At 39.9% G+C, this 119,284-nt stretch overlaps 1 protein-coding gene across 8 annotated transcripts; it reads right to left on the reverse strand.

Annotated features, from left to right (window-relative positions):
* Positions 1 to 18,526: 18,526 nt before the first annotated feature.
* On the reverse strand, positions 18,527 to 95,792 carry Pum2 (pumilio RNA binding family member 2). Of its 8 annotated transcripts, XM_041639353.1 has the most exons (23): positions 95,638 to 95,710; positions 78,615 to 78,683; positions 77,572 to 77,696; positions 76,558 to 76,631; positions 70,531 to 70,639; positions 67,611 to 67,798; positions 66,678 to 66,844; positions 63,815 to 64,085; positions 63,508 to 63,601; positions 59,342 to 59,467; positions 56,269 to 56,411; positions 54,425 to 54,557; positions 50,411 to 50,554; positions 50,002 to 50,289; positions 45,218 to 45,454; positions 29,581 to 29,848; positions 29,110 to 29,239; positions 27,918 to 28,052; positions 25,357 to 25,494; positions 24,710 to 24,835; positions 24,436 to 24,557; positions 23,834 to 24,026; positions 18,527 to 21,412 (listed from the first exon to the last, which is right to left on the reverse strand). In XM_041639353.1, exons 6-23 carry the CDS (start codon positions 67,788 to 67,790, stop codon positions 21,281 to 21,283), a joined length of 3,027 nt encoding a protein of 1,008 aa, XP_041495287.1. In that variant the 5' UTR covers positions 67,791 to 67,798; positions 70,531 to 70,639; positions 76,558 to 76,631; positions 77,572 to 77,696; positions 78,615 to 78,683; positions 95,638 to 95,710; the 3' UTR covers positions 18,527 to 21,280. The 8 variants fall into 8 exon arrangements, with proteins under 8 accessions (XP_041495287.1, XP_041495291.1, XP_041495286.1 ...); XM_041639357.1 differs by lacking the exons at positions 76,558 to 76,631; positions 77,572 to 77,696 and having other exon boundaries at positions 27,924 to 28,052; positions 59,342 to 59,449; positions 95,638 to 95,792; XM_041639352.1 differs by lacking the exons at positions 76,558 to 76,631; positions 77,572 to 77,696 and having other exon boundaries at positions 59,342 to 59,449; positions 95,638 to 95,792.
* Positions 95,793 to 119,284: the final 23,492 nt, after the last annotated feature.

Here is a 119,284-nt window from a genome sequence, read left to right on the forward strand (position 1 = left end):
TTTTTCGGTTTAAAATGCTAGATCAGAATTTTCTATCTCCTGCCAGCATATCTAACCCTAATACACAGATTAAATTGGCCTTCTACGAATGACTGAGTAGATAATCCCAAAAGTGTGGGGAGGACATCTGGGAGAGGGAGAGAGATGCCCCGGGAGGAGACAGGGAGAAGTGACTTTCAAGGTGTGGCTGAAAGTTTGCTTCTTGGAGGCCAACCAGCCACTTTCCCAGGGTGGATTACGTGCTCAACTTCTCATCTGATTTAAGTCACCTAACAACTCCTGCACCCAAAGAGAAGTCGACACGAGGGAGCTGTGCTTAGGACAGTGGTTCTCAACCTGTGGGATGTAAACCCCATAAGGTCGCATATCAGATATCCTGTATGTCAAATATGTATATTACAGTTCATAACAGTAGCAGAATTACAGTTATGAAATTGCAACGAAAATAATTTTATGGTTGGGGGTTGCCACAGCATGAGGAGCTATATGAAAGGGTTGCAGTGTTGTGGAGTTTGAGAATCACTGGCTTAGAAAAAGCCTGTCCGAAGGCTGTGCAGCCCTTCCTCCTCTAAGGCTCTGGGACATTGCTCCAAGAAACACAAGAACTTGGTCTGACACCCATGGTGGGACACAGCAGGGAGAGCTTCTTTTCCCTACTTCTCTTCATGTTGCTGGGGCCCATTAGTTGACAAGAAGCCACCTAATGGAGGAAGGGTGTATTTTGGGTCACAGTTAGAAAGGATGGGAGCTGGCAAGATGGTTTGGTGGTTAAGGCTCTGGCTGCTCTTCCAGAGGACCTGGGTTTCGGTTCCAGCACCCATGTGACAGTTCACACAGAGACTATGTGGCGGGGAAGGTGCAGAGGCAGGAGCATCCGAAGTGGCTGGCACACTGAGTCAGCCGACAGGAGGCAGAGAACAGATAGGTATGGAGCTGGGCTACAAAACCCTGGGCCAGCTGGGTTGTGGATAAAGACACCTGCCATGCCCGTGCCTAACAATCAGAGTTAAACCCCCAGGACCCACATGTGAAAGGGAACTGACTCCCTGTCTACCCGTGCACCAACAAATGCGATTAATAAACGCACCCTCAAGGCTTGCTGCCAGTGGCCCACTTCCTCTAGCTGATTCTGCCTCTTACTGGTTCAGCAAACTTCCAGAACAGCACCACTGACTGGAGATCACGAGTTCAAACATGTAAGTCTGTGGGGAATGGTGCCCATTCAGACCACACCAGTCCAAGCCCCAGCTGTTATAGTGCTGGGCCCATGGTGAGACACAAAGACTGAAAGACTTTGGAAAGCATTTTCTTCTACCGAGGAGCCGACTCTGCTTGTATAGATACTGAAAGCTGTGTCTAGTGCTTCTGTTTTCGCTTTTGTGCCCAGGCAGCTCAGAAGCAACAAGCAATTCAGTAGGCAGCAGGTGACCTGTATTTAGATCTTGTGTGTCACCATCCTCAGTCATGCATCGTCCCCAATCTCATGTCTATTTCCATTACGGAGTCCCCCTCACCTCCTATGTCATTGCTAATATTTGGTGGACCATAAACAAGGTGGAACTGGAGAAAGAAATGAATACAGTTCCTATAAATATCATTAGGACTATGCCTTCCCCAGTGCGGTCCCCTGAGACCACTGAGCTCCACCACAAGCTGTTCCCAAGAATCCAGAGGCCCTGGAGCCTCCTCATAGGGAAGGTGGCTTGTGGTTCATTTATTTGGTAAGCTTGCCCACGGCGGCTGCGCCAGCCAACTCAGGAAGCATGGTTTAGAGCCACTTCCACAGGAATGGCTTCACAGTCCTCTGGGCTAAGGATTCAGAGGTGTGTGCTTCCCGCTTGACAGTTGCCCCTAGAGTTGAACTACCCAGCCTTGCTTAGGACGCAGAGAGTCTATGGAAGTAGGGACGGACTGGGACTGTATCCCGGAGATCCTCAAGTGAAAACATACGGTTTTCATTTTCTAAGAGTTCACACGGTCCTGGAGGAGAAGGAGATATAAACAATCTTTATAAAACAAAGAAGTGTGTGTAATAGTGGCCTGTTTACCAGAAGCTGGAAGGAACAATGGCTTCCAAATGCAGGGACAACTCTCCAAAAGGTCCCACAAATGAGTGAGAGTGGAGGCGAGGGAGCCTTAAAATCGTTTGAGCCTGACCATGGATGGAGAAAGTTTGGGACTGTATATGAGTTTCCTGTGGATGCTGTGACAAATTACTGCAACTTGGGGGGGGGGGACTTAAAAATAACACACATACAGACTCTTCCAACGCTGGGAGCCAACTGTACAGGGCTACTATCAGGAGTCAGCAGGCCTGCACTGCCCCCTGAGGCTAGAGTGAGAATTGGTCCATCCAGTTGACCCTGAAGAGGGCGTTCCTCGCCTCCAGGCTGCAGCTCTCCGCCCTCCACAGCCGACCTCTTCAGTTCCCTCTGTTCCAGCTTTCCTTGCTTCTCCTCTGTGTGGAAAAGTCTTCATTTGGGCTCCCCTTTTTTTTTTTTTTTTTTTTTTTTGGTTTTTTCGAGACAGGGTTTCTCTGTGGTTTTGGAGCCTGTCCTGGAACTAGCTCTTGTAGACCAGGCTGGTCTCGAACTCACAGAGATCCGCCTGCCTCTGCCTCCCGAGTGCTGGGATTAAAGGCGTGAGCCACCACCGCCCGGCTTGGGCTCCCTTTTATAATAATATAAATAATATGAAGGACTGGAGAGATGGCTCAGCAGTTAGCGACCGTTCTTCCAGAAGACCTGAGTTCCATTCCCAGCGTCCATGTGTATGTGGAGGAAAGGACAGAATCACCTGTTAACTACAGTTCCAGACATCTGACACCATTTTGACCTCCGAGGGCACCTGAATCTACATGCACACACCTTCACTCAGACACACAATGAAAAATAAAATAATCAATCCCTTTAACAACAATAAAGGCTATCAAGTTGGACAGGGTGGCTCATGCCTGTAATCCCAGCACTTGGCAGGTTGAATCAGGAGGATTGCTGTGAGTTCAAGGCTGTAGCTGTGCTTTCTTGTTGGGACCTCCAGCCTCCAAATATCAGCACAGAGACTTACTATCAATTATGAAAGCTCTTCCTACAGCTTAGGCTTGTTCCTGTATAAGAACTAAACTCTTTTTTTTTCATTTTGTTCTTTTTTTCCCATGATATTTATTGAGCTCTACATTTTTCTCTGCTCCCCTCCCTATCTCTCCTCTCCCCTCCTCAATCCTCCTCCAAGGTCTCCAAAGGACTAAGCTCTTATAACGTAAATTAATTACTACTAATTTACTACCTTTTTTTTTTTTTACTAATTTTACATTTCTACTAATCTACTAATTTTTATTGGGGGAGCCATTATGGGGCTAGCAAGAAACCTGGAACTTGAGAAGTTCCCAGGAATCCACAAGGATGACCCCCCAACTAAGACCCTAAGCAATAGTGGAGAGGGAGCCCAAACTGGCCTTTCCCTGTAATCAGATTGATGAATATCTTAAATGTTACCATAGAACCTTCATCCAGCAACTGATGAAAACAGAGACAGAGACCTGCAGTGGAGCACTGGGCTGAGATCCCAAAGTCCAGTCGAAGAGTGGGAGGAATGAGAATATGAGCAAAGAGGTCAAAACCATGATAGGGACACCCACAGAAATAGTTTACCTGAGCTAATGGGAGCTCACCAACTCCAGCTGGACAGGGAAGGAACCAGCATAGGACCAAACTAGGCCCTCTGAATTTGGGTGACAGTTGCGTAGCTGGGGCAGACTGCAGGGTCACTGGCAGTGGCACCAGGATTTATCCCTACTGCTTGTACTGACTTTTTGTAACCCATTCTCTTTGCATGAATACCTTGCTCAACCTAGATATAGTGGGGAGGGCCTTAGTCCTTTCTCAAAACAATGTGCCTTACCCTCTCTCAGGAGTGGATGGTGAGGGGAGGTGGAGAGAATGGGAGGAGGGGAAGGAGTGGGAACTGGGATTGGTATATAAAATGAAAAAAAAAAAACCGATAGTTTGTTTCCTTTAAAGAAGGAAAAGAAACAAATATCCCACAACACAAGACCACCAGCCTGGGTTACAAAAGGGGGGGGGGAACTGGAGAGATGGCTCAGAAGTTAAGACACAGGCTGTTCTTCCAGTGGTCCTGAGTTCAATTCCCAGCAACCACATGGTGGCTCACAACCATCTGTAATGAGATCTGGCGCCCTCTTCTGGCCTGCCGGCTTAAGTGCACACAGAGCACTTGTATCTAAAAAATATACATATAAAAATAAATAAAATTTTTAAAAAGAGAAGAGACAAAGTTTTTTTTTTAAGTAGAAAGGAAATAAAGAAGGGAAGAGGAAAACGAGAAGAGAGGAGGAAGGGAAAGAATGAATATATATGACCAAATTGAGGTGAGATTCAGTGGTAGAGCTTGTACAAAGCCCTGGGTTCAATCCCACCCTTGCAAACTAAAGAAATAAAGTCTATATGATTACCTCTAAGCTTCACCCAAATAATCCAGAATAGTTATCCCCTATCTCAAAATGCTCCACCTAATCACACTATAGGCACTCAGCTGCTCCCCTGCCCAGCTCCATCGTTTTGTCCCGTAAGGAAACACACACGGGTTCCAGGGGGGTGAATATAGTTTAATTTTTGTGCTTCAAGATGACTTTGTCTAGGCAGAAGGAACTCCTGACCCTTCAGAGTGACAGAGACAGGATCAGCAACCCTCTGGCCATTTCATGGAGGACAAGGTGCCGAGGAAGAGACCGCATCCTAAAACACGGGGAAGATTGGAGGAAAGCAGCCATCCTGAGGGCAACAGGATGGGGATGAGGGGAGGTGCGGAGGGAAGAGAGGATGGGTGAGGTGGGCACACGTGCGAGGCTGAAAATCTGGGCTCTGGTACAGTTCCGGGCAGTGTGGGAAGCGGTTCCTAGGTACTGAGGTTAGGTGGTGGACCCCACCCAAGGCTGGTGACTCAGTTTAGGCTGTCTCAAGAAGCCGCCTTTGTCAGAGGCTTGGGCAGGAAGCCTGGGCGAAGGTAGGTGTGCCAGCACCAGACACACCCTCCCAGGTGTGCCGAGAAGAGTCACCCTGAGCCACTTCCTGGGATGGGACAGCTCACTCCTGGCCCCCAACAGCTAGCCCACATGACAATCATCAGTGACCCAGTGTCTGAGCAGCCCAGGCAGCCCCTGACTCTGCCCCAGCCCCTGTGGAAAGGGAACCAATGTAAACGATCCTAGCGAGGGGACCAGAACGGTGGGTCTCTACAGGGGTTCACAAGAGCCCTGCAGATATGCAATGTCCTTCCACACACTCTCTCTTTACCTGGGTGACTTTGGTCAAGCATAATAACATTTTAATTTGCCCTACTGAATTAAGGAATCCAAGTGTCCACTCAAGGACTGGAGAGGGGGTAAGCCTGGGTGAGCACGTGCCTGGCAAACATATGCATGTGGCACTCCCTACCTTGAGGCAGACTAGAGATGTCCCAGTCAGGAAGGTCAACATGACAATCTTATTGTCCACTCTCCCTGTAACTTTAGGCAAGTTCCTTAAGTATTCTGACATAGCACATGTAAAACACTAAGCATTTTATCTACACAAAGCAGGACCCTAGAAATGATGAAGAAGTGTGGGCTGGGCTGGACTCTAAAGCGACTCCTGGGCTCACCAGTAGGTGCATAAATCCCAGGGCTTGGTTGGTACAGCACAGGACAGCACATGCAGGAGTGCCTTACTTTCGGCTCTGAGAGCCCTATGCAAATTTACATAACACAGCCCCAGCTGAGTTCCTTCACCCTAAAGGGACGGCAGATTCCTTTAATGGGACTCTGCAGACAGAGGTTGCTAAGTGATTGCTTTGGTAGAATCTTCAAAGCTATTTGACCTGGAGAGAGAGAGAGAGAGAGAGAGAGAGAGAGAGAGAGAGAAAGAGAGAAGAGAGGAGTGAGTTGACTATAAGAAATCCAATTTCTGCTGGGAGGTGGTGGCACACACCCTTAATCCCAGCATTTAGGAGACAGAGTCAGACAGATCTCCAGGAGTTCAAGGCCAGCCTGGTCTACGGAGCAGGTTCAAGGACAGGCTCCAAAGCCACACAGTGAAACCGTGTCTCAAAAAAAAAAAAAAAAACTGAAACAAAACAAACAAACAAACAAACAAATCCCCGATTTCCGGCTCTCCGATGGAGCTGGCAGAGCCAGCACATCCTCTGTAGTGCTACACTGAGCCGTGAGTGATACCAGGGAGCTGCCAGCTCCCGAGTCCTCAGGGATCTGAGTTCTCCAGCCCGAGCCCAGCAGTGAAGGAAGTTCTCTAGCCCAAGCTCGGCAGCAGAGATCTGCCATGTTGGATGAGCCACAGAACCTCTCTCTCAGCTCCCGCTACTGCCTCCTTGTGATAACACTAACTAGGCTCCTCGTGGAGTTGGGGTGAGGGCTGTGTTAGTCTGTCTGGTGCTACTAAAACAGAGTCACAGGTCTGTCTTATGCTGCTACCACAGAATGCCACCGGCTAGGAAACTTATGCTAAATAGAAGTGTATTTGCATCACTGTTCTGGAGGCTGGGAAGTCCAAACTTAATGGGTCAGTACCTGGTACTTGCTCCTCCACCCTCCCTTGATGGAAGGCAAAAGGAGAGAAATTGTGTGTGTGTGTGTGTGTGTGTGTGTGTGTGTGTGTGTGTGTTTGGGGTGATGAGCAGGAGCAGAGGGGAGGCTAACTTGTTTTTTTATAAGGGAATCCTCCTGAGGTAATGCCTGTCACCCATTCAGAGTCCCCATGACCTAACTATGCATCCAGTGTCCCGCTCCACCCTCTCCACCTTGTGCATGGGGCTACCAGAACAACTTCTAAGCACAGGCAGGATGAAACGAGGTAGTATAGACAAAACAGTGTCTGGCTCTTAGGAAGTGATCTCGAGTGTGCAGTGATTGCCCTTATGATAGTTTGTAACATTGGCCTGTGATTTTAGAGCCCACATCTGTGGAGATCTGAAGAGACGGTTAGTGCTTGGCAAAATTTGCTTTTCTTGGGTCTCATTCCTGCCAGTTGGTGACCCCTGGAGACCACACAGGGCCCTGGAAGGCTCTCCTGGGACCCGAGGTCTCTGCTTTTCCTGTCTGCAACAGGGGTGTGTAGGGTGTTGCGGTGCCTGCGCCCGTGCACAGACACGCAGCCTCACACACGGCACAGTCTACGGTACACAGGCCTCCATGAGCCTCTTCAGCAGTATTTACCTTTGCATCCTCCTTTGGAAGTTCTGCAGGGTGCGTGTTAAGACAAAAAGAAACGCCTCCCACTGTGGGGTGCTGGACAGGAAGATGGTCATTGCTCTCGGGCCTCACCTCCCAGAGACAGGACTCACTGAACTGACATTCTGACAAGACGCTGAGCCCAATAGGAGTGGGCAGATCCGTTGTCCCAGGGTACAGAGTGAAAGAAGGGCGTGCCAGGCAGAGTACAAGAGTGAGCTACTGGGAAAGCTGTCAACGGGCCTGTTCCAAGGAACCCCACCCACTAGGCCTCTGATGGGAAGGTGGGGTGAGCTGGGGGTCACAGAAAGGCTGTGCACACACTGGTTGCCAGCTGTATCCACAGGTAGTAGAAATGCTGCGGTTTTCCCCTGATTTAGCCCTGACCAGGAGAGGCTAGAAACAGACGAGCTTAGTCCCACCCACTGCTCTCTCCATTGGCCACTTCAAGCAGTCATTCAAGCTTTCCTTAGAAACCGCTGCTTCTCCCCCATCCCTCTGGAGAGTGAGATAGAAGGTTCAGCAGTTTAAGGCAGCCTGGGCTGCATATTGAGACCCCGTTTCAAAGGGGAAAAAAATGATGATTATTTTCATGAAATTAATGTTTGCTGGTTGGAGCAAAGTGAAGCCCCTACCAAAGCTTATTGTGAAGTTTTCCTGGTGACTTCCTTAGTGAGTTAATACGTATACGTCAGCAGTGATGTATGACAGGTGTAGATTCACCTTAGTAAAAAGGTGTGACCCTGGGGAGATGATCAGTAAGACCATTTGCTGCTCTTGCAAAGGACCAGAATTTGATTCCCAGTACCCTCATCTATGACCGCAGTTCCAGGACTTCCAGCGCCCTCTTCTGGCCTCTTTGGGTACTGGAAATGGACACCACGCAGGCAGATGAAATACAGGCATAAACATAAATAAAAAATTTCAAATCTCTCTCTCTCTCTCTCTCTCTCTCTCTCTCTCTCTCTCTCTCTCTCTCTCTTTCGTATCTAGGCCAGAAGTCGGGCTGTCTTCCTCTACTGCTATCTTTTTTTTAATTAATTTTTTTTGTTTGCATTGGTATTTTGCCTGCATGTATGTCTGTGTGAGGGTGTCGGATCTTGTCATTAGAGACAGTTGTTAGATGCCAAGTGCATACTAGGAGTGGAACCTTGGCTGGGTCCTCTGGAAGAACAGTTCAGAGCACTTATCCACTGAGCCATCTCTCCTGCCCCCATCTTAATTTTTCAGACAGGGTCTCTCACTGAACTTAAAGCTCACCAACTAAGAAAGATTGCCTTTCAGCAAACTCCAGGGATCCTGTCTCTGCCTTCCCCAGCACTGGCATTATAGGCAAATGCTGTGTTTTATTTGTGGGCTCCAAATTTAGGCTTTATGACTGCATGTATGTATGTATGTATTATGTATGTGTGTGTTTATTTATTTAGGGATGAGACTCATCGTGTTGCCTATTCTGTTGAAAGCTTGGCCTCAAGCTCAGGTTTCAACGATCAGCCAACCTGCCTCAGTCTCCCTAACTGCTGGGATTTCAGGTTCGCTAGTATACCAGGCTTATGGACCATTTTTAAAACTCCTGCCTGGGAGTGCTGATGTATGCCTGTATGATGTGGGAGTGATTTCTTTCTAATCTGTTGCTTTCATTGGTTAATTAATAAAGAAACTGCCTAGGCCCATTTGATAGGCCAACCCTTAGGTGGGCGGAGTAAGCAGAACAGAATGCTGGGAGAAAGAAGCTGAGTCAGAGAGTCGCCATGGTTCTCCCACTCCAGACAGATGCAGGTTAAGATCTTTCCTGGTAAGCCAGCTCGTGGTGCTACATAGATTATTAGAAATGGGTTAAGAGGCTGAAACTAATGGGCCAGGCAGTGTTTAAAAGAATACAGTTTCCATGTAATTATTTCGGGTAAAGCTAGCCATGCAGGCGGCCGGGTGCCAGGAAAGTAGCCCGCCGCTCATATTACAACACCTGTAAATCTGTATTTGGGAGATGGAAGAAGGAGGATCAGGAGGTCAGGATCAGCCTGGGATACATAAGAAAAATCTAAACACAAAACATAAAAATAACACATAGACATATTCATTCATAAAGAATTTAACAGGGCAGTGGCCATGGAAGTCGGAATCACCTAAGGAGTGTGTAACAACTCAGCTGACTAATCAAGGCAGTGGTGGTGCTCACCTTTAATCCCAGCACTCGGGATGCAGAAGTAGGTGGATCTCTGAGTTCGAGGCCAGGTTAGTGTACAGAGTGAGTTCCAGGACAGCCAGGACTATGCAAAACAAAACAACAAAATCAGACAATAGAGGCATAGAGGGACAAAATAAAATATCACCCTGGGGCTGGAGGGATGGCTCAGTGGTTAAGAGCATTGCCTGCTCTTCCAAAGGTCCTGAGTTCAATTCCCAGCAACCACATGGTGGCTCACAACCATCTGAAATGAGATCTGATGTTCTCTTCTGGCCTGCAGGCAGACACACAACAGAATGTTGTATACATAATAAATAAATAAATAAATATTTAAAAAATAAAATATCACCCCCTTCTACCTCTTCCTTGTGTTCCCCTCTCCCCAGCTTAGCCGGAATTTATCCAATCTTTTCCCGCAAATTTGCATACACAAGCGGTGTATGCACACGCGTGGTTGTGTTCATGTGCTTTTTAACACCTCCTGTGACTTACCTTTTAGGACTTAGCAACGTTTTAGAAAGTCCAGACACGGTTTTGCTGCTAGCAGCTTGCAAGGTGGCTCTCCCTTGATTTATTTAACTTTCAACGGTTTTGCAAGGTGGTTTGTTGTTGTTGTTTCCGTGTTTGATTTAAATAAGGCCGGGCAGTGGTGGCACACGCCTTTAATCCCAGCACTCGGGAGGCAGAGGCAGGCAGATCTCTGTGAGTTCGAGACCAGCCTGGTCTACAAGAGCTAGTTCCAGGACAGGCTCCAAAACCACAAAGAAACCCTGTCTCGAAAAACAAAAACAAAAAAGTACTTTGCTGTTAGAATTAGCGCTGCTGGGATTTTCAGATGAACACATCGCTAAGGCGAAGACCTCTCTCGGGACCAAGGTGGGTAAACTGAGATTGGGAGAGATTCTGAGCTGTCCAGAATCCCTGGATAACGGTTCTGCTTGTGGGAGCCTAGCCACAATTTTTTAAATTGCCCGGGGCTCTATCCTGAGCCGGGACTTGGAAGTGCGCAGTGACTCAGGTAGGTAGAGATCTGCTGAGAGAAATAATCAGGTCTTGTCTGGTGGGCGAGTACACCACGCCCAGTGACGGGTGAGTCAGGCACTTGGGACCCTGCACTGCGTCGGTGGGGAGGTCAGGGAAGGGTTTCCTGTGGAAAATGGTTGCTTAGGTGCAATCCGCAAGCGGAGGCGCAGGTAGAGAAAAAAAAAAAAAGGCCAACAGGAGGAGGACTCGGACAGCTGAAGCTCTTGGAAGGCTTTCCCAAATGCTTAGGGCAGGTGAGGGAATGGGACCAGGTGGGGTTGATGGGGTCATGTGGGGTGAGGCTAAGGAGCCTACCAGGAACCTGGCCCTACGTGAGGAGGTGTCCCTTCCTTTTCTCTCTTTCTTCTCTTTCTTCCTCCCCTCTCACCTCTTCTACCTTTCCTCATCCCTTTCCTTTTTTTAGTATTCCCCGCACCGCCCCACCCTCTTTACCCAGGCTTGCCTTGAATTCCTGAGCTCAGCTGATCCCCGCTCCCCCCACACACACAGCCTCCTGTGTAACCAGGACTGCAAGCTTAAGATACCCTCCAACTAGTTGTCAACTTGACACAAGCTAGGTTCATCTGAGAAGAGGGACCCTCAACTGAGATAATGGTTTCAATCAGATTGCCAGTAGTTAAGTCTGTGGGGCAGTTTTGTTGATTAATGATTGATGTGGGAAGACCCAGCCCACTACGGGTGGGGCAGCCCCTAGGCAGGTGATCCTGGGATGTTTTGGGCGGTGCTCGTCTTTAATCCCAGCACGTGGGAGGCAGAGGCAGGCAGATCTCTGTGAGTTCGAGGCCAGCCTGGTCTACAAAGTAAGTTCCAAACAAAAAAGCAAGCTGAACAAACCATGAAGAGCAAGCCAGAGCACCGTGTTCCTCCGCGGTTCCTGCTACCATCCTGACTTCCATCTCTGATGAACAATGCTCAGGATGTGACAGTCAGACAAACCCTTTCCTCCCCAGGTTGCTTTTGGTCATAGTTTATCACAGCAATCAAGAGCAAACAAGAATAATTGCTAAACAGTATTCCACTCGTTGGTCGCTTCTGTTAATTCATTTGTGAGGATACATTGGTTGCTTTGAAGTTTGTGGCACTTGTGAAATACAGCTTTCCCTTCCCGTCAACACATTACTGACAAATAGCTCCTGCGGATACCAGGGTGACTTGGGTTCAGGTGGGAGTTGGCAGCCATGATCAATCCTGTTGCTTTCAAGCAGTAGATATGCCTCCTGTCACAGTGACATTACTGATTGTCTTGTGGTCAGGACACAAAAGAAGGGAAGGACCCCACAATCCCTTTGGAGGGAGGGCACACTTTCGATGAAGTAAACTCCTGCGGCTCCCTCTCTTCCTCTTCCTTTCACTGTCCAGGGGACCCCGCTTGTGACATGTGGGCCTTTGGGGCACAATGAAGATGCAGTCTGTTACACAGCAAGTATAAGCACTGTACACAGCATTTTGAAGTAAACTTAACCTTTTATATTTTGGGAGGAGAGATACTATGGAGGCCCAAAGAGGCCAAAGGTCAGAGAGTTTGGGACTTATTTTTAGTTCATTCGAGATGCTTAATGGTCCCACCTAGTTGTAAAGCAGAGTTCTGCTCTCTCAAGGCTATTGTCAACAGGTGTGGCTAGTTGCCAGGCCTCTTGCTCCTACCTAAAACAAAAGTCTAAGGACCCAACTAAGTTCCAGTTCCCTCTATGGAAATAACTTGGGATTCCACCCAGGGAGTGGTTTGCCTAGAGAGTGTTTGGTGTAGGGCAAGAGTCAAGGGCATAAGCAATGAATGTACCCCAGGACTTTCAATTTGTATGTTTTGTTCTACTCCTACCTTTTGAAATCAGGGGTATATTGAGCTGTTGGAAATTAAGCACGGATGAATTTTCAGTACTCACAGAAATTCCCTCCCGATACTATCCTATGTGTTTCTGCATTTTACTATTTTTGTTCACGTCTTTGTATTCTTTACTATATTTCTAAATCCGCACGCCTCCACTCTGGAAGAAAGGTAATTGTGTCGAGGCTGGCCCCTGACAAGATACCAAGGAGCAGGGCTGCTGGGCCCTATGGTAAGAGTCTTTGAATTCATCATAAATAGCTGCATCTACATTGGCCCTGCCCCCAATTTCATGCTTGTCATACTGACCACCGATGTGAGACAGTCAGGTAAGAAGAAAGTACAAGGAATGAGGCGTCATCAATCTCTAAAAGTAGCTTTGCATTCTGGAAGTGGCCTCTTCCCTGGGAAACACTTCTACTGGTGAGATGTAGGCTGGGGGTGGGGATGGCTGGGTGGGTTTGGAGTAGGTGGCTACTTATGATTAGGAGGGAAACGTGATGGCAAAGTCACGAGCTGGGCTAGTGGCCAGAGCAACCTCCAAGTTCTGGGCGTTGATGGCTGATGGCAAGAACCGAACCTCTCAGCTGGGCGGTGGTGGCGCACACCTTTAATCCCAACACTCGGGAGGCAGAGGCAGGCGGATCTCTGTAAGTTCGAAACCAGCCTGGTCTACAAGAGCTAGTTCCAGGACAGGCTCCAAAACCACAGAGAAACCCTGTCTCGAAAAACAAAAAACAAAACAAACAAACAAAAAAAAGAACCGAACCTCTCATCCGGAACAGAACCCAAGAGTAGGTGCATTATTGGGAAAAGCAGAGTAGGAGGTAGAGAGGCCTCAGGCTTAGGACTGCAAGCTGGAGATGCTTCTGGGTGGTCCAAAAGAAAGTTCTAGAAGGTTGTTGCTGACAGGACAGGCTTGAGGTGAACTTGACATGATAGGAGCTCATGAGGTATGGGACACAGGCTGCATACCTGAGGTGTGATGGGGACATGTGGAAGGGCTAAGGGGAGAGAACACAGGGGAGCCAGCTCTGCCTTGGGGAAGAAGGGATATGATAACTCCCATGAGAGCATCCCTGGAATTGGAAACAGTCACTAACAGCATGTCCTTCAACTAATATTGATAGGCTTTCACAACCACCCTGAGAAGACCCAGGTAAAAGTACCATGGGAACCAGGCTACTGTGCTAACTTCTGTCACATTGTTCGGTGGGCAGAGATGGGGAGGTGACAAGGGTGAGAAGCCACCTTGTTTTTGTTAGAACCAGTTAGGAGCCTGAGCTGGCAACAATAGCAGATTGACTGATGGTCTGGTTCTCCAACCCAAGCCAAAGATGCTGAACCCCCTGGAGACCCTAAGGCAGTGGTTCTCAACCTTCCTAATGCTGTGACCCTTTAATACAGTTCCTCACATTGTGCTGACCTCCAACAAAAAAAAGTTATTTTTGTTGCTAATTCATAACTGTAATTTTGCTACTGTTGTGAATTCAAATATCTGTGTTTCTCAATAGTCTTAGATGGCCTCTGTGAAAGGATCATTTGGGTTGAGAACCACTGCCCTAAGGGATTTTGATCAGTCTGGAAGATAAACATGTCTGAATCCTATTCTGTAAGCCTATTAGCCACAGGCCTGGTCCTGGGCCTGGGTTTCTCACAGTAGGGGATACGGATGGGTGGATGGATGGACTGATTGAGGCAGGGAGGGAAGGAAGGAGGGAAAGATGGAGGGATGGATGAGTAGATGGAGGGAGGGATACATGCATTAAGAGAGAATGAACAAACAGATTGAAAACTGCCGATAACTTACTAGATAGATCATATTTCAATCTGTCATTTAATCAATAACTGGAGGTAAAGGACTTTTTTTAATGTTTTTTCTCACCCAGACTTTACATTCATTCAACAGATATTTACAGCAGACCAGGGAAATTTTGCCCTATGGAATTACATTCTTATTGGTGAGACACAGTAACTCCTTAAACTTACTCAACTATTTCAGCCTATCAGAGTGTGAAAAGAAGAGGTGACAAGAGGGGAGGTGTCACCAGTCAAAGACTTAAAAGAAGCTGGGGGTGGGGCCATCAGGAGGCTGGGGACCAGCAGAGCAGAGGGGCAGGATGATAAGTGCAGAGCTGAGAAAGGGGAGGTGGGAGAGACAGGACCAGAACAGGTCCTGTAGAGCAGTGGCTCTCAACCTTCCTAATGCTGTGACCATTTAATCTGGTTCCTCATATCGTGGTGACCCCCAACCATAAAAGTATTTTTGTTGCTATTTCAAAACTGTATATTGCTGTTGTTATGAATCATAATGCAAATATTCTTGGAACTAGAATTTGTCAGAGGGGTTGTGACCCATGGGTTGAGAATCACTGCTGTGGGGCCTTGCCAGTTCTGGAAGAATTTTGGTTGAGGAAAGGAGCCATTTCTAAGGTTGTGCAGTACGGTTCTTTTTTTTTTTAATATTTATTTATTTATGATGTATACAATATTCTGTCTGTGTATATGCCTGCAGGCCAGAAGGGGGCACCAGACCCCATTACAGATGGTTGTGAGCCACCATGTGGTTGCCGGGAATTGAACTCAGGACCTTTGGAAGAGCAGGCAGTGCTCTTAACCTCTGAGCCATCTCTCCAGCCCGTGCAGTACGGTTCTTGTGGTGAGGTGATGGCTGCGCACTGTGGGACAGCCAGGTCTTTTAGTTCCTGTAGCTTCGGGTTAGTTGTGTTTATTTGGGGTTTACACTTTTGTGTTTGTGTTTAGATAGAATCTTGCTGTAGATTATTATTTTAGGGGGCTGGAGAGATAGATGGCTCAGTGGTTAAGAGCACTGCCTGTTCTTCCAAAGGTCCTGTGTTCAATTTCCAGCAACCACATGGTGGCTCACAACCATCTGTAATGAGGTCTGGTGCCCTCTTCTGGCCTGCAGGCATACATGTAGTCAGAATATTGTATACATAACAAATAAATATTTTTAAAAAAGAATATTATTTTAATATTTTGTTTAATATTCTATGTTGTGTAACATTTAATGACATAAAAATGTGTTGCTTTTGTTTATGTTGCATTTGTTTAACTCTGTGAAGCTGTGATTCTCTGCCTGTCTAAAACACCTGATGGTGTAGTAAGAGCTGAATAGCCAACAGCGAGGCAGGAACAAGGCTAGGTGGGGCTGCCAGGCAGAGTATACATTTGTAAGAAAGAATAAGACTCCGTCTGTGATTTTTTTGGGAGCTGGGTGGCAGGGCCCCACCAAAGAAGCCAAGAGTAAAACAAACAACAGGGTCTCACTGTGCAGCTCAGTTTGTTCCCCCCCCACACCCCTTTTCCTTTCTGTTTTGTTTTTAAAGCTCATGTTCCCCAGTCTGGCCTCAAATTCAGGATGCAGCCACCGATGTTAACCTGAACTTCTGATCCATATGCCTCCACATAGGCATGAACATCACACCCAGTTTTATGTGAGCCTGGGGAACAAACCTAGCTAGGGCTTTGGCTTCCTGTATGCTATACAAACACACTACTAACAGAGCTACATTCCAGGCTGGTTCCATTGTTTTTGACAAGTATTAAAGATATGTTCTATCATCAGTGGGACCATAAAAGTCCGTATTTCCACATGAGTAGCCCTTACTAGTACAGTCTCTAGAGCCACAAACTGGCTTGTGAAAGCAACATAACTTGTTTTGCAGTTCCAAGGGCTAAAAGTCTGAAACCAGAGTGCAACTTCCTTCCCAATTCTCTGACGAAGATTCTCTTGTGCTCCTGCTTCTGGAGAGGCAAGGCGCCTGAGTTCACATACTAAGCCTTATCTCTGCTTCCATCATGAGGCTATGTTGCTCCCCTACTTCCCACCCCTTTTTTCTTTTTTGGAGACAGGGTTTTTCTTTGTAGCCCGAGCTGTCCTGGAACTCCTCTGTAGACCAGGCTGTCCTTGAAATTGGAGATCCACCTGTCTCTACCTCCCTAGTGCTGAGATTAAAGGTGTGCCCAGCTATCCCTCTTGTAAGAACAGATAGCCTACAGGATTTATGACATACTCAGAATGACCTCTCTACCATGACCAGTTGCATTTGTAGGTTCCAGGTGGCCATAAATTGGTGGGACCCAATCTTCAGTCTAGCACCCCACTGTGGACCATGGCATAGATTCTACCAAAACTGAGATTGTGAGAACTTTGAAAGTTGGACAAATGCATTTTTTTTTTTTTTGCTTTATATGGCCATGGGACTTTGTGGGTCAGGGAGTAGAATGTGGTTTGAATGATAAATGTCCCCTGGTTTATAACCTTTGAATGCTTGGTCCTCAGTTCATGGCCATTTAGGGAGGCTTAGTTTTATTTATGGCCTGCTGTAGGAAGCATGTCACTGGAAGCAGATTTTGTGAACTTAAAAGACTTGCTGCATGTTTGCTGTTTCCTACTTACGGTTCTGAGATGTGAACTCAACTGCTCCTGCCACCATGCCTGGTGCTTGCTGCCATGTTTCCCCACTATGATAGTGACGATCTCATCCCCCTGGGAACTTTAAATCCAAATAAATCCACAAGTTGCCTTGGTCACTGTTTTATAACAGCAATAGCAATGTAACTACTACAGCATTGTTTACGGTAAGATGTCTAATCCCCATTAGATCAACCACAGGAAGCCATAGGAACACTTCCACAACTTCAGATTCCTAGGGTTGTAGTTGGACTTCTGAGAGTGCAATAGCCCAGTACTCCAAGGACCCAGTGTAGCCAATGTGTGTGAGGAAAACAACCTTGACTTGCCAGGGAAGTCAAAGAATTCCTGGGGAATGTATTTCAGGGAGCCAAGCAAGACCCTGCTGGCTTCTTTTCTAAATCAGGCTGATTGGCCGTGATCTCTCTACCTTCCAATCTCAGCCTTTGGAGTGCTGGGATCCCACACACTTTGGCTAGCTGTTTGTGGAAGTCCCATCTTTTATTATACAGAAATTCTAGGAGAGCGGTTTATGCCAATAGGCAGACTTTCCTTACTTCCATGCTTTGCTTGCTATATGCCAAATAAGCAAGTTTTTTAAGTGTTCCTGTGGTTTCCTTCAGGTAAACTCAAAACGGATGCACTGGGTGGGTGGGTACATGCTCAGACTTTCCAACTGGCTGAGGTTAGTTCAACTCAGACATCTATGTATGTGTACCTGAGTGCACTTATGTGCATCAGGTGGATGTGGGTGCTCATGGAAGGCAGAAGGGGAACTGAAACTCAAGTTTCAGGAGTTTGTAAGCCACCTAGTATGGATTCTGGAAACCGAACTCAGGACCTCTGCAAGAGTATCAAACACTATCACTCAGCAAAACTGCCCGGTTCCTACTTTATCAGACACAATAAAGCCGTCCTCGATGTGTTTCAGTGGTGTTGGGGATGATTCAAGGCCTGACGTGGTTGGGAAGAGTGGCACCCCTGAGCTTTCATTCCTAACTTGCCCTGGCCTTCGTAAGCATCTAAGATCCTGGAGAAACTGCCCAAAGGCCGTGTTCTGTAGCTGGGCTTTTATCTTAAAAGACCAGACAAAGGATAGGCTTCTGCACCACACACCCCCTCCACACTGCAGTCGTCACCCTCCTGACTGCAGAGACTTTAAACTCAGGCAAGCTGTGGAGGAAGGACACTCCTCCAACCTTAAACCTTCCCGAAGTGCACCCGGAGGACACACACACACTATAAACAACCAAACTCGGAGCTAAGCGAGTGTAAAGGTGTTCCCACTTTCTATTAGCATTATAGAATCTCCACTTTAGATTCCAACAGGTACTGCACCCCACCCTGCAGCTATAGAAGCAATGCTAAAATAAAACAGCCTGTCTCCATTAAGAATCAAGCCCTGGAGCTGGAGAGATGGCTCAGTGGTTAAGGTCCTGAATTTAATTGCCAGCAACACAACTATCTATAATAGGATCCGATGATCTCATTTGGTGTTGCAGGTCTACACGAAGACACAGCACTTATTTACACAAAATACATAAATCTTTAAACAAAACCCTAACACCTGGGAATCTTTAATATATTTGAATTCCTACAACCAATGAGCTAAGAAATTAGCACTGGCCCACGAGGGCACCCAGGTTGCTGACATAGGCAACTTTACAAAATAGCAAGGTTTTGTGGAAAGTATCCACATGTTTTAGTGATGTTAAGTGACTTAATGAGGCAATCTAGACTGTAACTGAGATACAGAGGGATATTTTATCTAGAGAAAAACACAAGACCAAGTTTATTTCATACAATGTTATTCACACGTTTCATTTCTAATTTATACATAATATACAAAGAAGTGAAGATAACATTTCATATGAACCAATAAGAGCCAGGACTTAGACAAACTGGTCCAGAAACAATCTATACCAAAAGGAGACACTCAAGAGTAAGCCTAAGCGGTTTCTGCCCAATCAGATTTATTCTGAAAAGTCAATTTTTCTAAAGTTCCATGCCAACATACTAGAAGGTGGAATCAGGGTGGGCACCAAAACTGGCAGATCATAAAATTTCTACACAAACAGGTATTTTTCTAGAATATGCCTAAAAGTATCAGGAGAACTGGGTTGTCAGCACTGGGAAGTATGAATCAGGACTGCTAGAGGAGGATTCAGTTCCAAGTCACTTTCTCTAGGACTTGCCACTTTCTGAACTGAGTGACAGCTGCCTGAGCATACAAAAGCAAGGGTGAACAGGAACCAGGAGAGGCTGCTAGTCTCGAATACTGGCAGCTTTGACCCTAAAACCACTGGCTGATGCGCGGGAAGTTATGTTCAACCCAGAGCCAAGATACTCAGGCTGGCAAAACAAAGTGGAAAAGGAGGGAGAGTGCCACTCCACATGGGAGAAGACTGTGACAGGGACATGCTGATGAACCAGTGTGACTGAGAATGGTGACAAGGAATGTTGGGTTAGAAAGCTAGAATAACTCAACATCAACATCAAAGACTCCTGGCACCCCAAACTTCATGCCAAATTTTAAGGTTCATGATATGAGTAACAAAAGAATAGAACTTTATACTCAATATTGTGCTCTGATTGCTTTTGTTCTGCAGACCTCTAGAAAAAAAAATCCCTTCTACAATTTATCTGACAGAAATATCATGTTCATTTCAGTTTTCAGCACTGAACATAAGAGGGTCAACATAAATGTTCATACAAAATACTGACTTCAACAAAATACAAAGCACTTTCTTTATCTTTCAGAAACTGAATATACAAAGCAATTTTTTCCAAAATATTTTCATAGGCAAAGGATTAAAAACGATTTTAATTATACACATATGGTCACAATTTTGCCTTAGAAAGATTGTTGGGAAATGTACATAAGGCCGCTTGTAAATGTACATCATGTTACTGTTATAATGTCTTATGTCCAGAGGAAAAAATGTTATCATACAGATTTGCTCTTACTTGGGAGTAGGCTATTCAAAAATACAGTACTCTTCTGTACAAAGAAAAAAGTCACATCACATTTAAGATGGAAAAAGCATTGGCCTCTGTGGTAATCAAATCTCAGTCCAATACTTTCTATTTACTATGCACAATACCCTGACTTCAGGTGAAAGTGATCCAGATCCTAGCATGTCCATTATCAACAGAGTTAACAACTATGTTATAAAACAAAATGTTTTCCACAATAATAAAAAGAAAGTTGGTTCATACTTCTGAAACCATATAAAGATAAAAAATTTTTTAAAAATCACTCTCAATTTGGAGAAATAAATTTACATTATACAACACTATATTGCCAGGTTAAAGAGGGCAGGGATGTCAATGTACACTAAATGCAAATGTTTCCCAAAGAGATAAAACAGATTCCATTTACAGCATGAAGGTTTACAAATGTACACCTGTACAACCAAGGAAAGTTACTACGAAATTAGCAAGGCTTTCATAACAAACACTGAAACAATATCTGCTTTCAAATTGTAAACTTACATCTACCCCTACACACACACAATGTGTTTATTTATAGGAAGAAAAAAAAAGCTCTCTGAATATGCAATCATGCTAAATGCTGAGCTATCAGTTCACTTCTCAGTGGCCTCTCTCACCTCTATCAGGTTCCTATTTATGTACTACTATGAAAACGCAGAATAAACCAACACTTCCTCAACAGTCTTTAATTCTATAATTAGAACAAAATACAAACCTCCATCCATTCTCGTTGCAAACCAAACTGAAAAGTTAGTGTGGAATTTAACTTTTCATTCAGTGCAAACTCAACTGAATGGAAGTACCACCATGATTTTTTTTCTAATTCATTACAATAAGTATATACAATTCTTCTGTACATTGCCAGGGACATTATAGGGCAGTAATTTTATTAAAACCACATCCACTGTAAATAATGTTATCTCAAATCATTTTATTCTTGTCTGTTTTTCTGAGTTTTTCTTCGCATGATAGTTTGTGAATTACCAAAATACAACTTAACTTTCTTTTTAAAATATTAATAATATTTATGCAGTTGATTGTTAATCTGTTATAAAAGGCTTCACATAAAGGAAAAAAATAAGAACTATAATTCTATGTACATCTATATAAACCTGTTGTGCTATGGGGTTGTAGACCTACCAGACTGCAAGCCAGTTTATTAAAATACTGTACTTTTCCCTTTAAAAACTATTTTTTTTGTGACTTTACAAGGTATAAATTTACAAAATATGTGACAACTTTTTTCCTTTTTTTGCTTCTTTTTTTGGGGGGGGTGGGGGTGGGAAGGGGGATACAGTTACATCATATACAGGCATTCTGTGCTTCACCAGAAATCCAATCTGATAGGTCTCCACTCAGGGTTGAAGATAATTTATAATTCACCACCCCACCCCCTAAATATACACAAGAACCTTAAAAATTTACAAATGGATGAAGAAAGTCAATAAATAGTTTTGCTTAAAAAAAATCAAAGATTCATAGTTGAATTGTGTTTTGATAATTCACAAAGAAAACCCATTCTTTAAACATGGTTGAATCATCTCCTTTCTCTTAAAGCATTCCATTTGGTGGTCCTCCGATAGGCCCTAGATCTGGGCTATTTTTCAAATAGTATTTTTCCAACTTGGCCAGTATATGCTTCCCATATGTGTATTTGCGAAGAGTAGTAATATGAGGTCGAATCTGAAAAACAAACAATCAATCTTGTGAAAAAGAAAAAAAAAACCCAAGTTACTGTAGTTTCTGTTTTTAATTCATGTGTGTGTGGTTTGGACAGGCCAGTTCAGTATACGGAGGTCAGAGGACAACTTAAGAGTGTTCTCTACTTCTACATGTGTGCCCTGGGGATTGAACTCAATTAGGTCTTCGGGCTTGATGGCAAGTACCTTTACCTACTGAGCCATCTTGCCTTGTTTATGATTTAAAATAGCTCCCTCAAGTCTGGATCATCATTCTGCTAAAAATTACAAAGCTACTTAGGTACAAAACCAATTCTGAAACATAATTGTCTCAAAAATGCTTAAAGAGGCAACGTTTTTTTTTTTGGTTCAATAACTAACAAGCCACTGCTGTGTCACATGCCGACAAAGGAAGCCCCCAATATAAACATATACTGCCCCTTTCCAGCTAGATGTGCAGTGAGTACAGTAACTGTCACAGAACAGACTAGTAAAAGGCAACTCTTCTCACAGGGACACACAACTTGTAAGATTCCTGAATACAACCGGGTAATATCTAGGAAGTCATCCTATAAAATAATTTTTCAAGGACCTTTATAGAGTGCACTATATATATGGTTAAAAATACTATGTATACGATTGGCTCAGTAAGTACTATAAATTAAAAATAAGGTTAAAATCTTTAGAAGAGTCAAAAAGCAAAAGACACAACAATTTGAAGGATGAATTTTTAAAAACTCAGTGCTGTAATTATGAGCTGCTAGAGGGTGGTGATGGCGCACACCTTTAATCCCAGCACTGGGAGGCAGAGACGGCGGATCTCTGAGTTCTAGGCCAGCCTGCTCTACAGAGCAAGTTCTAGGACAGGCCCCAAAGCTACAGAGAAACCCTGTCTCAACACCCCCACCACCACAAAAAAAAAAAAAAAAAAAAAAAAAAACCCTTAAGAGTTAGTGTTTGTTAACTGCCACACACCAGCAATGGCTCTGATACAATGCATGGCATGAGGGGATCTTGAGAATATTTTTATTTTTGTTTTTTCGAGTCAGGGTTTCTCTGTAGCTTTGGTGCCTGTCCCGGAACTAGCTCTTGTATACCAGGCTGGCCTCGAACTCCCAGAGATCCTCCTGCCACTGCCCCCCGAGTGCTAGGATTAAAGGCGTGCGCCACCACCGCCCGGCGAGAATATTTTCTCTTGATAAAGGGAACAGATGTTCCATGTTTTCTAAAGCAATCAAGCCAGAAAGAGCATTAACCCCCCCCCCCCCGTTTTGTTAGTTGATGTACTGAAACAAAATCTTGGCAAGTTATATAGAAAAGCATCAGACTTTCAATCCTCCCACACTGGCCTCCTAACTAGGAATTATAGGCTTGGATCTCTTGAGGCCAACTTTAGAGTTCTTTTTGATATTGCATTTTTATGGAAATTAATGATTTTTTTAAAAATTACATTTATGGGCTGGAGAAAAGTCTTACTGATTAAGAGCACTTGTTCTTTTAATGAAGTGGGTTTGAAACCCAGCACTTACATGGCATCTCATAAACACCTATAATTCCAGTTCCAAGGGGTCTGCTGCCCTCCATGGGCACCAGGTACACTTGTAGTGTGTGTGTATGTGTGTATGTGTATATATATGTGTGTGTATACAACACACATATATGTATATATACATATATATACACAACACATATATGCGGCAACACTCATTAAAATAAATGAATCTAAAACACAACAACAAAACTCCAAACAAAAATTACACCTTGTGTGCAAGCACATGTGCATCCTGACATTCAGGCAGGACAATCTGCATGATTCAATTTTCTCCTTCCGTTACGTTTGGAGCCCAGAGGTGCAATACAGTTCAAAAGATGTGGCAGCAAACAACTCTACTGTACAAGCCACTTTGCCAGCAGAATTGGTGATTTTAAAGAACCATTAGAGTCAAGGGGGAAATAGCTTGAAGTGTAATAACTAAAATAAAGGAAAGATTTCTTTTAAAGGGATTAATTAAACTGTGTGTATGTATGTGTGCATACAGGTACCCACTGAGGTTAGAGGAGGGTACCAGAGACCCTAGAATTAGGAGTTATAGGTGCGTGTGAGCCACCATGAGGGTGTTGGGAATTGCAAAGATTCTCTAAAAGAGCAGCCCACTTACTGGGAAAATCTAATACCATTAAAGAAAACAACTCAGCATTCAACCAATAAACTACTTACTGCAAATCGAATAAAACTGAACAAAACAGGGGAGGAAGACTAACGTTAAACCTAACAGCTGAGAAATTAATGTGATTTTACAGTGTCAACTAAGCTGCCCATGTGCTTTAAATGTTGTCTATTGTGGAGAAATAAACCCTACAAAAGTGTGTATGCAGTCACAGGTCACACAGAGGGTGTGACCTCATGGAGCTGTGCACCAGTTACCTTGTGCATGATTATCTTCCTCTGAGCAGGCTCGGCCATATCAATCATCTTCTGAACCACGTAATTGGCATATTGATCCTTCATCATGGTGTATAAGGCACTGTGAGGACCATCATTCTGACAGCAAACCTCGTCAATCAGTAAAGCTCTCTCAGCACGGGAGGCATGAGTAACACACTTTTCTACTACATTGCTAAAAATTAAAAGCACACACAGAGAAACTTTGTTATGTCATTTCTTTATAGTCAAGTAGTCTTGACTTTTCAATTTGTTCCAATGTACTAGAAAAGAGAACACAAGATAAAATTTCTTGGTTTGTAATTACTTTTAAAAACAGAAATGGTTGCTGGTGGTGGCGGCCCACACCTTTAATCCCAGCACTCAGGAGACAGAGGCAAGTGGATCTCTTTGAGCTCGAGGCCACCCTGGACTATAAGAGCTAGTTCCAGGACAGGCTCCAAAGCCACAAAGAAACCCTGTCTCAAAAAACCAAAAGAAATGGTATCACAAAATAGCCCACAAATTTGACAACCACAAATTTAACTATAGGCCCACTAAAAAATTGTATAGAAAAGAGCTGGAAAAACTGACTGTTGTAATACCTGGCAAATTTGTGTTGACTCAGGGCTAACACCTTTCCTCTGATTTCAGATACAATTTTGCTCTTGTCTTCAGGTCGACCATGTTCCAGTACATGCTGAATAACATAATTGCCATACTGATCCTGTAACACATTTAAAAATTACTTTCCATCATTAAGAATTGAGAGGATACAGTAAGCTTTGCCTCCTCATTTTTATACTTTTAACTACAAATTACATCTCTTAAAAAATATTCAAAATACACAAACATTTCAAATTCTTAGGTGACATATACCTGTACCAACTGTTCTGTGTGTTGGTGAAGCTCTTCTAAGATGGGTAAGGTCTGCTCTGCAGTGCAGTGCTCTAGGATACGCTGAATGACTCTGCAGCCATAAGGATGGGTTGAAAGCACAAACACCTTGAAATAAATAAAAGAAGGAAATAATGCACATATCCTGTTATTTCTCAATCACTGTATCAGATTGACAAGATAGATGCTAACACCTAGCCAAGTGGTGGATCCATAGCTAACACAATCACAGCATCAGCATTCTCAAGCATGGAGATTATCTGTATATGGAGGTCAGAGGACAATTTGGAGGAATCTGTTTTTTCATTCACCATGTGGAATCAGGGGAACAAAACTTGGATCACCAGGCGTGACAGCATTTCCCCTTGATTTGCTGAGCTTCCTAGACAGCCTGAAGATAATTTTGATTAAAAAAAAAAAAATCGAATGGGTAAGACCTGGTACTAGTTGCTAGTTATTTTGCCTGTGTCAATATAGTTTCAAGACTTTTCCCTGCTCTTCCATCAATTACTCTGTTTAATGAAAGTATCCAGTATAATATTGTACTCAAAAGAATGCTAAATTCACATCATAAAATGCTCTGCTAAGGAAACGAATGCAAAAACAAAAACAAAAAAAATCAATCTTACTTGTCCTTTGAACGCATCAATGATGAACTGCAGTGACTGCGGCTGAACACATTCAATACATTTTTGTACAACATGGTTTCCATTCTGATCTTTCACACATTTGAGCACATGACCATCTAGCTCCTTTACCATTTCACTCTGCAAAAGTCATTTAGATAATTATTTTATCCAGAAAACCCAATGGAGCTAAAAGTATTCATGAAGAACAAAGTTAAAAATAACGAAGAACAAAGCATGCTAAAATTTTATAATACAAAAATTTAGAAACCACCCAAAATACAAATTATTAAAGCAAATCACAGATAGTAATATTAATGATATATGCTGAAATAACTCAGTGACAATGAACCTGCCGTATTTAAATTACAATTTTCACTGTGTACATGTTCCTGCATTATCTTATATAACAGGTATCTAATACACCCCCCCCCCCGCCGCCCCAAGACAGGGTTTCTCTGTGTAGCCTTGGCTGTTCCTAAAGCTTACTCTATAGACCAGGCTAGCCTGTAACTCAAGAGATTCACCTGTTTCTGCCTCCAAGTGCTGGAATTAAAGGTACGTGACATCAGCACCCAGCCTAATAGACACTTTTAAAGCTCTTATTTCTATGACCTACTTAGCCTCTGCATCTGTTGGTACTAAGGAGTTATCACTGATGTTCACATGAGTTTATAAAAGTGCATAAAACAGAGTATAACATGGGATGTTGGGTTATCTATCTGTATTTTGCTTATTATCAATAATTGTCATTAATGATGAACATTTTTCTTCTTGTCTAATGCTTATAAAACTAATAAAATTTTACTATAATTTGTATGTCTGATTAGAATAGAAAATATTACTGATAAGAAATGGACCCACATAATCTAAAGGTATTTAAAGAATCTCAACTATATTCCAACACAATTATGAAGGAACCTGGTTAAGCCAACCTACAACATGAATTTATGTCTAAACTAAAACAGACTGAATTATAAAATACAATTAACCTAAAAATTCCAAAATTAAAAAAGATTCTATTCTTTATTAACTAGTTCTCATTAAAACAGTATTAGTCCCGGGCTGGAGAAATGGCTCAGTGGTAAAAACACTGGCTGTTCTTGACGACCTGAGTTCAATTCCCAGCACCCACACAGCAGTTCACAACTGTCTGTAACTTCAGTTCCAGGAGATCTGCCATCATCATACAGACATGCATGCAGGCAAAACACCAATACATATAGAATAAAGATAAAGTTTTTTTTTAAAAAAAAAAACAGTATTAGTCCTTTTTATTTCCAAATACCCAAGGCACAGCTACTGAAAGACTATGCTACTATAGACACCTATGGCAGAGAAGTTCTTTGAATAATTAAATCTGTTGATTTTCTCTACTGTGCCATATTTTAATGAATCTAAAACTACAAAATTTCTTCCACAGGAATAATGAAGTTTTCCAGATTTTAAATCCTGTAATACACACACACACACACACACACACACACCCCACACACTTACCCATTTACCCACCTCCTTCCTCCTTGCTGGCTAGTTTTATATCAATCTGACACAAATTAGAATCATTTTGGAAGAGGGAACCTCAATTGAGAAAATGCCTCTACCAAATTGACCTGTGGAAAAGTCTGTGGTTCATTTTCTTAATTAGTTATCAATGTGGAAGGGCCCAGATCCCTGTGTTGGTGTCAACCCTGGGCTGGTGGCCCTGGGTTGGTACTATAAGAAAACAGGCTTAGTAAGCCATGAAGAGCAAGTCAGTAAGAAGCACCCTTCTCCACGGTCTCTCCATCAGCTCCTGCTTCCAGGTCCTGCCCTCACTTTCCTTGTGTGAGCTGAAATAAACACTTTCATCCCTGAGTTGATTTTGGCCATAGTGTTTTATCACAGACATAGAAACGCCAAGTCATCCTCTTCCTTTTGTTTTCAAACCTATAGAATTTATTTTATTGTCTAAGTCAAAAAATGGCTTTCTAAATTATTAAGATGAAGTTAAGAAAAAAGCTATTTTGTTCAGATACTGTCATGCTATATAAACAAATAAAATTCCACACTCCAAGTCAAGTAAATTTTTTTTTTCTAAATTTCTATGTGTATCTGCGTGAGATTATGCCATCTGTGCTTGGTTCTGAACTGAACTCTGGTCCTTTAATAGAGCAGCATGTGTTCTTTCCAGCCTCAAAGTCAATCTTGTTTAAAGGAATATTAAGTTTCTTCACTAAATAGACTTAGGGAAAAAAGTATATACACACATGTATGTATATACTAACTAGAATATGAGAATGTTGTTTGTTTAGAATTCTTAAAATAGAAATATTAGGTAGACCCACATAAAAATTGGGAGCAATGAAATGCTTGCTGAAACTATAGATAATAACAAGGTAAGCAACCGCAAAGACACATCACTGGGCACTCTATCTGGCAAACTCCATGGAATGGGTAAGATTTTATGAAAAGATCTTAAGTCTCCTGGTAGAAATCTTTAGGATATTTTTTTCTTCAAGATTATGAGATAAAAAGAAATTTAACTTTAAATTAAGTATTACAAAATGTATATCTCAACTTACAATTACCTGTTGATCAGAAGAAATAGACTCTAATGCTTTCTGTATAACACGGCAGCCATACATCTGCAAGGCTAATGGTAGTACATGACCACGAATACGAGTAGCCAGGGCTAATTTCTGATCCAAACTTCCGAACTGAAAGACAGTAAGAAATGAGCATGAGACTACTTTGGTACCTATAGTAAAATCCAAGAATCCAGAAACACTTGTAGTAGCTACCTTTCGGGGAGTGTTGAGTCACATTAAAATTTCCTTGTTATTATCTTGACACCATCACCCCCACCAGACAAGGTCACACTATGTAACCCTGTCTGGCCTGAAACATTCACCTGTCTCTGCCTCCTGAGTGCTGGAAGTGTGTGTGCAACCTAAGTTATATGCAATAATGCCTGGCTTATCTGTACTCTTTTTAAAATTCAATTATTTTCTAAAATGAGTATGTGTGCGCCCTCAAAAGAAGGTGTCAAGAGTCTCTGGAACTGAAGTTATAAGTGGTTGTGTGAGCTGGGCGGTGGTGGCACACGCCTTTAATCCCAGCACTTGGGAGGCAGAGGCAGGCAGATCTCTGTGAGTTTGAGGCCAGTCTGGTCTACAAGAGCTAGTTCCAGGACAGGCTCCAAAACTAGAAAATCCCTGTCTCAAAAGAGAAAGAAAAAAACCAAAAAACAAAAAGTGGTTTTGAGCCTTGCAATATGGGTGCTAGGGGAACAACAAGCACTCTCAGCCATTGAGCCATCTGTTTAGTCCCACTACGGCCTTTTTGAGACGGTCTGTGTCACTAAATCTACACACTGTTGATTTAGGCAGAGAGCCTCACCAAAAAGCCAAAGATCCTGTCTCTGGTTCCCCAGTGCTGGGATTACAGATTCTTACCATCATGACTAGCTACTTATATGGGGCGTTTGGGGTCCAAATTCAGGTCTTTTTTGTTTGTGGGAGGAGGGGTTCAAGACAGGGTTTCTTTGTGTACCTTTGACTGTCCTGGAACTCACAGAGATCCACCCGCCTCTGCCTCCGGAGTGGTGGATTAAAGGCGTGCGCCACCATGCCCAGCTTCCAAATTCAGGTCTTTATGCTTACACGACAAGCAGCATTTACTAGCTCTGGACATATGAGCCCAGCTTTAAGATTGAAAATGACCGTTGCCCAACTTTAACAAAACTGAATAATCATACAAAATAAATGTACTTACCTCAAAAAACTTCTGTATAACATAGTTTCCAAAAACATCTGTCATTAACTGATAGGCAGCCTGTAGAATCTCATTAAATACCATCTGTCGCTCAGCTGGAGTAGCTCTCTCTAGCTTTTGCTGTATGAATCTATAAGGGAAAAATTTAAATCACAAGATGAAAACAATCTTTCTAAAATCACTTGCGTACTCAAACTTTGTACTTGCGTGTGCAAGTAGAAAAGGATCTTGTGATAAACCCAGGGTGCCGTAAAAGTCACTAGTGTAGCCTCAGGGACATGCCACTTCAGTTAATATAATTAAAATGCTTCTTTCATCTCCATTGAGGGGAGGGAATGGGAAGGGAGGGGAGTGAAAAAAAGGAAGTCTTATCATGTAGCCCAGGGAGATAAACACTTAGATTCCTTTCTTATTAAAGGCAGCAGTGTTCAACAGAAACAGTGGGAAGTGTGAGGAACCATAACCACCTACCTGGAGCCATGCTGGTCTTGAGAAAACTCGACTATATGTCCAATCAGGTCTCTGAGTTGAAGGTTGGGGAAGCGGTTATTCCTGAAATCTTCCAATAACCTACTGCGGCCGGAGGGCATGATATCAGATCTATTATAGCGGAGCCGAGAAGGAGGAAAGAGCTGGCTGCTGGAGCTAAATAGACTGGAAGTGCTTGAAGCACTTCGGTATTTTGCTTCTGCTCCAGGTGCTGCAGAGATATACCGACCACTACCATTTGTCAGTCCTCCTACAACAAAGCAGCTGTGGTCAGCAAATATTTCTGACAAGTTATTTCACAAATAAGTTACAATTTTAATTAAGCCAATAAGCTCTAACAAAGCTTTCAATTACATTAAAAAGCATGTTATAATTAGCTAGTAAAACTCAAATCTAGAGCCATGGAAATTTGTAGTCTCAGGATATAGCTCAGTGGTAGAGAGTTTGCCTAGCAGACTCAAGGTCCTGGATTCTATCACCAACACCACAGGAAAAAAAAAATTCATTTACAGTATAGTATAAAGGAATAACATTGAGTGTTAAATCTGTACTTTTGGGAAGCATTAAAAATGTATTGTCAAATATACTTCAATGTAAAAACAAGTCTTTTTAGTCAATTTACTGATGTCTGAAACTTTTAAATAACCCATAGAAATACTTTAAAACTTGAAAATGTTTTATTAAAAATATTCTCCATAAAATGCTATTACCTTGTAGATACAGAATAATATTAATAATTAGCAGTTATTCCTAGAGCCATAACCACAACCCTCCAACTTACATTTATTCCATACAAGAAAATAAAAGGCAATAACAGAAACTTAAATAAGGAAACTTTCTATTATGCATCACAACAGCTAAAATACTTGACAGTGTCCTTTTAAAGTAGAAAAATGTAAAGACAACTATAAAGTGCAGATTTAGTAGTTATAAAAACAATATCCACCACCAGCTTTCTCTTATACCAACTGTACAGACAGCAACGCTACATAGTCAGTCCAGGCCACGGAATAGAGATGACCCCAATACCAGTGGAAAGTCAGAGATGTTACAACCATGAAAAGGCCTGGAAGCAATAAGTTAACACTGCAGTGTTAACGGCACTCTTTTTCCCTCTACCTCTAGCATTTATCTACTTTTAACATAATTTTCTTTCTGTGAACCTCACACTTTACGGTATATTAAACACTTATCTAAAATCATTCACCCTTTGTTAAGTATCATCAAACTATACCAAACTACATACTAGATACCTGATACATACTTACTAAATGACAACTAGAAATTTTAGGAGAAAATGTTATTTTTAAAGTATATACATGCATGTGGTTGCATGACTGCCTCAGAGGACAAACACCAAAGCCCCCCTCCCCCCAGAGCAGCAGTTCTCAACTGGTAGACCTTAACCCCTTCGGGGGGGTCACATATTAGATATTCTGCATATCAGATATTTACACCATGACTCGCAACAGTAGCAAAATTAAAGCTACAAAGTAGCTAAGAAAATAACTTTATGGCTGGTAGTCACCACAACGTGAGAAACTGAATTGCAGCATTAGGAATGTCTCCCGAGAACCACTGCTGAAGAGCTGGAATTACAGGTGAAGGCACATGCCGCTCAAAGCTAATCCTGGGAAGCCAATTTGGGTCCTCTACAAAAAGTATGTGTTAACTGCTGAGCCATCTTTCCAGCTTATAGACATTTTATGTGACATACAGCCCCTAAAGTTTCTTTCTACAACAATCCTATTTAAAGTAAATAATTTAACCAAATTCTGGTTCGGCTTTATCTAATTATCTCAATAGTCACAATTAAAATACTCAGTGTGTGACAAAGTTCAGTGCTTCAATTCTGTTCAGATTTTATCACTACTGTCAACCCTCTGGTTTTCATTATTTGTTCTTATGAATGATTGATTGCCAGCACATTTATTTATTTATTTTACATTTGGGGTGGGACGGGGTGGTTGTGTAGAGGTTAGAGGACAGAAGTCACTACTCTCCTTCCACTATGTGGACTCTGGGGCTCAAACTCAAGTCAGTCCTCAAACCTGGTAGCAAGCACCTTTACCTACTAAGCCATCCCAAAGGCTTATGTCATTTTACTTTTGAGATAGGGTCACACGCATTCCAGACCTGCCTTGACTTTGCTATATGGTCAAGGAGTACCTTGAAATCCTCCCGATCCTCTTGCTTTCACTTCTTAAGAAAAAGAACTACCACACCTGTTTATGTGGTAATGGGAGCAAATCCACACATGTTCCAGGCAGTTTGTTCTTTAATAATGCAGTTAGCGTGACTTTTAAAACACTATACTCACTCACAACTTACACTCTCTAATTGTTCATACACACACTCTTTGTACCTCACTATTTGTACCACTGCTTATCTTTATTGTTAGTGGGGTCTAAACTTACCCTTACTTAATGCGCTAATAATAACTGCTAACACCAAATTCCTAAGGTGATTTAATGTGACAATACCTATTTTATGCTACCAACACTGATCAGTAATATCTCTGTATTAGACATTCCTTGATCCTATTCTATTTGCTGCCCAAAGCCAAGTCCCAATATGAACTTCATTTAATCAATAATGCTAAATCAATTAGAGTTTGAAAAGACACTATTTTTAGATGATGAAGTAAGGGGGGTAAAATTCTAAAATTTAGAGAATCTAAAACTGTCCAGTAAGCTCTACCCCCACTATTTCAAAATTATTTTAGAACATGCAAACAAATCAGTCATTCTTATTTATACTTCTGCTGCCACTGATTCTGAACCAGTGTGCTCCACACCTGGTATGTGAGAGGGTGACTCACTAGTTTTAAAACAACTGTCTGAGTATGTGTGTAGAACAAGCAGACCAGTTCTATCATTTCGGTCTGCGGTCTTACAGTAAAGTGACAAGCAGCTAGTCAGAGTATGCTGCCTTCATATTCATTCATGATAACGTAATAAAAGAGAAACTTAAAAATTTTTTAGGTTTTTATTAATTTTTCTGATAACTCTAAAGATTCTGAATTCTTCCATACTAAATACCAGCAAATAAAAACACTTAAAAGTAAACTGGGTATGGTGACACATGGATCTTTCTGAGTTCCAGACCAGCTAAGGCTACATAGTAGGACACTGTCTCAACAAACAAAACATTAAAGTCGAAATATAACAATGTAGCAACAAAGCAAAACACATCTGACTAGCTTCAATTACAATTCCACCTCCCACCCAATCTAGAATACTAATTCCTAATCTGCCTTTAGACTTGTCTCTCTCTACCATCTCTTTTCCTCGTTTTAAAACACTGTGTGCATGCATGCAATGTGTTCAGGTGCAGGTCAGAGGACAACTCTGGGCATTTTCTTTCATCTTCTTTGCATCCTAGAAACTGAAATCTAGTCACTAGGCTTGTTCCATGTTAAACACCTTTACCTGCTGAGTCACCTCACTGGCCAATCTTTCCTTCCTTGACAAGTTTTAAGTAGCTTCTGTGGAGCTCTTACTATATAGCTGAGGATAACTTTGAAACTCCTGATACTTCTGTTCTATCTCTCAAATATTGGGATTAGAGGTGTGCCTATTCTGTATTTGTTACCCTAATGTGCTTAGCAATAACCTGAAAAATATTACAAAATATTCTATATTAAACTGATATAACATAAAATTTTAAATAAAACATTTCATTATCTCGTGTTTCCCCAAAAGTCATTATTAGAATGTTTTAAGGCAAACATTTACTAGAATCCATTTTACCACATTCTATCTCCCATCCATTCTCTGACTGGTTAAGACTGATTCTGCATTGGGAAATCAGGGTTGAATAGTGCGCTTTCCTGCAAAACATTTTCAGGTTTCAAGCTCTGACACCTGTTTCTGACTACAGAAATAGACCTCTGTGGACTTAAGTGAAAATGAGGTCATACTGGGATACAATGGGTCAGAGCTAACATCTTTTAAGAAGACCTTAAGACAGTGTTTTTCAACCTGTGGGTCACGGCCCCTTTCACAAGGGTCACCTGAGATCATCAGAAAACAGATATTCACATTACGATTTTAGGAGCAAAATTACAATTATGAAATAGGAACGAAAACAATCTTACGGTTTGGTGACCACAACATGAGGAACTGTATTAAAGAGTCACTACATTAGGAAGGTTGAGAACCAATACCATAAGAGACTCTGGTGGCGAAAGTCATGTGTTTTGACTTGATGGTGGCAGATGAGTTTTGCATCTTCAAGCCACAGAAAAGGGAAAACTGACATCAACTACCAGAACCACAAAGAGGGTAAAGAAAAGTTACCTACAGAACCTTCAGAGTATGACCAAATCTACACATTTATTTTAAACTCCAAATCTTCAGAAATACAGAATATATTCCTGTTACCCGGCTGTCCATCCGCTGATAAGAATACTGAGTACTAGTATACATAGACATAGAATGCATGTACCTCAGTGTGAATGATAAAAGGACAATAAAGCATAAAAATTAGGGTATTTCCCAGATTAATACCTCAAATGTTATTGTTTTTCACTTTTTCCTCATATTTAAAAACTTTGTGTGTTTACATACTAAAGTCCACATCTTTCTCTTCATTGGCAACAATGTTTTGTTTCATTTTAGTAATGGCATATATAACGGAATGCCATCATTTCAGTAACCCTGCGACACAAATGTATTCTCATTTTGTGTTTAAGCCTGAGAAGCTAACATCCTAATCAAGAAATCATAACTAATTAGTTATGAGGAATAATCAACTTAAAAGTTTTCAAAAATGCTCTGATTCAAAGAAAACATTTAATATAATTTATAATATATAAACTTGGAAAATAACTGATATTATATAGGGTATAAACTATGTAAAAGTTTTCTAATGATTATCAATACTTAAACATAAATATATAAGCATTTTGTTGAAAGAAAGAAGGACTACTACTACATGTTGAAATTTACTTTTATTTCATGTGCTTTGGTATTTTGTGAGGGTGTTGGATTCACCCAGAACTGCACTTACAGACTGTATATGAGCTGCCAAGTGGGTCCTGGGAATTGAAATCAGGTACCCTGGAAGAGAACAACCAGTGTTTTTAACTGTTGTCCTATCTCAAGCTCCAAAGAGTTATTATTATTATTTTAAGGCTTACATGTTTAAATGTTGAAGTGATCCTAGTAAGAAGTGTTAAGTCTGACAACATATTAATAGGCTAATATAAAAAGCACAAATGTAGCAAGTGTGTCATGTTAAATGTGCAATTTTGTGAGAATATGCATACAGACACCAAACAACTGTAGACCAGAAAGAAGTTCCTTTATACACAGATGTATCTGGAATTTCTATTGTCTATGATTCTTTACTAAAAGCAGTTTAGAAGTCTTGTCTTGTAGACTCTAGAGCTCTAACTCAATGCATGGTATATGGTGTCATCACAAGGCACATAAGCCCTCCACTCATCACAATATTTTAAAACAGACCAGGTTTTAACATATGACCCACATAGTCTTCATATCATTTATGTTAAAAATGTTCCACCTCCATTATTCTATCAAAAAGGAGTGGTTCTGTATGGTTTCAAAAACTGCTTGGATTTCTTTCATGAAAACTACCTCCTAGATCAATCAATGAAGACAAGAATACTTGGAAAACGTACATTCTCATCCTCCATCAAAGATCAGCAAGGTAAATTTCTACTAGTTACACACAGACAAAGGTTACTTCATCCAGAAGTTTTATTTGGCTTTTCTCTAATACTTCTTGCCATAGTAAAATGGCCATTAAGGTGTATCTGCATTTCTTTTTAAAGATTCCTAGTGAGATTTCATGTTTAGTTGCTTCAAAGTTTTTTAAGGATTTACTTTTTTTTTTTTTTTTTTTTGGTTTTTTCGAGACAAGGTTTCTCTGTGGTTTTGGAGCCTGTCCTGGAACTAGCTCTGTAGACCAGGCTGGTCTCAAACTCACAGAGATCCGCCTGCCTCTGCCTCCCGAGTGCTGGGATTACAGGCGTGCGCCATTTACTTATTTTCTTGAGTGTGTTTTTCTCCATGTATGTAGGTTGTCGGGGTCCAACCGCAACATAAATTACTTCTCTGGACTGACCTGGAGGCACTGGAATAATTGAGACATAGTTTACATAGCAATATCAGGGTTCATTTAAATCCTGAAAATTACCTGCGTTTATTTTTAAAACAGCTTTCATCCCCAAAAGTAAACTGAGGGAGAAGTTTATTAGCAGTCTGTTTTGGGGTAGCAGGGCTAAAGTCATATCTGTCACTAGCTTGGATTAACAACTCTTCCCAGGTGACCTCCATAATCACAAAGAAGGGAGCAGAACAACATTAGCACATCCTCACCCAGGAGACTGCCAGTCTGTTAGTGCTACGTGACCACCTCAGGTGCGACCTTGGTTTAAGAGTCTGGCTGCCTCCAGGCGGTGGTGGCACACGCCTTTAATCCCAGCACTCGAGGCAGAGGAAGGCAGAGCTCTGTGAGTTTGAGGCCAGCCTGGTCTACAAGAGCTAGTTCCAGGACAGGCTCCAAAGCCACAGAGAAACCCTGTCTCGAAAAACCAAAAAAAAAAAAAAAAAGTCTGGCTGCCATACAATACAAAAATATGTAGCCTGTATAATACTGCCCCACAGTTGGTGCACCATATAGATGCCTGGTTGCCCTCAGAGCTCAGAAGATGGCATCTATCCCCTAAAACCAGAGTGACACACGATAGTGAGATAGAAGTCTTCTCCAAGCACACTTGGTTACTTACGTGCACCTAACCACCGAGCAATGTCCACAGCAACTTGGCAGCATCTTTTTAAAATTGGTATTTTTGAGCTCTACATTTTTCTCTGCTCCCCTCCCCCTTCAGTCCTCCCCCATGCTCCCAATTTACTCAGGAGATCTTGTCTTTTTCTACTTCCCATGTAGATTACATCTACGTAAGTCTCTCTTAGAGTGTGCACTATTGTCTAAGTTCTTTGGGATTGTGGTTTGTAGGCTGACTTTCTTTGCTTTGTTTAAAAACCACCTATGAGCGAGTACATGTGATAATTATCTTTCTGTGTCTGGGTTACCTCACTCAAAATAATGTTTTCTAGTTCCATCCATTGTCCTTCAAAATTCAAGCTGTGTAGCACTCCATTGTGTAAATGTGCCACATTTTTCTTTTGGCAGCCTTTCTTAATTATATAATTATATAGGTTATGAATTATATAGGAGTTGGGTTATTTCTCTGAAGCCATGATTACTAGCAGTATCAAAGCTTGTTCCATAAGTTATGAATATAAATTGTATCTTGAATACACAAGCACATTTATTATTAAGTGATAAAAGGACTCAAATGGAAAAATATTGCGAAAGATGTACCAAACCTAGAAAAATCTTTAAAAAACAAATCACATATACAAAAAGTAAAAATCCCATAACTGGCAAGAAAACCTTTAGGGTTTTTTTTTTTTTATAGTGCAACAGTTATATACATACCCAATTAAGAAAATGGTAGCCTGAAAGCTACAACTTGTTGAGAGTCAATCTACTGCTGCCCAGGCTGGCTTTGAACTTACAAATCTTCCTGCCCCAGTCTTCCAAAGGCTGGAATCACAGGAGTATAACAAGCCAGCTTAACTGAATCTGCTAACTCTTTTTGTAAACTGATTTATTTAACTTGTGCGTTTTTGGTATGAAGATATCAGATGCTCTGAAAATGGAGTTACAGACAGTTGTGAGCTGCCATGTGGGTGCTGGGAATTGAACCTGGGTCCTCTGGAAGAGCAGCCAGTGCTCTTAACTGCTAGCCATCTCCCCAGCCCTCGAGTCTGCCAACTCTTAAAGTTATGTAAAAGTCTGGACTTTAACTTGCAAGGCATTGGGAAAAATAAACCTAAAAACAATTCTAAACACAACCCTGCCAACAACAAACTTAGTATGAACTACAAAGGAAAGTTACTCTTACGACTGGAGAGAATGACTACCTTACTACAGAACTACATTATTTAATAAAGTAAGGCAACAACATCACAAATGTATAAACCTGATAAGAGAATAAAGACTGTGGTTTTTCTTAGCCAGAGCACTCTTGAAATAAACTATAATTTACAGTCAACTAGCAAGTGAAAAATCTAAAGACAATATACTAACAAATTCACTTTTCTCACCAAGTTACAATAAATAAGTCAAAGTTTGCTACTTATAATTATTAAAGTTTTTATCATATAAGATTCTAAAATTGTAAAACACAATCTTTCTAACTTATCCATACAGATAATACAAAGAAATAAAAGAATCCGTTGAGAACTATCTGAATAAACCATAGAGGCACAACCAATATTTTTTGTTGTCTATTGGCTGAAAATCAACCACTTCATTTAAAAATGGTGTGTATATATCTACTTGTGAGTGAAACAAAACTCAAAGTTCACTGCCCCTTACTCAGACAATTACTCTAGTCCTACTTACTGATAAGACCATCTTTTTCATACATTAGAGTAGTAACTATGGTCATAAGTTATGTAATTAAACGAGCACATACCAATGTCAAAATCCTAGTAACTACAATTGTGTAAAGTTTTGGTATCTGGCAGTATGAAGTTCTTTTAAGTATACAAGACTACTTTGTATATCCTTGGTTATGCTTTTCCAATGATTTTCAAAATCAGTTAATAATTTCTTTTTAAAAACTTGAAAAGATTGGTACCACTAAATGTATCCATTAAGTTGGTTTACAATACTGAAGCCTTTCAAGCTACACAGTATAAAAATGAAATGGTAAGACAATGGGAAAATAATAAAACAATAGTAAATAAATGATCAATTAAGGTCAGCAAAGCTGACAAATCAAGTAAACAAAAATTTTAAAGCAAAAGCTCTCATCTACAGAATACTTCAGGGGTGGGTATAAATTTTAAAACATATAAAATATTAAGACTTAATTTTCTATATCTCATCCCATAAACCCTTTCCTCCATTTAAAAATGTAATTGGCATATATAGTTCAATGGAACAGAGAGCAAAAGGAAAAACTACATGAAGCCAATGGTCGACAAAGTTAAATGCTTACATGAACACACAAGGGATCCTTGAGTTAAAAAAAATCAAGTGTGCCATTTGAGTCAAACTGTAACCGGGAATTACTTCTGTCTGCATACTATTTCTTTTAATATAATATAATAAACTACCAGAAAGTTCAGCAAGTACCGTGTGTTACGGAAGTGCAGCCTCTGCAGCTGGGCATTTATTGCCAATCATGGCTGCAAGGCTATTTTCAAACTTTTTGCCTCCTGAGGTCTAGTACAACTGAGCACTAACTTAAATGCTCAGAACTACAAGTGTTTGAGTTTTTTCAGATTTTAGAATATTTTTGTAGAATTCAATGCCAAATATGGTAAGGTTGAAAATTTGAATGCAAATAACAAGAGATTTGAGTGCTCAAAGATTCAAGTTTTGGATAAGATGTCCAAAATGTATGATCAACCAGATATCCTGTATTAAATCTACAGTCATCTTAACTGAGAAAATACTCACAAACATTACAACCACAAAGTCACAGATATTCTTAAAGGGTTCATGGTTAATTTTGACTGTCAATTTGACTGTTTTTAGAAGGAACAAGGAGACAGGCCTCAGGCTCATCCGTGAAGGGATGGCTTATCTGAGAAAAACTATTCCTGAATGTGGACCATATCCTGGGTTCCCAGAATGAATAAGGGGATACAAAACGAGCATGACCAGTTATGTCTCTCTAAATCCTGACTCCAGATGTAATGTAACCAACTACAACTGCCCAGCTCAAACCATAAGTCAAAATAAACTCTTTAGCCTTACTGCTTCTAGTTGGTTATCTGGTTACAGCAGTGAGAAAAATAACTAATACTAAAGGTAATGAACAAAATCTTAAGAGCAAAAATAAACTTGTATATAACCTAAGACCTAGCTGTGATACTCTACAGCCTGCCCATGAGCTACCCAACTTAGATTAGGAAATATTATTTCAAGGAGTAGGTACATACTTGCACCTTAAAGATGTTTAGAAAACATCTATCATATAACCCTCAAGAATAAATTGAGAAAGTAATCTAAAAGTCTGATAATGTTATATAATAAGCCTTCCTAAGGAAACAAAATCCTCAGGATAATATAAACTTTAGTTCCTGAAAGGCTAAGTTAAAATACAGTTCTCAAACACTTTTTAAAATCATTCCATTCCTCATGTAACAGCATAATATATAAGGAATAAAATATCAAAGGTCAGAAATGCAAGCTATTAGTCTGAATCTTTTGGGCTCATTTGTTTTTTAATTTCTTCACCTTAAATGGACAGCATTGAGCCAGTCTCTGTTGACATTAAGGATGAAATGATGGTGTATTAAGAAAAAAAATGACTGATGCTATTCAATTAACACTTTGAAATATTTTATACCGGTTTTTCCTTTTAACTATCACATACAAGACACGAAAATGGAACACAGCCTAACAACGAACTTGCTACTTATTCATCTTATAATTTCCTCTAAAAGAAGCAGCTGAATAAATAAAATTTAGCAAATAACTACTAAACAGGAAAAACAACCCACCTTTAATATAAAATATTACGACTAGAAGAAAAGGTGAGTTCTAAAAATTTCTAATCCAGATTGAGTATACTCCTATTTACTTAACATTGATGAATCTTCAGAATTCATAGCCACCTTTCAATCAACTGATTCCACTGAGTTCAAAGCTCACACTATACATTTTATTATTTCTTTTCTTGAGGGTGGAAGTACACTTTTTGAGAAGCCATTTATTGTATCAAAACTAAGGAAAGACACACAATGGCGCTTTATTCCTAAATTAGAAGTCCCAAACTAATCTAAATACTAAGAGCATAAGCATTAAGACTAATTAGAAATCATTAACATTTTAGTTTCCTAAAAAGGGAGGTACAACAAGGGATTACTTGTCTAGCTCTAGAAGAGTAAAATAATATTGTAAATATCCAATGTTCCTGATGAAGTATGAGGTACAGATGGTCCTGACTGTCACATTCCAACAACCACAATGTAAGCTGAAAAATCTACATGCACAACATGCACCTAACTGAGCAAGCACCATAGCCTAGCTTACCTTAGATGTGTCTATACTCACATTACCATACAGTTGGGCAAAATTAACAAGCACCACGTCTGTTAAATATGATTAACATGATTGTATGGTAAGCTCTTGTATCATAACGCAAGATCCAGAACTAATCCTCATCTAAAATGGTCATTTCCACAGGGTGTGATTAAATAATTGTAGGTAACACAACTGTTCTCTCCTCAATATAACATCAGGAAAAAAAAACACACCAAAAAAATCTCGCTTACTATTCAGTGCTTACCCTGAAGCATAAGTTTAAATAAACTTCAACAGGTATGTGGTTGATACCTGTAATTCTAGTACTTTCACGGTAGAAAGATTACAAATTCAAGTCTAGGCTTGTATAGTGAGCTGGAGGTTAACCTGGGCTATATAACAAGATTCTCTTTTCCTCCCCTAAAAAGTAGTGACACAGAATTGATCTAAGGGAGCCAAACATAGTATAACTTTTGGTGGAAAACTAGACATCAGCTAATTATTCTGAGAGTTAGAAACTAACAAAAGTTATCCTAACTGCTATAGAGATAGCCTTTTAGGGTAACTCCAGAAGTTATAAAGGAAAATTCATCATAGTGAAATTTATAGTTACACCATGTTGTAGCCGCTTATATATATATTTATTTCTGTTTTGTTTTGAAAAGAGGGTTTCTCTGTATTACAAGTCTAGCTGTCCTGGAACTCACTCTGGCTTCAAACTCACTGAAATTTGCCTGCCCCTGCCTCCCAAATGCTTTGATTAAAGGCCAGCATTTTTTTTTTTGTCTGAAGAAATGTTTTAGGCAATGAACATATGGTTGCTAAAAACATTTATGTCAATAGTTTAGCAATCTCACAAAAGAGACAACAAGATGTATCTTGATATAATGCAACAGAACAAAAAGTACCCAGAGTTGCATCTTGCCAAACAATCCCATCAACCCACCTAGATTGAACTTTTACAGGAAACATCAAAAAGAAGGCTCATGCTTACCACCACCATAGGGAAGCAATCAGCAAACTCAAGAATGTGAGAAATTTAACAGGACAATTTATTCAACAAATGAATGGAAATAAGGAAAAAGTGGGGAAAACAACTATAAATGAAAAGACAAACTAAACAAAGGCACTGTATTTGGACCATGACTCAAACGAAATAAACTACAGAGATATTTAAGTCAAGCAAGAAAATCAATCAATAAGAAATCAAGTTATGATAACAATGTTGTGGTTATAGTAGTTTAGAAAAATTAACTTGATTTTATATTATATATTAGAAGGCTAAGGCTATTTTTCAATATTCTAAGTTCAACATATTAAGAAAATACAGGTTCTAAAAATAAGGTTTTTATTTTAAAAATACTCAAAACTTATGAAATAAAATAGGTCTCCAATAAAAGTGACTCCATCCAGTCCGTGGTGATGCATGCCTTTAATCCAAGCAGTTGGGAGGCAGAGGCAGTTGGAACTCTGTGAGTTCGAGGCCAGCCTGGTCTACAAGAGCTAGTTCCAAAATATTTGGTTCCAAAGCTACAGAGAAACTCGAAAAACCAAAATAAACAACTCTAGCAATTCTCATGATATGATTATATATTTACTCTTTGAAAAAAAAAACCGTTTTTTTTTTTTTTTTTGGAAACAAAGATTGTTGCTTTTTGGCGCTTTCTGTGGAATTTAAACAGCTAGCATAACCAAAAGGAGAGCTGAGTTTTAAAGTTAATGTCTCATCAAGAACTTTGGAAATGCTAAGCCCAAGAACCACTGATAACTTTAACAGTTGTATGTTCATTACTCCAACTCTTATCCAAGAATAATCTAGAATTAATTTCAACCAATATTAGTAAGGCAGAAGGATCTGCTCTTTCTTTTTGAAATAGGGTCTCCCTAAGTACCCTGGCTAACCTTAAAATTTACTAGTATCACTGCCTTAGCCTCCAACGTAGTTGTTGACTATACAGCATGTCCTCAGAATTCTATGTGTGCCAAGAAAAATGTTATAAAATCAAATATACAAAGTCTACATCTAATAAGTATTGTATATATCAGCAATCTTGATACTGACTCACACAGAAAACTAATTCAATGATATAGAATTCAAAATCACTTTCTAGAGAACTGAGGCAACAAGGGCTTAGAAAGATAATCATTAATGTTAAGTCAGCTTGGTTTATTCAGCAAATTCTAGTCAGTCGGGTCTTAATAGCAATACCCTGTTTCAAAATAATAAATACTTTTTATGTCTCGAAGGACAGAAACTTTTTTGCATCATGATCCAATTGTAAGAAAGTATAGAGTAGATTACTTTCATGAAAACGGTATAAAGAGCAAATTCACTAATCTGAATTATTTTCAATTTGTAGAGGATAATCTTGCTAAAAACTCATTGTCAGTAACATGACTAAAACTAGGGGAAATTGGGAGCTTGCATAAAAAAGCAAGACTGGTAATTACTAACTGCCATTAGAAGTGAGCTTGAATATCTGATTTCCAGCTGAAGTTTAGGGGGCAATAACACTAGGCTATGACACAGAAAGCTTGCTTAGATGTTGAGTATTTCCCACAACTGAGTAGAATTTTTCTCTAAGTAATTCGGTCAGACTCATTACTATCTAAAAAGGAGAAACACACATCCAGATTGTAATATAATTATAGACACCTAAAAAAAAGTCACTTCTATTCACTTTCTTAGCAAGTTTTATAGAATGAATCCACTTATACACACTCTAAGTGAACGAACACAAGCAGTAACAATTAAACAGAACCTGATCTGCAACTTACCTATGAAAAGATGACAGGACACAACAAATATAATTTTAACAAACACAAAACTATTGCCATATAACTGTTCTTATGGTTTTCGTTTTTCTTTCTTTCTTTTTGGTTTTGGTTTTTCAAGAGAGGATTTCTCTATGTAACTCTGGCTGCCCTGGAACTCACTCTGTAGACCAGGCTGGCCTGGAACTCAGAGATCTGCCTGCCTCTGTCTGGGATTAAAGGTGAGCACCAAAACACCCGGCATTTTTATGGTTCTTATGCTCCAAAAGTCGGTACATGTTTCAAATGCCTGTCTTAGAGTGGAGGAAAGTCTGGTAACAATAGAATAAACCCCCCACAACTCTTGTGACTGTTACAGGTGATAACTGAGGCTGAGGCTAAACTCCAGGCAAGTTTGCTACCATAGTGCTGCAAGGTAGCCCTCAGGACTCCGTCTGAATAAACTAATTGGCACATATTCAACATATTCAAAAGAGCAAATCTTCCAAAGAGCAAAATTTCAAAATATGGGATGTAGGACAAAAATCTTATAACAAAAGAAACCTAGCTCACCATGTAATATAAATTAAAATGACCACTACCAACAAATACCTTTGTTATATGGACATTTACTCTTATCAAATGATCTTGAGGGAAAAGTTATATATCCATATATTGGAGAAGAGTAAGAGTATTACTAAATTATAGTCTATTTATAATGTTACTTAAAAAAAAAACAGCTATTTTAAATCTTTCCTTCCAAGTACATAAAGCCAACAGAACCCTTTACTTTTAGTTTCAGTTGTATTTTTTTTTTTTTAAATCAAAGCCGGGGGCTTGGCGAGATGGCTCAGCGATTAAGAGCATTGCCTGCTCTTCCAAAGGTCCTGAGTTCAATTCCCGGCAACCACATGGTGGCTCACAACATCTGTAATGAGGTCTGGTGCCTTCTTCCGGCCTGCGGGCATACATGCAGACAGAATATTGCATATACAATAAGTAAATAAATAAATATTTTAAAAAAATTAAGCCTAATTTCAATAGCAATTTTTTTTGGATGAGATAGGGTTTCATATATAGCCCGTAATGTCTATAATATTTTAAAATCCTTCAAAATATACTGTTATCTGTATGGGCAAATGATTCCTAGAGAGGAATAAAGGGCAACCATCAATTTAATGATCTGGAGGTGTGGAAATTTTAACTAGAAATAGAAATAAAAGTCTTAAATGTTTCGCCTTTAGAAATATAACACGCTCAAAATATTTTTCCCCTTAACATATTCAAAATAAAGAGAAGGCCACCAACTTCTCTAATGTACAAACATTAACTGATATTTTCTGATAAAACCTTTTGGTAAAATGGCCAACACTGTATGTACTAAACTAAATTACCTAAATTACTTACATCCCATTATTGTGTAATTAATGTTTCCTTATAGTGTGCCAAAACTTGATAGTAAAAATTTCTTTCACTATCATGTATAGTTGACTTTTCAGATGCTCTAAAACACACAAATCAAAAGCACAGACATGAAAAAACACACTGTTGTATGTCATAAAAATAACATAAGATACAAAAGAGGGTCTTTACCTTACTGTACATTAGACCCTCACTTTGAATTTCAGGAAAGTAGAACTTTTTCAAAAGGCTAGTATCTAAAAGCAAAAGCAATTTGGCATGTTTTATCCAACATTCAATATTTTACATATATTATAAACACACACACAAACACACATACATGTATACATACAAATAAAAAGGGTTTTGGGTTTTTTTTTACCTAAATGCAAACTGGATGAGGATCCATGTGATGAAAGTGATGGCGGTGGCGTAAGTGAATGTCCTGGAGTTTGGCTTGGCAGAGGCATGCCTATTGGACTTGGAGAGGAGGAAAATCCCAGACTATTGTAAAATGGTTGCCCTATGGGTGCTAGGCTGCTACTAGATCTTTTGTACAAGTCAGAGCTAGTAGATAGAGACTCTCTCCTTGTGGCACTACTACTTGCAGAACTGCCAACTGAAGAAGAAATAAAAAAAACCCTAATTACATACAGTGTTAACTGAATAAAACCTATCCCCAACTCTTGCTGGGCAATAATAGAAGTGATCACAATAATTATTTTTCGAAACCTTACGGAGAATATAATTACTGTGATAACTATATATACCAACGTAGTAATCATAAAAGGGTATAAATGCACCCCAATAAATCAATAAACAAATCCTTAACAGAGCAGTCATATGTTTCATTATTTCACACATATTTACCACTAAACATGATTACTGTGCTTTAATACCCTGGTATGATTTATAAACTCTGAATTGCAAAGCTGTCTGTTTTAGGACATAAAGATAAAATTCAAATAAAGTTTAATTTGGTATTATCCTAATGTCTGAAATCTGTTCTTTTAAGATTTCGACTCAATGTCAAAAAAAGATTATATTAATAAATGTGGTATTCATAAATTTCCCTCACCAGTCATGTCTGATTTGAAATTTAACTATGTTCAAAATAAAGCCCTTTAAGTCCATATTGGCCCGAATATTACTGGTTGGTTGTGAAATAAAAGTAGAAGCTAACTTCTTAGTATTGTTCATATAATTTGTTAAACAAAAACTTCCTGAACACCAAACTTTCTCTTGGAAAATTAATGTCTCTCTTTATTATACTAAACCAAAGACATTTTTACTTCTTTACCCCCAAGGACCCATCATTCCTTAAGCACTGGCCTCCTGAGCTCCTTATTCAAGTTAAAAGTTCCCAATCCCCAAGCTAGCTAGGAGAGCATGCGCAAAAGAATAATCCAAGATCTGTCTGTAAAGCAGCATGCATGTGGATAGTTAAATCCTTTACTGAGAATGTTAAAGGGATGTCCCCAATTCCTATCTTGACTCATTAAGAACATACGGTTTCAAATAAATTTCTTACTTTGAAATATCAATCTCTTTTAACCAAATACCTTTAATATAGTAAAGAATTTCAAGTAATATTTCTTAATGTGACAAATACGGTTTAAGGACAAGCTCTATATTCGGACCAATATGGCAATTCTTTCCAAGGAATTGTAAAGTCTATTTAATGTTGGTTTTATATCCCAAGGAATAAATAAGTCATACATGCATAAGTAGGTCATACATCATATGGATTAAGGAAAACAATTAGAAAACATAAGTAAACCAAGTTGAGCTTGTAACACTGACGGGAACCATGATTACCCTGGTTTTTGTCAAAATCAAATACCTAAACAGAAAAAAGGGGTCAAGGACTTATGACACTGCACCACACAAAAGATTAGAATGCAATATTTGACTTTCATAATAGCCAATGCAGTTTCTAAAATCCTGGCCATGTCTTATGGAAAAGTTCACATTTTAAGACATTACATGAGAATTAGAATCTGCAAGAAAGTTATATAAGCTTTAATAGTAAAACTAAATTAAGACTAAATGTAGTAAATCTTTTAGAGTTGGTGTAGGAAAAATTCTCAATATATGCTACTTTCAAACATGCTAATTTAAAAGGACACTGTCAAATGATTGCTTGAAACATTCGTTACATACTGTACTTATCTAAGATAACTGTTTTAGTAATCAGTTTATCTGATAAGCTGACACCAGCTCTCTACTAATAGCAGTTGCATTATCATTCTTTTGCCAAATGAGTAAAAGAAACTGGTTATGTCACATGCAATAGCCCTCCAAAAAGAAAATATATTTTTTTGAACTTTATTCTTTTGAAGGGGGGGTTCGAGACAGGGTTTCTCTGTGGTTTTGGAGCCTGTCCTGGAACTAGCTCTTGTAGACCAGGCTGACCTCAAACTCACAGAGATCCGCCTGCCTCTGCCTCCCAAGCGCTGGGATTAAAGGCGTGCACCACCACCGCCCGGCTTATTTTTTAAAATATTTTTAAAAAGACAAATTTTTTTTTTTTTTTTTTTTGGTTTTTCGAGACAGGGTTTCTCTGTGGCTTTGGAGCCTGTCCTGGAACTAGCTCTGTAGACCAGGCTGGTCTCGAACTCACAGAGATCCGCCTACCTCTGCCTCCCAAGCGCTGGGATTAAAGGCGTGCGCCACCATCGCCCGGCAAATATTTTTTTAAAATGTCAGAAAGAAAATTACCTCAATACATAAAGCTCTTTAAAGCTTGCTCTATGTCTAAATTACCTACAACATTGACAAATGAAACATACCTAAAATACTAAGAAGCTTGACAAATGTTGAAATCATTACTCACTCATCAACTATGCATGAGACATTTCATCAAACTTTCAATAAAATATCACTCTAGAAATAACAGGTAATGGGAAGGATGATTTAATTGCTACATTACATTGGCTACCACTCCCTGGCCAACTGTATTATAAATTGGGGTGTTTAACACTACTCAACAATAAAACTGTAATATTTGTAAGAAAAATCTATGTAAAAACAGACAACTATGTATTTTAGATTCCACTTAAGTGTGCCATAGTGTGACACAGAGATAACAGACCTGTTTTAATAATATGTATGTATAGCACTTGAATGGATTCTCACAAAATGTCCAAAAGAATGGCGAAGATGAATTTGATTATTTAGAGGCAGTTACTAGTGTCAAGTGTAAGGCCCCTATTTTTAATTTAAAATTTCATTTTTACATGGTACTAGGAATTGAACTCTAATGCACGCTAGAAAACTGCTCTAATGTTGAGCTATGTGCTAGTCTTATTGTTCCTAAAAGCAAGTTTTAATGACTTATTTCCCAGACCAGGCAACAGAATAAAGTGAAAGGCATGAAGGTTAGTTCTGAGACCAGTGCCTTAAAATAAGGGGAAATTCCTCAACTAAGACAAATGGGAATCTGAAAGAACCAAGTTGAGTGACCTAAAAATCTGCACCAGAGCATCAGTAATATATTAGAGAAAGGAATATGGAGTTTATCAAAGCTGTTCCACACCCCAACCTCCAAGGATAATAAGGGAACAACATCCATAGTTTAGAAACTATATGTTGTGACCAGGGTATTTCTATTTTTAAGATATATGTTCTTTCAGTTTTCCTCAGAATATTTAGGATTCTTTGGGGATAATGTGTCAACTGAGTTAGAATTAAAGAATGAATCTCATGAGTGCATCACCTGGACATTAAAATAATCAACTGTAAAGAAATGAAATAAGTAGAAAATTTAAAGGATTGGGTAGTAAAGTTGGCTCAATGTATAAGAGCACTGGCTGCTCATTCAGAGGAAACCCAGCATCCATTTGGTGGCTCACAACCAACTCTAACTCCAATTCTAGAGGATCTGACACCCTCTTCTGGCCTCTGAGGACACTGCACACATGTGGTGCAAAGACATGCATGCAAGCACAACACCCATACACATAAAATAAAATGGAAAAATAAGTGAACATAATCCCCAAATTCACCAGATTTGCCCTAAATTGTGCTCATTATTCAGGAAATTTTGTTAGGCAAGTATGACAGTCTTTTATTATGTTTCATTGGAACAGAAGGTGACTTTTATTCCCTACAATTTTATGACTGTTCTAGTCATTTCTGCTACAAAGATGAATATTAAGAGTTTAGAAGGCACATCAGTAAAATGGCAAGCACCCAATAACTAGCACTGTACTAGTTTTGCCATTTTCTTTCTTTTCTGGGACAGAGACAGGGTCTCATGAAGCTAGATTGATCTCAAGTTCACTATATAACAAAAGATGACCATAAATTTCTGATTCTAAAGTATTGGAATTATGAAACTGCACCACCACACCCAGTTTATGCTGTGCATGCTAGACAAGCACTCTACCAACTGAGCTATACCCAAAGACCCAGTTTTGTCATTTTCCACATCAGAAAAGAATATGAAGTGGTAAGAAAATAGATGGAAAACAAGTACTAAGAATTCTAGAGCATTAAATATAAATGTTGAAGATTTTGGATTACAGAAAAATCCCTTGAAGTCCAAATTCATATTTGTGTCCTCTTGAAAACCAATTATATCAACAGAATTAGGGTAAGCTGTCCTTACCTAATGTGAATGTTTTAAAACTGTGATTTCTTAAAATAAGTAAGAGGCAATCTATTATACTAATTTTAATGAAAAGGGCTAAATTATTTAAGTATATTAGTAGTTTCTTAAAGGACTGTTTAGAGTATTTCAATATTTATTTACATGTTATGTCAACTAGAGAAAATCATTATCAGCTACCCAAACCTAGTAAGAATGCAATAATGTATGAAAGAACACAATAATGACTATTTTTGTAGTTATATTAGCCATATGTTAGGTGGCAAGGTATTTACCTCCTCCAACATTATGGAAAATAATAAAGTGCTAGTGATTTATAAAATTTAGAGTACTAAATTCTTAAAATCTGGAGGTATGGGAAGATGGACTGCTGAAATGAGCTCAACATTTACAAATCCTGAAAGATTGACAGGAATTCTGTGAAATTAAACTAAAAGGCCCACAGTTTATTCCTATCCCTCCTACACTATGTTGTTACTGCTTATCTTTATATTAAAAACCCAAATACCTCAAGCACTCTTAGCAAAGTATACTCATTTTTAAAACAAAATTACCTGATGAGCCAAATCCACTGAGGGCTGAGCCTATAGCAGCTCCCAAAGAGCTACCACTTCCAAAGCCAAGAGATGCGCTTCCAGGTTGGCCAGGTCCATGAGAAAACAAAGAGCTGCTCTGGGAGCTGTTAGTCAAAGAGCTGCTCCCATAAAATGAATTAGACTGCAGGTTAGAGCTTGGTTGCTGCTGCTGAGGCTGCTGTGGTGGCTGAGTGCCAATTGGCCGAAACAGACCATTTGTGCTGCCCGTGAGACTATTTGTAGTTCCTCCAGCTGCTGCTGCTGCTGCTGCAAAACAAATTTCAGATACTTCTTCAAACTTCCCAGAAAAGAATATTTAAATATACATATTTAACTAAAAAAATTAAACTGCAGAAAAAATATCCCTAAAAATGTCGATTATACTTACCAGCTTGTGCTGCTGCTGAACTAATTAAGACAGGTGTTGGAGCCATTAACCGTACTGGAGCTCCAAGGCCAGTTCTTGCTCCAGGGCCAACCACTAAGGCACCAGTCTGATCATAATAGGCAGTTGGAGCTAGTACTTGGTAGCCTAGATAACATCAAAATGAGTATTGATTAATGAAAACACTTTACTACAGAAAACATGAAAGGCTACTTATAGATTATAGATTATAAAAAATTACTTTCCTTAAAATAGAAGCTATAGGCTACCAACAACTAAATTAGAAAAATATTACCATTTGGTCAGTTATAAAGATAATGGCTTGAAAGACATGAGGAAGTGAGTCTATAAACAAGTTTACCATGTAAATTTTAGAACAAATGCCTCATGATCAATATTCTCTTAGACTTTCACTTGCAAGCACTGCTTTAAAATCTTGAAATATGGGGTCTAGAAAAATGGCTTAGAGACTAAGAACATTCGCTATTGTTGCAAAGGACATGGGTTCAGTTGTTAACCCCTTCATGGCAGTTTATGAGTGATTTCAAGAGATCCAGTATATCCATATAAGCAAAACACTAACACACATTAAAGTTTTGCAAGTTCAGATGCCAGCCTGGTCTACACAGTAAAGTTCTAGGACTGCAAGAGCTACAGCTACATAGTGAAACCCTGTTTCAACAACCCCCGCCCCTGAAAAGAAGTTAAGCAATTTTCTTAAATAAATAATCTGAACAGATAACTTAAAATATCACTAAGAGTCTCTTTGTGAAGATTCTCACACAGGCATCTGATTCTCTTTCACTCTAGACATTGTGTAAAGAATAGGACAGTTTTACTGTAGGCTTGTGTACGAGGCAGATAACGTTTTCACATAATTTAAAAATACAGGAAAGTGAAATTCACCTCTAAGCAGTTTCTCTCACAGGAATTCTTCCTCTGAACCAAAAACACACAAAAATTACTCACGTGACAGTTTTGTTAATTTTCCCAAGGATAGTACATAATAAATACTGCTCAAGGCACTGGAGAAAAGTTAACCATGACTAACAGACATTTTGGGGCTATAAGGTTTGATTCTCTCCTAGAACTCAGATTGAGAAAGACTTGTCTTACACAGCTATCTGTGAAAAATATATCAATAACCTTTTATGCTCTCATGCTTCAAAAACATGGAACACACCAATTACACAAACACAGCAATTCTGAACTGTGTTTTATCATGACCATGCAGAAACAAAGTCATAGTAAAATTACAATAACAAAGAGGCTTCAAAAATAGGCAAATTCAGTTTGTTAATGAACTATATTGGGATAAACATTTTATCATTATAACCAAAATACAAGATTCAAAGAGTACTCCCACTCAGAAGCATTATGTCTAGTTAGCAAGTAAAGAAGATCCCCGTCGAGCCCAATGACCCGAGTTCTATACTATAACCACAAGCAGTAGACTTCTTCCGACCTCGACAAACTTGCTCGCCATGCCTCAACTAAATGAAAAAATGAGAAAGAAAGGAAGGAAGGAAGGAAGGAAGGAAGGAAGGAAGGAAGGCAGGCAGACAGGCAGCCAGCCCATTTGGATACTGGGTTGCAAAGATGCTTTAGAAAAAAATTATACTTAAATGATGCATATAAATTCCGAATAACAATTTACTAGTCATTTCCTATAAGACCTGCTCATGTGGCTGAAAAGATGGCTCAGGGGTTAAGAGCACTGGTTGCTCTTCCAGAGATCCTGAGTTTTATTCCCAGCAACCACATGGTGGCTCACAACCATCTGTAATGCGATCTGGCACCCTCTTCTGTCATGCGGGAATACATGAAGGCAGAATGTTGAATACATAATAAGACCTGTTCATTTGAGACTGTAAATCTCTCTCAAATTCATCCATTCTCACTATTCCTGCCCAAATGGATTGAAAGGTCATGTCCCTTATCTCACCTTTATAATTTTAAGCTCCAGTTATCTTTCAATAACCAATTTGGGGTAATCCACTTGGTCTCCGACCTATACCTTACATGTTCTGGAAATATGGATGTTCAAATTCCCTAAAGGCCACATGTTGCTCATCACAATAGGGTGTACTGTTTCCTTGTATCATGTTTTTCTTCCACTCTATCTCATTCTCAATAAACTGTTCACACACTTACCCACCTGACATATTTATCAAGTAACTACCATTATGTCAGGTAGGAGGAACAATTAAAAGAAATATCTTTGTTCCCAAAGAAATTATTTTCTACCACAAACACAGCAAAATAAACAATAAGTAAAAGATAGGCTGGAGAGATGGCTCAGCAGTTAGGAGTACACACTGCTCTATTAGAGGACCAAAGTTCAGATCTCAGAACCCAGGATGGGTGACTCACAGGTGTTTTTAACTCTTGTTCCAAGGAGTTACACCTTCTATAGGCACCTGCACACACAAATGTAATAAATAATGACAGGTAACAAATAAATCTTTTTAAAAAGTAAAAGAATATGCCAAGAGTTTTAAGTACTGAAAAGGAAGAAACTAAAAACAGACTATATTAGTAGCACTAGCTACTAACAGCAGGGTCAACAATTTTAAGTTATAGGTAAAATAAAATTCTCTGTAACACAATATTATGTAAAAATGCCAAAGAAATCTAGAGGACAAGCCAAAAAAGATTTGTATAAGAGGTGTTCTCCTAATAGTGTAACAGAGATTAAAATTAAGCCTCTAATAAGGCTGAAACCAGGTAAGGATGGAGAGTTAGCAAAATGGGCAAGAAGGACTTAAGACTTTTACTCAGAAAAGGAGGAAACCATTAGAGGATCAATCATGAGAAGAACAGGGGGCTGGAGAGATGGTTCAGTGGTTAAGAGCACTGACTGTTCTTCCAGAGGTCCTGAGTTCAATTCCCAGCAACCACGTAGTGGCTCACAACCACCTATAATGAGATCTGAAGCCCTCTTCTGGCCTACAGGCAGAATAGTGTATATATAAATAAATCTTAAAAAACAAAACAAAACAAAACAGATCATCTGATTCTCTTTCATGCTAGATATGCTGTAAAGAATAGGCTCTAAGGACAGAACCTCTCTGTAAGAGTAGAAAGGAAAAGATGAACTACTAGAGCCTGGATGGAAAGCTAATCCAGGTAATATATAAGCCTGTATAGGCCAGTGACAGAAACAAAAAGGAGACTGGATTCTTAAAAGTATCTTTTGAGAACACATGTAGAATATAAGGGGGGAAAAAAGGAGCTGCATTACTTACTTCTATAATAGACCTATTTATAACAACACATAGATGGGACATAAAAATTCACATTTACTCAGTCCACAATTCCCAGTTTATTAACATGAAATTCTACAGACTGTTTTCTTTCTCTCTTGAAATGTGGATAGGTACTGGCTTGCATGTATATCTGTGCAACACGTGCCTGCCCGGTGCCAGCAGATGCCAGGAGAGGGTATTGGATGCCCTAGACCTCAAATTAGATGGTAGTGAGACACCATATGGGTTCTGAGAATCAAATCACTCTAAAGGTGACAACCTGATCTCTTAATCACTAAGCCATCTTCCCAGCTCCTATTTCTGGCTCTTTGTGATAGGTAAAATTTCCCTGATATTGCATAATTACATGAGATACTGTCAATTTTAAATGTCAACTTGACAATCTAGAATTGGCTGGAAGAAGACTCTTAGAATGTGAGGTTATCTTAGTATATATTAGTTCAAGAGAAAAGTCAATGTGGTTGACATCAGAAACAACAAAAAGAGAAGATAGCTGTGTTGAGAATTCTGATATATTCTTGTCATTCCCACAACTAGGTTTCACAAAGCAAAAACATTTGATTTCAAAGTATCTGGATCTGGGTTGTAAATAATGTATTACCAAGTAGGCAAAGTTTCAAAGAGTTTGAGTTACTCACTCCTCATTTAACATTTTAAATCTCTTGCACTCTGCCCGCCACCTCCAACCACCCAATGAAGCAAAAACAATCTCCCGAAACTACAATTATAGACCAAACGACTTATATACCTGGCATGCCTGCAGCAAGACCCTGACCAAAAGCCAAAGTTGGGTTTGCAGCTGCTGCAAGTGATTCTGCTTGCTGCCCTTGTTGGCCCTGACTGGGAGTAATAGGACGCTGACCTGCTCCAGCACGAAGAACCTAGAAAGGACAAATGACTCTCTTAAAGCAATATAATAACGAATTCATCTCAGACAACTATGTACATATCACAAGTAGATTTTGAATCTTCTTTGAAGAATGAAATGTAGATTTATCATGAAAAGTTATAAATGATTTTATCATTAAAAGAGATACTTAGTTCTTAACTATAATGATCTATAAAGAAACATGGAGGTCCTAGGTCTTTGGGTAACAATCGTTTCTAATATTTATGCCCTTCTTTTTTTCTTAAAAAAAGAAATCACCCTTCTGGTTAAAGAAATAGATAATCTTAAAAATTTTATCACAATTATTTTCCAAGGCTGAAAAATGAAACATGACATGAAAAGCTAAAAGGAAGAAACTATGATTTGTCTTTAAGATTATGACACAGCAAGAAATAAAACACACACACACACACACACACAAACACACACACACAAACACACACACACACACACAAACACACACACACACACACACACACACACAAACCAAGAAAACAACAGAAACAAACAAAAAACCAAACTGAACTAAAACAAAATTTTGGAATCCAGGGAACTTTAGCTCATTTCAACATGAATTCTTCATACGAAAAATACAAAGTAACACAACCATGTTGAAATTAATAATACATTTTACAAATATCCAAATAATTCAGGGAAGAGTGGAATCAACCTAAGTACACACACTCGTCAGCAACATATATCTGGTTAAAGATACAGGCTAAAAAAAATTACTAAATGACATATGATATACAATGGCTGAGCTAAACAATAGCTTCTACAGAGCATCTATATCATTAAAAAAATATTTTAAAAAACTCAAAGCAAAAATTAGCAACCAAGCAAACAACAAAGTATTTATTAAGTTGCTTTTGTAGAATAAATAAGATGAATACGGAGAAAGAATTTCCATACTTACCAACAATGTATTTACATTTATCATAATTTTTGAAAAGGCCTGAAATAAGATTATCTTCTCTGGAGGAAGAGACAGGAGGATCTCTGTGAGTTTGAGGCCCTCCTACGCTATATAGCAAAACCCTGTCAAAAACTCTACCTAATTAATAATTTGTTTAAGAAATCAAAGGTAACTTAAGAGTGAAAATGTTTTACCTTTTCTTTATTAAAAATGTAAAGCACTTAAAATATTTTTTGCCTTTTACTTAATATCTAAGACAAGCAAGCTCTTTGATATGGACATCAATAATGTAGATTTTTGTTGTTTCTTGAAGCAAGGTCTCACTATTCATGATGGACTGGCCTCAGATTTCATGACCTTCATTCCTCAGCGATGGGGATTAGAGACACCAGTTCAGATATATTAGCAGTATCTTTTTCTTTTCTTTTCTTTTCCCTGTTTGGTTTTTGAGACAGTGTTTCTATGTGTAATAGCCCTGGCTGTCCTGGAACTCAACTCTGTAGACCACCGCAGCCTTGAACTCACAGAGATCTGTCTGCCTCTGCCTCAAGAATGATGGAATTAAAGGTGTGTGCAACTTTTAATTAAGTTTTAAAATTGTTAGACATCTGAAGAAAGTAAAATAACAATGATGATCAGAATATAAAAACAAAAGTCAGTAACTAATTGTGCATCAACTATATATACTAAGTACCATGCTACCTACTGAGGAAACAGACATTTTTTAAATACCAGGAACTCATAGAATTTAGAGGATTCTCAGTTTATTTCATGAAGAGAGGCCTACCTGCTGCTGTCCAGGCTGAGCTTGTGATGCTGCTTGCTGATTGGCTGTGTTGTTTGCCGCAGCTGCAGCTTGCTGCTGAAATAAATTAGCTGGATACACCCCCCACGGAACACCGTAATACTGAGGTGGAACCACTGCTGGACCTAAACCCCACATGCCCCACGAAAAGAAAAAAAAAGTCACTAGATTTTACATATGAGATCAGTTACTCTATTAAATTATAAAGGGATACAAGCCTAAGACTTAGGAGCTGACCATATCCTTGTAATTTTTTTTTCTGCTCACCCATACTTGCTACATCACATTATTTTTTTGATTCTATTAAGATATAGTATCATAGTATATGTTTGTGTGTGTGTGTGTGTGTGTGTGTGTGTGTGTGTGTGTGTGTATTAAACTGAATAGAGTCTCAGTCTATAGCCAACTGGTCTCAAAACTCTTAATGCCCTGCCTCAGCTTCCAAAGTATTACAAGTACTTATTTCCGTATCCACCTTAGTACTGATTGTCAAAGACTAGAGCATTAATGACAGCAGTGGCCTTACTAAATTGACTTGAAACAAAACTCAAGGCTATCAATGAAATGACAGACACTTTATCATTCACAAGTACTGACTGTCAACGTATGGGTCTAGTGTAGACACAGACAATATGGTACTACTAGATAACATAAAACTAATGCTTCTTAAAGATAATACATTAATTGAAAAATATTTTTTGCTGATTAAAAAATTAAAAAATTTTACTTTGTAAAAAATTAGTGAACAAACTTGGTGACAAACAACATTTGAACTGTAAGTCTTCAGTTTAAAGACGTTTTTCATTTTTCCTATTTGAAACAGAACTGGCCACCATCCTTACAAGCAATTGAAAATCATAAGAAGACAAATGAGACATCAGTGTTTATGTGGTCAGGAAAATGAAAGTAGTAATTAGGACAAGAACTGGATGATTCAAGCAAAGAAAACAAGAGTAAAGAAAGCAAACTAGGCCAGGTAGCAGTGGCACACATCTTTAACTCCACACTTGGGAGGCAGAAGCAGGCAGATCTCTCTGAGTTTAAGGACAGCCTGGTCTACAGAGTGAGTTTTAGTACAGTTAAGACAACACAGAGAGATCCTGTCTTGAAAAACCAGAAGAAAAAAAAGCAAACTAGGAAAACAAAATGAAATGCTTCTGTTCTACTTGATATCTAATAGATTATATAGAATAAAAGATGAGCCCTCCAAAAGGAATGAGTAAATGTCCCGATTTCTGACAGATAATAACAGATGTCCCGATACCTTGTCAAATCAAATTAGGATAACTAACTTGTTTACTTTAAAATCCAAAGTCACCTTGTTTAGAAAAAAATAAAGCCCAGCACAAATAAACCAATCACTAAAATTAAAAGCTCTCCTAAACTTAAAGGCAAAATATATTTCTAAAATAAAAGATAGCAAAGTAAACACAACCTATATGGTCAAGATGTTTGAACACAACAATCATGAGACTAGAGAGATGGCTTAGTGGTTAAAAGCACTGACTATTTTTTCAGAGGACCCAGGTTCAATTCCCAGCACCTACATGGCAGCTCATAACTGTCTGTAACTCCAGTTCTAGGTACCTTTACACCAATGCATATTAAAATAAATAAAATCACAAAGAAGTTAAAGAGTGTAAACCAGGCAGTGTTTGTATATGCCTTTAATCCCAGCACTAAGGAGGCAGAGGCAGACGGATCTCTGTGAGTTCAAGGCCAACCTGAACTAGAGCTAGTTCCAGGACAAGCAAAAAATCAACAGTGAAAACAAACTCAAACTACCAAGAGCCTCTATATTCAGTATAGACAGAAACAAACAAGATTCTGAGCAAGAGTCCTAATTGAGATGTGCTCTACAAGTATAGTAGGATTTTCAAGATTTAGCATGAAAACAGTGCAAAATCTATTAATAGTTTTAAAATACTGATTAGATAGTAAAACTAAAGTACTTTGATCTGTTCCTTTACTTTTGTATTATGGCTATCCAAAAAATTGGTAAGCTGTATTTTCTGTCTTATAATAAATACATTTCTACTGAACACTCATGGCGCTAAAAGGCCCAAGATAAATGACCTCTTGAAGTTGCTTTCTTCAGTCCTATAGGTAATGTACAAATATGTCTACTAACATTAACATATTAATATTCAGTTAAATGGTACCAGAAAATACACACTCTTATGGAATCACATGGTACAGATTTCTTTCAGTCTAGTCTAAACCAGACAGCAAATAGGAATTTGAGATTGGTTTTTCTTTCATTTTTTAAAAGCAATGTCTTAAGTTTGAAAAGTCACAAAAAGATGGACTGTCCAACAGTCATAAACAGTAACTGGTGACAATCACTTCACTGAAGGTATCTCTGAAAGGCAGAAGTACCATCACACTTTCAGAGTTACTCCACCAGCAGACTCATGCCAGTCAATCCAAGAATGACAACACCACAGTCTTGCTTTATATAAACAATACTTAAGGACTGAACATATTTCTGTATCTATAGTCAATTCAACCTAAATCAACTTCCCCCAATGACTTTACACAAGAACAGCAACTTATTCTATGAGTAAAACCGCACCTGACCAAAAGCAGTTAATACAGCTTTGGCTTACAGGGATAACTTTCAGTAAAGTTCCTTCCATACTTTTTGCACCTCAGCTTGCTTGTAATGCTTAAGAAACTTCTAGATGTGCATTCTTTTCAAGAGTTTCGCCTACCGCCAGATTATGTTCTGAAAAATAATGTCACTTTGTTTTGTGAGTACTGGGATCAGTTTTCAAATGAAGATGTATGGTCCACATTGTAGGACTTCTAAGTTACAAACCAGAAGTAAAAACCAACTAACTAGACACAGGGATGAAAAAGAGTTATAGCTGCGTTGTTGTTGCTCTGTAATTGTATAGTTGAAAAATAAACTAATTCCCTGCAAATTTCATTTAACTACTAACAATATATTAGTTTCTCAGAGGAACGCCAAATTGCTCATAGACAAAAATAAAACTTACATCAAGGTTAAAACTAAATTCATAACAAGTAACAATGATGAACAACAAGTTACCTGCTAATGTTGCTGCTGCAGCCAATCCTGCTGCAGTATACGGGTCGGTCCCTGGAGGAGCAGCACTAATAATATATGGATTTGGCACAAATGCAGCTGGAGCAAGGCCTGCTGAGAATACACCAGCTATATTTAAAAGGGTGAGAAATAATAAATAAAAATGTAAAGTATTTCTTCACTAGGTAAAAACATTTCTATTCTAAATCTGTAGTGGGACCATGTATGATTAAGGATTCAATATTTTTACTGAATAACCCCATTTACACAACAGATAACACCAGCTGTTTTAAAGGGCTTCTACAGATATTAAATATATGAAATGAAGGTATAGTGTTAGTGAATAAATATATAGTAGTCAGGCATTGGTAGTGTATGCCTTTAATCCCAGCACTCAGGTGGAAGAGATAGGCAGATCTCAAGTTCAATGCCAGCTTGTTCTACATAGTGAATTCCAGAACAGCCAGGGCTTCACAAAGGAACCCTGCCTCAAAAAACAAAACACCAAGTGTTTGGATCTTCCCATTCAAGCTTTTAGCATAATTGAGCTAAGAATTTAGTAAAAAAGAATTGACAGAAAAGTAAATTACCAATGAAAATATAGCCTGATGTTCTAACAAACTTTGTAAGTGGTTGGTAAGGTAAAAAACTTAGAGTAAAATTAAGTAGTGCTGGAACTACATCTACAAGATTCATCAAGATACCCCCATAGCAGGTGGTCCCGGGGTGCATAAGAAAGCAGGCATCACAAGCCATAGGGAGCAAGGGAGTGAGCATTGTTCCTCCATAGTCTCTACTTCAGTTACCACCTCCAATTTCCTGCCTTGAGTTATGGACTAAAAGATGCAAAATGAAATAAACACTTTCCTTTCCAAGTTAAAAAAAAAAAAAAGATTCATTAAGAGCTACCAGGTTCATCCTAAGTAGTCCTTAAGGTAATAGGGAAACAAAATGGAATTTAAAAGAGAGAGACTTTAAGTCTATTTCTGACTTTTAGGTTTATTTCTGAATATAATAGAAGTCCATACAGATTAAGTAAAAAAAACGAAAAGGATTTAAAAAAAAAACTATGTATTTGAAGCATTCTTGTTAATAGAGAAGGAACTTCTAGGCACTGACAACTACCACACACACAAAACAAGATATGCACCATATCAATGTAAAAAACTGGAACCAAGATTAAAATGTGGAATTGAGCAAAGCATGGCAGTGGTGGCCAGTGTCTTTAATCCTAGCACTCCAGAGGTGGAGGCAGAGACAGGCGCATCTTTGTGAATTTGAAACCAGCCTGGTCTACAAATCGAGTTCCAGGGCACCCAGAACTGTTACACAGAAAAACCCTGTCTCACAAAACAAAAACAAATACATATAATCAAGTTTGATAGCTTATAATTCCTTAGAAATACTTTAAAATTATTCAGGTTTCCTAAATTTTCATCAAGCTGCCAAGATGGTTTCAGATCAACTAAATTCAACAAGTACCAACTACTGAATAAACTCTTGACACATAAAAATCAAATTTTCTTTCTTTTTTTTTTAAATATTTATTTATTTATTTATTTTGTATACAATATCCTTTGTGCGTGTATGCCTGATCGCTAGAAGAGGGCACCAGACCTCATTACAGATGGTTGTGAGCCACCATGTGGTTGCTGGGAATTGAACTCAGGACCTTTGGAAGAGCAGGCAATGCTCTTAACCACTGAGCCATCTCTCCAGCCCCATCAAATTTTCTTAAATTCATTTCATTAAAGCAAGTATTATGGTAACAAAACTTGACAACTTCAAACCACAAGAGACTGATATCACTTATGAATTGAGGATTAAGAGCTGTATAGATTAGCTCAGCAGTTAAATGTTTGCTGCTCTTACAGAGGATACAATTCTTTTCCAGTATCATAGCTATACTACACAAACTCCGGGGAATCTGCTACTCTTTTATGAGTTCAAAGGGCAGTTTCATGCACATGCTCACACTAACTGAACCCACATACACATGAATAAAAATAAATATTAAATTTTTAAAAGAAAAAAAATTGAGGGAAATCAAACCCAGGGTTTCACGTATGCTTGGCAAGCACTTTACCAATCCACATGACCTCTGGATTTGAACAAAAGAATGACAGTTTGTATTCATTAATAAGGGTAATTTATGTCATGTTAATTTTTCCTAAGTATGTTTTTAAAATCCAATCTGATCTTCTGAAAGTAGATTAGATGATTCTGAAGTGCAAACCAAAAAAACAAAACAAAACAAAAAAATCCCTCCAAAAACTTTACAAAATCCAAAGATTTTGTGAAATTTTAAAAGATATCATAAAGTGCCAATACAACACCTGTTATTTTTTCACGAGCAGGTAAGAACCACTAAGTTTTCAACAGTAAGAGAAGGACTGAATTAATAAACATATGAATAAAGAAGGTCCAAGAAGAAATGAGGCCAGAATAGATACTGCAATTATGAAGAAATTATAAATGCATCTATCCTTATAAAGAACCAAAGTAAAATTCCTACAAAGTTTTAGCAGCACTAATACAACAATACACATCTGAAGGAAGAGCTGGTCCTTACAGAGCTCTTGTGGGCTGGGAATACAGCTCAGTGGGAGATACCCAGGGACCACAGAAGGTCATAATTTCAATCCCCAGCACCAAGCAAACAAACAAACAACAACAACAACAAAAAAAAAACCAACAAAAATCACCACAAAAAATACCTGAAACTTTTCCAACTACATGATAAATCAAAATCAGACAGACAAATCTAGAGTGACAGGATTATACAAAATAATTTATGTACTATATCAATGTTATATTGCCTATTTTAATGTACAATAATAATTACTTTTCTCTGTTTTCTTGAGATAGGGTTTCTCTGGGTAGTCTGCCTATCCTGGAACTCACTCTGTAGACCAGGCTGGCCTCGAACTCACAGAGATCCACCTGCCTCTGCCTCCTGAGTGCTGGGATTAAAGGCGTGCCACACTACCACACAGCTAATGTACTATAACTAGTTAAGAAGGAAGATTAGAAGAAGCTAAATAGGGCTGGAGAGATGGCTCAGTGGTTAAGAGCACTGACTGCTCTTTCAGAGGTCCTGAGTTCAATTCCCAGCAACCACATGGTGGCTCACAGCCATCTATAATGAGATCTGGTGCCCTCTTCTGGCATACAAACATACATGGAAGGAATGTTGTATACATAATAAATAAATAAATAAATCTTAAAAAAAAATAAGAGAAGAAGCTAAATAGAAGGGTATTAAGGGAATTCTCCATACTGGCTGAATTTCACAAAACTATAATTACCCTTTTAAAAGCCCACAACTATATTGCATTTAAACATTTTATCTCACTCTATATTCTAATTAGAAAGAGAGTCAGAATCAGAGCTGACAGAAGAAAAACAAAACAGCTATTAGCAGGATTTATCAATGTTGAGAAACAGTAAAGATGTGTACTTGATAGGTAATAAAACAAAGATAAAACTAACCCTATTATAGACAACAAAACATGTACAAGGCTTGAATTTTATCAGTAATAAATATATAATTGAGTTAGTTCACATTAGTTAAAACGAGATATCAAAAATGCCAAATTTTAAAGAAAATCTCTTAGGATTATTGTTTTTGAATAATTCTAAAAATAAACATTCTGTCAGGATAGTAGAGATAAATAATTACATTTTGTTTCTGGGCATTTGATTCTTAACTATTCACTGAAAAAATCGTAGGAACTAAGAACATTAATTGAGTATAGATTTTCAAATTTTAAAATGTATGTTGTGTGTATATATGTATGTGTGTGTGTTTTCTTGCCACAGAACACATGTTGAGGTCAGAGGACAACCTGTAGGGCCTGGTGCTGCTCTCCTACCATAGATCCTGGGGATTAAGATTAAATTTGGGTCAGGCTTTGTGACAAACACCTTCACCCAACAATTTTGCAGGCCTAAATTACAGATATTTAACCAAATACAAAAAAAGGAAAATCAAAAACAATTTCCTCCCTTAATCAATTTGTAGTATGCAATCTTTTACTACTAACCTCAAAGATGTTTTTAAAATAAACAAAATGTCACCAAATCAAGAAATGAAAATAGACACATTTCATATACTTTAACAGAAGATTTTTCTGACAATAATGAAAAAGGAAAATTCACAGACTTACCTATATGTGGCTGCTGAGCTGCTGCTAATGCATATTGCTGCTGTTGAGCTGCAGTTAACTGCTGAACTGTTAGTGCATTAGTCCTCTGAAAGAGCTATCAGGAAAAATATTTAATACAAAGATTAATATCAAAACACTACAATTCTTATTAGAAAGTTGTGAATATTTTAAACATTTATTTGAAGAACTTTCTTAACCATAATGATATTTTAATAAAACATTGTCAAAACCCCTATCATTCATGTTAATGATTTACAGCACTTTGGTTACACAAGTAAAAAGAGATTGCTAGAAAAAGCATGCTTACCTGCTGCTGGGAATTGTAGTCAAAAAGGCCTACAGTAGCTCCCGAAGAGTCCATAGGTACCTGATTACCAGGATAGTCAAACTGTAAGGAATCCAGACCAACTTGGTCCATGGCATCCAGATTCTGAGTTTCAGGATTTGAAAATTCTTCAACAAGTGGTTTGTTAGCTGTGGGATTAGGAAGAGGACCCAATCCTTCTGGGGGATTAGTACTGGGGCCAAGGCGCTCAACTACTTCAGTTGGAGAGGCTTGACGACTTCCAGGAGTACGACTAAATAAAGAAAACATAAAAGCACTATGGGTAAAAGTAGCAAGTCAAAGGATAAACTGGTGAAGTATGAAAAAACAAAGGCTCCTCAACATATAAAGAAAGGTTTTCTGAGCCACCAACTATTACATTTCTCACACTTTTTCTATTTAATAACTGATTAAGAGTTGACATAGTTTCAGTATTTTTATTATTACATCAATTTGAATACCATATCATATAATTCAACCATACAGGTTAAGACCAATACACAGGTAAAAGGCTGACTTGTGACTCTGGGGTTTTCTAAGCAATTTCTTTTTTATCATTTGGGCCTGTTTCCTTAATCAGAATGAATGTATGACTGGGTAGCTCGTTATAACTAAAAGAATGAAAGAGAGAAAGAATGAGCAAAAAAGCAAACAGCAGACAATCAACCAGCCTGCCTTCTCGAAAGCCCCATATAATAGTTACCTAAAAATCATCAAGTTATTTCTGTTGAAACAATCAAAAAGATATGTAAATGTAGAAAATTTTCAAAAATTAAAGTACATAAACACACACAAAAATTCTATATAAACAAAATAAAATGTAACATTTCTCTACCATACTATGGCTTCTCCCCTGGTGTCCCCAAGAAATCCATTAATATTGAATTAAAATTTCAGCACTCGTTTCCCTTTGCATCAACATCCTTCATGTTTCTAACATTCTTTTTACATTATGTTTAATCCTCAATTACAGTTTTTCCCTTCTACATATACACTTCCTCCAAGTGTGCCACTTTGAGGAACTATGCATCCATTCAAAGTATAAGCAAAGCGTAAGTACGTAAGCTTAGTGGCAATAAGGCACTTTACTTAATCCCAGCTATTCCATCAAACCTAACAAACCCTAATTTGAGGTATTCTACATCAGCCTAAATTTGCTAGCATATACAGAGTAGTTTACAAAGTAACTATTAATTATAAGATCAGCTCACTAGGCATTTAAACATTCATGCTATTTTCTAGCCAATCACTGTCTTTGCAATACTACAAATGTTTTTCGCTTTTAGCAATGCATGGGAACAACGGACCAAGTTTTTTTTTTAAACCCACCTACTCGAAACATACGGGAAAACAAAACAGGATTTCTTTCAAATCAGCCGTTAGAAAAGGTGGAGTAGCCCTAAACTTCATTCATTTCAGTTTTATTTCAGTAATATATAATATGCATTAAATATTTATATATGCATTACTCAAATTTAAGTAATAAAGTTGAAAAAGAGACCAATTAGTAGTAGCAGTTATTCTTCTGAAGCCTTTTTACATGTCAAGTAGAAACTGATACTTTTTAATTAGTAAATCAAACATATATAAAAAAATGAACAAAAATACTAAGATAGTAGTTCATATTTTTGGTGGCCTTTTTCTTTTTCCTCGAGACAGGGTTTCTTTGTGTAGCCCTGGCTAATCTCGAACTCATAGAGATCGCCTGCTTATATTTCCCGAGTGCTGGGATCAAAGGAGTGCGCTACCACTACCCGGCTCATGTTCATGTTTATAGGGAGAAATAACCTTTCACATAAAATGACTCAATACAGCAAAAGCAGATAAAAAAAATATGCTTTCAGTGGTGCTATTATCTTGCTATAGTTAATGGTGTATTAACACTTCGATTATAAATATATAATCAACTGAGTTTTAAATGTCTGACCTTCACTAAAACATAATAGCAGCAAAGTAAAATCAGGAAAAGGTTCTAAATAAAGAACATTAAATTTCTTTCTTGTCAAAAGAGGTTTACTGGTTTTGGATGCTTTTTTGCATGTGGAACAGAAGAAAATGGAACTTTAACAGTTACTGAGGCAGGAAATGCAGGACTATAAAATGCACCAAGTAACTATGCTGTTACTGAACTCCCATGGTCCATGAGGTAAAGCTCAACTACCACCAGAGGCTGCAGAGGTCAGCCTGAAGCATCAAGTTTCTAGCGTACAGTAAGTGTGCAGTGCTTATTCTAAAAAACAACAGATAAACAAAACTATGTTATTTAACTGCTAGGGGAAAAATAAAAACCTTCAAGAATTCCAAGTTTAAAAGCCAATCATTTCCTATTTGAAGGAACAACTATGTATTAGCACAATTCACATACTCTATGAAAAATCATGGGTTCCTAAACTAATTTTGCCTCACATATCTAAGATAGGAAAAAAACAAAAAACAAAAAACAATGGCCTGGGATGGCGAAGCATTTAACAGAACAATACAAGAGAAAAACCCCACTGGAAGATACTCAAGCACAACTTGAAAGGAGGGGAAAAATCATATTAAGCCTCTAATTCATTAATTAGCAAAGAACAAATCTCTAATTTAATTCATAGTTGACAAAAAGTAATCACAGCCTCTAACATTATTCTTCCAACACAACACTCTGTTTTAGATACGGTTTTGAAAATTTTTAATGATTTTTGATCATTAATTCTATAAAAAAAAATTCATCCAGATTAACACAAGATACTAAGGAAATAAAGCAACCCTAAATTGGAAAACCATCAAAATAAATTACAACAACTAACTGCAATAACCCCTAAAAGAGATACGTTTTTCTTCTTGAAAAAGTTAAAAATCTTACTTAAAATCTTTGCAATCGGCATCCATTCCATTTGGCAAACCTCTGCCATTTATTTTAGAGTCCTCATCATCTTGTTTAAGATCTCTGTTTTGGTCCTCCTCAAATGGAGAAGCCTTTCCTTTTTGATCTCCTTTCTCAGGTCCATCTGTTTCAGCATCTCTAGTACCCTGAGGAAAAAGAATCTGTTTGATTCTCAATACTTAATAAACACAAAAAATGGCACCAAAAGGTGACCTAAAACTACCCTATAGGGTATGTAACAATAAAATCAATAATTTTTTTTTTAGGTGAACTAATTTAGCAAAGGCCAAAAAAAATTAGTAAAATCTAGGCATTTATAACAGAAGGGCTAAGTCAACCTTAACTATAGCGATACAGGAAAAGTAGTAACACCACAAATTAGATTATAATACTTAATTCATATATAATTTGATTTAGTTTCAGATCAAATACTATCAGGATTAAGAATTTTCATTTTGTAAAGTTTTAAAATATGATTTGGTTTGTTAACACAGTTAAAATATACTTAAAATTATTCTACAATTTCATGTATTTTGTGAACTAAGTGAAGAAAACAAATGGCAAATACCTTTAAATTTCTTTCAGTTCTATGAACAGAAAAATACACTAATTAAGCTGGACACAGTGGTCCATATTTGTAATGCCAGGACATGAGAGGCGGAAGCATGACAACTGCCATGAGTTCAAGGCCAGCCTGGTCTACACAGTGAGTTCTAGGCTTAGCCAAAGTTATACAGTAAGATCTTATACCAAAAGGAAAAAATAACAGCAAAAAACCATAAAGCAAACAAAATCACTGAAAATACTAAATTTTACCAAATACTATTTGCAATGAATACCTGCAAGTAAAATTAAATGGATAAAACCAAAAACGGAAAAAAAAAATACTAAACTTTTACTCAAAATACTTACAAAAGTTCCCTTCCTAAATCGAGAATCCAATTTATCAGCAGGAGAGGAACTTAAGACATATTCTACCATGCTCACACCAAGGCCTCCACTTTCTGAGCGCGGAGAAAGAATTGCATTTACTTCACTGTTTCCATGAAAACTCTGTCCAGATCTTCTCTGTACCATAATAGGCTGGGACATTGAATGATCTGTTTGAAAGAAAAACACAATAGACTTTTACTTTTAAGCCAAGTAAAATACAATCATACAAATTAAGATACCAACCTAAAAATAAATAAATCAGTATTTCCTTTTAGTGTAATATTTGTTATGCACAAACAGCTTTTCATTCTGCATAGCTGGGACATCTTTTTTCAAATGATACATTATATTATTTGTGTGTATATGTGCATATATGCATGCACATGCATAAGTCAGAGGACAATTATTTACAGTTTCCTCCTTCCACTTTGATATGGGTACAAGGGATCAAACTTGGGTTGTCAAGCTTGTAGAAAGTGCCTTTACCAGCTGAAACACCTCACTGGCCTTAGAGCATGTTTCTTAAAAAAAAAAAAAAAACAGATAAGACGTCAGAAGAAGACAACTTTGTGGGGTTGTTTCTCCCAAAGTTATGAGTTTTATTTAGTGATAAAAGCTTATGCAAATTAGAGTCAAACAAAATGACTGAAGGCTGAGGTTGTTTTTAAGTATAAAACCTACAAGAGAAAAAAAAGAGATCACAGTTCTCAAGCTCAATTATACAGACCCACAACACAGTCATTAACAACTAATACCAATTGGGCTTAGAAAAATCAAATCCCAGAATTTTACGTTCATGGTGAAAAACCAAAGTATCAGATAAAGACTTTCTAGTTTCTTTCATTTTAGAAAATTATGCCTCCAACATAAACACTTCTGTTGAAAAAAAAGGCTATTTTTAACACCTGAGAGCTAGCATAACTTAAATATAATCAATAAATTGGAGACAGGATTCAAATAACCCCTTTTTCCCATTTGTACTCATTAAGAGATTTCCCCTTATATCCCTTCCTTTAATCAATCACCCTCACAGTTTAAATACAAGCATACTATGAATTATGATAGGCATTATCATATAATGGAGAGTCCAAGAACAAACAAGACAACCTGATCTAGTAATTATTATTACTATTACTGTGATAAAAAATCATGATCAAAGGTAACTTGGAGAGGAAATAGCTTATCTCACAGTTCCACGTAACAGTACATCATCAAAAGCAACTGTTCTCCTAAGTAAAGGATGTGCTTCTCATAGGGAACGTGAATCCCAACACAAACTTTGTATTTTAAATTGATAATTTATTCTAATAGAGTTCAATTAGACTACAAGAAAAACATTCTTGTTTGTTTTTCAATACAGGGTTTCGCTGTAGTTTTAGAGCCTGTCCTGGAACTCTTGGAGGCCAGGCTGGCTTCAAACTCACAGCAATCCACCTGCCTCTGCCTCCTGAGTGCTAGGATTAAAGGCGTGTGCCACCACTGTCAGGCCTAGAAAAACATTCTTAAGGGTGTGAATCTTCTCTTTCTAGTCTCCAGGTGGCATAATTTGGCTGAACAACAAAGAAAATTTCTATTATTGTAAGGAAATATAAGCCAAAATTAGCTGCTCCCAAAATTTTCAATCTATGAATTTTCTACAACTCCCTTACCTTCAGGGTTTTAACTTTGTAGCATTTACTTTATATAGGGTAACAAAAAGATTTTTCAAAAGTTTTAAATCTCTTTATATTAATTAATAATTATATTATTGATCTGGATGATAAAAACACTTTATTTAACAAATTTTTAATTAAAAAAAGATCTATCCAAGCAGTAGTGGTACACACCAATCCCAGCACTTGGAAGGCAGAAGCAGGCAGATCTCTGTGAGTTCAAGGTCAGCCAGGTGTACAAAATGAGTCCAAGGACAGCCAGCTGATACACAGAGAAATGGTCTCTTGTATCCAAAAAATAAAAAAATCTGTTGGCCTGGCACAATGGCTCAGTGGTTAAGAGCACTTGCTCTTGCTATGTCCCCAGGTTCAGTTAATGAATCCATAGGCAGCTCACAACCACTCAAATTTCTAGTTCCAGAAGCCAGATGCCCTCTTCTGATATCCTGGTACACACATACACCTGTAGGCAAAAACACTCAAATACCAATAAAACAAATAAATCTTTTAGGGGAAAAAAAAAAAACCCTGTTCATTTATTCACAAAAAATGTTAAGGTCGGAAAAGCAGGATCTGTCTGCCTTTGTCGCCCAAGCACTAGGATTAAAGGTATATGCCACCACTGCCTGATCTCTAGTGACTTAGCTCTGCACTCTAATCTTCCGGCAAGTTTTATTTGTTAAAACACAAACAAAATATCACTAGATTTCTTACTTTGTTTATTTTGTTTAGCTACTTTACACTCAGCAATAAAAAGAGAAAGCATCTATAAAACTTATTTACCTATCTAATCCTTAAATTTGATTCATGGGGTCTCTGTGAGTTCGAGACCAGCCTGGTCTATGAATTGAGTTTCAGGATGGCCAGAACTGTTACACAAAGAAACCCTGTCTCAAAAAACTAATAATTAAGTCCAAATTTTACAAATAAGGCCAGGTGGTGGTGGCACACATCTTTAATCCCAGCACTTGGGAGGCAGAGGCAAACAGATGCCTGATTTGCAGAGCTAGTTAGGGCTGTTACACAGAGGAAACCATCTCTTGAAAAAACCAAAACTGAAACAAGGCCAGCCTGGTCTTCGAGAGCCATGGCTATACTGAGAAAACACAAAATAAGAAAAAGAAAAATCTAAACTATAAGCTTCAACAAAGGTATCACAGTTTTTCCCCCCAAATTGTTTATGGATAGGCAGGGTTTTAAAAACACTGAATTTATTCAACTTTCTCATCCAAACACCAATAACTTACGAGAAGTTCCCCACGCAGTCTCTCTCCATTCATCATCCGCAAGAAATATGCCTTTTTGTCCATCTTTTGTTGAATCATCAGGTTCCCAAAACTTTTTGGTAGGCAAAAGCTATTTGAAAGAAAAACAACAACAAAAAACTTTTATAATATCATACAATTTACAAAGAGTAAGTATATAAGGAACTGCAAACATATCACTCATATATACACATTAATCTTCAAGCAATCTTTTTTCCAAGCTCTCTCACTGAACATCAAAGTAACTCCTCACTTATGCACTGGCTCTAATAATTCTAGGCCTTCAACTATACTGCTAACATTTTTATTATATCCTGATTGTCTTTCTTTTAAAATTTTCATTAGATTTATTCCATTTGTGTAAAAGTTTTGCCTGCATATATGCATGCATACCACATGAGTGCTTAGTGCCCAAGGAGGTCAGAAGGGTACCAGATCTCCTTAGACTGGAGTTATTGATGGCTGTGAGCCACAATGTGAATACTAAGAACTGAACCCAGGTCCTCTGAAAGAGCAACAAGTGCGTTTAACCACCGAACCATCATCTCTCCAGCCCCCTCATGATTTTCTTTCTATATTAATTCTCTTTAAAAGTCTTACTAAATTTCCTGTTAATGATAACAAAAATGCCCAGAAGTTACTAAATTTTCTTTCACTTCAATAAGCTGCATTTGAACTATCTCATTAAATATCCAGAATATAAAGTTTTCTTTTTCTTTTTTAGTTCTTATTCACCAGAAGTAAACATCACAACTCTTACGAGCTCTTAAATAGGAGCAGTATCTCAAGCCCAAATCAGAAGCTGTGAATTAACACAGTACACACAAAGAAAAATACTAACGGTATTTTTGAGGTAATAACCTCAAGGCCTTATGCTCTATGCTATATGATAACATGTGAAAATGAAAGTCAGCAGGACCATTCAGTAACTCTCTCTATTCCTGACAATTGGAAGCAGAATCACATTTGTTTGAACAGGTTTTCTTAGATATACATTTGGCATTTTAAGTAAGCATTCATAAGACACTATTTCATCCTATCAAAGGCCAAGTCATTGAGAGCTCATCATCAGACCTGTATAATATTCTAGTACTACATTGATCACACTAGTTACCTGTGTTTGCCTCTTTAAAGGCACGGTGACCTTATCTTCAGAGAACTTACAAACAGAAGGAAAGAAAACATGACTCAGTAATACCTGATTTAGGGTCTCAGAGATAATGCAGTAATATATATAAATATATATATTAGTGTATTTTCAGGAGAAGGAGTAAGTTGCAAGGTGAGAACTACAATAAGCATAAATGAAACATGAAACCATGAACAAAATTTAAAACTTAAGATAATGCAGTGTTATACATATAAAGATGTAAGAAGACCCAAATTTGACACTGGTAAAGCTAACCAGGTTGATCATGAGTAACCTTAAAAGCATGTTAAGGAAACTCAGTTTTACTAAAGCAACAGGAAATCAAGATAGGTTAGCAAGAGCAACAGTATGTGTTGTAAAACCAGTTCAGCAAAATCACAACAGAGCCAAGACAGTAAGAACTGAAAGAGTGTACTGGCAGAAAAGAGCTGAGAAATAAATGGATCTAGGAAGACATTTGGAAGATCAAAAGGAGTTGTTAAGAAATAATAAATGATAGTGTTACTAACCAAACTGAGAAGCAGTGGTGAACGGAAAGGAACATGTTCCTAATTTTTACAGATTTTTTTTCTTTTCTTTCTTTCTTTCTTTTTTTTTTTTTAAGTCGGTGTTTCTCTGTTTAACAGTCCTGGCTGTCCTGAAACTCGCTTTGTAGACTAGGTTGGCTCTGGCCTTGAACTCAGATCCACCTGCCTCTGCCTCCCAGTGCTGAGATTAAAGGCATGCACCACCACCACCTGGCCTACAGATCTTTTATAAAATAAAAATCTATAATTTTTAAGAAACCAACTTTAAAAAAAAAAGTCCAGTTTTTACAGGTTAGGATCTTTCTAAATGTCATGTCTCAGTTAAAGTACAGACATTTTAAAGAATAATCTCCTCTGACAAAGACTCCAGTAAGTATAAAATATTTTATATTTAAATAATATAAAGTTTTAACTAACAGGAGCACTAATCATAGGCATATAAGTAGCTAAAGCATTCATCTTCTGAGAGAAATAAAAATAACAGTATTCTGGTGTGGGAGGTCCTTCTGTCTGTGTTGCTTTTACTGGTTAATGAATAAAGAACTGCTTTGAACCTATGGCAGAGAAGAACAGAACTAGGTGAGGCTGTATGCTGGGAGAAAGAAGGGCAGAGTCGAGGAGCCCCCATGGAGCTGCTGTCAGAGTGAGACATGCGGAAACTTTGCTGGTAGGCCATAACCTTGTGTTTATATACAGATTAATAGAAATGGGTTAAATTAATATGCAAGTGTTATTCAATAATAAGCTAGAGCTAATGGGCCAAGCAGTGATTTAATTAATACAGTTTCTTTCTTTTTTTTTAAAATATTTATTTATTAAGTATACAATATTCTGTCTGCATATATGCCTGCAGGCTAGAAGAGGGCACCAGATCTCATTACAGATGGTTGTGAGCCACCATGTGGTTGCTGGGAATTGAACTCAGGACCTTTGGAAGAGCAGGCAATGCTCTTTACCGCTGAGCCATCTCGCCAGCCCCTTAATACAGTTTCTGTATGACTATTCAAGTCTTAGCTAGCCGGGCAGCCAGGAACTAACAAGTGGCTCTCTCCTCCAACAGTATTCCACTGAGAAAACTATTCCATTTTTTGAGATTATATTCCCAGAGTGTCTTTACATACCAATGCCTTAAACAGCAAAATGCAAAACTAGGGATTAGCATAGTGGTAAAGCACCGGCCTAGCATACACAAGGTCTTCTGCTTCATTCTCAGCACCACAAAAAATAAAATGCATATCGCTTAAGTAGGGGAGAAAACCCATGTCAAACATTCAATATGCCAATTTTGCCAAACACTAAGAAAAACTGTATACTTCGCAAACATATTTAAGTTATTGGATACACAGGAAATAATTTAGCTAAAATCAACACTTCTACTAAAAACCTCCAGTACACTCTAGAAATGCTTTATTAATTTTTTAAAAAGTACTTTTAGTTGAGTGTGTATGTGCTGCATATAGTGCACGCACATCAGTGTGTTTAGAGGCCAGAGTCAAGATGTGCCATTGTCTATGGCTCTCTGCCTTTTTGCCCTAAGACAAGGTCTCTCAGCACAGTAAAACCTTACCTTTTTTTTAAGGGGGGGGGGCTAGATTGGCTGGCCAGTGAGCTATTGATTTCTGCCCATGGCTGGAGTTATAGGCGGTCATGGCTACCTACTCATGCTTATCTATTCAGCCATCTGCCTAGCTCCTTAGAAAATATCTTCTGTGACAATTTAAACACGCATTTAAGCACTATTCCTAGCTTGTGACCCTAGTTTAAAATAGATTGAACATAGGTGAAGGCAACTACTCAAGAAACAAAGAATTAAAAAAAATTGAGAAACTGGAGGTTAAATAAATTGAGACAGAGATGTGTCTTCAAGAATTCTTTGATTAGCCAGGCGGTGGTGGCGCACACCTTTAATCCCAGTACTTGGGAGGCAGATCTCTGTGAATTCGAAGCCAGCCTAGTCTAAAAGAGCTGATTCCAGGACCATGGTTGGGAAATCCAATGTTTCTTGTCTTCAACTTCAAAACTCTGATATGACTGACACAAAATTTTTTCCTCCAGAAAGAATTTATGGCTGAGCAGTGGTGGCGCACGCCTTTAATCCCAGCACTCGGGAGGCAGAGGCAGGCGGATCTCTGTGAGTTCGAGACCAGCCTGGTCTACAGAGCTAGTTCCAGGACAGGCTCCAAAGCCACAGAGAAACCCTGTCTCGAAAAACTAAAAAAAAAAAAAAAAAAAAAAAAAGAAAAGGAATGTTGTGACAACAGACCATAAGGAAAAAAGATGATGTATAAGATCACTCTACTATAAGTTCTCTCTCTCACACACACATACACACGAAGTTGTGGAGAACAGCAACAATAAAGAAACATGATTTAATTATTTAATTCTCTCTCTCTCTACACACACACACACACACACACACACACACATAAAGTTGTGGAGAACAGCAACAATAAAGAAACTATGATATAATTTTCTGAATTTCTATAATAGTGTTCTTATAGCCTTTTAATTCTTTCTGTAAATAAAAAATAGTAACAGTTTTTAGCTTTTCAATTTATTTCTAAAGAAAATATAATAAATCTGCTATTGAGTCTACAATGAAAGACCACCAAGAAACTGTTTAATGCATCATCTAGCACATAGTAGCCATACTAGGAACCTTTCATAGCCAAAGTATAAATCATTTAATTACCTGGTTATTTCAAAGAATTGCATCTCATTATCAAGATTTTATCTCTAGCTATTTAATTTTATTTTTTGTGTTGTTTAAGCATTTCAGAGAAATGAAACCCTATTTATTACTTAAGAATAGTTGTCTAATAAAGTCTTTCTCCATAAGGAAACACAGCCAGAAGGTTAAATACTAGAAGGTTTACATACAGCTGATAAAGACTACTACTGGGATTTAAATCCTTAGTTGTTTCATTGTAAGGCTTTTCTCTTTGCATTTATTATTACAGAAGTTTCTTTTTCAATCTTAGTGTAATTCATAACTATTCCTAAGAATTTCCTGTATTAAGATTATCACTCGATAAATAAAAAATTTAAGATTACTAATAGTCTTAACTCTAAGAATGGTTAAAACAGTGATTTTATAAATATACTGCAACCCTCTAAACACTATCTGAAATAGCTGGTTTTCTTTGTAGGTTTTGTTTTTTCAGACACTTCTCTCTGTGTAAGCCTGGCTGTCCTGGTATCATGTAGCCCACAATGGCTTTGAACTTAGAGATCCTCTAGCCTCTGCCTCCTGAATGCTGGAATTTAAGACATGTACCAACATGTCTATATAATAAAGCTGTTTGATTCCACTTATCCCTAACAACTCAGATCAGTAAGAGCATTTAAGTGTCTTATTTTTCTTTTCAAAGAACTCAGCATTAATTGCATAGCTTAGTAAGATTTCTGTAAGAACAGAGCTACTCTACCATTCTATATAAGATTTTGTTTTTAAGACAGGACCTTATTTTATAGTTTTATCTAGCCTGGAAGTCACTATGTAGAGCAGGCAGGCCTTGATTGACAAAGGCCCACCTGCCTCTGCCTCCCTTGAGCTGGAATTAAAGGTGTTAATTGCCATGCCAGGCTCTACTTGAGATTTTAAAACACCAATTTTCTTTAATATTTTCCTAAAATACTCTGTCAAAATAGGAGAAGTTGTCACACTAAGCTATGAAACTGCCTCATCCAATAAAACTCATTAGCTCGGTGATCTTAAGTTAAATTTTGGTTTCCCCAAAAAATTTCGGGCAAGGTCCTTTTATTCTGTTATTTCAAGATTCAACAAGAGTCACCTATATGACAGTTAATAGGCATGAGCTTTGCAGTATACTTGATTAAAATACTGCATCTCTATATAAACCAATAAAAAATAACCCTTCCTATGGATCATATTTGTTTGTCGTAAGCCACATGCTATAATGAAAATCAGTAGGTCTTTGACAAAAACACGCTACCGGGGGAAAAGAAGAGTGACTTTATGAATATATAATACAGACTCGTTTCTGTCTTTGGGTGAACAACTTAGAGACTGACCTATGGATGATAGTTTAATAAACCCACCAAGAAATACAAAAATGGTACATTTAAAATGAGTCCTAGAAGTAAACACGATTCTCCATATTAGAGATTTATAACAGTTAAGACCCAATAAGCAAAACCTTACCCTTAAAAGGAAAGAACGGGACAATCTATTAAAAAGGGGATTTTTTTTTTTACATTACAAAAACAACTCCGATAAGCAATTTTAGAAAATTCAAGAGCCAGAGAGTACAGGCTGCTTTAATTTATTCCAATGAGTGAATTCTGGAATGAAACAAAAAAGCACCTCACCTGTCAGTAAAGGAGGAGAAGACTGGTGAGAGAGAGACAGGCAAAGAAGGAAATCCCAGAAGGTTCCCTGCTGCCTGTGAGATGAGGAAAGATAGAAAGGCTTGTGGGAGAGAACCCAGAGACAGAGATTTGATAGGCTTCTTAGCTATCTCTTAGAAGTAACAATATTACTGGAAAATGGTTTTAAATTAAAAAAAAAAATAAAAAAGCAAAACCTGCTTATTTAAAAGTATCTTTTACTGGATGAAGGTCACTGATGAAACGGGCCTGCAGTCCTCCAGACAGCAGGAAATTAAGGCCCTACAGCACTCTGGGTGTCTACTAATAAAGAGTGGATTTTAGCTTATTTAACTATTCTGCCCAACTCCTCAACTTAAAACCTTTGTCTACCCATAGACAACTAATTCAACCACTGCTTCTGACCATAATTTTTAACCACAAAGGTATATTTAGCTTTCTCAAATTTTATTTTCAAATAGAAAAAGTCAATTTGTATATAAATCTATAATACACATAGAAGAATCATACCTAGAATTAATGTAGGATTCTCACTCACTCTTACAAAAACCAAGTCTGTCAAAGACTGGAAACAGAAACAATTCAAGGATGCTTTATTATTTTAGTATTTTAAGATAGGGCTTTCCTACATAATCTAAACTGACCTCGAGCTCAAGACTATTGCCTTGGGCCACAAAATGCTGGAATTGCAGGCATATTCTACAGCATTCCCAGAACTGCTGTTAAGATATACTATTCTACTTTATAAAAACCAAAGAAAATAAGTGGCAGGTAAAAAACAAAAACCCTTCCAACTGTCTCTGTTTAGTCTGCTCAAGTGTAAATAACGCCTGAAGAGCCATTTTGCTACAAGATATAGGCTTTCTTTTAGGAGCAAAAAAGTATTCCCTCTCTCAAATTTTTCTTAGGGCCCAGATTAGATTTGACCTTATGTACTGTATGTACTGAACTAACAAGTTTATTTTGGCAATACTTAGCTTAAGCACCTTAACTCACCCTTAAATCAGTCCTCTGAAAATGACAAACTCTTTGGAAAACGCTGTTCTGAAGAAAGGGAGGGTTAGCTAGCTGCAGGGTGCCCTCTTGTGGCCCAAAGGAGTGACTGGACTCTCTTTCTGCATCTGAAGAGCACAGCATTGGATGGAGTGAGTCTCATGAAGGTCTCTAATCTACTAAAGTAAAATAATCTCCAGGAGCAAGCAATTAATTACACATCTTAGGTCTGTTTACTGTTATTTTCTACTATCAAAGTCCACACTTGAGTGTGTAATATAGAATACAACAAGGCTATGTCCACGAGAGTTTTTATCAAAAGTTTCCTAAAGTTCATTAGGAATATGGAAAACTAAGTATTTTAGATGCCTTAAAATATGTAATGGTATGGTTAACTGGGTACCCAAAGAAAACTATAGATTAATAGAAAAGATAACATCCTTCCAAAATTGTAGAGTACCTATCATGCTAAGCATTCAAAGCTAGCAATTTATAGGAAATAAATACAAAACTGTAATCGGTAACATAATGAAAGTATTTATAGGGAACTAAATGAGAAGTCAGATGAGGAAGTTAAATTCTAATGCAGATAGCAATGGGATACTAGGCAAGTCTTACAGAGGATTAGAAGTTTATTAAATATCTTTGGTGAACAAGAAAGATTTTTGGGAAAGAATAGTAACAATCAAGCATAGCTAAAGCAAACAGCATACATATATAAAATGGCAGAATAGGATGTATTCTTTTGAGCAGAGCTAATTCTAATTACATGACTCATTACCAAATATTAAGACATTATTTAACCAAGTCAATCAAAATCACCTAGACACAAATAAGCACACTAATAATGACTTACTGAATTTAAGTTACAAAATGAGCAACCCCCCAAAAAATCACAACTGCACAAATACATAATTTCAAGGGCTTTTTAAAAACCCTATATCTGAAAGCTGCAACTATTATTTCCAAGATTTATGGTTTAGAAAAATAAACTTCAATGAAAAATTAATGTGAATCACAAATTTTTAGTATTGATAAGTTCTTACCTCTCCCATTCCCCGAGATTCTAATGCAAGAGCTTGAAAATCATGATTCATTTCATCCACAGATCAAACCTGGTAAGTAACAAAAATTGAAAGTTAGCAGGAATTTAATAAAGTATTAGCTATATGGTATGGGTATTAACTAATACTACCACATTCCAAAATACAGAAGAATAGATGTTTCTATGAAGACAGGTTTTCCCAAATAAATTACTTGAGAGCAAGCTACATTGAAATGGACAAGTTTTAAAAAAAAAAAAAAAACAAGAAAAATGAGTCCAATCATTAAAGCATTTCTTTTTAGTGTTATAATTACTACTACAAAATAATTTTATGCTAGTTAAGATTGTTAGAATTTCTGAAAAATTAGCATCATTTGTGAACCTAATTTATGTAATTTTTCCCTGTAAATATTTAGCAAATAATTAAATGGTGCTGGAGGCTGGAGAAATGGCTCAGAGGTTAAGAGCACTGACTGCTCTTCCAGGGGTCCTGAGTTCAATTCCCAGCAACCACATGGTGGCTCACAACCATCTGTAATGAGACCTGCTGCCCTCTTCTGGCATGTAGGCACTCTATACTTAATAAATAAATCTTTAAAAAAAATAATTAAATGGTACTTTACTTTTTAAGTGAAAACATTTAATCTACAGTGAATTAACTACAGTTTTGTTGTGGTTTCCTCAAGAAAGCATTTCTCAGCCCTTCCATTCTCAAGAGCTGACCACTCCCTCTTATGTGACAATGTGTTGTTATTGGTCCCCTGCCTCCTCCAACTAAGAAACTAAAGAAAACAAAATAAAAAAATAAAAAACATGCAAGCTTGAAGGTTCTCCAAACTTATAGCTTTGAAATTCAACTAGAAAAAATCCTATTATCCCCCCCCACCCCGTGCACACACACACACACCCTTCACAGTTTGACAAACTGAAAGAACTAACTATACTCCTTCCTGCAATACTCTCTGTCCTACTCTGTGCCTATAGTTAATTTTGCTTTCCTAGATTTCTAGTTACTACTCCATGGATTCCTGTTTTACCCCTCATCTCTTAAATCTTAGCATTCCTTGTGTAAGACAATCTCTATTCTCCATGCTTTGGGAGCTATCCAGATGATAGCTCTCAAATTTGTATTTACAAACTAAACAGCTTATTCTCCACAGCAGTGACATTTCTTTTCATTTTTTTTCTTCTTTTTTCTTTTTGGTTTTTGTTTTTTCAAGACAAGTTTCTCTGTAACTTTGGAGCCTGTCCTGGAACTCGCTCTGTAGACCAGGCTGGCCTCGAACTCACAGAGATCCGCCTGCCTCTGCCTCCCGAGTGCTGGGAGGCAGTCATTTCTAAACTGGTAGATTTTTATTTTCTTGATGTACCACAAAAAGTGTCCTTTACTTCCTTTCTTACAATCATTTTCATCATTTACCAAGTCCTGTTAAACCAAGCTTACCCAATTTAATCTGTTTTCCAGCCCTTTAGTTGAGAATATCATCTTTTAAAGATCCAAACACTGCAATCGTCTTCTCACCCTTTCATTCTGCAATCTAATCTCCAAATTATCTTTCTGAAACTACTCTGATCATGTGACTCCTGTAGTCTCATCCCTAAAGATAAAGCTCAAACTCTTTTATGTGGCTTACAAAGAAATATGTTAGCTAGTGAAGATGCCTGCCACCAAGCCTAACAACTTGAGTTTAAACCACTGGACCCACAGGTAGAAGGGAAAGGATGCCCTCGGATGTCCTCTGATCTCCACTAAATAGTTGTAGGGAGCTGATGAAGTCCTGAGTCAGTGTGTATTGCTGGCATGGGCACAGCAATGTCAATCAAGGACTCCTCAGACCATGACAACAGCTAAGCTTCTTCTAGTCTAAGTTGTAGTGTTTATGAACATTAACCAGTGTGTATACAAACTAGCCACAGCTTTCTCCTCTCAGATGACTGCTTCCCTACAGAGACCTCCTATGAGGCTAGCTAACTTTAATTCTTCCTCATGCTGTGAATTAATACACAGGCTGAATTTTCAGGGATCTAGCAGATAGCCTCCATTAGAATGAACAGAACCCACATGATCCCAGGTGGGCTGTATGTGTAGTTTTTTCATTCCCACATTGTCCCAGTTAGGTTTCCAGGACCAAAAGGCAAATGTTAATTAATAAAACAAATTATAGTTCAGACATCTGGTAGTTCTAGAACTCTGAACAAAGAAACTGACGTTTCTTCTCTATGTTCTGATATAAAGAGTTGCTACGTAGATTTGCTGTGAACACTAAGTCAGACAGGAGTGGTTGGTAGGTAAACATTCAAGTCAGCTAGTAAAAGAGTTTGGGGTGGGGTGTTTAGAGAGATGGCTCAACAGTTAAGAGAACTGGCTGCTCTTCAAGAGGGCCCAGGTTCAATTCCCAGATCCTGCATGGTAGCTTACAGTTGTCTGTAACTCCTGTTCCAGGGGATGAATGTCCTCATACAGACTTACCTGTAGGCAGAACACCTACGTATATAAAATAAAAATAAGTTACTTTAAAAAAAAGTTTCAGAGGCCAAAAGATGGCCCAGAAGTTTAAGTCAGAGGACCAGAGTTCAGTTCCCAGCACCTGCATCAGGCAGCTCACAACTCTAGCTCTTCTGACTTCCTGATAGTCCCCTACATGCAATGCTTGCACAAACATAAAATAGACAAATTACAAAAATAATTGAAAAATAATCAATGTATCTAGAGAGCAAACAAGTTTTTTGACTTGGTAGAAACATGGGATTAACAGTTCTTACTAAGTGAGTATTTCATTCACCTCATTAATTCAATAAGCTTTTACTAGACTTACTGAAAAAATTTATAAAGAAAAAGAAACTCAAATATAGTCATACTTGTCATTTTAGTGGATCTTATATTTCTTAGTAATAAAGAAGTTCAATTGGACCCAAACCTTTCTACTATGAACTCTAAACTAAAAACAAAAAAAAAAAAACACCCAAAAACTATTTGCAAGGTAATAGTAAAAAAAAGAAAAGAAAGAAAAAAAGAAACCGAGAGCCTACACTCCAAAGAAAGATCCTGCAGAATAGAATTTTGTTTTTTCTTTCAATGGTTTCTTTTGTTTGCTGGTTTTGTCCAAGGGACAAACAAGGTGGGCTTTGAAACTCCTATAGCAACCCACTCTCATAAGCCCTAAACTAAACCACGACAGTTTGGAGCAACCAGAGCTACTGTATAACAAGGGGAGGAATCCCAGAAAGAACGAATACAAATTCTACATTTAAATTAAAATACACATAGATGTGGATGACCCTGGGACTACAGGTCTAGAACCATGCCAAGAAAGCCAATTAAGGATATAAGAATTAAGCAAATTTCTGCTGCTGACCACAAAAATCATAGGAATTTAGATTTTGAGTTACAAAAAAATAAAATACAACATTCTCTACAACAGAATCTAATCCTCCACCTATCAAGCATAAAGTCTGAAATTCATACTAAAGACCTATGAAGAAACTAGAAAACAATGTAAATAGAAAAATTAACAAGAACGATACTGAAATCAGGCCGTGCCCTGACCTATGTTGCTCTGTATTGTTTTTTAAAAAATCAGTTTTCACACTGTACCTTGCCTTAAGAGACTCTAAATCACAAATAGCTTTTGGTTTGTCAAGATAGGGTTTGACTGTACAGCCCTGGCTGGCCTGAAACTCAAGATCTGCCTGTCTCCCAAGTGCTGAGACAAAGCCTAGCTACACCACAAGTAGCTTTTGACTCCATTTTGAGGTATTGTGTGCCTAGGTAGACACATGAAAGGCATTATTTGTCCAGCACCACGCACACGGCAAACTAATAAATGACTTAGTCCAGCAGAGAGTGCCACCCTATACATTTATCTGGGTAAATCCAACTTTTACGGCACATGGGCTTATTAAGACCACATCAAGAAAAACAAAAGCCAAATATTTATCAGATACATCAGACCAGGGCAAGAATCTGTTTCACTTGAACGCAATAAAGAGACAAACACTTAGCACAGTGATAGCAATCTCCCGATGATGATGATGATGATGTGTGTGTGTGTGTGTTAGAGAGAGACAAAGAGAGACAGACAGGCAGGCAGAAAACTCTCTACTTGCCCGGGAGAGAGAAAAATAGGCAGAATTCTCCACTTTCCTACGGGTTTCATGGTTCGGCCCCTTCTGTTGACAAGGTCTGCTGTCTGTTCACAAGTCTGGACCTGCCACCCACCTCACAGTTCATTTATCTAGATTCAATCCTGCCCTTAGCTTTGTTTATCTTACTCCTGCAACTCTGCTCTGACCTTGCAGCCTGATTGCAAACAACTAGCAGCCAGCAATTTCACCAACTGAGGTTATTTAACTTAACAACAGACCCAGGCTTTCCTATCAGGTTCCCAGCTTTAGCCACTCAGGCCCTTTCTTTGAAACTCTTTGCCTCTTTGACCTTTGCAGCTATTTTGTAATCTACATATATACATATAGATGTATAGATAAACTATGTCACCTGAGAGTTAATGCTAATAAATAAGATTGTAATAAAAAAGAATATGTTCACCTTAGCCACAACTATCAAGGAAAGCAGGAATACCTGGCAAACTGCTGCCATTAAAAGCCTTATTCTCTGTAAATTTACTGTTAAATAATGCCTGACACTGTCTATGTTTCTGACATAACGTGTTCATAACAATCAACCAACATCAAGCTAACTCATGACAGACGAGGAGATAATTTAAAGTAACTATCAACTGTACAAGATGAAAAAAACATGCTTCTAGCATGTGAATCTGATGATTAGTGTCAACTTGACAGACTCTAAAATGGACCTCTGAGAATGCCTGTGGGGGATTATCATGATTGCATAATTGCAGTGGGACTGACTTTGATCCCGAGCAACAGAAAATGGAGGAAAGGAGCTAAGTACTAGAATCTCTTTATCCCTGTGTCCTGATTGTGGATATCATGTGAACTTTATGCTGATGCTTTGACTCCCCTACTACGATGGACTGTACTTTACACAGAGTTAAATATAAACCCTTTCTCAAGCCAAGCATGGTGTCAAATGCCTTTGATGCCAGCACTTGGGAGGCAGAGGCAGACTGATCTCTCTGAGGTCACGGTCAGCCTGGTCTACACAGTGAGTTCCAGGATAACCAGGGTTACACAGAGAAACCCTGTCTTAGAGAACAAACAAAAAACAAACACACACTCACATAAAACCAAAACCCTTGCTCCTTGAAGTTGCTTTTGTCAGAGTATTTTTTAACCAAAGAACAGACTGAAAAAGAAACAAAAGATAGTAAACTAATACAAAATTTCATCACTTGAGAGAAATTAGATCTAACAACCAAATGGGAACACTAAAATGGAGAAATACCTCTTTCAATGTCACTTAATATCAAACTAGATAATAGAAGGGTCAGTAAAACTTGAAAGTAGATAAAAAGATTTCCAATCTAAAAGATGGGGGCGGGGAAGGAGGAAGAAAAATAAAGGTCACAAAAGGTGGTCAACACCTGTAATCCCACACCTGAGAGGCTTAAAAGCAGGACTTCTGGGACAAGGGCTACTTGTGAAGCCCAGGCTAACTAACACGGATACATAGTGAAACCTTTCTTTTTTCAAATATTTTATGTATATGACTGCCCTGTCTTCATGTACACCCGAAGAGGAAATAAGATCCCATCTCAAATGGTTGTGAACCACCATGTAGTTGCTGGGAACTGAACTCCAGACCTATACGTAAAAGCAGTCCAAGTGACCTTAACTGCTGAGCTGCCTCTCCAGCCCCCAGTGACCTTGTCTAAAAAAACAAAACCGGAAAAAAGGCAGAGCTTCCTATGTGAGGCCAAACTAGTCAGTAGGGTACAGGCTTCTTATCCCAGCACTTAAGGAATCCAAAGTCATCATTTTTTTTTTATTATTTTTTTTCAAGGTCATCATTCTTGACTATGGTAATTCACCACCAAAAACAGGAGCCAAGAAAATGGCTCAGTGGGCAAAGATGCTTTGCTGCCAAGGCTCCCCAGAACCCAAATGGTGGAAGAATAAATGACTCCCAAATTGTCTGACTTCAACAAGTATGTAATGTCGGTTCCTATCCAAACAAATACATGTTTTTGTAAGTTTCTTTAAAAATAAAACATAAAAGCCGGGCGGTGGTGGCGCAGGCCTTTAATCCCAGCACTTGAGGCAGAGGCAGGCGGATCTCTGTGAGTTCGAAGCCAGCCTTATCTACAAGAGCTAGTTCCAGGACAGGCTCCGAAGCCAGAAACCTGTCTTGGGGGTGGGGGTGGGGGGAGACAAACCATAAAAATGGAGTAAGACTGTGATAACTCTGTACCACTTTGTGAGAGATCCCACCAGGGCCCAACCTACTGAAATGTGTGCTGCATTCAGCTGCAAACCTAAGACAGTCTCCTAGTCTAAATGACTACTAACTCTGAACCTGTACACTGTGCAACAGGACTGAACAAGTGTAACACTGCCTAAGTTTTAGTGCATCTAAACATATGGAAATACAGCAACATGCTGCATCCACTTATGAGAGTTAAAGAATGCTGGATTAACAAGAGCAGATGTGAAGACCTGGGACAATACTTACATTTTACTGACCCAGAAATCACAAATCTCCTTCAAAGATGATATTAGTACCAATCATCTAATTAAACATTTTTATTCCAGCCCAGTAGAATCACTAGATAAAAACGTATCAAATGTTTCTACATAAAAATATTTTACTTCTTTGTTAAATCTCAGAGACTAAATCCTCAAGAAGGCAAAATATACATGTCCATAAATGCAAATAAGGCCTCCCATTAAAACTCCCTTAAAAAAAAATCAAGGGGCTGGAGAGATGGCTCAGAGGTTAAGAGCACTGACTACTCTTCTAGAGGTCTTGAGTTCAATTCCCAGCAACCACATGGTGGCTCACAGCCATCTATAATGAGATCTAGTGCCCTCTTCTGGTATGCAAGCATACATGGAAGGAATGTTGTATACATAATAAATAAATCTTTAAAGAAAAAAAAAATCAAGAATTTTACCTCTTTTAATCAAGAATTACAGTTTTCATACAAGGCACTCAGTCTTTCAATAACTTTGAGAAACAAAATGTTTGTGAAACTGATTTATTTTGAAAAAAATACTACAGAGATCAACATATTTTAACTAATGATAGCTTCTAATTTGATAATAACCTGAAGTCAGATAATTTAGAAGGCGATGAAGATGACCCGCTTTACACAATTACTAAGATGGCACAAAAGTGATTGAAATCATGCCAAAGGCACAAGTGAAAAAGATGTTACTCCACTAAGAAAAAAAATAGCAACCAGTATTTCTAAGTTTATGATCTTTTCTAATTTAACATCTCAGCATTGGGCTGGCATAATGGCTCAGAAAAGGAATCTACTACCAAGCCTTATGACCTGAGTTCAAGACTCCAAGACTGATATGGTGGAAGGAGGGCACCAACTTCTACAAGTTGTCCCTCAACCTCTACATGCTCTCTATGGCAGGTATGCATGCACACCAAAACAAATGTTTAAAAATAAATTAAAACCTCACCACCCCAAAATCAGAACAAGACAAATGCCTCATAGTAGAATTAATATAGTATGAAATAGTGCCACTCCTTATAAAGTATCGTGCCAAAAAAAAAAAAAAAACAGCTCCAAACCCAAACTTTAAGAAAGTAACAAATCCAGAATATAGGGGTAAGGGAGAAAATAACTGAGTTCACTAATAAACCCACAAAACGAAAAACTCCAAACTGGGGGAGAAAAACCAACTATTACGTAGACCTAAGGCTTTACTATCACATTTTATTTTAAGGTGTTACATCTGTTTATGTTGCATTTGTTTGGCTCTGTGAGGCTGTGTTACTCTGTCTAAAACACCTGACTCGTCTAATAAAGGGCTGAAAGACCAACAGCAAGGCAAGAGAAAGGATAGGTGGGGCTGGTAGGTAGAGAGAAAAATGGAAGGACAAAAAGAGCAGGAGCAGGAGGAAAACAAGATGGGAAGGATAGGGAGTGGGGATTTGCCTCTTGCAAACGGCTGCATTAATAGAACTATTTACCCACCAATGCTTAACTGAACAATCCAAGCTTAACAGGAAAAAAAAATGGTTTAATGGTAACAAAAGCCCATGGACTTTTTTAAAACGTTATTAAAGTTAGATGTTCCAATACAACATCCACTATATCAAGAAAAATACCAAATATCAGTTCTTTGATGCAATTTAAAAGATTTTTCTTTAAAAAATTTAATTGTGCATCTTTGGGGGTCAGGGCAAATTAACTACGTAGGGTTTCATAAAACCCAGGATGGTTTCAAATTAACTATGTAGGCAAAAAGGATCCTGAACTCATCTTCCTGACTCCACTTTCAAAGTACTGGGTTTGCAGGCAAATGTCACAACACCAGGCTCAGTAATATTATTTAATCACTTCTTTCAAAGAAGCTCCTGTTCAGTACATGTTCAGAGACATGTTGTTCTCTGACACCCAGCAGCTCTTTTGTAAGCTGAGAACATGCTTAATCAGTCAACAGGGATCACCCATTATAGACTTAAACACAGTACCACCACAGCCTTTTCTGTCTATGTGCTGTGTTATGTGGGAGCTGTCTGTATTTGCTAGTATATATGTGTAGGCCAGAGGCAGATATGAGTTATCTTGCCACTCCAGCTTTATATGCTGAGACAAGGCAAGAGCTGAACTTGAAGTCTTAAAGTTTATCAATTCAGTCAAGCTGTCTGGACAATGAATTTCAGTAATAGGCTTGTTTTCACCCATGCCTGGTTTGTTATGTGGGGTGTCCAGGAATCCAAAGTCAGATCTTCAGGCCTACATGCCAGGCACTTTACTGAGCCAGTTCTCCATCTCCCATCATAACTTTTACATAAATGTTAACACAGAAATCCCAATAGCAATTTTCAAGACAACTTAAAAGAAAAATGTAGTCTTTATATGTATACTAGCTCTTCCAAATAGGCTAAATAAAATACTGATCTAATATTATAATAGTTTTTAAGTTTATAACAACTCTGTTAACAGTTAAAAGCTTTAAATATTCTAATTCATGAAATAGTATAAAATATATGGTTTGTACAAATCTTTGAATTAAATAAAAGGAGTCTTTCAGGTAATGATAAATTGCAATTTCTCAGACATTCAAGTAAACTATGAATTGTTGATTATTTACTTCTCACCAACTAAATTTCAGTGAGATGAAACATTCAAATATCCTAAACTCTAGAGGCTGCAGAGATGGCTCAGCAAATAACAGCACTCACTGACTGCTTTTGCAGAGGGTCTGGATTCAATTCTCAGCACCAATATGGCAGTTCACAATCGTCTGTTACTCTAGTTCTGGGAGATCCAACACCTTCTGGCTTCCCCAGGCACCAGTGCACAGATATACACACAGGCAAAACACCCATACACACATAAAAAACACTTAAATTTATATTGTAGTTTTAAAAAATTTTTAATAAAAACTTTTTAAAAGGAGGCAGATCTGTGATAAGATTCTTCAATACAACTTAAATATAATTCTATGTTCTTTAAAAAGAAAATTTTAGTACTAACAGAGGAAATACAAAAACAAAAAACAAATTGGGCATAGTGGTACATGTCTTTAATCCCAGAAATAGGAAGGCAGAGAGGCAAGCAGATCACCCTGGTCTACAGAGCTGAGTTATGGGACAGCTAGGGCTACACAAAGAAACCCTGTCCTGAAAATCAAAACAAACAAATTAGTGATATTTTGTTTATATTTTAACAAATAAAGCTTGCCTGAAGATCAGAGTGCAGAGCTGCTAAGCCACTAGAGGCCAGAGAGTGGTCGCACTAACCTTTAATCCCAGGATTTAGGAGACAGGGGCTGAGGGATCTCTGTTAATTCAAGGCCACCCTGGGCCACACAGATTGAATCTGTGAAGAGAAATAGAGCTCACAGAAAGGTGATCCCCAGCACTTGGGATTCCATGCCTTTAATCCCAGCACTAGGGAGGTGGAGACAGGTGCTCAGTGCAGTTTGAGGTTTGGTGGAGACAGATGCAGTCTGAGGACAGGATCGCTCCTTCGATCTAAGCATTGGTAGAGGTAAAAGAACTCTCTAGTGGCTGGCCTCTCTGCTTCTCTGATCTGCAGGCAATCTTTACTTGTTAATACATAAACAAAATATCACTACAAACAAAAAAACAGCAAAGTAGATATTAAATAAGACTAGTAATTAAGACCAGCAAATAAATTCTAAATTGACTAACTTTTAACCATTTAAGATTTTTTTTAAAAGGGCCTACTGTAAAGCCTAATGACCAGAATTCCATACCCAGAACCCATATTGTAGAAAGAGAAAACTCAAAGTTGAACGAACGGTCACACACACACACACACACACACACACACACACACACGGTGAAATTTTTTTTAAGATTTATTTATTATGTATACAACATTCTGCCTCGATGTATGCCCGCACACCAGAGGAGGGCGCCAGATCTCAGTATAGATGGTGTGAGCCACCATGTGGTTGCTGGGAATTGAACTCAGGACCTCTGGAAGAGCAGCTCTTAACCTCTGAGCCATCTCTCCAGCCCCCAGAGTGAATTTTTTTAAAAAAATTTATAGAAAAATATATCAGGTATACCCTTCAATATCCAAAATATAACTCTGCTTCCTGAAAACACATGCAGTGTGACAAGGCAGCAGCCTGCTACTGCAGACATGCCGTCTCTCAATAATTAATGATCCCCTCAAACTTCGGCTACAGTTCTGATAATGGTCCAGGGGCCTGTGATTGTCACAAAGATCTATATGATGATTTTGAATGGGTTTGTAACATGTTAGGAGCTCCATTACCTGCCATCTGAAATGCCTCAAGATTCCTACAAATTCTTCAGATCATGCCCTTGAAAGAGAAAGCCCCATATCCAACTGCCTACCATGAAAGACAATTACAGCTTAAACACTAGTTGGGGCAAGTAAAGGACGGCTATTCTAAGTCAAATTTGGAATGTAAAGGGATTCATTTTTAGATCTTGGCTTTGAGCTAATAGTGTGAGCACCTTTCTGTTTACCCAAAGAATATCACATAATCATCTAATAGACTGTTTATGCTTTGATGTACTGCATCTCACCATATGCTGAACTGTAGCTGTAAATACTAGCCCCATAGTTAAGAATTTCTCTTTGCCTCCCCATCTTCATTCTTGTGGAAAAGTTCAAATGTGCTAGCACAAAACCCAAGGAAAGAAATTATTTCCACATATAGAAAAATAGTTTATGTTCAAAATAGTTTTTCTAAAAAACTATTGTTTTTAGAAAAGAATTATTTATTTCTCATTCTAGTACATACACTTCTGTAACTTTGTTCAGGAATAGTCATTTTTGACTTGACTCTTAATATTCAGACTAGACTGGTTTACTGATTTCCTAAAATTACCATTTGGAAAATTAACATGAAATAATATTTCACAGGGGAAAAAGAAATCATATCTATTCCCTGGAGTCAACCTTATCTCCTAGCATTACCATTTAAAGGACTATTCTTAGAGAAGGGATAGAACTGTTAACAGGTAGTGTCTTCGATGAAATTCCAGTAATATTTTTCCCTTATCAATCTCAAGGACGGGTTACTTGCCAAAATCCAAATACAACAGAGAAAGCAATTATGTAACAATTTTAGGCTGGCTCCAGGATGGTACTTAGTTTAAATCTTCCTGAACCATAATCCTGGGTGTCCAAAGTCTAAACAAATATCCAAATTAGATGACTTCATTATGGTGAGCTCAAGGTGTTCCATTCATATCTACTGTCAGTTCTCTCCCAGCAGAGTCATTATATGTAAATCTTTCTAACTGAAAAATAGTTCATCTATCTCTTGATAATATTAGTGTCTCTAAATCTTTATTTGTATCACCATTATTATGTGTGTACATGACAAGAATGTGTGGATGCCTCTATCACAAGGTTCATGTGGAGGTCAGAGGACAACTTGGCAGTCAGTTCTCTCCTTCAACCTTTTCATTGTTTATGGGGAACAACTTAGATTTGTCAGGCTTGCAAGAAAAATATCTTTACTATGTCATCTCACTGGCCCTAACTTCTTTATTCTTTTCAGATTCAACTATACTTATGCAAAGCTTTTCCTGACCACTGTATTCTTTCTTTACCTCAGAGGCCACAGTCACTTTTGTAAGATCACTTCAATGACAGTTAACATACTGCACTAAAATCCCAAGTTAACCCTTTCTCTACAGTATAAATTCCTTAAGAATATGAATCACTGATAACCAACATCTAAAGACCAACTTAGAATCCTCAAACAAATGTGCTTCTGATAATATGCCTAAATGAAAAGAGTACACTCAGAAAACAAATATACTTATTTTCAACTTTCCTTGAATACTTTCTCAACAAGAATTCCAATTTAGAAGTGGCAATTTATTTTTAGCAAGAGCTTAAGAGTACTCCTCTTCTGCTGGTGTAGAAGCCACAGAATTTAAAATTAAAGCATTTGTCTCTATTCTTTGAAAATCAATTGTAACTGTGCTTCAGTCAAAAAGTCCAAGACAGGCACAGCAATTTACCTATAATCCCAGCAACTTGTTAAGAGTCTCAGGGGTTTCCAGACTAACCTAGGCTACATAAGATTCTATTCTTACCCTCTACCCTACTCTACCCCATCCACACACCCAAAATACAAGAAAACATCTGTAGAAAAAACTAGACCCATTGTCTAACTTCAGAACTTGATGCAATACTATGACTAAAGATTCAGATTTTGGCCTCCTCCGGAGGGAAGGCTCAGCCGTTAAAGGATAGGCTCACAACCAAAAATATAAGAGTTCAGTTCCCAGCACCCATAGCTGTCCCTCCAGGTACCATTAAAAAAAAAAAAATCAGATTTCACTACAGAAATAGTCTTGCATTTAATCACAAAAGTACAGATAAAATAGTTTAAGGAGCGCATACCTGTATCTAATTTTTAGAAACATGGTTTTTCTGTGTAGCCCTGGCTATCCTGGAACTTGCTCTGTAGACCAGACTAGCCTGGAAAGCTGAGATACATCTACCTCTGCCTCCCTAGTGCTTGGATTGAAGGCGTGCACCATCACTACCTAGTGTATCTAATTTTTCTGATAGTTAACAAGTCATATAATTCAGCCTATTGTTTCTTTACTTACAATTTTGACTGCCTATTACAGGGCTATAGATTCATTCTGTCTCTATATTTAACTTAGTTGTACTGTCTGAATAAAACCACTGTACCTTAATTAAGGCTTAGTTAAAACCAATTGTTTAATCTTAACTAAGGTATCTCTAGTTAGTCTTTTGGAAATTGTGCCAAAGGGATACTGAGATGTCAGTAAAGTACTTAAGAGTGAGAACCTGAGTTCAGATTCCCCAAAACCTACATAAAACCAGTTCCCCAATGGTGGATGGAAAATGGAAACAAGAGAAACCACTAAAGCTCCAGCAAACCTGTTGCGCAATGGCAAACAAGAGACCCCCACAATTGCAACATGGTTGAGAGTAAGAACCATACCCAATGTTATTCTCTCATCTCCACACATGTACTATGCCCATTCATTTCTGTGCTCAACACTTGAACATACAAAGAAAAGAACTTGCTACTACTTTTGGTAAGTCAACTACAACAGAAATCAGGCTTTTTGGGGTTTTTTTTGTTTTTGTTTTTCGACACAGGGTTTCTCTGAAGCTTTGGTTCCTGTCCTGGAACTAGCTCTTGTAGACCAGGCTGACCTCTAACTCACAAAGATCCACCCACCTGCCTCTGCCTTCTGAGTGCTGGGGTTAAAGGAGTGCACCACCACCGCCCGGCTTTTTTTTTTTTAAAGGACTATAAATACAGAAATAATACTCTCCTACTTTCCCAATCCCATCACATTATGTATTTGTTGGCCATCAGTTACATCTTTTATTATTTCCAAGGGTATCCAAAGACACTGACACAATATTGCCATCTATGAACTTCATAGTTGAGAATCACACAAAGTATTTCGTAATGTTTTTAAGTGAGTTTAGGGTTTTATGTTTAAATGCATCCATAAGTATTCTTGATGGCATGCAGCAGAAGGGCCAAGAGTTGGACATGACTAGCAGGCAGTGCTGAGTAGATAGATATCTTGGTCTTGTAGTATATCATAACAGCCTAGCACACTAAATCCTTTCCAGGAAACAAATTTGGGGGTAGGGAAGATCAGTGTAGAGCCCAAGCACATGCTTTGCCAGAAAGTAGGTGATAATGATCTTGTTTCTTCCTGTCCCACTTGCAGTCAATTAAAACATAATGACACCCTTTTGCATTTGATATTGCTTTTCTGTAGTTGGTTGCTAGTATGACAGGCACATCAGATGGACACATCTGGATGTTTTTCAGTACTCTAAAGTCTTTTATCCTTCCACAAAAGAACATAAGAAAAGTCAAAGTAAGTGACATGGATTAAGACTATAGTATCTAAACTTGGCAGAATGGGGCTAAAGAAACCATTCTTTTGTTTGAACAGGCAAATCACTTTAAATTTCTTAAGCCATTTTAGACCCCAAAAAGGAGTCAGACAAGCCTCAAACAAAACTACCCATTTATGTCTGTGCTGTGTATGAGTGTGACGTGTGCATGCATAATTAATCGGAAAAATATGAAATAAGATATCTATTTAATGTCACAAGCTATTACACACCTACAAATGCAATCTTTTTATTAACCTGTTAGTAAAATGGTCTCAAGCTGTGAATGACTGCTAAAGTCAGATAAAGTCATGTGAGATTTGAGTATTTAAATACTGTAGTTCAGATATAGGTTTTACAAATATGAAAATTACAAAATATTTCTGTTATAGAAACTCAATGAAATTCCAAATTAGGAGCTATGAAGATGTTGAGAACAAGAAACACAAACTAACTTCCATTTCAAATTACTATGATGATCATACATAAAAAGAAGGCAGGGTATGTACCTGGGTGGTAGAGCACTCACCTTAGTGTGCACAAGGTCCTAAATTCCAACCACAATATTGTCTACACAAACACACACACACAGAGGCAGTCTTTGTTGACAAGAAGATTGGTTCTGGTTGTGATACCTGGCCTAAATCGCTTACTATTTCTGATAACTTGGACAAATACATACTTAAAAGACAAATTATCTCTTAACACTAGAAAGATTAATAAGCAAATATAAAAGTTACAAAAGAAAGAAAAATCCATGTTTTTTGTACCCTTATTAATAAGTTACTTTAAAATCTTGGACAGACAAGGCAGTAAGTAGAAGCCTGCTTAAAGCAAAATAACCTGAGTTCCATCCCCCGGAACCACATGGTGGAAGGAAAGAACTGACACCCACACTTTGTCCTCTGACCTCTATATGCATACCACAAACACACGGACAAAAAGTTACATAGAAATGTAATATGATTTCTAAGAAAAAGTTATTTTAAAATCTCAGTAAATGCTGAATCACCTAAAAGAACATTGAACTCAAGACAAAGAAAATTTCATTAAAAACTTAACAACTTAGACTGTCTGAAAAATGCTTAAAAGTGCACATGGCAAACCCACTTAAGGAAAATCATCTAGACTGGGACACAAAATAAGAAAAATAAAACAAAAACCCTGGATATTGTAGCAAGTTTCTGAAATACAAAAAGTTACTGTAACTTTTTTGTGTGGAAGAGCTGTGCTACAACAAAACTTAATTTCCCTGGAAATTAATTTTAAAGACATTCTTGCAAAAAAAAAAAGAGCATGCCGTCAATTGTTTGACTGTTCACAAGACGTAAATCATTTATAAAAAGCAAAATCTTAGACTAGCAACAGAGGCTTATTATTAACCAATTAAAAATATCCATCTTTGTATTTTTAAACAGGATTCCTGGCTAGAATTTCCTATATCCTCCAATTCACCCGGTCACATGGTGAAGAGTCACGAATCTAAGCCATGAACAAGCTTTTAACATGCCAAGGTAACTTCTTAAAATTGCTTTCGTGACACATTGTATCCTTTCCAGGCATTAGAGCCTGTCAAGCATTTAAAAGCAGTTCCCCTAAAACCCTTACAGAAAAACCTCGGCCTCCAGATTTCTTAAAATCCGAAGCGCCGTCAAGGCATTTTGTCTTCTTGCACATAAAATGTCCGCAATCCATTCCCTTCCCCAAAAGTTCCAAGGTGTTACAGAATAAAGGCCATGCTAAGAAAAAAGAGGGTTTCTAGAGCTGTGTTCTTGGAAAGAGGCACCAACTTTACACGTGTTTGGGCATCGCGGCAGTTTATTCCCTTCCAAATCTACCCGGATTCACACGCAGAACTACGGCTCAAAGACTTTCAAGTCGCCCCTGTGGCCTTCAGCTTTGGAGTTGCACACTCTTCGGGGTACCGAGAGATGTTCCCCTAACAAAAACACCACGCTCCTTACTAAGGCACCTGAACCAGTCGAACCCCCAGTCCCTGTTTTCTTTCACATCCGTAGCCGTCTGCCAAGGTTTTCCTGGACACTGACTGGCAGGCCTCGGAGACCCCCCTCCCCAGACCCTCACCACCCACCCCCTCCACCGCCCCCCCCCATACACTCATTTTTCATAAAACCACTCCTTTCCGCTTCACCCACTTCCAAGGCGCACGTTTCCCTGGCTCCACCGTGCTGCTTCCAGACTGCGGGACCCCAAGGGTTGAGGCTGGAAAGCAGACGGCTTCGGTCACTAGAGGCCGGCGAAGCGGCTCCGGCCGGGCCAGCCGGGGCGCAGGGCGCGGGAAGGAAGCGGGGGGAGGGAGGGAGCAGCGAGCTGCACCCCCCTCCCCCGCCGGCGCACACCCCCTTCCGGCTCCCCTCCCCCGGCATTGTGCGAGCGGGGCCCAGGCCGCAGCCCGCAGCCGACACCCGCCCAGGCCCGGCCTCTTCCCGCCCCGAGGCCTGCTCCCGTGGAGGCCGCCACACAAAGCCCCGGAGTCGGCCCCCCACCCCGCGGCGCCCACGGACGAGACGGAGCGAGCGCGGGCTGACTTACAGGGCTGCTGCGGCCGCGCTGCCTCAGCCGGGGGACACCGACCGTTGGGCACCGGCGGCGACGCTCTCGGCCGGTCGTCCTCCCCCTCCGCCTCCGGTGGCGGCGACGTCTTCTTTCTCCTCCTACCTCCCTCCCCCCCACCCCACCTCCTTCTTCTCCTCCCCCTCCTCCTCCGAACCACCGAAGTACCGAGGGTGAGGCACAGAGACTCACAACAACATGGCTGCCACCGCCGCCTCCCCTCCCCTCCCTCCCCCGCCCACCGGCCGCGCGCAAAGCACGGCGGGAGAAAAAGGAGGGGGACGAGTGCTCACCCAGACGCGGCGGCTCTCTGTGCAGTGCGTACCTTCTCCCGCGCGGCGGGCACGGGGGAACCGACAGAGGCTCTGCGCGTGCGCACTGGGGTGGCGCTCTTCTGGCGCGTGCAGCCGCCATCAGGCGTGCTTTTCCCTGCCCTTTTCCCTGGTGGGTTCAGAGCTAGGCTTCACGATCGGCCGCTGGATCTCTGCTCCCGAGGCGGATCAACGCCGCGGATGATGCTGCAGACCCCTGCCTTTCTATTTGAGGCTTAATGTGTTCATCCTCCTCTTCCTCCCGGATATCTCATTGTTCTCCCCAGCCTGCCTGTGCAGGCACCGCTGCCCACGCCCCCAAACTTGGGGTGTCTGGCGCTTCACTTCCGCGATGCTGGCGCCTACAGGAGACCTTAATACAGGCCCCTACCGTTCACCGTCTGGCTCCCCTTTTATCCAGATGTTGGTGGTTTAGGAGTGAGAAATACCCCGCAGATGTCTGTCTCCTGGCTAGTCTCATAGTGACTTCTCAGTGGGCAAGTGTTGCCAACTACTGGGTAAACACAAAGGAAACGGACCAGCTCCAAGTATCGGACTAGTTGTTTTCTTGTCCCCAGTTTACAGACGCCAGACCTGCCCTGGTGAGGCTGGCTTCCTTGAAATCTGCGGAGAATAACAATGACTCCAAAGATTTGGTGGCAGCCGTTGGGACCACTCCCTTCCCTATCACAGCTCTTGGAGACGTGGGCGGGCACGTGTGGGACGAGTTCTTGGCGTACCACTGATTTATTTTGATAATTTTTTAATGTCAAAAATTTATTAAAAAGTCAAATGATTGGACATTTCTGTACTTCACAAATATTCAGGGCCTTGTAACTGCCTTGTTCTAATATGCCTTTTCTAGGCAGCTGTGAGTGACACCAGGCCAGGGACTTTGTGTGTTTTGTTCTTGTAATGTTTCCTAGTGCCTGTTAAACACAGGAGCTCTTTGGGTTTTTATCTTTATAAAAACAGACTGGCGTTAAAAAGTATCTTGTGTTGTGTTGCTTTGAAGGAATACCAAATCGGGTAATTTATAAAGAAAAGAAAGAAAGTTACTTCTCAAGCTTCTGCAGAGTAGGAAGTTCAGGGCTATATTGCCATGCTCTGGCAAGATCCTTGGTGCTGTGTGCGAAATGCCAAAGGACAATAGACCAGAAGAGGAGGGGCGGAGCTTGCTTTTATACTAACCCACTCTCAACATAACATACTCCCTTAATAGTGATACTAATTCGTGAAGGAGAGTCCTTTGAACTAATCTCACCTATTTTTAAAAATGTATATTTCTGTTTTTGTTGGGGGGATGTGTACTGGCACTGGGAGGCCAGAAGTTGATTGACATTGGATATCTGCCCCAATCGGTCTCCACCTTTTCTCTCCCTGAGCTTGGAGTTCACCAATTTGACAAGGCTGACTAGCCCGAGAGTCGCAGGAATCCTGTCTCTGCCTGCCTGGCTCAGTGATTACAGATCGTTACCACAATGCCCTTCTTTTGAACAGGTTCTGGAACTCAAACTCACATCCTTATACTTGTGTAGCAAGCATTTCACCACCAGAACCATCTCCACAGGTCCCTAATCCCACCTCTTATTAGGCTCCCACTTCTCAAAACTGTTGTACTGTACTTTAAGATTCCACCCATAAACGTTTAGAGACACATCCAGACCTCAGCCCCATATAAGTCTTCACCTCCTACCCAAGTTCCAGGCTTCCCCTTGTCATTCTTGTCCCCATACAGGCTAAGACGCCACTCACGCCAGACGGTGGTGGCACACGCCTTTAATCCCAGCACTCGAGGCAGAGGAAGGCAGAGCTCTGTGAGTTTGAGGCCAGCCTGGTCTACAAGAGCTAGTTCCAGGACAGGCTCTAAAGCTACAGAGAAACCCTGTCTCGAAAGAAAGGAAGGAAGGAAGGAAGGAAGGAAGGAAGGAAAAGAAAAGAGAGAGAGAGAAAATAGAATTGGGATGAAGAGAAACTCCTCCCTCCAGAAAGTCTCTTTGAGACTGGCTTAAGGGAGGATGGAGATGGAGAACCTCTTGAGCAGAGTTAACAGAGGAGTTGTAACAGTGTTTCTCTGCAGTGTAGATGTTCCCACTTGTATAGGTACCTGGCTAACTGCCTAAGTACTTGGAATCTGAGAAACTTGCAAGAAGAAACCTCTATAATGAATTGTTATTGTTACTATTTCTCCTCCTCCTTGTCCTTCTTGCTGAAGTTGGATCCAGTCAGTTTCTGCTGCAACCAAGAGTCTTGCGGGGTAGTGGTGGCCCACACCTTTAATCCCAGCACTCAGGAGGCAGAAGCAGGCAAATCTCTGTAAATTTGAGGCCAGCCTGGTCTACAAGAGCTAGTTCCAGGACAGGCTCTTAAACTACAGCGAAACCCTGTTTTGAAAAACAAACAAACAAACAAAAAGACCAGTAAAGGCCAACCCTTTAGTTATCTGACCCTGCCTTACTTCATTTCTCAGTGCCCAGTGAGCAGGTTCTAGCTTCTGTGCCTTCACATATGCTGTGCTCATTAAGCACTTGTGATTATAATTGGCTTCTCTTTAGAGTTACCTACCAGGAAAGAATGTATTCCTCAGCTAATATAAACATCTCGTATGCTTGGCAGTTAAGATGGACATTGTAATTGACACCTCGGCCAGCCTCTCTAATCACCTGGGAGCTTGTTAGACACGCCAGAATTGGCCCATGGCCAGACCGTCTGAATCAGAATCTGCATTTTAAAAGGAATCTCAAGCAATACCTGTACACAGCAATGTTTGAGAAGCATTAGTAAGCTAATCACAATAGTTCTATTATGTGCACTAGAGACTGCTTCTGTAAATGGGCATGCCTTATCCTTCGGAATCAGCAACATAAAGTGAGGTGCCAACACATAGCATGGGGGGGGAAGTACCCTCCCCCACACACTCTGGATGTAAACAAGAACACATGTTGCATTCTTGGTTCCTGCTGTCAGCATTTTCTGGCAGCAAGGGAAGCTAGACTGGGGGCCAGACTACTGTAGCCCACCTAGTGTTTGTTCTTCCCTCTTCCCTAGCTCCGGTTGTGACTGCTTTCTGTAGCTAGGACAGAACAGTGTGCTGACTTTCCAGCTTCATGCCTTGCATTTTGGGAAGCACCATGTGACCTGTTGACTCAAATGGTTCTTGACCAGAATTGCTCAGCGCAATCACTTCGGGAACATTTAGCACATATCAATTCCCAAGTCCCACTTCTGAGATTTTGGCTTAATGGGTCTGGGCTGGAGCATAGACATTGGTATTTTTTAAAAAGCTCCTTAGTGGTTATAATGTGCAGTTATAATTGAGAAGCAGCAGTTTAGGCAGATTATATCTTAAAGCATAATTTCATCTTGATATTCCCTATGCAAATAGCCCTTTCCCCAGGGACAGTTTGTGAAGCCTTTTGTAACTTCATTTTATGACTTTGTTATCATTATAAAAATAATACAGCCAGGCGGTGGTGGCGCACGCCTTTAATCCCAGCACTTGGGAGGCAGAAGCAGGCGGATCTCTGTGAGTTCGAGACCAGCCTGGTCTACAAGAGCTAGTTCCAGGACAGGCTCCAAAACCACAGAGAAACCCTGTCTCGAAAAAAAAATTACAATTTAGGAGCCGGGCGGTGGTGGCGCACGCCTTTAATCCCAGCACTCAGGAGGCAGAGGCTGGTGGATCTCTGTGAGTTCGAGGCCAGCCTGGTCTACAAGAGCTAGTTCCAGGATAGGCTCCAAAAACTACAGAGAAACCCTCTCTCAAAAAAACAAATAATAATACAACTTGGGAAAGGAGAAACGACTCCGCAGTTAAGAACACTTGCTTCTTTTCCAGAGGGCCTGAGTTTGAGTCCCATCACCCAAACTCTGTAACTCACTGGTTGATAATGACACATGCCTTTAATCCCAGCATTTGGGAGGCAAAGGCAGGTGGATCTCTGAGTTCAGGGCCAGCCTGTCCTACAGAGTGAGCTCTAAGCAGCTGTGACTACACAGAAAAATGGTATCTCAAAAAACTAAAAGGAGAAAGAAGAAAAGACCCTGTAACTCCAGTTTCAGGGGATCCCACACCCTCTTCTGTCCTCCACAGGCACCAGGCGTGCAAGCAGGATGTATACCAGGGCTGGCACACAGACACACATGCAAGCCAAACACCCATACACATGAAATTAAGATTTTGAAATAATAATAATATAAGTTCTTCATAAAGATGTCCAGAAATTCAAAAATGGTTCATTCATTCATTTTTATTTTCACAGAAAGTATATTTATTTGTTTGTTTGTTTGTTCATGGCGGGATCTTCTGTAGCTCAGGCTGGTCTCAAACTCAACTTGTAGACAAGGCTTGCCTTAAACTTCTGATTCTCCTGCCTCCACCTCTTAAATTCTGGGATCACAGCCAAGCACCACCACACAGGGCAGGAATTAGTGATGGGAAACACCTTTGTCCTCTGTGTAGACCATTTTCTTGCTAATAGCATCATCCTTCTGATTTGACCATGATTAAAATCAAGCTTTTCTCCACGTCGTTAACTCAGTTTGTGAATTCCTAAGTGTTCGTTGCAGTGTGCACAGTCTTACTTGCAGTAGTGTTTTGATATTCAGACTTCCTTAGCTGTGCAGTTCTTCCTTTTCATCTCATTCGGAGGTGTGATCAAGGCCATTCTGATGGTTGGGCTGTCATTTCTCAGCTCTGGGCTTGCACTGTTGAAGCTGCGGTTATGCGGTCTTTACCAGGCAGCTCGCTACCTGTCCGGCTCTGAGGACGGCAGGTAGCTGAAGAGACACTGGAAGCCAGGAGAAAAGAGAAGCCTCTTGCTGCTCCGTGTTTGCCAGAATGACCCCAACAACACAGCAGCCCAGCTACAGCAGTGGCTTCCTGTTTTCAACTTCTTTGCACACTCCTAAAGCTAGCTCAGAGTACTTCCCTTAGAAGGCCAAGCAGAGGCTGGGCAGTACCTCAGACCCAGCTTTAAGTCTGCAAGGTCCTGAGCTACAGCAGTAAGCAGGCCACCCCATCCTTAGGAATCCAGGTGCCTACCACATGGAATTCATCCTCCTAGTTTCTCAATTCAGAGTGTCCACCTCCTTATGCTTCCCCTTTATGTCCTGAGGAGAGTCAGTATTTACCTCAGATGTCAGCTCAGCATTTCCTCACTGACCCGTTCTGTTTGATCATTTCTTGGATGCCAGTGTAACTAATTCCTGTGTTAAAGTCTCTCTGTTAAAATAATTCATGTGTAGCTGGCCATTGTGGCACACACCTGTAATCCCAGATTACTTAGAGGTTGAGACAGGAAGCTGACAAGTTTAAGGCTAGCCTGAGCTACATAGTGAAAGACCCTGTCTCAAATAATCTTTTTGTTTTGTTTTGTTTTTTGAGACAGGGTTTCTCTTCAGCTTTGGAGCCTGTCCTGAAACTAGCTCTTGTAGAACAAGCTGGCCTTGAACTCACAGAGATCGCCTGCCTCTGCCTCTCGGATGCTGGAATTAAAAGCATGTGCCACCACAGCCTGGCTCGTTTCAAATAATTTTAAAGAAAAATAAAGGTCCAGATATCAAGCTCAATGACAATACTTACCCAGCATGCATGAGGCGCTGGGTTCCATCACCAGCACCAAAGTGAACAAAACAGTGAAATAATCAATGTGACTATCAATAATCAATAACCATACAATAATCAACAACTCTCTTGAAATGTATATTGAAATCATAGTATTAAATTTTTTCTTAGTGTAGGCATTTGCAGAAAATGTAATTTAAAAAGAGATCTCAGCCCTAGAAAGTGAGATTTTTTTCCCTTCAGTAAATTATGTTTTCCCATGCTTTTATTAACAGTTTATCCTGCATATTATTTGGTATCTAAATCTGTAGACAGCCTTGTTAGTTCTTTTTTTTTTTCGCTTTCTTTCTTTTTTGTTTTTTTGGTTTTTTTTGGTTTTACAAGACAGGGTTTCTCTGTGGCTTTGGAGCCTATCCTGGAACTAGCTCTTGTAGACCAGGCTGGCCTCGAACTCACAGAGATCCGCCTGCCTCTGCCTCCCGAGTGCTGGGATTAAAGGCGTGAGCCACCACCGCCCGGCAATATTTATTTATTTATTATGTATGCAATATTCTGTCTGTATGCCTAAAGGCCAGAAGAGGGCGCCAGACCTCTCTACAGATGGTTGTGAGCCACCATGTGGTTGCTGGGAATTGAACTTTTTTGGTTTTTTTGAGACAGGGTTTCTCTGAAGCTTTTGGAGCCTTTCCTGGAACTAGCTCTTGTAGACCAGGATGGCCTCGAACTCACAGAGATCTGCCTGCCTCTGCCTCCTGAGTGCTGGGATTAAAGGCGTGTGCCACCAATGCCCAGCTTAGTTCTTACTTTGAAGCAGAATTATGGAGATAGAATTCATATATTTTATGATTTGTCCATTTAACATTTACTATTCTATGTGCTTTGACATTATTATTAGTTATTTTATGTGTATGGATATTTTGCTAGCATGCATGTCTGTACACCACGTATACATAGTGCCCACGGAGGCCAAAAGAGGGCATATGATTGGATCCCCTGGGACTAGAGTTAGAGACAACTGTGAACTGGCATATGGATGCTAGGAATTAAAGCCAGGTTCTTCGGAAGAGCAGCCAAGCCAGTGCTGTTAGCTACTGAGCCATTTCTCTAGCTAGCCCCTCACTGTTTATTTGTTTTTGTTTATGTTTATGTATACAAATGTGTGCTTATTACAACGGCCAATTTTAGAATACAAAAATGCTACTGTTTCTCTATCTTTCCCCCTATTTTTTTAAAAAATTATCTTTATTTCATGTTCGTTGGTGTTTTGCCTGCAAGTTGGTCTATATGAGAGCATCAGATCCCCTGAACCTGGAGTTGTAAGCTGCCATGTGGGTGCTGGGAATTGAACCCAGGTCCTCTGGAAGAGCAGTAAGTGCTCTTACCTACTGAGCCATCACCCCAGCCCCCTTTCACCCTACTTCTAAGCAACCACTATTGGGGTTCATTTGTTTTTTGTTTTGTTTTGTTTTTTGAGACAGGGTTTCTCTGTAGCTCTGAAGACTGTCTTGTAACTAGCTCTTGTAGACCAGGCTGGCCTTGAACTCACAGAGATTCGCCTTCCTCTGGCTCCCTAGTGCTGGGATTAAAGGTGTTCTCTACCACTGCCTGGCTTCGTTTGTTTTTTCTTGAGACTGTAGTTCAACAGGTCTCAAAGTTGGGATCTTCTCGCCTCAGCCCCTCCAAGTTCTGGGATCACAATTGTACACCGACATTTACAACACTTTTTAAAATCTAAATAGATAAGTGACTTATTATTTTATTAAAATGGAATTATTTATGATTTTATATTATTGGCTTAGGCCCCTTAATTTTTCTGAGGGTTAATTCATGTCAGATGCACCTCATCTGATGCATGTTTTTGTGGTTTCTACCTTGTTTATTATTAACGATAAACATTTATGCACATGTTTTAGTACAGAGCACCTTTGTTCTTAGAGTATGTTTCTTTTCTTTGACTTTTTTGTTTGAGGCAGTGTTTCTCTGTGTAGCCCTGGCTGTCCTGGAAGTCATTAAGCAGACTAGGCTGGCCTCATACTCAGAGATCCACCTGCCTCTGCCTCCCAAGTGCTGGGATTAAAGGCATGTGCCACCACCACCTGGCTTCTTCGATTTTTTTTTCTTTTTCTTTTTTTCTTTCTTTTTTTTTCCTTTATTTTTATTTTATTTTTTTCGAGACAGGGTTTCCCTGTGTAACAGAGCTGTCCTGGAACTAGCTCTTGTAGACCAGGCTGGCCTCGAACTCACAGAGATCCGCCTGCCTCTGCCTCCCAAGTGCTGGGATTAAAGGCGTGTGCCACCACCGCCCAGCTTCTTTGATTTCTTTAAACAAGCATTTTGTGTATTTATTCATTTAGAGAGATCGACTCATGTGTCCCAGGCTGCCCTGGAACTCACTCAGTATCTAAGGATGACATCAAACTCCTGATCTTCCTGCCCTTATCTGCCTGGTAGTAGGATTACAGATTTGCACCATCACTCCCAGTTAACAATGTGCTGGGGTTTGAACCCAGGGTTTGTGCATGCTAGTCAGGCACTCTACCCACCAAGGAAGTACAGCAGCAGGCTGGCTGTACTTCTTTCAGGTCAGGATCTTTGTCATCCTGTAATGTGTTCCTCCTACCCTTCCTCCTATCAGTCACACAGAAGGGCCACTCTTTCTGGATTCTATTTTCTTGCCAGTCCAATATCCCCATGGGAGATCTAACGTACCTACTTTTTTGTTTGTTTGTCTGTATGTTTGTTTGTTTGTTTTGAGATAGGGTTTCTCCGTAGCTTTGGAGCCTGTCCTGGAGCTCACCCTGTAGACCAGGCTTACCTCAAACTCATAGAGATCTGCCCGTCTCTGCCTACCAAGTGCTGGGATTAAAGGCGTGCACCACCACTGCCCAGCTAACATACCTACTTTTTGCTGTTAAAAAATATTGCAATTAAAAATTTTTTAACTACATTTATTCCTATATTTGAGGGGTAGGATGTGACTGAGAACTTATGGGAGTCAGTTTTCTTATTCCACCATGTGGGTTCTGGGGATCATAATTAGGTCATGTGTCTTGGTGATAAGTAATGCTGAGTCATCTAATCAGCCCCAAGTAAAATATTTTTGAAAGCTGTGTTGCTCATCTGGAACCAATATATCTTCCCTTGAGATCTGCAGTTGGAGTCCTAGGTATAGTCCTAAGTAAAGCTGTAACCATCTTGGCAGGAGGGAGCACATTCTGGAGACTCCTCCCTCTCTCTCTGTCTCTCTGTCTCTCTGTCTCTCTGTCTCTCTGTCTCTCTCTCTCTCTCTGTGTCTCTCTCTCTGTCTCTCTGTCTCTGTCTCTGTCTCTGTCTCTCTCTCTCTCTCTCTGATTATTGACAGAGTGGTTCCCAAGAAATTGAAATTTCTCCCATAATCTCATGCTGGGGAAAAGGAAAGGCTGGAACCTTGGTACCAGCCAGAGGAAGATTTCATGGTCTGGCATCTTGGCAGGCTACCTTGAGGTTAGACCAGGAGCCGAGACAATTCCTTTACTGGAACTGTTGATGTAAGCATACCATTTGCCCTCTATAAACCAGAACCTCCCATCAGTACCTAGAGGATGGACTTAAGCGTCACTGTTTCTCCTCTTCCAGATATGATGGCATTGAATGAATTTACTTTCTATGCTTCTCACTAGAACATGTTTCTTAAGTTGGCGAATTAAGGGTGAGTGGTTGAACCTAGCTTGTTAGGGCTGCCAGGGTCGAGACTCATATCCTACAAATTCCAGCAATAGAGCCACCTCTCTTCAGCTTGAGGAAAACATGGCTGTGGGGAATAAGAGTTTAGTCAGTATTAAGTTGAATTCTTGGGGAATAGTTTAGATTCTGATCATTCAATAGAAATGCTCTGAACACTCTGCCAGTGCCTAGGCTGCCCAGACACGGGTCTGTTCCACTCCCATGGGCTTTAGTGTGTTCTGCCAACTAAGAGTTGCCTGGTAGATGTCAAGTTAGGGTGACATGTGCAGTGTTTCCCGCAGCATCCCTCATAGCATCTTCATATGTTTGAACCTGATTCTGATTCTAAACTAAAGCAAGAGCTTGCAGCCTGCTAAAGTATCGCTATCATAAGAGCTCCCCCCTCTTCCAAGACAGCCTCACTTTGTCGGGATTTGTATGTTAGAGACTTGATTTATATCAAGTTTACATTTCTAAATTGAAGAAATGCCTCAGTGCTTCTCATCGGATGGGCTGAGGCAATACTGAATATGGCACTCTTTGAGTTGAAACAGCCAGTGTCAGGTACAGGAGTTCTCCAACCTTCTGTTTCCAATCCTGAAGTCGCTCTACTGCTTCTTCCTAACCATGGCTGGTGTGGACCAAAGTGAGTTCCACTTTTTGTTTTTTTTAAAGATTTATTTAGGGGAGTGGGGGAAGGGGGCGATGTGTGGGAGGAGGGGGAGGGAAATGGGAAACGGGGAGGAGGCAGAAATTTTTTCAACAACTAAAAAAAATAAACAAAAAAGAAAGAAAAAAGAATAAAAATAAAAAAGAGAAATGCTAAAAATAAATAAATAATTAAAATCTCTCACTAAAACATTATTCAGTCTTTTTTTTTTGGTTTTTCGAGACAGGGTTTCTCTGTGGCTTTGGAGCCTGTCCTGGAACTCGCTCTGTAGACCAGGCTGGTCTCGAACTCACAGAGATCCGCCTGCCTCTGCCTCCCGAGTGCTGGGATTAAAGGCGTGCGCCACCATCGCCCGGCTTCATTATTCAGTCTTGAATAAAGTTGTACTATTTAAAAAAAAAGATTTATTTATTTATTATGTATAGTGTTCGGCCTGCATGCGTACCTGTACCCCAGAAGAGGGCACCAGATCTCATTATAGATGGTAGTGAGCCACCATGTAGTTGCTGAAAATTGAACTCAGGACCTCTGGAAGAACAGTCAGTGCTCTTTACGGCTGAACCATCTCTCCAGCCCCGACCAGTACTGTTAGAATCATGTGTGTCTTAGTACCCCTTGAAGAAGAGGTCACATGATTAAAGGAAAAGCCAGAGGGAACGTCCTGGGTTTTAACATACAGGGATAGAGATAGAGTGGGTCAGTCAGTTACTCTGGTTGCTGTGATGAAACATCATGACTAGAAGCTACCTGTAGAAGGAAGAGTTTATTTTGACTTACATTCCCAGAGGAAGAGTGATGTGGGAGTGTCATATATCAATCTGTTGATTTCATTGGTTAAGCAATAAAGAAACTGCTTGGCCCTTATAGGTTAAAACATAGGTGGGAGGAGTAAACAGAACAGAATGCTGGGAGAAAGAAGTTGAGTCAGTGAGTGGCCATGATTCTCCCACTCCAGGCAGACGCAGGTTAAGATCATTCCTGGTAAGCCAGCTCGTGGGCTACAGCAGATTATTAGAAATGGGCTAGTCCAGGTGCGAGAGCTAGCCTAGAAGAGGCTAGATAGAAATGGGCCAAGCGGTGTTTAAAAGAATACAGTTTCCGTGTAATTATTTCGGGGCATAAGCTAGAGCTAGCCATGTGGGCGGCCGGGTGCCGGGGACGCAGCCCCACCGCCCCTATTTCAACAGAAGAGTCCATAATGGAGGGGGCAATGAGTAGGAGGAGCAGGAAGCTGAGAGATCACATCTCCATTACACACAGAAAGCAAAGAGCCAGCAGGAAGCTAGGTGAGGCTATAAACCCTCAAAGTTCATCCCCTGCCCAGTGATTTACCTCCTCCAACAAGACTGTACCTCCTAAAGGTTCTATAGCTTCTCCCAACAGAACTGCCAACTGGGGACCAAGTGTTCAAATACATGGGGGACATTTTTCAATGGTTTTCCTAACTTTTATTGTTTCATAGGGGCAAATCCTATCTCCTCCTCACATATGAGTGTTGTGGAACAATCTTTTTGTTCACTATGAAGATATGTTGGTCTCATTGGTTTAGTAAAGAGCTAAATGGCCAATAACTAGACAGGAAGAGGTTAGGCAGGATTTGCAGACACAGGGAGAACTCTCTGGGATGAAGAAGGGCAGAGTAGCTAGCCAAACACAGAGAAGCGGAATGTGTACAAGATGAAGTGAAAAAAAAACATGCAGAATGTAAATTAATAGAAATAAATGGGTTAATTTAAATTATAAGAGCTAATTAAAAGCTGGGCAGTGGTGGCACATGCCTTTAGTCCCAGCATTCAGGAGGAAGAGGCAGGCAGATCTCTGTGAGTTCAAGACCAGCCTGGTCTACAAGAGTTAGTTACAGGATAGGCTCCAAAGCTACAGAGAACTCCTGTCTTGAAAAACCAAAAATAGAAAGAAAGAAAGAAAGAAAGAAAGAAAGAAAGAAAGAAGAACAACAACAACTAATTACCGGCCAAGAATTTATAATTAATAATAAGTCTCTGTGTGGTTATTTGGGAGCTGACTGGAGAGGCAGAATATTCCACCTACATTTGAGCATAGTTTTCTTCAGCTTAAAATATAAATGATAGCTCTTACAGGGGAAATCTATGACCTTATTTAATATCTGACTAGGGCAGGAGCAAAAGTTGACCAAAAGTCCCCATACTGGGAGGCAGAGGCAGGCAGACCTCTGTGAGTTTAAGGCCAGCCTGGTCTATAGGGCAAAAGTCCCCATACTGTGGCAAATGTGCCACACTTCTGTGATTTCTAGAGTCTAATTGCATACCTTTGGGGTGATTCTCAGCTTGTGAGGAGGTGAGTCAGGGAGTCATATGCTGAGGCACTAAGTAGTTGATGATTTCAAGGAAAAGCTACTGCTGCCATCTTCGTTCTGAACTATCAGGAATGAACATTTTCAAGTGTGTGTCTTCTTACGTTGTCTTTAAACTAGAGATGCATTCCTACTAGAAAAACACGTATGTAATATTGAAAAATTTCTGGTTAAACAACAAGTTTAGATTCAGTATTCATGGTTTCCTGGGCATTGGGTGTGAAAATAGTTCTTCCTAGAAAGTGCTATCCATCCTTTTTCTCTCACTGGAATAGAACATCCTAGCTGGGTAATCTGTAAAGGAAGAAGCTTGTTTCGTTGTTTAGCTCATGGTGGGTGGCTTCACAATGGGAGAACATGGAAGAAGATGTCACACGATATGAGAGATGGGTATCAGGCAGTGAGGAGAAGCATGCCTTACTCTTTTATAGTTTTTGAGACAGGGTCTTATGTAGCCCAAACTGGTTCCTAATTCCTTATGTAGCTTCAAATGACCTTGAACCCCTAACCCTCCTGCCTCTACTTCTAATAGGATTATAAACTATTATACTATGAGCTACACACCATACCCGGTTTCTTTTTCCCTTTAATTGATTATTCAACTTAATTTGTTTTTCGAGACAGGGTTTCTCTGTAGCTTTAGAGCCTGTCCTGGAACTAGCTCTTGTAGACCAGGCTGGCCTCAAACTCACAGAGATCCGCCTGCCTCTGCTTCCCTAGTGCTGGGATTAAAGGAGTGCTCCACCACCACCCGGCTTCAACTTAATATTTTTTTTCTTTTTTACTTTTTAAAATATTTATTCCTTTTACAGTTTTAGGGGGTTATTTTATTTCATTTTCTGGGTTTTTTGTTTTTGTTTTTTTCTTTTGAGACAGCATCTTCTATGTAGCTCTGGTTGTCCTGGAAATCATACATAGACCATGCTGGCCTCAAACTCATAAGATATCTGCCTGCCTCTGCTGGTATTATGGTAGCAGCTGCCTTTAATTCCAGAACTCAGGAGGCAGAGGTAGGTTTATCTCGGTGAGTTCAAGACCAGTCTGTATGACTTAGTGTGTTTCAGGCCAGTCAAGACTACACAGTGAGACCCTATGTGGGCATTTGAAAGAAAATTGCCCCCATAAGGAGTGGCACTATTAGAAAGTTGTGGCCTTGTTGGAATAGGTGTGGCCTTATTGGAGGAAGTGTGTGTCCCTGTAGGGTTGGACTTTGAGGTCTCCTATGCTTAAGCTATGCCCAGTGACTCAATTGCTTCTGCTGCCTGTAGATCAAGATGTAGAACTCTCAGCTCCTTTTCCAGGACCATGTCTGCCTGCACCCCAACAAGTCCAGTCATGATGATAATAAACTAAACCTCTGAAACTGTAAGCCACCCCCAACCAAATGTTTTCCTTTATAAGAGTTGCCAAGAGCATGGTGTCTCTTCACAGCAATAAAAACCCTAAGACACCCTAGCTCTGAAGAATTTTTAAATTATATTTATGTGTGTGTGTGTGTGTGTGTGTGTGTGTGTGTGTGCACATGAATGTCATCATGTGCATGTTGAGGTCAGAGGACAACTGTAGGAGATGGTTCTCACCTTCTACCCTGTAGGTTTCAGGGCTAGGACTTGGCTGACAGGCTTGGCAGCAGGCACCTTGGCCTGCTGAGTCATCTCGCTGGCCATTACCATGTTTTCAAACAGCTCTTTTTTTACACCAATTTTTCTTTGGGTTTCTTCTAATGACCATTTTCAATTAGGAGATAAAATTTATTTTCTTTTTAACATGACACAATAATTATATATATTTGTGGGATACAGTGTGACATGTTGAGACAGTCATTGGACTATCTAAAGACCAAACTAGGGTTATTGTCCTATCTGTCACCTTAGATATACCAGTTCTTTGTGATAATATTCAAATTTTTTCTGGATGTTTTGAAATATGCAATAGATTTTTTTTTTTTTTTTTGGTTTTTCGAGGCAGGGTTTCTCTGTAACTTTGATTCCTGTTCTGGAACTAACTCTTGTAGACCAGGCTGGCCTCGAACTCACAGAGATCCACCTGCCTCTGCCTCCTGAGTGCTGCGATTAAAGGCGTGCGCCACCATCGCCCGGCGGATGTTTTGAAATATGCAATAGATATTGTAACTACAGTCACTCCACTGGACTATAGAACAATAGAACTTATCATTCTAACTATAATTTTCTTTAAAAAAAAAAAAAGATTTGTTTCTTTTTTCTGTGTTTGCCTACAATGTATATATGTGCGCCACATGCATGCCTGGTCCCCATACAGGTCAAAAGAAGGGTTCAGATTCCCCAAAATTGGAGTTACAAATGATTGTGGGCCACCATGTAGGTTCTAGGAATTGAACTTTGGGTCCTCTGGAAGAACAAGTGCTGCTAACTTCTGAACTGTCTATCCAGCCCCTTCATTTTCTAACTATAAGCGAACCTCTTCCTACAGTGTCTCTCCTAGCTTCTGGCAACCACTATTCCACTCTGCGTCTGAGAGATCACTTGTTGTTTTGGGTTTCCACATACAAGTGAGACCATGCAGTCCTGCCTTTATCTGGCTTGCTTTCAGTGTGCTTCTTTTATAGAAGAAGTTCACTTGGGCTCTTAGAACCCTTTAATGTCTCTGGGTATTGCTCAGAAGTCCAGAATCTCTACCATAGCCTTTATGATCCTTTATGATCTAGCTCCCTGATCTCTCTCCAATACCTTACCTCTCTCACCCTGACGTAAGCCACACTGGGTGAGCACTACTCGTCAAACACAGCAGAAACTTTTGCTTCAGAATAACTGTGGGGTATTTCCTTGGCTGGGGCCCTGTTCTTTCTAGATTCCTTAGAATTCTGCTCAGGTGTACTGTGTCTAAAATACCTCCTCCAAATGCTCCTCCTTTGATTGCACATCCACACTGACCTCGTTCTCTGACATTCCACACCTGTTCATCTCATGGGTTCGACATTTTCGTGCTCATCACTGCCTGAAGTATTTTTTTTTTTTTTTTTGGTTTTTCGAGACAGGGTTTCTCTGTGGTTTTGGAGCCTGTCCTGGAACTAGCTCTTGTAGACCAGGCTGGTCTCGAACTCACAGAGATCCGCCTGCCTCTGCCTCCCGAGTGCTGGGATTAAAGGCGTGTGCCACCACCGCCCGGCTCTGCCTGAAGTATTGTTCGTGTTTGCTGTTTTCTTCTGACACAGCGGAACGTACTTCTTCCTTTGTGGCTCTCCATCTCCCAGACAGTACTGAATGCAGGACAATGGGGAATAAATGAATGACAAGCGAGTGCATCCTAACTCTTTGGGCAAATAGCTTTGGTGGCATAGCGCATGCTGCAGGCCTCTGCCCCTTCGAGGCTGCCCCTTGCCTTGGCTTCTGTCTCACCCCATAGCCACAGAGGAGAGTTGATCTGGGAAAGAGGGGCTGAGATGGGGAGAGACGAAGCCACAAACTGTTCCGGATGCTGCTTGAGGAGCGCAGGTGCTGAGAGTAAGTCACCAAAATCAGTGTGACAGGAGTAAGGCCAGGAGTCCTGCTGGACAAGAGACTCATGGCAACTCTGTTTCCTGCAGAAGTCTGCAGTGAGGGCACAAGGACAGGCTGAGACTTCTTGCTCAGGTGGTGAAGTCAACCTTTTGACACACACAGTGCCGAAGCTGCTGCCTGTTTCGCCAGGAAACCAGCAGCAGCACAGACCTTCCTTTTCGAGTCCTCCATTGTACAGATGTTTACTGAGCAGGTGCTGTGTACCAAGCTCCACATGAGGATTGTTTCAGGAGATGAAACTTCCTGAGACAACACCCTGGGGAACCCCAGGAAGGGTACCTGTCAGCTCGGGGGCATTCCAATCTTCCCCTCTCCTCCTTGGCAAAAACAGCCGCAGCAAAAAGCTCTTCTCTCTGTGCCCCCAAGGCTATTGGTGAGCCAGAGAGGCTTGTGCAGCCCCAGTACGTTCCCATCACTTTTATCACCGTGGGAATCCCTCATACCCATCCCCTAACTACTTCTTACTCCTTGACAGACTGACCAATGTATCCAGCAACTATTGCCCTAGGCTCTGGACCCAGACCTCTGTCTACTGACCCTGAAAGTCTTCCCCTAACACTGGTTTGTGCCTTGCTACAGCTAAGAAAGCCCTCTTGAGTAAAAATGCAGAAAATGATACAAGATATATTTCTATAGGGTAGGGTATTTGGGGGTTGCCAGCCAGGATTGTAGTTGAGGAGGCCTTCAGCAGAGATGAACAAGGGTCAAATTATAAATGAGCCATGTTGATGTTTGAAATGGTGTTCAGCCACTAACACTGGAGGCCACTGTTGCTCAGGGCCAGCATAGGGAGTAGCAGGGGTGCCACTGATGCCAAGTCTGGAGGCCACGGGAGAATCCACTGAGTCTTCTTGGAAGCATGGCAGCTCGGTCCACTCACCTTAGGCATTGGGCCGGCTGGGATTAGCTGGAATTGTGGGACAGCTCCCTGGGGACTGGAGGAGTGACGTCACCTGCAAACATTTGCGTGTACTTTTGTAACAACTAGGTGAGGCCCAGAGCGCTCAAAGGCTAATGTGATCTCACTTCCAGAATTTGGCCACTCCCTTGCCTGGTCCATTCAACCCATCCAGAGTGCTGGTTACGACAGCCCCAGCAGGGCTGCCATTGTCTCCAGAGGAGGAAATAAGCAGAGACAGTATGACTTTAGGTCACCTCTAGTAGTCCACGCTGGCTAGTTTTATATCAGCTTGGCACAAGCTAGAGTCATTTTGGAAGAGGGACCCTCAAATGAAAAAACACCCCCACCAGACTGGCCTGTGGGCAAGCCTGTAGTACATTTTCTTGATTGGTGATTGATGTGGAGGGCTCAGCTCACTACAATGCCACCTCTGGCCTGGTGGTCCTGGGTTCATGAGAAGGCAGACTGAGCAAGTCATGGGGAGCAAGCCAACAAGAACCATGGCCTCTATATCTGTTCCTGCCTCCAGGTTCCTGCCCTGCTTGAGTTCCTGTCATGACTTCCTTCAGTGATGGGTTATCATATGGAAGTATAAGCCAAATAAATCCTTTCCTCTCCAACTTGATTTTGGTCATGATGTTTCATCCCAAGAGAAGCCCTGGGTCATGGTGCCTTTGCCCTCAGACTCAAACGAAGACTTTATCTTGCAGGCTTTCCAAGACCTCGTTTGTGTAAGGACATTGGAGCTCCAGGAACAAGATTTGAACTTTTCTGTCCACATCCCTTCAGGTACTTTGGAGGGAACACAACGGAGGAATAAGGCTGGCCAAAGCTCTGTAGTCTGGCTCTGTGGATGTGACTGAGCCTCAGAGTCCCCAACAGAGAAACTGGATGAGTGAGGAAACGGAAATCCTGGACTTCAGAATCCCTGATGGAGGAGCTACTGATCTGAATCCTCAGCTCAGAAAGACAGGGGCGGGAGACGGCGAGGGCTTTGTCACTGCTGTTTAAAGGCAGGGTTTCCGTCTGCTTTACATTTGAGACTTGACTTGGCAGTCACAGGATGTTACAAGCTGGATGGCTTCAGCACCGAGGTGGTAAAATAATACACAAAATCAGAGGCATTTCTAAAGGGAGGCCAGCTCCTCTGGCGCCTCCAGTCAGCAGCTCTGCAAACACCGGAGACAGCATTCTTGGTATAGACATTGCCATTTTCCTGAGCGGCTCCGACCCAGGAAGAAGACATGAGATACCCTCACTGCAGAGCCATGAGCCAGGCCAGCAGCAAAGAGGAGCAGGGCAGAGGAGCATGGGGTGAAAGTGGTTGGCACAGCTGACAGACTGGTTTGTGACCATCCGGATGATGCCCCTGAAAACTCCCCACAGTAACAGAAACCTTCAGGGTCCCTGACTCCGGGGTGAGCAATGAGAAGGAACAACAGTAAACCTGACCCATGAGTGCAGATGCAGTCTGTCAAGAATGGGTGTGACAAGTGGAGGAAGGGCAAGAGAGCAGCCACAGCCAGCGTGCCTCAGCCTACCTTGTACCCCACAGCAAGAACACTGAGTAGAAACTGGGAAGTTGGCTCAATGGGTAAAGGCGCTTGCTGCCAACCCTGATGACCTGAGCTTGATCCGTGGAACCCGCATGCTGAAAAGAAAGAACCAACTCCTGAGGGTTGTCCTCTCTCCTCCACACATTCATGATCACACACAGAAAAGCCAGCAAAACAAATGTCTTAAAAACACCTGGTCTGGGGCTGGAGAGACGGCTCAGAGGTTAAGAGCACTGCCTGCTCTTCTAAAGGTCATGAGTTCAATTCCCAGCAACCACATGGTGGCTCACAACCATCTGTAATGAGATCTAGTGCCCTCTTCTGGCCTGCAGGCATGCATGCAGGTAGTATACTATATACACAATAAATAAATCTTAAAAAAAAACAAAACAAAACACCTGGTCTGGAACTCACAGAGATCTACCCGCCTCTGCCTCCTGAGTCCTGGGATTAAAGGTGTGCGCCACCACTACCCATTGAGAGTCTCTGTCTTCAAAAACTAAAACAAACAAACAAACAACATTTGAAAGAAAACTGAATAGCCAGCTCCCTCTCCTTTCCTGGAATTTTTCTGGCCGTTCTCATCTCTCCCAGCTTATCATCCGGCTTTCTTTTTGTGGGCTAGGCTTTCCTGTCCAGTGGGACCCACCTACTTCATTTCCCATCTTCCTGTGGGTTTATGGCTCTCAGAAGACTTCCCTGCCCTCTGTCTTTCATGTTTGTGGGTTGTTTATGCATTAACAAGCCCTCATCAGGGTAGGCCTGAAACCGCTGTTTTCTTGACTCAAGAGGTTTCCTTTTCCGCTGGCTCCCTTCTCTGCCCTCACTTCCTGTCTGGGTATTGCTTTCTTCGCACTTATTTCCTTCTTTCTGTGTTTTACCCCTAGACACTGGGAAACCTCATGGCTGCTGATCAGAACTGAATGAGGCCTCATTTTTCTAGCATCAATCCCTGAGGCATTTGTGGAATGCCTTTGTAGAAGGGTTTAGATTGGGATTGATCCTGGGAAGTGTATGATACATTCTTTCCTCAGTTGCAACAGGAGCAACAGGTGACCAGAGAGCAGCTGGTCATCACTGCACTCTAATAATGTCTGCCTGGAGGCAAGTTCACATGTCCTTTGCCCGTTCCAGACGCCGTCAGATGAACGGCACTTAGCAGATGAATTCATTTAACTTGCCTATCTGGGACTCAAGAACCATGCAAATTTGATTTGCACAAATAATTTCTTTTATATTGCTTGAAAATATTTTTAGAATTATCAGAGAGATTTGAAGATTACAGGAAACCCTACACAGCATACAATAAACAAATAGTAACCATGAACCCTGTTTAGCTGCACTGTCCAGTATGGTAGCCACTAAACCACTAGTTCTCAGCCTTCCTAATGCTGTGACACTTTAATACAGTTCTTTATGTTGTGGAGATCCCCCCCAACCACAAAATTATTTGTGTTGCTGCTTCATAACTGTCATTTTGCTACTGTTATGAATCATATTGTAAATAGCTGCATTTTCTAAAGGTCTTAGGGGTCACGACCCACACAGGTTGAGAACCACTGCACTAGACATTTGTGCCTAGTTAAATATTTTAATTAAAATTAAAAATGGAAAGAAATGACAAAAACAATGGCCACTATTGTTGGTTGTCTCTCAAAACTGGCTTGTGAGACCCTATTGCTGATTGCTGAAGATGCCACATGCCGTCGGTTGCAGGATGTAAAACAACCAAGCTGGAACTGGAATGGGAGTGTCCTCCTTGTAACTTAGCCCTCGCAGAGCTAGAAGGTGCTATGCAGAATGCTGGAGAAGAATTGTTTTCAACAGTCTTATTCAACTTCAGACCCTGCATGGAACACCACCAATCTGCTAGAAAAGATGCATTCACGGGTGCTGTAGAGGCAAGTCTGTTATGGGGTAACCGATCTGTTCCACAGGAGGGAATTTGCATCTTGTACTGCAAAAGTTGCCGACTTTAATCCCAGCACTCGGGAGGCAGAGGCAGGTGGATCTCTGTGAGTTCGAGGCCAGCCTGGTCTACAAGAGCTAGTTCCAGGACAGGCTCCAAAGTTACAAAGAAACCTTGTCTTGAAAAAAAAAAAACAACAACAAACTGGTAAAAGCCCATGGCTAGGAAGCCATAGACCCTAATAAGGAAGCTAGTGCTATATTTTGCTAACTGGATATGATGTGTCATCGGATTGCCTTCTAAAAAGCTAGGCAAAGCTTCATCCTGCAGTGGACTTCAGTAGCTGCAGGGACCCATCACAGGTCAGAGCGCTGAGTGCATGACCCCTGGGTCATCTACGTCAGCCGTCAATGGATCATCGACTCAATCTCCTCCGAGGCTCAAGGACCACTGAGAAGGAAAAGGCAGGAGACGCGGAAGAGCAGAGAGAAAGCAGAGCGGTGTGAAATGCTGACTTCCACACACGACACCGTTGTTGTAACTCTTGCACTCACGACAGTTGTGATTACCTGCACAAGTTCTGTACAAAACTGGGCCCAGCCGGTCGTGGTGGCACATGCCGGCAGGATTTGCTGAAGAAGGCAGAGGAAGGAGGATCCCAAGTTCGAGGCCAGCCTGGGCTACACATTTTTCAATAAAAATCAATTAAAAAAAAAACTGGACCCATCAGCATCCTGTCATGGAGTGGAGAGAGCATCATGGGAACCCACTCTTCCTTGTGCATTGATACAAAGGTAATGGTTGATAGCGGTAGGGAGAGACATTTTCTTTAGAAGTGCAGCATCTGGTAAGATGGCTCAGGCACCTGTAAACAAACCCTCACTAGCACTTCTGTGAGCAGCCCTAATGAAGCTCACTTGGTCATTTAAAAAAAAAAAAAAAAGGCGGCCAGGCAGTGGTGGTGCACTCCTTTAATCCCAGCACTGGGGGGGGGGGGGGAGCGGGGGCCAGAGACAGGCAGATGTTTGTGAGTTCGAGGACAGACTGGTCTACAAGAGCTAGTTCCAGGACAGGCTCTAAAGCTACAAAGAAGCCCTGTCTCGAAAAACCAAAAAAAAAAAAAAAAAAAAAAAAAAAACCAAACAAACTAAAAAGTGGTCTAGTTGGGACAGGAAAGGGAGTCCGTGGGAATGGGAAGGAGGACAAGAGATGGTAGCAAAGATGAATACGAATGAAGCATCATAATTATAAAATATGAAACTGTAATAATGAAACTCATTATTATGTATAATTAATATATGCTGACAAAAATGCTTGAAAAAATACAATTTCTCAGTTGTGTCAGCCACCTTTCAAGTGCTCTTCAGCCTTGAGTAGCTCCTGCTATGCAACAGGACGTTTTGACATTATGGACTCTGTACAGGAGCGACATTCTCACAGTAAATCCTTCCTCTTGCACTGTGGCCTTAGTCCTGCTCCTGTCTACACCGACCTCATCCCTCATCTACTGTAGCATTCTCCCTGAGTCCTGCTTTCCCTGTTCTGGTTCCTCAGCCCCTGATGCCTCAGCTTGGAATGCGCAGTCCTTTTGATCGCTGTTTGTTTTGAGGTAGAATTTGTCTGTGCAGCACCAGCTGGCCTGGAACTCACTGTATAGCCCAGGTTGAACTTTGTCAACCCTCTTGTTTCGGTCTCCAAAGTGTTGGGATTAAAGGTCTGGGCCACCACTCCCAGGGGAAGCCTTTCTCCTTGTACCGACCTGCAGGAGTTAGCTTTCTTTCCATCACATCAATTCCAGGTCATCAGAGTCCACACCAAGCACCTCTACCCTTTGAGCCATCCCGGCACCCCGCGTACTTGATATATCTGTGCACATGCTCATTTTGAAGAATGCTGGCTTCCTATCTTTCTAGTGGCTTTAGGTTTATATTTTTAGCCCAGAATCCTCTTCTATTAGTTCTACACCAACAGCTGTAGAAAGTAAATACTAGGAGGTTGCACTAAATCCTCCATTTCTGGAAACTTGCCGTTTCATTGACACAGGTCTAGGATGGTGACAGACAGACAGACAGACAGAGATTCGAGGTTCTGATATGAGTGTCTTTACTGTTCATCTTTTGGCAGTCACCAGCTCTTGAAGGGTGCTCAGAAACCTGCCTCTGCTCAGTTTAAAGTTCAGAGATGGACAGATGGAAAGAAAGCATGGGGTGTGTGTGTGTGTGTGTGTGTGTGTGTGTGTGTGTGTGCGTGCGTGTGCGTGTGCGCACGTTGGGAGACAAGACACTTTGGAGGAGGGAAATTGATCTGCCAGGCATCCATCATGTACCTTCATGCCACATGTCACATCTGGCACTGTGGTAAGTTGTATTGGTCCTCATAGACAGGTGTGGAGTCAACCTCATGGTCTGTGTAGCCTTGAGCTTCCTGTCTGTGCTGAACCCTGTGGTGCTATGCTGAGCTAGGCAGTTTGTTTCACCTTGGGATGAAGACACAGCCTACATTTACGTCGTTTCTTGTTACCGCCTTCACGCTGGTCCTGATAACCAGCCAGCCTCCACCGCTGCAGTATCTGAACTGTGCTGACTACACACTGTCTCTCTTTCATCCTGGCTGTATCCTGGCTAAATGCCCCAGGCTGTGGTCAGGCTCCAAGATTTCACTCTGGATTGCCTCCCACACTACGCTGAGACCATTCGCACACTGTTTGGACTCTCACTCTGTGCTGAGCTGTCCCAACAAGCAGAAGCCTTCCTCACCCACTCTGACTCCCACACCCCAGGCCAGACTGGACTCCAGCAGGGGCGCGCCCCCATTTTTATCTGGGCTTGAACACCCTAGGACCAGTTACCGTTCTGTTCAGATATCTATCTTCCATCCATGTACCAACACCCTTTTGGAGATTTTCACAGTTCCCTACACATTTATTTATTTGCTTGGTTGGTTTTGGTTTTTCAAGACAAGGTTTCGCTGTAGCTTTGAGCCTGTCCTGGCACTTGCTGTTGTAGACCAGGCTGGCCTCGAACTCACAGAGCGCCACCTGCCTCTGCCTCCCAAGTGCTGGGATTAAAGGCATGTGCCACCACCACCTGGCTAAATCTAGAGCCTTATTTTTGAGTTTTATTGGTTTTTTTTTTTGTTGT

Source organism: Microtus oregoni, unplaced genomic scaffold, assembly GCF_018167655.1.
Source record: "Microtus oregoni isolate MIOR12 unplaced genomic scaffold, Mior012 000058F_ref0000040, whole genome shotgun sequence".
In the NCBI taxonomy this organism is placed as follows: Eukaryota; Metazoa; Chordata; class Mammalia; order Rodentia; family Cricetidae; genus Microtus; species Microtus oregoni.

What these genes read in the sequence shown, in the direction of transcription:
- Pum2 (XM_041639350.1), bottom strand. Translation starts at nt 78,665, where the DNA reads ATGAATCATGATTTTCAAGCTCTTGCATTAGAATCTCGGGGAATGGGA. An exon ending in TGCAGCAGCAACATTAGCAG is followed by an intron (nt 56,412 to 59,341) that starts GTAACTTGTTGT and finishes TGTGGGGTTTAG; the next exon opens with GTCCAGCAGTGGTTCCACCT. An exon ending in CAGTGGATTTGGCTCATCAG is followed by an intron (nt 45,455 to 50,001) that starts GTAATTTTGTTT and finishes TTTCTTCTTCAG; the next exon opens with TTGGCAGTTCTGCAAGTAGT.